General features: G+C 41.2%; 1 protein-coding gene and 1 pseudogene across 1 annotated transcript; one reads left to right on the top strand and one right to left on the bottom strand.

The window, feature by feature from the left end:
• Nucleotides 1-25703: 25703 nt before the first annotated feature.
• Nucleotides 25704-131830, top strand: LOC126236008 (farnesol dehydrogenase-like). Its single transcript, XM_049945016.1, has 6 exons — nucleotides 25704-25858; nucleotides 39683-39845; nucleotides 47272-47401; nucleotides 55966-56095; nucleotides 79009-79155; nucleotides 131576-131830. The coding sequence occupies exons 1-6, from the start codon at nucleotides 25727-25729 to the stop codon at nucleotides 131633-131635; spliced, it is 762 nt and encodes a 253-aa protein (XP_049800973.1). The 5' UTR covers nucleotides 25704-25726; the 3' UTR covers nucleotides 131636-131830.
• LOC126238391 (5S ribosomal RNA) lies at nucleotides 29356-29473 on the bottom strand (annotated as a pseudogene).
• Nucleotides 131831-144179: the final 12349 nt, after the last annotated feature.

Genomic DNA, 144179 nt, shown 5'->3' with positions numbered 1-144179 from the left:
GCAGGGTCGCGTGCCGTCCAGACAAAAGGCGAACGCCACCGGAATTCCTTCTTAAATTTTTTATTGGCCTTGGAGAAGACCCTACATATCAACCTACGTAAACAACACAGGTATACGTACAGTTTGTACGTATGGCGAACAAAACAAATTGAATATAAATAAGAAAATGTCTAAGTTGCACTTTTTTTATTAATGCGTTCCCGTTTCTGATCCACTAACCTTCATTAAAACTCTCCTTGAACAGTCTACGAGCATAATGCAACACCTGAGTTGGATATTAGTACCAAAAAGGTACATTTCATGTAATTCTGGTGTTATCCTCCCGTCGGCCGGGGTGGCCGAGCGGTTATAGGCGCTACAGTGTGGAACCGCGCGACCGCTACGGTTGCAGGTTCGAATCCTGCCTCGGGCTTGGATGTGTGTGATGTCCTTAGGTTATTTAGGTTTACGTAGTTCTAAGTTCTAGGGGATGATGACCTCAGAAGTTAAGTCCCATAGCGCTCAGAGCCATTTGAACCATTTTTTTGTTATCCTCCGTTAGGTCAAGTGCCTTTTTTTGATTCCATCAGGAAGCAGTAAAGATATTCGACACGAGATCGCTGGCGGATACAACAAAGCCTCGCTGATGCCGTGTCCCCACCGGCGGTCACGACCTCTGCTCGTACAGCGCCAGAAAACCCCCAATTCTTTCAAAAGGCGAACTCCCCTTTGTAAAACTGCTTCAGACGTCTGATTACTTTACAAATGATTTAATATGTTAAATATATGACGTTAAACAAGTGAGCGAGAAAAAGTTTAAACATGTAGTACACTTATCTGGTATCAAAAAATGAAATTTTGAAAATTTGCCCCAAAAGATTCTTCGTCTCTTCAGCTTTGCGTACGTGAAGATTTCAACACAAAATCTTTATTGGCTGCTGAGTTGGACAGGAATAAACATCGTGAAATGCATTCACAAATTACGAATGGGGTACCACCACAACTATACAAGTTACTGAAGACGAATGAAAATTTTTGCCGGGCCAGGATTCGAATCCAGGGTTCCCATTTTCGAGAGCGGTCGTCTTAACCGCTTTTTTTTTTTAAAAAAAAAAGTTGTGATCATTGTTATTCTCCGTATATAGTCTGGGCGGACGTCACATGACACCTGTTCAAGTTGATCGTTGAATACTTTACTCATTTTTTTATTACAAAGGGCAGACAGCCCTCTAACCGAACACACTGTTCGCTTCCGCTATCCGACCCCCTTTACAGACAGACCCAAACATCCATATGTCCCAACGGTTGCTACCCATAGTGCTCGTACAATTATGTGATTCCCGCACAGGGAGAGAATTATTTAATTTTATCGTCAGATTAGCTTGGCTTCGGCATGAAATACGTTAGTGCCAAGACAGTCTGACGAGAAAAACAAATGAGTCTCTACAGTTGAGCAGTTTTGGCACACTACATCAAAGACGTAATAAATGGTAGGGTTACCAGTAGTATTGATAGAACTGGATCGCAAGATAGTGCAAGCACAGTGGGTAGCAGATGTTGGCACATGTGGATGTTTGGGTGTGACCGTGAAGCGTGTTCGGATAGCCAAAGCAATTAAGGCTACCGCTCGCGTAAAGTGGGAAATCTGGCTTCGAGTCCCGGCACAGCAAAAATTTTCATTTGTTTCTTGTAACTTACACAGCTGTGGTGATTTGCGAATACATTTCACGAATTGATATGGCTATAAATCGTCAGCAATGCATCGAACTTTGGTTCAGATGGCTCTAAGCACTATGGGACTTAACATCTGACGTCATCAGGCCCCTAGACTTAGAACTATTAAACCTAACTAACCTAAGGACATCACACACATCCATGCCCGAAGCAGGATTCGAACCTGCGACCGTACCAGTCGCGCGGTTCCGGACTACAGCGCCTAGAACCGCATGGCCACCGCGGCCGGCGCATCGAACTTTACAGGCAGTATCAAATGTGGGCACTGCAATAATGCATAGGAATTACAGTTGCGCTCTACCGAAACTACAGTTCAGTAGTTTTGGCACACTACATAAACGGACTGGGAATGCGGATAGGCGGCGCTCGGTGGGGGCGTGGATCGGCCTTGAGACGTACCGAGATAGTACGAGCAATTGCGATAATGCTGTGTCGCACATGGCGCAGTAGTTACCACACCTGCCTAGTAAACAGGGGATCCCGGGTTCGAATTACGGTCCAGTACACATTTTCGCTCGTCGTCGCTGATTCCGCTCAATACCCTGCTGCAGCTGATAACAGTGATCCCCCCTTCAAATTACAAATAGTGTTTCGCAACTACGGGATCTGCATGCTGTCTGTTCTTTCGAAGGAACAGACACCATGCATTCAAATAACAAAACGGTTGTGTTGGTATTGGTGATAATAATGGAGTGCAAGAAATCTACAGCAAACAGGAATGTAAGAAGCCACAACTGTGAACAAGTCTTCACCAACCCAAGATTACATCAACAGGCCATCTTCATCCACTGTATATTTTTCATCAACAAGCTGCATGTGACTGTGCCTATATTACATCCAAAAATATGTTCTACTAAATATAGTGGATCTTGTGCTCATCGGCGGGGACTGAGACTTTACTTGTCCATTGGCGATCTCGTGACAGCCAACTAATGCTAAAGGGAAAGATGGATAATATCCGTTATGTAGAACAGCCAAGAGCAAACTCTGACAACGGGGGACCAAGAGAAAAGTTCTTCGTTTAAAGGATCTAATGCAGGGATGCTGTGTTTCTCGTCTTGTTCGTCGAAGAAGGGATGACGGAGATGGAAGCTGCAGAAGTGTGATTAGAATTCAGAGTAACACGATATCAGCGATAAAACTCGCTGATGACTTTGCTGTACTCAGTAAACCTGGGGTGGAACTACACGACGCGTTGAACGGAGTGCACAGTGTACTGAGGACTAAATAGGGATTTAAAATAAACCAAAGAAAGACGACAGTAATGAGGAGCAGCAGAAATGACATGAGCGGCAAAACTTAATGTCATAGTTGGAAACCATGTGGTTGACGAAGCGGAAGAATTCTGTTGCCTTGGAAGGAAGATAAGGCGCAAGGAGGATATAAGAAGCAGACTAGCACAAAATAGAGAGCATTTCTCTTCAAAATTAGTCTGTTAGTATCAAATGTTATCATTAATTTGAGAAAAAATCGAAGAATATTCTTGTGAAGCTAAGAGTTATTTGCAAGTGAATTAGGAACTGTGGGAAAACCAAAGCAGAAGAGAATCCAAGCATATGAGATGTGGTCAAAATGATATTGAAAATTAATGGACTGATAATGTAAAAAATGAGGGATGTCTCTTCCACAGAAACGGCGCTGACTCGAATATGCTCCACCGGGTTTAGACCAGGCGAATTTGGTGACCAAGACATCAACGTGAGTCCACTGCCATGCTACTCAAACAACTGTAGCGCGATTCTGGCCTCGCACCACAGACATTTATCCTGCTGGAATGTGCCATAGCCGCTGGGAAACACAGGCATCAAGGGATGCAGGTGCTCCACAATAACGTTTACGTAGTCCACAGATGTGATGGTGTCTTCGATTACTAGTGCAAGTCCTATGGAAGCCCAGATGAACATCCCGTGCAGCACAATACCCGTCTGCTCAGACAGCGTGCGATGAACGTTGTGCTCCGACACACTTGTGCCTGCACAAGCTTTGTGCTCTACCGCCAGACGTGTCACGCATCACTTCCTGTCGTGCTTTACGCTGCGATGAAGAATGGTTCAAATGGCTCTGAGCACTATGGGACTTAACATCTATGGTCATCAGTCCCCTAGAACTTAGAACTACTTAAACCTAACACAGGACAGCACACAACACCCAGTCATCACGAGGCAGAGAAAATGATGAAGAATGGACAGCCAACATTTTATCACCAGCTTGTGCTTTCACCGTCCTCCAACCACCTCCTGTTAGGTTAGATTAGATTAGATTAGATTCAGTTTTCGTTCCATAGATTCAAAAAATGAGATGATTCTTGTGAGTGTGGAACTTGCCAGAAAATGTAACAAAAAAACATAAAACATTTGAATATAATACTTGCTACCCTGATAATTTGTCAGTAGATTGTAAAAATAGGTGAATACAACACAGTAAACTGGAACAGCTAATATTTACAGAATTAATACGCTGTCAGAATGAAACATTATTATGCACTATTGATAAAGTTATCACATACAAAATACGTAATCTTGACTCTGCTGCCAAAACTGAAAACTAACAGACATTTTTACTTAAGCTGGCCTAATAGTCTCTGTTAAGATATTCATCTATAGAGAAGAAGAAGGTGCCTATCAGAAATTTTTCAAACTCTATGTAGCCCTTGCTTTATGTGAAAGCACGTTTGTAATGGTTGCTAGCAATGTATTGTAAATGTGTGTTCCTGAATATTGAACCTCTTTTTGGACCAGGGTAAGTGATTTTATGTCTTTATGTAGATTGTTCTTCTTCCTACTACTGGTACTATATATTGAGCTACTGGTTGGAAACAGAGATATATTACTTACAACAAACTTCATTGAGGAATAAATATACTGAGAAGCATTGACCGGAATACAAAGTTCCTTGAACAGGTTTCTACATGATGTTCTTGAATTTACACCACAAACGATTCTTATTAAACGCTTTTGCATGCTAAAAACTTTTGCTCAGTTTCATGAGTTCCCCCAGAATATGATTCTGTATGACACAATAGAATGAAAGTAAACAAAGTACGCCATTTTTTATATTTATATCTCCTACATCTGACATTATTCTCACTGCAAATACAGACTTTTTTAGGCGTTTCAGTAATTCTGTGGTATGCCCTTCCCAACTAAATTTATTATCCAGTTGTAATCTTATAAATTTAACACCGTCAACCTCTTCGATCTGCATGTCTTCATATGTTATACACATGCCATAAGGAAATCTCTTACAGGTTCTGAACTGTATATAGCAGGTCTTTTCAAAGTTTAAAGACAGTGAATTAGCTTTAAATCATTTGTTAATGTCAGTGAAAATTTGATTAGCAGCTATTTCTAAAACTGTACTTGACTTGCTGGTTATTGCAGTATTTGTATCACTTGCAAACAAAACAAACTTACCATCTGGAAATGTAACTCACGAAAGGTCATTAATGTACACAAGAAAAAGCAATGGACCCAAAATGGAACCTTGAGGAATACCCAATCAGATGAAAACTGCTTACTTCTGAGGTATTTCGCAACGACACCCTTTGTTTCCTGTTAGATAAGACTTAAACCATTTCGCAGCATTGCCGGTGACACCATAATATTCTAATTTATTTAAGAGAATGCTGTGGTTCACACAGCCAAATACCTTTGAGAGGTCACAGAAAATGCCAGTAGCCTCTAATTTATTATCTAATGAATCAAGTACATTCTCAGAATCAAGTACATTCTCACTGTAAGTGTAAGTAACTTTCTCTTTATCAGAAGCCTTATGAAATCCGATCTGTGACTTGGACAATATATTATTTGCAGTCAGGAAACACTTGAACACAACCTTTTCAAATATTTTTGAGAAAGCTGGCAAAAGTGGAATTGGTCGATAGTTTGATAGTGTCTCTTTATCCCCCTTCCTGTAAAGAGGCTTTGCTGCAGCAGTCTGGAAATGTTCCGCTGATAAGAGATTGATTACACAAATAATTTAAGATAGAACTCAACTCGCATGAGCACTCTTTGATTAATTTTGTTGATATGTTATCGTACCCTCTAGAATACTTAGATTTTAAGGATTTTATGATGGACAGTATTTCTTTGGAAGATGTGAGTGTCATTTTCATTTTACTGAAGTTATTTTTAAAGACTGTTTTCAGATACTTCATTGCACTGTTCACTGAACCTGATAACCCGAAGCCATCAGTACCAGAAATGAAGTACTTGTTTAAGAGGTTAGCAACATTGCATGCACTTGTTACTAAATTCACATTTATTTTTAAAGCTATATGTTCCTCTTCCTTTTTGGCCAAACTTGCCTCTGTCTTCATTAAATCACATACAGTTTTTATTCTATTGCCCAATGTAATTATCTTTTTCTCACAATAAAGCTGCTTCGATTAATGGATAACTTGCTTCAATATTTTGCAGTATTTTTTGTAACGCATTACAAGGCTAACATTAGAGCTGTTCCTCGATAGTAGATATAGTCTCCTTTTTGTCCCACATGATATCTTTATTCCTTATGTAATGCAAATATGGACGTGCTGGGCTGGGGTTCGTCAACAACCTCAACAATCCTAACGCTAACGGACTTTCGTCTTTCAGTCCATGGCGTAGGCAGTACATTCCTGAAAGTCTTAATAAATATCACGGGATGCACAGTTTTCTTCTCTTCCGAGTAGGTTTGGAACTAGAAGTGTTTTATTAAAGATTCCTCATATGCGGCGGCATCTCGTTTTGTGGTGGTACCCACTGTTGTTGCTGGTTAGGAGGTACCATTGTTATTACATAGACATTATTTACAGGATGGTTTCTATTCCGAGGTGGATTCCACTGCCAGTTTACTGGACCTGTTTTATGTCCAGACTCATTCATCCCACGCGTGTTTTTGGCTTGTAATTGGGCATTGTAACCATCTTCATTCCGCTTTTTTCTGTTAATATTACCGTTCCATTGCCAAAATGATTACTGTTTGAATGGTTGTTACTATTGTTGTTATAGTTAGGCTGACTTACATGTTAATGAATATACAGTAATTACTACCTCTTTTTTGACCGTTCTTATGTGAACTGTTGCCATCCTGTTCTTTGTTTTTACTGTCGTTGTTTTGACTACCGTTCACTGCTTCGCATACTCTTGGATAAGGTCGAGCGCGTCAACTGTGGGCATAAACAATTCCAGGTCCGTGTCACGGACGTCGAATAGTTTTTCGCGTATAGCGATCGGTAATATACCTGTTAAAGTTCTTACCAAGTCGCACGTAGACATGGATTCATTCCACTACCGCGTTTTGCTCAAAGTACTTGCGCAGGTTTCCCTGCTTTGGGTTGTATGATTCAGAATTGGTTTCTTAAGCGTTCTTGTACACACTTCGACCAGAAGCAACCCAAGACTGACTTCTCAAATCCGAAAATTTTTTGGCAGGTACCAGCTATCTCCATCGCACAATTGGATCTTTCGTCTTTCAGTCCATGGCGTAGGCAGTACATTCCTGAAAGTCTTAATAAATATCACGGGATGCACAGTTTTCTTCTCTTCCGAGTAGGTTTGGAACTAGAAGTGTTTTATTAAAGATTCCTCATGTTTTATGTGTGCCAATGGTGGCACTGCGGCTCCAGCGCTCGCCGCGTCAACAAAGCGTTCTTCGCTACACCGGCTGTACCTAACAGCAGCATTGCGATTCAAATTCTCGCAACGCCTATCATTGGTTGGACTATTTCTATACTGATAACTCGTATGTTGAGTCTCAGTAATTTGTCGATACCTATTGTCATTGTTCTCAGCACTGCCCTGGCATAAGCTGCAGAACTTCATGCCCATCCTGCGGCAGCCGTGTACTATGTTCGGTTTCCTCGCAACTCGCCGCAGTATTCATACGGTGCAGAGTCGCGACTACTTCGGTTTCAACTTTTCTATCTAATCTGATAGACAAATCGTCTACAGACGTCGTAATCTTTTTCACCTGTTCTTCAAGCGCTTGATGCGCTTCCCCTAAGGCATTGACTCTTGAGTCTAGTTTGTTTTGCGTAACAACTTCGATCTGGGTGCGCATTTTATCCGATCCGCTTATCTCGCGCACCTAGGAATTTAATAAGCCGTTCTGCTAACCTCTTGTTTCTTTCGGTTTTTTCTTCGTATTCCTTGTCCTTGGCTTGTTCTTTCTCCACACGTTCTGTCTCCCTAATCCTTTCCCTCTCTTCTCTTTCCCTTTCTTTCACCTTGTCTTCCTCCTCGCTTTCTAGCTCCTTATCAGCTAGCATTTCCTTTACACAATGGAGTCATTCCCTATGACCTTAGGCGGTATCACATTTCCTGCCGCTACTGCATGTTTGGTTTGACCTTGGCGTCAGCTGATCTGGCGCCCGTCTGTGGTTCTAAATTGTCCACATTAGAACCAGAAATTAGTTCCGTAATTCAGACTTTTCGGTTTCTGAAGCTTGGAATTCCGGGCTAATGTCATCTGAATCAGTAGACGGTAACTCCATGGTATTCCGTCTCCTCTAAATCTTAATATTGTCACCTTCCGCTCTATCCTTTCTCTTTGGCCTATCCATCTTTGATGACTTAAGTACAGAGTACACACTAGATATGTAGACAAATATAATATATAAAACACAAAAAGTAATATGACCTTAAAATGTTGCAATAAACTGAAAAAAAATCTTTTCCACCTTACTAAAGCTACTCTCTAATAACATATTGAAACAAATCTGTGAATGAAACTACCTCCCACAGTGCTGCAGTATGTGCAGCAACAAGGAATACTTTTAGAAAACATGTACATGCACCACTTATTGCATGTCCTCAAGGCACTAGTTCCATGTATCCTTGAAGCTGGGTGGGCACACAACCGTCCCCTTACCTTGAATGTTCTGTCGTATTGTAAATTTTCCCATAATCTGAATTAGCAATGCCTCCTCTCTCTTGTAGAGTCCTTATCAATCACTATTTATCTCGTTGTTGTAGTCGACGTGGCACATGAAAAAAAAAATACAACGCGTATTACATACAACAAAGTACAAATATTGTATAACCTAAGCACATAAATATTTCTAGCCACGCGGCAGGGCGCCAGTGCGTGGTTTTTAAAATGTAGTGCATGTTGTGTTCTGTTCTGTACGTCAAGTGGTGTACTTTAATTGTTTGTACATGTGCAGTTCATTAAACTGTATGATCTGTAGGCACATATACGTATAGTTACACACCAAATGACGCCACACACAAAGTAACAACACAACTTATCCCGGGCAAACTACACAGTCTTTTTCTTATATGGAAATGTTATTTGAAGGTTTAATGCCCGCAATATGGAACTCGTAAAGAGCAGTGTGAAGCGCCGTCTAGCTCATATGTTAACAAAATATCTCAGGTTCTTTTTGCATTTCAGTTTCATTGAAATATGCTGCTTTAATGCCATGGGCTCTCGTAGAAAAACATTATTGTGTGGCAAATTTATCACTGATCATTTCGGAGCAAGTTAATTTCAGTGAATTTACGTAGCTGAGACAAAAGATAACCGCTATGTGACAACAACAAGAATATAATGAAAACCGCTATTAATCTTTGCAAATAAAATGACACTGAAGTTAAATAATATAACAAAAATGCAAACTGTGTAAGTTATTTCCGCGACTCTGTGCCGTTTAATATTGACAATATTCAAATAAGACGTTGCTGCCGTGCAAATGGCCGACGGCAATCAGTCATAGGCTCGCGCTATGTTGCTTGTTCTGATACTCTGAAATACCAAGTAACTAGTTTCCTAACATGTAACGATGTTAAAGATACATAAATAAAGGTTTTAAGAGCAAATAAACGCATATATTTACAAAAAATGCAACATTAGTACACTTGCAATGTCTCTCACGTCTATCCTCATCCAGGATAACCACCAGAGTAAGGTTACATAAAATCATTCGACTGTGTCACAGTTATTAATGTTTTTAACATAGAACCAAGAATAACAGACATAATAAATCGATATTGTTGTTAAATACAATTACGTTGAATGATATATATTTTTCCGTACGTCTTTCAAGAATCATAAAAGTCCTAATTTATTGCACTGTTCGTAATTCCATATTAATAAATATTGTTCTCCCCAGGGCAAGCAGAACAGTGTTCACGGACAGTAGCATGCGAACAGACGATCATCTTCGCTGTTTCTGAGAATCTTTTTCCCACGCACTGGGCCACAGGGATGGCGGTTATCGCTGAAACAATTGGTTTTCGGTTTTATTGCTTTTTTTTAATGCCAGTTGAACTGCTCGAAATAACCAGTTTGTGGGAAAGCTGTTTTCGGTTTTTTATTCCTGTTATTTTCTGAAATAAACGTAGAAATCGAACACAGACTGATAAAATGTGGACTCTCTCAGTTTCAAGATACATAAAATCAAAACACTAAATTAAATACGCAAATAAAGGAAAACTTAATCCGTTCACCGTTCGCTGCTTTTCTCGAAAAGTGATAAGTGGCTGAATATTACCAAAAATCACCAGTATTCTTCTACTGATTCTAATCTTTTGAAACTCTGCTCAAAAATCATGTTGTAATCGAGGATCATACCGCAATTTGGGCATTAGGAATATTGAGCGCTGTAGGGTGAAACTGAGGTAGAGGAACTTTCGTGTTAATTTGTCCGTTTTCAAGGGCTACAAGCAGATAAAGGAAGATTACGAAGATACAGGCAACAGATGAGTTACTTTCAATTTTTATTGTGAACTATGAATGAATTGTTAAGTTATATGACGTCATAAGTTTGTTGTAGCTCCATTTTAAAGGAAATGAAGCATGGCACTTAAATGGCACGCCACTTCGTAAAATACTTCCAGACTAGGGTTCAAATGGTTCAAATGGCTCTAAGCACTATGGGACTTAACATCTGAGGTCATCAGTCCCCTAGACTTAGAACTACTTAAACCTTACTAACCTAAGGACATCACACACATCAGTGCCTGAATCAGGATTGGAACCTGTGACCGTAGCAGTCGCGCGGTTCCGTACTGAAGGGCCTAGAACCGTTCGGTCACAGCGGCCGGCCCAGACTAGGGATGGTACCTTTCTAACTAATGTCCGACGACAGCAACGTGAAACTACCGTACAGGGTATAGCAAAAATGTGCAGCACAAGTTGCAGGGCACATTCCTCACACGTAGACGAAGAAATTATGTGGTGTGAACATGGGTCTGGCAACATTTTGTTTCCACGTTACAGCTCATTTTTCCATTCCATTAACCATGAGAAACACACACGAACAGTACGCACTACCATACCATACGCAACTCTTTCTCGCAGTAGATGTTCACTATGCCCTCCGTGGGCATGGTACATACATCAACCCGCCGTCGTAGTATCTCGGATGCGCTGTTGTATCCCTGGAGTATTGCTTATGGTTTCGCAGCCTTCCATAATACGAGCTCGGAGATTCTGAACATTTTTTAATGGGGTCCCTCACACAAAAGCTTCCAAATGCCCCCACAAATAAAAGTCCAGTGGGTTTAGAACTAGAGAGCGTGGAGGCCAGGCAATTGGTCCATTTCTACCTACAAGTATCCATCTGTCACCGAATCTGTTATTTATAAGCCGACGCACATTAACTATAAAACGAGGAAGTGCTCTATCGTGCATGAAGTACAGCTGAGCTAAAGGCACATCTGCTAACACATCAGGTAGGACATTCCCTACGAAATTATAGTAATTTTGGCCCTTGAGCCTAGGTGGAAGAAAGTGAGGCCCTACCAAACTGTCACGAACAACGTTGACAGAAAACTTCTGTTGATGACTTGCTTCAACAGTTGCGTGAGGGGGTTTGGGTTGTTTGGGGGAAGAGAGCAAACACGAGGTCATCGATCTCATCGGATTAGGGAAGTACGGGGAAGGAAGTCGGCCGTGCCCTTTCAAAGGAACCATCCCAGCATTTGTCTGGAGCGATTTAGGGAGATCACGGAAAACCTAAATCAGGATCGCCGGACGCGGGATTGAACCGTCGTCCTCCCGAATGCGAGTCCAGTGTGCTAACCACTGCGCCACCTCGCTCGGTCTGGTTGCTTGAGGATTGACGTCTACCGATATATGCAGATTGTGAAAATTTACAATACGTTGTCGCTGAAACGACACCCCATCTGTGTACAGCACCGTTGTACTAAAATCGGGGTTGAGACTTTGCTGAATAAACCATTCGCAGAATAATAAAAATGGTTCAAATGGCTCTGAGCACTATGCGACTTAGCTTCTGAGGTCATCAGTCGCCTAGAACTTAGAACTAATTAAACCTAGCTAACCTAAGGACATCACACACATCCATGCCCGAGGCAGGATTCGAACTTGCGACCGTAGCGGTCGCTCGCTTCCAGACTGTAGCGCCTAGAATCGCACGGCCACTCCGGCCGGCGCAGAATAATACCCGGAAAGGAAAATGAGCTTCTGATAGTGCCTGTACATGCTGTAAATGTTATGGATACAGCTGGTCCTCGTGTAACATACGCCAGTCATGTGGTCACCGTTTAGTGTTGCAACTGCATGTCTTGTACTGACACTAGGGTCGTCGTCAACTGCATGAAGAATTGCCGCCTCCCGCTGCGGTGTCCTCATCCTTCTAGGCCTACCCCGGTCGCGAGTATCAGGCTTAAATCCCCCATGTTCCCTGAGACGACGATCGATGGCTTCAAACTTTTTCCTGTCGGGGCGCCTTCGCCCTGGAAATCTCTCCCGGTACACACGTCCAACGCGAGCGCCATGCCGTCAGTCAATCCATACATCAAATGAGCATGTGGTATCTCTGCATTTGTGTTCACTGCCACTGCACAAGCCAAGTCTCTGATTAACTCTACGTAGTAACCCGTGTGATTGCAACCGCCGTAGTGATCGCTGGAACAGTTGATGTTACCTGTAAACAAGCAGTGACGTACGTACGTCGAATGACGACCGAGGCCTACGAGAAAGACAGGCCGCGGCGTAAGTCACGAAGGTAGTCCTGCGCTCGCTCGCTTGCTCAAATCAGCAGACAAACTACGTTTCTACACCTGTTAACTCGTAACTAGGCGAGTCCGTACAAACGAAAACTGAATCTTCTTCTGGAATCGGCTATTATGGAATCTTACTGTTATTAGTCCTATAATGATGGGAAGTCCATTGGCCTACTTATAATTTGTTACGGCAGTACTGGCGTACAATAAAATAACATCATGAAACGTTGTTGTGATGCCTCGTGTAAGGAGGAGAAATGCGTACCATCACGTTTCCGACTTTGATAAAGGTCGGATTGTAGCCTATCGCGATTGCGGTTTATCGTATCGCGACATCGCTGCTCGCGTTGCTCGAGATCCAATGACTGTTAGCAGAATGTGAAATCGGTGGGTTCAGGAGGGTAATACGGAACGCCGTGCTGGATCCCAACGGCCTCGTATTACTAGCAGTCGAGATGACAGGCATCTTATCCTCGTGGATAAGCCACGTCTCGATCCCTGAGTCAACAGATGGGGACGTTTGCAAGACGACAACCATCTGCACGAACAGTTCGACGACGTTTGCAGCAGCGTCGACTATCAGCTCGGAGACCGTGGCTGCCGTTACCCTTGACGCTGCATCACAGACAGGAGCGCCTGCGATGGTGTACTCAACGACGAACCTGGGTGCACGAATGTCAAAATGTCATTTTTTCGGATGAATCTAGGTTCTGTTTACAGCATCATGATGGTCGCATCCGTGTTTGGCGACGTCGCACATTGGAAGCGTGTATTCGTCATCGCCATACTGGCGTATCACCCGGCGTGATGGTATGGGGTGCCATTGGTTACACGTCTGGCCACCTCTTGTTCGGACTGACGGCACTTTGAACAGTGGACGTTACATTTCAGATGTGTTACGACCCGTGGCTCTACCCTTCATTCGATCCCTGCGAAAACCTACATTTCAGCAGGATAATGCACGACCTTATGTTGCAGTTCCTGTACGGGCACGTCTGGATACAGAAAATGTTCGACTGCTGCCCTGGCCAGCACATTCTCCAGATCTCTCACCAATTGAAAACGTCTGGTCAATGGTGGCCTAGCAACTGGTTCGTCACAATACCCCAGTCACTACTCTTGATGAACTGTGGTATCGTGTTGAAGCTGCATGGGCAGCTGTACCTGTACACGCCATCCAAGCTCTGTTTGACTCAATGCCTAGGCGTATCAAGCCCGTTATTACGGCCAGAGGTGGTTGTTCTGGGTACTGATTTCTCAGGATCTATGCACCCAAATTGCGTGAAAATGTAATCACATGTCAGTTCTAGTATAATATATTTGTCCAATGAATACTCGCTTATCATCTGCATTTCTTCTTGGTATAGCAATTTTAATGGCCAGTAGTGTACCATTTAAATCGAGTATTGATCTAAAATTAAATTTTGCTGTGGTACTGTTAATAGCAGATTCCAATGGAAGATGCAATTCTCGTTGGTACTTACACGCCCAGCTGCGAGTTAACAGGTTTAGAAACGCATTTTGTCTGCTGAGCTGAGTGAGCGAGTGAGTTCAGGTCTACCTTCGTGACGTACGCGCTGCGGCCTGTCTTTCTCGTGGACCTCTAATGACGACAGAGACATGTAAAACAAAACACTGGTGGTGTTCAAAGTAACCACACGTCACCAAGAGTGTGTGTTTCCCATGATTCTAATTATGTTTTTGTGTGTTTCTCATTATTAATGAGTTAGAGAAAATGAGTTGTAACATGGAAGCAAAGTGTTTCCAGACTCATGTTCATATAACACAATTTCTTCGTCTACGTGTGAGGTACGTTTCCTGGAGTTTGTGCCGTACGTTTTTGTTACGCCCTGTAGAGACCGGACGCGGCAACTCTCGCATACTGCGTGTGCACACACACCATCCAGTACACCACACGAGACGGTAACGGGGGCCAAGCGGTTCTAGGCGCTACAGTCTGGAACCGCGCGACCGCTACCGTCGCAGGTTCGAATCCTGCCTCGGGCAGGGATGCGTGTGATGTCCTTAGGTTAGTTAGGTTTAATTAGTTGTAAGTTCTAGGGGACTGATGACCTCAGTAGTTAAGTCCCATAGTGCTCAGAGCCATTTGAACCATTTGGACGGTAACGGGTTCATTATGGTCTCAGCAATGCTGTACCGGTTCTTGTGGTTAGCTGTCTGTTGCTCGTTTCTGTCACCATTGTTATTAAAATAGCACTGATCTCTTTTCTCATTTTCTGTAATAACGCAATATATCAAAGCAATCGAAATTTGACGAATAGAAGTTCCTGTTTTTTTATGTATGTTTGAAAACCAAATTTTTTAGCACTGCTGCTGTGGCTAATTGATATTTCGCCTTTTTTACCAGTTTATTAATAAAACGTAAAAAACATCGGTTATAACCGAGGCCAAACAGATTCCGATAATACCTCTTATTCGTAACTAAGATGCCGGTATCGGTTTTAACCGGTTGGTTTTTCCCGCCCCTACTGGACCACAACAATCCGCCCTTTGTCACAGTGGCTCACGTCAGTGGATCTCGCTATTTTCGATCTCTACCGTCGCTAGATTGTTTCCCTATTGCCAGACTGATCCCCAATTCGTCTGTGCTCCGCTTATACGTTTATCTTACGGCGTCACGTGCCCGCCACGCCTCAGAGCGGCATTCGATTTCGCGATGGGCAATGGTGTTTCAATCCGGCGGCGTAAGATGTAACATTCTAAGTGAGGAGTTACGTTGCTCATCACTTGACTGTTTCTTACTTTACAGTACCTATATTAGCTACAATTTCAGCGAGCCCCTTTCTTCCATTGTTCCAAAACCCATTCTCTGCGAACATCACTGCCAGTGCTTTCTTAATCGAGAGGACGGTTTCGTCTGGGCCGTCTGGTGTTATCGCTGGACGTCATACGCACTGGGTGAAGGGCTGAGGAGTGACTAACGGTAGTCTGTCCCTGACAGTGGCGGAGATAAGAAATCCCTGCGCTCTTGACTTTATCACCTTTCTCAAAGACCTGAAAGTAAATAAAGTGTTTACTGCCGGAGTTACCGACATGTCGCACAGATTCCCCAAAACAGTCAGTTTTGTAGAGCAACTACTTCGATGAATTAATACGCGTATGTTGAAGTAAATCGGTAATACATTATGCTGCAATTTATGTAACAGCGGAGACTTTACTCCGGAACTATAAAATACCATCCCTCCGTTTTTCTGTACAGCAATTAGCCCGGTTTGCCATAGCCACTAGGCAGCAAACAGAAAATGAGATGGCAAATAAATACGTAAATAAATAAAGTCCTCGCCACGAGGAGTCGCCACCGCCAGAGTAGCTGTGCACTGGGTCGAGATTGCGTGGACCGCAAATTTTCGGTGGTTTGACGCTTATCATGAATCGTAAGGGTGAAACCAAGAAGAGAGTTGGAAATCGATGATGTGGACACCGGCTGTAGGCTCCTACATGCCCTACTGCTCTCATCCATTTATACTTAGTGTATGTTTGGGATTCAATATTATCTACACCTACATACACATAATCTGAAAGAGACTTTACGGTGCGTGGCAGAGGGTATTTCACATCAATATTATAGATTTCCCTTCTGTTCCAATCGCGTAGTGAGCGACGGAAGAAGATTGCTTATCTATGTACCTGTGCACGCGCCCTAATCTTTATTATCCTTTTCTTATCATACGTACGCGAGATATAGACTGTCTGATCAAAAGTATCCGAATACCCCCTACATAATGCTGGATTGCCCACTAGATCTTACGATACGAACACTCGACAGTATAAAAGAAGATGGGGAGTACTGCGTTGTCAGCAGAGAAGCAGGAACAGTAGAATGGATCCGTCAGGAAAGCTCAGTGTCATCGATTTCACCTGAGTAACATATCCATCAGGGTCGTTTCAACCCTTCTAAAGCTACCCAGTCGACAGTTGGTGATGTATTCTATGAGGTTTCGGGATTGCAGCCGGATCATGTTGATTTTTTCCCCTTACTGATTTCAATTCCCCTCCAGAGGGGGGCGGGCTGGCAGCAGCTTGGTACGCCGCTCTTCAGCCTACAGAGCTTTAAAACCACAGTAAAAAGATAATAATAATAAAAGCAGGCGATAAAAACGGTGACTTTAAATTTTAGAAATGGTGGAAATTTGTAGAAGTTAAAATACAAAACAAGAGTTGGAGATGATAATTTAAAAAAAGCATTGTTAGCAGACAGGTACAATAGTAGACAGGCAATTAAAGAATATGGCGACAGTCTGGTTTCTGTTCACTACACTATGGAAAAGACGCACAACACTTAACATTCACTTAAAATACTGCACTAAAAAGTTGGCAAAGAGATGACACACCACAGCCTAGGGCAGAGGGGGAGGGGGCAGACAGATGAGGGGAAAAAGGGGGAGGAGAGGAAAAAGCAAGGGAGGAGGAGGAGCCGATGGAGGGAGAGGACTCATGTGGGGGGGGGGGGGGGGCAAGGCGGACACGAGAGGCAGGGAGGAAATGCAGAGGAGGGGAATGCAAAAGGACTTCGAAGTCAAAGAGAGGGTAGGCAGGGAAGAGGGTAAAAAAGAAGGTTAGGAAGGGGGAGAGGGAGCACGGGAAAAGGATAGGGGTGGACAGGGGAAGGTGAGGATCAGAGTCGATAGGAGGGATAAATGGAGGGATAGAGGGCATTATCTGAGAGGGGGAGTTGACGGAAGCCACCTTCGGAAAGGAGATGAAGGGTGTAGAGGTGAAGGGTAGGTAGGACACAAGGCATGGTAGGGGGTGGGGTTGGAGAGGAGAGGAGCAACCAGAGGATGGGGGGGGGGCGATCAAGTGTGTGGGAGGTGTAGAGGACTCGGATATGTTTGAGGAAAAGGAGCAGATGAGGGAAAGGAATGAGGTCATAGAGGATCAGCTTGGGGGACGGGAAGCATATACAGAAGGCGAGGCAGACTGCATGGCGCTCAAGGATCTGGAGGGACTTACAGAATTTGGGAGGCATGGAGATCCAGGTGATACTGGCACAGCAGAGGAAGGGATGGATCAAGGATTTGTAGGTGTGGAGAATGGTAGAGAGGTTCAGCTCTCATGTCTGGCCAGAGAGGAGTTTAAGGAGATGGAGGCGGTTGTGGGCTTTGGATTGGATAGAGCAGAGATGGGGGATCCACCTAAAGTGACAGTCAATGGTGAGTCCAAGGTAGGTGAGGGTGGGGGAGCGCTGGACAGGACAGGCATAGATGGTAAGGGAAAAATCAAGGGCCAGAAGGAGGGAATGGTATGACCTATGATGATTGCCTGGGTCTTGGAAGGATTGAGTTTTAGGAGCCACTGGTTATACCACATGGTAAAAAGGTCAAGGTGATTCTTGAGAAGGCATTGGGATTGTTGAAGGGTAGGAGCGAGGGCAAGGAAGCTGGTGTTGTTGGATGCTACAGGAGGTGGAATGCAGGGGTGTTGGGGTATATCTGCTGTGTACAGGAGGTAGTGGAGAGAGGAGGAGAGAACTATGCCCTGGTGCACACCTGCAGAGGGGTAGAAGGTGCAGAAATTGGTATTATGGATAGGGGTTACAGCATATCTACTGTATACATGAGGTAGAGGAGAGAGGAGAGAACTGAGCCCCAGTGCACACCCATGTAGGGGTAGAAGATGCAGGAATTGGTGTTATGGACAGTGACATAGGAGGGGTAGCAGAAGAGGAAGAAGGCAATCAGATCGACATAGTTGATAGGATTGGAGTTTAAACAGGAGACCAGGATGGAGGGAGAGGAGGTGGGTGAGGCCTAGGAGTTGGTTGTTGGCAGAGAAGGAAGGTCGAAAGCCAAATTGGGTGTTGGCGAGAAGGTGGTGGTGGTGGAGGTGGTGATGGATCGCCGTGTGAGGATGGATGCATTGTAAGAGCTTGCTGAACACAGAGGTAAGACATATAGGGCGATAGGAAGAGGCATCAGACAGAGGCTTGTTAGGTTTGGGGAACATCAGGATACAGGAGGTTTTGCACAGAGTAGAAGCTGGTGGCAAGGATTACATTGTAAAGGGCGGCAAGGACTGCAAGGAAGGAGGGAGAGCAGTGTTTGAGGTGGCGGTAAGTAATGCAGTCATGGCCAGGGGCAGTGTTTCTTTTAGTGCAGAGTGTGAGGGTGATGTCCTGTGTAGTGATGGGAGTGTTAAGTTCCGATGGTGGTGTGTGGCCCCAGTACTGGAAGCTAGGAGCAAAGGGAGGAGCGGAAGTGTCCATATGTTCGATCACATCAGGGAAGAGGGAATAATCAAATTGGGGATCATTTGGAAAGGACAAGACTTCAGATAGGTGGGAGGTAAAGTGGTTGGCCTTACTGAGGTTGTCAGGAAAGGGATGGTCAACATGGAGGAGAGGGTATTGCAGGGTAGGACGATTCCCAGTAAGGTGGTGGAAAGCATACCAATACTTGGAAGAGTTTATTGAGAGCATGGCATTGAGTTGTGTGCATGTCTGCTGCGAGGTACGGTGTTTCTTTGCAGTAAGCATGCTGCAGATGTGTTGTAATTGCCAGTGGCGAGTCAGTGTGTCCTGGTCATAAGTGCAGAGGAAGGATCGGTAGTCAACAGGATTCACATAGAAGGACGGCTTGTGGGGGCAGGGCTGGGCAGTGAGGGTGGGTTGCTTTGGTAGGGATATGGGTGGCTACAGCGTCAGTCAAGGTCTGGTGGAGGAAGGTAGTGGTATGGTAGATGTCATTGGGAGAATGGAGGGTAAGATTGAGGCATTCAACCTGCGTGTTTATGGAGTCCCGGTAGGCATCCAAGTTGGCGCTGGAGTAATCATGGACAAGTTTAGGGGGGATGTCAGGTCGAGGAATGTGGCGGGGATGGCGACCGTCAGAGATAGTGAGAAGGATGGGGGCATGGTCGCTGCCAATGAGGTCAAGAACTTCTGCGGTGATGCGCCCAAGGAGGTTGGGAAAGGCTAGCATCACGTCAGGAGTGATGTTGGATTAGGGTTGGGTGTGTTGTGGGTGGGGAACCAGGTCTCCCTGGAGTGTGGTGATAAACTGATGTCACCACTGCTAGTTGGAAGGATCATGGCAGTGGATATTGAGGTCTGTGGCAGTCACAAAGGTGGAGAAGGTGCGGTCAATGTGGCCCAGGAAATCATATGGGATGGAGGTGTGAGGGTGTATGTAGATGGTGGCACATGATACAGTAAGGGTAGGGAAGAAGAGGCTGAGGGTGAGATGTTTAGTGGGATTGTAGAGAAGAGGTTGGAGCCAAATGGGGAGATGTTTAATGTGGCCGATAGCAACCCTACCACAATCTAGGGAGTACGGGTTACTGGTGTGGTGGAGGGTGTAAGGAGCTGTGGAGATGGAGAGATGGGGTTGGGGGAAGGTTTCATTTAGTATGAAGGCACCCGGCAGTGTTGATTGAGGGTGTGCGGGAAGAGGTATTTGTGGGTGGGCAGGAAATGGATACTATTGTGACGGATACTGTAATGTTGTCACAGCATGGTCGGGGAGATTTAGACAAAGGTGGTGAGGGGGTTGAAGGTCAAGTGGGCCTGGTTGTGGGTGTAGGTGGTGTAGGTTGTGAGGTGAAAGATGGAATGGGCAGCGAGGGTGATTTGGGAATCGGTGTGGGGTGTTGGAAATCGTGGATGTTTCCTAGGTCAATGGTGACGAAGCAGATGATGTCCTATGCAGTAAGAGGAGGATGGAGGGAGTTGTTGGGGTGGATGGGGATGGTGAGCTGTGGGGTGATGGGATGAGGCTTTGCTTTGCATTTATATGAGTAGGTAGGATGAGATTCATTGCAGGTATTACAGGAGGTGGGAGATGCGAGATTGGGGCAGTTATTGAGGAAATGTAAGTCTTTGCAGTGGGGACACGTAGGGGGACTCTTACAATCGGCAGTGGCATGCATGTTATATTTAAGACATTGTTGGCAGCAGTAGGATTAGAGGGGGGAACGGGAGGGGTCAACTTTGTGACGTCTGTTAAAGATGAGGGCTCCCTCTGTAAGAAGGCGGTCAATGGTGGAGGAGGATTCAGCGAACATTCTCATAAGGTAAGTCTGCCTGGCGTCATTAAAGATGCAATGAGCCGAGCGGATTTCAAGGTTGGGGTGGAATTGAGTTCTGCCAACACCTCAGCGTCTGTGACCATAGGGCTAAGCTCCGTGATCATGGTTTTGAAGATTGGTAGACGTTGGGGAGATTGAGGCTGTCAAGGAGAGGAGGGTGTAGAAGGGATAAGGGTGGCTTGTGGGCCAAAGTGGACACATGGGATTTTTGAAAGGAGATCGGTGTGGAAAGATGTTTTGGGGGATTTGATGAGGACCAAGTCCTTGCGAGGAATGATAAGGGTCAGCATTGGGGAAGTATTTACAGATGGCCAGGTTGAGAGTGTGGGTGTTGAGGAATTGCGGGTCAGGATTTGAGAGGATGAAGGTGTGGGTCAAAGGAGATGTATGGGTGGGAGATGAAGTAGTGTCCATGGGAGAGGGTTTGTCATGGGGATCAGGAGTTTTCTTTGTGGATGGGCAAGGGGAGGGTCAACATTGGGGTGTTTGTTAGGCTTATGGGATAGGGCAGGTTGGGAAAGGGGCTGGGGGATGGGTCAGAGGGGTAGGTGTCAGGGGCAGGGCTTCCCTGAGGGGCAGGTGATTCAGGGGGTGGGGGCTTGGGTGTGGCAGAGACTGTGGAACGGCGCACTGAAATTCGTGCCAGCTGGGAGCCTGTCGTAGGTGGTGCAGAGAGTGGTGGGAATTCCGAGGATGACGATGGGATGGCAGCTAAGGGTGGGGGAGAATCGGGGGAAGTGACAGCTGAAAACAACGCAGGAGTGTGGCAGACAGGGAGGGAAAGGATAACAGGTTAACGGGTCTGCTGATGAACTCCATGTGATGGTGGTTGGAGCAGTGTAAGGGGAGTTGAAAATGATGAAGTTGGTAGGGTGGGCCATGTTGGTGGTGAGCAAGTGGGGGTTGAAGATGGTGACAGTGGTAACGGCGACCGTGGCAGTGGTGGTGCCAGGGACGAGAAACGGCGGCGGCGGCGATGACAGCGGCGTCGGCGAAGGACAGCGGCGATGGCGGCAGCAGGAACGGTGGCGAGGTAGCCCTCAGAGAGGGGGGTGGGGGGGAGGGCGCGGCGGCTCGACCAGGGCGGGGCGGCAGCCCCTCCAGCAAGCGACGAAGGCGGTCGGGCGAATCTCTCTGGACAGCAGCTGGACGGTGACGGCAGCAGGGGCGGCTCGGTATCGCCGGCTGCGGACGACGGCGAAGGCAGCAACGAGGGCAGGGCAGAGCCCCATCGGGACGGCGGCGACGACGACGAGGCGGCTCCTCCGGGTGGCGGATGGCGCGGCAACGAACGGCAGCAGCGGTCCTCCTGGAGCGAGAAAGCGGAAACTGCGACTCCTCGGAGTGGGCAGGCGGTAGGCAGCAGCACCAGTAGGCGACGTTGGTAGCGACGACAATCTGTAAGATCACACAGGTGCAATTATTGTCTGTAAACAAATGGATCCATATTGATGATTGGATCATGTTGACTTTTTGCCACACTCTACGTATTATTCTGCCACAAAAATGTTGGGCCCAGTGAGATCCTTTTGAGATTCTGTGGAAATACCCCTAGCACAAAATCTTATAAATCGTGATGGAAGCTTTAAACTGGACGAGGCTTAGGACCCGGTGATCTCTTTAATTATTCTGAGAGAAAACATTTTATTCACAACGACACGTCTGGCGACATTTGATGTTTGTTTTTAGCGACACAAGCGCGCATTCCGAGAGAGGGTGGACATGTAGTTTCACCTTTAAGCATGCTCTTGCACGCCACAGATGGCACAATATTCGCAGAGGGCGTTCGATAGAGGATGCTCCTGTGACAGTCGCCAATGTGCATGCGTTTCTGCGCCAATTTTTGCTATAAAGCCGACACTGTGAACCAGCAGTCTCCAATGGCAGACACTCATCTGAAGATGGCTGTACGGTTGCCAGCCGAAATATTGTGGCAAGAAGTCAACATGATCCGGCTACAATCCCGAAACCTCATAGAATATTGACTACGCCGGGAAAACTTAAGGAATCACAAATAGTGAGGTGATTGTGAAGTGGAAATGTGAAGGAACAATCACAGCTAAATCAATACCAAGCAGACCTCGTGTAGTGACAGATTGGGACTGTCGGGAATTGTGGAGGTGGTTGAAAAAATCACAAGCAATCAGTGAACGGAAGTACTCGTTAGATACAAAGTATTATGAACAGTACAGCTACTGCAATGACCGTGCGTATGGAGTTAAAAAGAATGGGGTACAATGGTCGAGCAACTCATAAAACACATTTTTCTGAAGTGAATGCTAAGCGACATTTAAGTTGGTATATAATGATGATAATGAAGATGTTTGGTTTGTGAGGCGCTCAACTGCGCGGTTATCATCGCCCGTACAAATTCCCAACCTTTCCTCAGTCCAAACTCGCCACTTTCAGGAATGATGATGAAATGCTGAGGACAACACAAACACCCAGTCATCTCGAGGCAGATGAAAATCCCTGGCCACGCCGGGAATCGAACCCGGGACCCCGTGCTCGGGAAGCGAGAACACGACCGCGAGACCACGAGCTGCGGACTAAGTTGGTATTAAGACAGCGTCACTGGACAGTGACACACATTTTCAACTGTCCCCGTTGACTACGGGTCTTCATATCAGTGTAATTTCATTCTAACGAGCTGCATGGTCACCGAGGGTATCTGTTCTTTCGGACATGTCCGAAAGAACGATACCATCTTCATATATATAGAATAATAAACAACTGCTAAACGTAAAGGTAGACGAATCACTTCGGAGATCTTCGGATCGCGCCTAACTGGGATGGCGGGCGAAGTAGTTCGGCTGTGAGATCAGAGGTGGTTCTGCTCTCTCGGAGGACAGACATGTCTGCCGCGGTCGGTATCAGTTAAGGACTTAAGTAACAATCTCTAGTCATTCGAACATGTAGTTGAGAACAATGTGATAATAATCACGGAGTTACGCAGTTCATTATTTTGTTGAAAAATGGAAAATATTTTTGACTCTAAAGTGAAATGTAATTGTGCAGTTTCTCGTATTCTGTTAATAAAAAGCGAGTGGCATCCTGTATAAACAAAGTGATTGGAAATTTATTTCTAAAATATCAGTTCCTCGCTAAGAGTTTATCACAGCCTCAAGATAACGTATTCACAACCTAAGTGCTCTTTTCTGCGCAGAGGACAACAACTGTAGAAGACTGGAGGTTAGTGAACATTAGTTCGAACTTACGCATTCCACTCAGGGCGGTGGAACGAAATAGGCACCTCACGTGTACTGCAATCTTAGTACAAATAAGATCAGTGACACGTCATCTGTGGTAACACAGAAGAGGTATGAGGGAGAGAAGTTTTCGATGGAAAGGGTTTATGTCACAAACACGTACACTACTGGCCATTAAAATTGCTATACCAAGAAGAAATGCAGATGATAAACGGGTATTCGTCGGACAAATATATTATATTAGAACTGACATGTGACTACATTTTCACGCAATTTGGGTGCATAGGTCCTGAGAAATCAGTACCCAGAACAACCACCTCTGGGCGTAATAACGACCTTGATACGCCTGGCCATTGAGTCAAACAGAGCTTGGATGGCGTGTACAGGAACAGCTGCCCATGCAGCTTCAACCCGATACCACAGTTCATCAAGAGTAGTGACTGGGGTATTGAGACGAGCCAGTTGCTCGGCCACCATTGACCAGACGTTTTCAATTGGTGAGAGATCTGGAGAATGTGCTGGCCAGGGAAGCAGTCGTACATTTTCTGTATCCAGAAAGGCCCTTACAGGACCTGCAACATGCGGTCGTGCATTATCCTGCGGAAATGTAGGATTTCGTACGGATAGAATAAAGGGTAGAGCCATGGGTCGTAACACATCTGAAATGTAACGTCCACTGTTCAAAGTGCCGTCAGTGCGAACAAGAGGTGACCGAGACGTGTAACCAATGGCACCCCATACCATCACGCCGTTTATACGCCAGTATGGCGATGACGAATACACGTTTCCAATGTGCGTTCACCGCGATGTCGCCAAACACGGATGCGACCATCATGGTGCTGTAAACGGAACCTGGATTCATCCGAAAAAATGACGTTTTGCCATTGGTGCAGCCAGATTCGTCGTTGAGTACACCATCGCTGGCGCTCCTGTCTGTGATACAGCGTCAAGGGTAACGGCAGCCATGGTCTCCGAGCTGATAGCCCATGCTGCTGCAAACGTCGTCGAACTGTTCGTACAGATGGTTGTTGTCTTGCAAACGTCCCCATCTGTTGACTCAGGGATCGAGACGTGGCTGCACGATCCGTTACAGCCATGCGGATAAGATGCCTGTCATCTCGACTGCTAGTGATACGAGGCCGTTGGGATCCAGCACGGCATTCCGTATTACCCTCCTGAACCCACCGATTCCATATTCTGCTAACAGTCATTGCGATACGATAAACCGCAATCGCGATAGGCTACAATCCGACATTTATCAAAGTCGGAAACGTGATGGTACGCATTTCTCCTCCTTACACGAGGCATCACAACAACGTTGTAGGTGTCGCCACCGGCGCCAACCCTGTGTGAATGCTCTGAAAAGCTAATCATTTGTATATCACAGCATCTTCTTCCTGTCGGTTAAATTTCGCGTCTGTAGCACGTCATCTTCGTGGTGTAGCAATTTTAATGGCCAGTAGTGTATGAGTATATATCTCTCTCTCCTTCTCTCTGTAATTCAACTTGCCGTTCAGGCACGGACCGCAGGCCGGCGGGGCGGTGGCACGGACTCCCCTGAAGGATCCAGTGCGGCGGCAGACTGAGTTCCAACAATTACTGTCAAGCTATCCCGTTACACAATTGCCCTCTAGCATCGCTATGTTTACACATTGGCTCCGCCGCTGTTCTCACTGCGATAACGGCCCCGAATGCAGCCGCTAGAGGGCTTCAGCTGTGGCGGGCGGCGCGTTATCTGCTGCCGTGACGTCAGCAGAGGAGGGCAGGCGGGCAGGGCCAGCTCAGAAGAGCACAGCAGTCGCCATGGATCGCTGGCGGGGCCGGGTGGCGGTGGTGACTGGCGCCAGCGCGGGCATCGGCGCCGCCGTGGTGCGCGCCCTGCTGCGACACGGCGTCACCGTCGTGGGAATGGCCCGCAGGCCCGACAGGGTGCAGGTCAGTCGCGGGAGCAGCCGCCGCAGCTACAGCTTCAGCTGCCGACACTGCCCCACTAACCACGCTAACAGTGATAGGCCCGATACTTAACGCTAGGACTCGGCTGTACGTGTTGCGCATGCGCACAGGGCACTTCGCTCTTCGGTGCATGTAGCGGGCCGCAGCCACCGGAGAGAGCTGTTTATGTACCCGGCAGGGTTTAAAGACTGTTCCGTGGGAGTGACTTTCTGGTCAAAGCCGACTGCACGTGGTGAACGCGCGTCACGTGTCTGTGCGTAGTTCAGCCGCCAGTTACATCGCAAGTGGGTTAGGCACGTCAGCCACCAGTGACCAGTTCAAAAATCTTGAGAATGCTGCACACTATGCATGCGCAGAAACAGTGGTCTGTGGCGTCGACTGCTAATATTAGAAGAGTGACCAGTTACTTGGTATATGGAAAGTATACATCGGCCATGCAAAATGTTCCGATACTGACAAGCGACGTCAGTGCAGTAATGACAGTGGCAGATTGAACTAACTACTGCAAACAACTGATGTGTATTCGTACAGTCAATTGTGAGCACCACTCCGTCTTCAGGCCACGAGTGGCCTACCGGGACCATCCGACCGCCGTGTCATCCTCCGAGGAGGATTCGGATAGGAGAGGCGTGGGGTCAGCACACCGCTCTCCCGGTCGCTATGATGGTATTCTTGACCGAAGCCGCTACTGTTCGGTCGAGTAGCTCCTCAATTGGCATCACGAGGTTGAGTGCACCCCGTAAAATGGCAACAGCGCATGGCGGCTGGATGGTCACCCATCCAAGTGCCGGCCACGCCCACAGCGCTTAACTTCTGTGATCTCACGGGAACCGGTGTAGCCACTGCGGCAAGGCCGTTCCCTCAGTTGTGAGCAGGCAGTGTTATTTGTTTTATTTCATTTATTTAACTTAACCTGATCGTGGCCATGAGGCCCTCTCTTACATCGGTCTGTTTTTTACATCACAGCTACCTTGAAATAACAGTTTTAATACGAAAAATAGTATTAGCATGATTTTAGTGTATGAAGTGGCAGTGTGAGTAAATTTTACTATCTATGAATTGATTAAGTTAATAGTGGCAGTACTTGTATGAATACTACATCCAGCTGCTGCCACTAATGTTCGTAATAGTAATAATAATAATAATAGCGATAGATATAAAAATTATTATAAGTGTACAAAATTGATATTTTCTGATACAGCGGCCGGCCGCGGTAGTCTCGTGGTTCTAGGCGCTCAGTCCGGAACCGCGGGACTGCTACGGTCGCAGGTTCGAATCCTGCTTCGGGCATGGATGTGTGTGATGTCCTTAGGTTAGTTAGGTTTAAGTAGTTCTAAGTTCTAGGGGACTGATGACCACAGATGTTAAGTCCCATAGTGCTCAGAGCCATTTGAACCAATCTGATACAGCGAGTTGGGGAAACCAAATTTAAGGAGACACCATCAAGTAAGGATATTGGGAAATGACGAAGATCTGGTTGGAAAGAAGGATGAACAAAAGTAACCAGTGCTTACAGGGAGAATGCTACTCATTATGGTTCCTTCATTAGACACCTCATTAAGTGTCTTCTGAAGCTGGAGATCTTATTCAGTTCTCTAATATAATGTGGGAGGTTAGTCCACATTCTGGTTCCTGCTATTGAGAAGTTCTTCGAGAAACTGGCTGAACGACGGAGTGGAATTTGCTCTAATGGGAATGAGTGTTTCTCTCATGTTGTTCAGATAAAAGCGTTAAGGTCGAGGAAAGATATCAAGCCACACTGTTCTCTGATAAGACAACAGAGATGACAAGGGGGAATGGAAGCCCCTGCGCTTGTCTGCACGCAGCCAGGGTAGCTGTACACATGATGGGGAAATTGATCATCACAGTTGTAGCAAACACAGACATTCATAACCAGTTCCATATGCCGTGAGCTTTCCTCATAAAGACCTTGCAGGATAACGTCTCTCTAATAAATAATTGGAAGTGTATGAGTTTGTTCAAATTTCTTTTTTGGGTCAAGAGGGGTGAGCTATTTAGATTTTTGTAGGGCATGAAGAGATGGTGATGCCTTCTTGCACATTATAGTTACGTGCCCAGTCCAATTTAGATTTACATCTGTTGTTATTCCTAGACTGTTCACTAAAGGAAGTCAGTAGATATTTGTCCCATTTAGGATTAAAGATTCCCGATATTTCGGGCTCATGTGCCTAGAATGACCAACCAGTACCGCTTGCGTTTTGGATGGGTTCAGCTTTCGCCTGCGCCTATTTTGATACTGCAGTCAGGTCGGCATTGAGACTCTCGACAACCGTCCTCAGGTTCGTTGGTTTTGCGATAGAGTGTTTAGTAGAGGCCATGCAGCCGTAGTGTGGCAACGCTGTTGCGTAACAAATCCCAGCGGAACAACAGACTGCACATCTCTGAATCAACTGTTCAAAACATTCTACAGAAAATTTTGAAGAAGAGAATAGTGTAAGCAAAGTTTGTCCCAGACACCTCCCAAAGGAAAACGATGAAGTGTGGTCGCCTGCCACGACTTGACTGAAATGAAAATCATGTTTCTGAAAAAATCACCATGGGCGGCGAGATTTGGTATTATCAATACGAATCTAGCAGAAAACGACAATGTGCAGAAATTCGCATGAAGAATCAATGCTCTGGCGACGTACCTGACATTCACGCCAATGTGACGGACGAATTGAACAACAGCCCAAAGAGGTACTTATCTGACAGTTTCTCAAGGATGTATGAACGTTTTGTGTGTTGTACTCAAATGAGGAGAGACTCTATAGAACACTTGAAGCATGGAAATCATCATCTTAGATTTTCTCTATCTTTTTTATTAACCTTGTCTCGAAACTTTTTGGCTGATTAGGTATAGGACACAAAGGACGAGCTTTAAAAGGGACTTTTCTTTTCAGATCATCAGTCTGGTCATTAGGTTGCTGCGGCCCGCCAAGGCATCCTTTCCTGTGAAGTCCTCTTCATCTCAGAGCACCACTTACACGAAATGTCTTTGACTATTTGTTCGCTGCATTCCTATCTCCATCTTCCTCTACAATCTTCACCCACCTATAGCCTCTTGCAGTACCATGGAAGTTATTGTCTGTCGTCTTAACGCATGTTCTATTATCGTGTCCCTTCATCTTGTCATGGTTGTGATGGCAGAGAATGCAAGAGGGAGGGAACAAATGTTAGATGATATAAACACAAAATTAGAAGATTGTGGAATGAAGGCTAACAAGAAGAGAACGAAGAGCATGGTAACTGCAGAAAGGGGGAGAAAATGCCATATGAAAATAAAAGCACTCCGTCTTCAGGCCACAAGTGGCCCATCGGGTCCATCCGAGGGCCGTGTCATCCTCAGATGAGGATGCAGATAGGAGGGGCCACACCGCTCTCCCAGTCGTTACGATGGTTTTCTTTGACCGGAGCTGCTACTATTCGGTCGAGTAGCTCCTCAATTGGCATCACGAGGCTGAGTGCACCCCGAAAACTGGCAACAGGGCATGGCAGCCCAGATGGTCACCCATCCAAGTGCCGACCACGCCCGACAGCGCTTAACTTCGGTGATCTGACGGGAACCGGTGTATCCACTGCGGCAAGGCCGTTGCCCGTACTAAAATAGGGGGAGAGGAAATAGAGCAAGTGAATAACTTCAATTACTTGCGAAGTGTAATAATGGATGATATGTATTGATCAACAGAAATTAGGAAAAGAATTGGAATGGCAAAAGAAGGATTCAAGAGGAAACAGAAATTACTTTGCGGACCTCTAAACAAAGATCTGAGGGAAAGACTTGCCAAATGTTACATCTGGAGTGTTGCACTGTATGGTGTGGAAACCTGGACATTGAGGAAGGAAGATGAAAGAAGATTGGAGGCACTAGAGATGTGGATATGGAGAAGAATGGAAAAAGTGAAATGGAAAGACCGAGTAAGGAATGAAGAAGTAGTAAGAATAGTTGGAGAAGAAAGAAACATGCTGAAAGTCATCAGAAAGAGAAAACGGAACTGGGTTGGACATTGTTTGAGGAGGGAATGTTTATTGAAGGAAGGAATAGAAGGAATGGTGGAGGGAAAAAGGGGAAGAGGAAAAAGAAGATATCAGATGCTGGACAATATTAAAGGAGACAAATATTCAGAAATGGCTAAGGACAGACAAAAGTGGAAGAGACTTAACCCATGATGAGACCTGCCGGAAGGCAGAATATCATACTACTTATCTTGTCAATATTTTGCACGTGTTTTTCTCCTCGCTGATTCTACGAAGAACCTCCTCACTGCTTATCTAATCAATCCACCTAATTTTGGTCACCCTGCTAATAGTGACACACCTCAGTGCTTCGATTCTCTTCTTCTTTTGCAATTTTCTCCCAGTCCATGATTCACTGCTATACAAAGCTCTGCTCCAAACATACATTCTCAGTAATTTCTTCCTCAAATCAAGGCTGATGTTTGATATTAGGAGACTTCCTTCGGCCAGGAATGTTCTCTTTGCCTGTACTAAACTGTTTCCTACATCCTCCTTGTTTCGCCGGTTATTTTAATTGCATGGATCCAGAATTCCTTCAGTGCTTCTATTTCGCGATTCCCACTTTTTATTTCACGTGTGCCCATGAAATAATTTCTGCCACTCCTCATTACTTTCGTATTCCTTCTATTTACTCGCGATCCATATTCTGTCCTAATTAGACTGTTCATTCCACTTAACAGCTCATGCAGTTCTTCCTCAAGTTCCCTGAGGACAGCAAAGTCTTCACCTAATCTTATCATTGCTCTCATTTCACCCGGAATTTAAATCTCATTCTTATACCTTTTTTTCTCTTCATTACTTCAGCATATTGAGCCTGAAACCCTTTTTAATCCGAGCACTTCTTTTTTGATCTTCCCTTTTTATTGTCCCTTCCTGCTTCTTCTACACATCATGTATTACTTTTCCTATAGCGTATATCTATTTTTTTGAGAATTTTAAACATTTTTCACCAGTTTACATTGCTGAACGTTTGTTTTGGATCGACAAATACTATCAAAGTGCCTTCATTTTTCGTAAGTCCTGCTTCCACTACGAGGTGGAACGTCAGAACTGCCTCTCTGGTGTGTTTGCCTTTCCGAAAGCCGATCTGATCGTTATCTAACACCCCTTCAATTTTCTTTTCTGTGTATTATTACTGTGTATTATTTTTGTTAGCAAGTTTTGATGCATGAACTTTTAAGCTGTGAGTGCTATAGCTCTCGCACTTGCTTAGACTTACTACGCTGGGGACTACGTCGATGATATTTTTCCGACAATGTGATGGTATGTCGTTAGTCTACACACGAATCTGAATAGCGACTTGGCTGCCACTTCTCTCAATGATTTCAGAAATTCAAATGTGATGTTATCTATCGCTTATGCCTTATTCGATTGCAAGTATTCCAAGGCTCTGTTAAATTCTGAATCTAATACTGGACCCCCTCTGTCTTCCATATCGATCCCCATTTCTTCTTCTTTTACATCTTCCGTCTCCCTCTTAGACGGCTTCACTATGCGTTTTCAATCTATCCACTCTCTCCTCTGTGTTTAGCAATGGGATTCCTCTTCCGCCCTTTACGCTAAATCCTTTGCTTTTAATTTCAGCGAAAGGTGTTTTGACTTTTCTGTATGCTGAATGGTTCAAATGGCTCTGAGCACTATGGGACTCAACTGCTGAGGTCATTAGTCCCCTAGAACTTAGAACTAGTTAAACCTAACTAACCTAAGGACATCACAAACATCCATGCCCGAGGCAGGATTCGAACCTGCGACCGTAGCGGTCTTGCGGTTCCAGACTGCAGCGCCTTTAACCGCACGGCCACTTCGGCCGGCTCTGTATGCTGAATCTGGCTCTCCTATGACCATTTTCTTTTGGATTTCTTCTTATTTTTCGTGCAGCCATTTTCCTTTAGCTTTCCTACACTTCCCATTTATTTCAGTATTGAGAGACTTACATCGCTGCGTTCCTGTCTTTCCCTGAACACTTTTGTAATTCCTTCCATCATCGGTCAGTTGAAGTATTTCTACCGTTACCCAAGGTTTATTCGCGATTATCTTCCTAGTACCAATGTTTCTCAGTCCAATTTCTTTTATTCTCGCCGGCCGAAGTGGCCGTGCGGTTAAAGGCGCTGCAGTCTGGAACCGCAAGACCGCTACGGTCGCAGGTTCGAATCCTGCCTCGGGCATGGATGTTTGTGATGTCCTTAGGTTAGTTAGGTTTAACTAGTTCTAAGTCCTAGGGGACTAATGACCTCAGAAGTTGAGTCCCATAGTGCTCAGAGCCGCCGGCCGAAGTGGCCGTGCGGTTAAAGGCGCTGCAGTCTGGAACCGCAAGACCGCTACGGTCGCAGGTTCGAATCCTGCCTCGGGCATGGATGTTTGTGATGTCCTTAGGTTAGTTAGGTTTAACTAGTTCTAAGTTCTAGGGGACTAATGACCTCAGCAGTTGAGTCCCATAGTGCTCAGAGCCATTTGAACCATTTTTTTGCTCAGAGCCATTTGAACCATTTGAGCCATTTTCTTTTATTCTCCTTTTTAGAGATGCACATTCGTCTTTAGCTTATATGACTAGCGTGGTATTCATTATAGATATCAGAGAACTTCTAACGCGCATCATCATGACCAGTACTTATGAAGACTGGTTTTGTATGACATTAAACAGAATTTAAAATGAAAATGTGGGTTTTTGTTGGAGTCAGAGTGATCTTATATGGCCCACACACGTTGATTACAGATGCAAGTCCGAACACGGAATTGCTTTGGAGACAGCAAGCTATTACACTGGAAAGCCAAAGAAACTGGTACACCTGCCTAATCTCGTGTAGGGCCCCACCAAGCACGCGTAAGTGCCGCGACACGACGTGGCATGGACTCAACTAATGTCTGAAGTAATGTTGGGGGAAACTGACACCATGAATCCTGCAGGGCTCTTCATATTTCCGTAAGAAACGACGGGGTGGATACTCTTCTGAACAGCACGTTGCAAGGCATCCGAGTACGCTCAATAATGTTAATGTCTGGTGAGTTTGGTGGCCAGCGGAAGTGTTGAAACTGAGAAGAGTATTCCTGGGGCCACACTGTAGCAATTCTGGACGTGTGGGGTGTCGCATTGTCCGTCGGAATGCACTATGGACATGAATGGATGCAGGTGATCAGACAGGATGCTTACGTATGTGTCACCTGTCAGAGTCGTATCCAGACGTATCAGGGGTCCCATATCGCTCCAACTGTACAAGCGTCACACCATTACAGTGCCTTCGCCAGGTTGAACAGTTCCCTGCTGACATGCAGGGTCCATGGATTCACGAGGCTCTCACCACACCCGTACACGTACATGCGCTAGATACAATTTAAAAAGAGACTCGTCGGACCAGACAACATGTTAGCGGTCATCAACAGTCCAATGTCGGCGTTGACGATCCCAGGCGAGGAGTAAAGCTTTGTGTCGTGCACTCATCAAGGGTACACGAGTGGGCCTTCGGCTCGGAAAGCCTATCGATGATGTTTCATTGAGTGGTTCGCACGCTGACACTTGTTGATGGCCCAGAATTGAAATCTTTAGCAATTTGCGGAAGGGTTGCACATCTGTCGCGTTGAACTATTGTATTCAGTCGTCGTTGGTCTCGTTCTTCCAAGATCTTTTTCCGGGCGGAGCGATGTCGGAGACATGATGTTTTACCGGATTCCAGATATTCACGGTACACTCGTGAAATGGCCGCCGCTAACTCGGAGACGCTATGTCTAGTCGCTCGTGTGCCGACTATAACACCACGTTCGGACTCACTTAAATCTTAATAAACTGCCGTTGTAGCAACACTAAACGATGTAACAACTGCACCAGACACTTGTTGTCTTATATAAGCGATGCCGACCGCAGCGCCGTATTCTACCTGTTTACGTATCTCTGTATTTGAGTACGCATGCCTATACCAGTTTCTTTGGCACTTAGGTGTACTAATATCCTGGAACAGAATCTCGGTTTTCTGGATGCTGTAGCATATGTAGGTGATCGACAGTACACAACAGAATCAAAGGACAGGTTTTCTGAAATCTGTAATTACCCCCACTGCGACGCAGACATTAGAAATTTGGCTCAGAGGTGCCTACATCCTTCCTCTCTAATGGTGCAACAGCGTGCCGCCGTGCGACGTCACCCTTGGGCTCGACGACGCTTCCAACAGAAATGTGTCCACACGTGCAGAAATAACGCCAGAGCTCAGAACTTCATGTAACAAGTAAAGTCCCGTTGGCACCAAATTTCACCACAATTCTATCCAAAACCATCGTAGGGGTGTCATATGATAGCAAGATAGTCATAGCCCCCATTAACCTACGTTTCATCCTTTCGTTTTACAGCTCTGCAATGGCGGTCGGAACCGCGACTCCCAGCGCTGAAATCACGAGGTTTTCTTGTGAACGGCCGAAGAAAACACTTCAGACACACCGCCGCTCAGAGGCCTCTGGGAGTGCGAAATGAGCGTCAATGAAACCCCCTTCCCTTTCCTTGCGACGTTGATTCCAACATATTCGAAAAGGACAGTTTGCAGTGTGATGAGCAACAGGAAGATGTTCTTAACAATATTTGATATTGCTGATATCTTCCTCACACTTCAGCTGTACTCTGAGGACATCGTGGGCTAGCAAACGCATTGAGCACGATCTCACCCCTTTGGAGTGCAGTGCGACCGCAATTTGTGCTCTAGTGTACAGGTTGGAACCACTAGGGACCGTTGAAACCGATTCGACGACATTTGAAAATGATCCGAAGCAGCAAAGGTATCTTATGTTTCTGCAGTGCTCCTGTTTCATGCCCTCCTGTGGCGTGATAATGGAGAGTTGTCACATGAGGGCAAGCCTTTTCGGCAATAACCTCGGTGCCATCTCTCGACCCGCCCCCCACATTTACTGAGAATTTTAAAAGTGTGCTTTTACTGAGAAAAACTCCAAAGTACAGCTACGCACCTGCAGGTAGGCAACCACTTGATACAGCTCTCTGCCAGTTGCCAATCTATAGGCCTCTGCATGATGGGGCAAATAAAGGTGGCTTGGGCGAGTGGCAACATTGACGAGGGTGGAAAAGACCTGCAGTTACTTCCAACAGGATGGAGCAGCTGCCCATACAGACGGCCAAACGTTCTAGCACTTTTACACATTTACACAATCTTCACACCTGACAGAGTTGTTAGCAGTGGTCAGTCTGGTCATGGCCCGTAGTTGGTCACTCAGATCACCTGATCTGTCAGTGTGCCATTACTTTGTGTGGGAAGCGCTCAAGTCTATGGTGTATTGCAACAACCCTCATAGTCTCCAAGGACTGCAGCAGAGCATTTTGGACTAGACTGCAGCAATTCCAGGCGTAAAAAAAAGACAAAAAAATAAAAAAAAACCAGACTACCATCCGTCTTCAATAACCTGTTGACCAGGGCCCAAAAGTGCCAAGTGGTCACTAATTCAGTTCTCTGGGCCACTTTTATTTGCCCCAACCCATAGAAGTACTTCGCAGGTTTCAAAAAGGTTCTTTAAAAAAAAATGTTTCAAATGGCTCTGAGCACTATGAGATCATCAGTCGCCTAGAATTTAGAACTAATTAAACCTAACTAACCTAAGGACATCACACACATCCATGCCCGAGGCAGGATTCTAACCTGCGACCGTAGCGGTCGCTCGGTTCCAGACTGTAGCGCCTAGAACCGCACGGCCACTCCGGCCGGATCTTTTAAAAACTTTATACAGATGACACAGGTATGAAACTGGTCTAAATTCCTTGGGTCTTTAGGCTGCTTACCAGGTTTCAGTATTGCAACCACTTTAGTCTTCGATAATGTTATAAGCTCAAGAAATAAATTAAAATTTGTGCCTCAGCCTGGACTCGAAACGGGTCTTCTTGGTTACTAGGCCGGGTTTGAGTCCCTGTCGCAGCACAAATTTTAGTTCATTTCCTCAGCTTCCAACGTTATCGTAGATAAAGACGAGACTTACATGCCTCAGGGAAAATTTAATTATAAGGTTTATAATACTTTAGTCTTATTCCTGTTTTTTAGCGCTACGGTATTGTTCCAGACAATTATTGAACAGCGGTAGGATCCATTATTTGGTAATATTCCTAAAGTAGTGAATCTGCTCCATACAGATTGTGAAGATAATGTTAAAGGCAGACATACATTTTTTTTACTTTTTACTATATTTTCTTTTACTTTTTTCCTGCTTTATTTTCATCATACATTGAAAAAATATTTCAGAAGGAGTTTTGTAAATTTAATTCTTGGAATATTTATGTTTCTGTTTACCTAATATAGTCGTTATGAATGTGGCTGCCACCTTCAGTTACTCTGATGTTGTATACTTTCTTATTTGTTAACGTGTTATTGGAATTCATTTTCTGTGGACAGAGTAACAAGAGACTGTGATTTTGTATAAAGCCGTAAATCGAGGTAATCAGAGGTAATCAGAATTTTTGAAAGTGTTATGTGAAGCGAAGTGTATGAGCGACGTAGAGTCATACTGACAGATCGAAAGAGAAGGCATCACCAAAAGTCGGGAGTGAGCAGAAGAGAGTGGAGGTGATTGTCGTGCAACGTGTATGTACTGTCACACACTGTTTTCGAGGCCACTGAAAAATATCAGTGTTTGGACAGTGCTACATCTATGATCTCGCTGTCTACCGCGATCAAAGAACTAGTGGTTTTACGTGTCGCGTTGTTCGTTTGCCGTAACTGTGTTTTGCCTCAATAAGCATAAAGCTTTGATATGGAGACCGGTAGGCTGTGTACATGCAGTAAAGATACTGTTCTCGATTGTAGACAACACAAACTGTTTAGTGCATACCACGGACTGTAGAATAAAACAGAAAATATGGTAACAAATTTTCGTGTCGTATACTGATAAAAATTACTTGCAGTGTGAATGTATGGTGCGCTGGTTGCCGCGTAATTGAAGTGATTGCATAGGCGACTGCGCACGGTACCTATTTTTCTGTTTAAGCAACGGACTGGTCATCCACAGTAGAGTTGACTTGATTTATTTCCGTAGTGCGCTCGGATATACTGTCAAAAGGGCTGCGGCGTGATCGTAAACCATAAAAAGGAAAACTGTGATTAATGTGTGTAGCAAACATTATGACGTCTGAATACCTCAAGCGTTAATGGAAAGAAGCGTGTTTTATTGTCATCATTATATGCAGATAAGCAGATTGGAATTAATTCTGCAAACACGTAGCGTACGTATTACATTCACAACTGGCGCTCACCAATAAGGAGATGAGCAAGACAACAGCAGTTATTGGCTTGCACGCCCAACGATCATGGAGTAACGACGCGGATGACGACGGGTCGCCCACCGGTAGCATCAGCTAAGTGAAAATTGTTTTGAAGGAACATTGAATAAGAGATACCACGAACTACATCGCTCTAATCAGTGATATAAAAACGGCAATAACTTTGTCATTCATTTTACATAATTGTCAATTGCCATATTGTAAAACTGTTGAGCTTTATGTCAGAAATATTGAGAGCAGCAGTCACAACTTGGTTTCATTCATTTAATTATTTCTTTCCATAACCACAATGACTTTGTAAACCTATTAAGTTCCGACACAGCCAGTTTTGCAAACAATAGTTACTAATGTAAATGAGATAAAACAGTTTCGGCTACTTTTTAATTTTTTTTTAATTGCCAATGTTTATTTATTTATGTAGTCTCTAAGTGTTTACCTTCACCTGCATCTTTTATTGTTTCGCATTTGGTCTCATGTAAATTACTGTGCTCTGCCGATGGATTTTGCGCGCTATGCATTATCTGTCATTGTATTATTAGGTAGAAATATGTCGTCAGTTGTTAAGTTTGTTTAGAAGAGTATTTTATCAGTGGTAATCTGTTTGATTTGCTGTGTTGTTATAGTTTTTGGGTACTTACTTTAATGTTTGAATGTAGTGTTCAGCCAAACTGAAGAAAAGTAGAGTATTTCTGGCTCCAGTAACTTAAAATTTCCGGACGCAGTGAATTTCGGGGTGATGGATCAGAGTTTTGTCAGTCCGAGTAATTGAACACGGTCGGTTTTGTCTCAGTCGGTGTTCGAGAGGGGCTCTTTCGGATGATACAGATACAGCTTGTGTTCATCTCTGATCCGTTATCGCCACAAGATACCGCCGACTCCAGCCGCTTTGCCAGCCTAACTAATTTTGAAGGTATCTTCCAGCTCATCTAAACTGAAAGTATAGGAGAGACTTTACGTTTCTTGTTCAGTACTTCTTTGAAACTTCGGTGGTCTTTTTTCGACTATTTGTTTTGTCATTTATTAGCAGCTGATGAACAACCGGATTGGCAGTAATTCTCCTTCCCGATGGCTTTTATTGGTTCATTGTTCAGAGGTCTCTGTAGCTCTCAAACTTCTGTGCTGTTTTTTTCCATGTCTAGCTATTCCATCAATTTAACCCAAGGTTTTCTCTTTACTTTAACCATAGACTGGATTATCTGTTGGTCATCTATCGAGTAGCTGGAAATGAATAACATAGGTATGTAACATTATTACATTCTATTACAGAAGTCTGGATTTCGGCACGCGAGGCAATAGTGACCCTAAGACTTCTCATAAAAGATAGGTTAAGGAAAGTCAAACCTACATTTATGGCATTTGTAGATTTAGAGAAAGCTTTTGCCAATGTTGACTGGAATACTCTCTTTCAAATGCTAAGGGTTACAGGGGTAAAATACAGAGAGCAAAAGGCTATTTATAGTTTGTACAGAAACGAGGTAGCAGCGATAAGAGTCAAGGGGCATGAAAGGGAAGCGGTGGCGTGAGACAGGGTTGTAGCCTGTCACTGATATTATTCAATCTGTGTATTGAGTAAGCAGTAAAGGAAACAAAAGAAAAAAATTGGAGTAGGAATTGAAATCCATGGAGAACAAATAAAAACTTTTAGGTTTGCCGATGACATTGTAATTCGGTCAGAGACAGAAAAGGAGTTATAAGAACAGTTGAACGGAATTGACAGTATCTTGAAAGGTGGATATCAGATGAACATCAAGAAAGCAAAACGATGATAATGGAATGCAGTCGAATTAAGTCGGGTGATACAGAGGGAATTAGATTAGGAAATGAGATACTTAAAGTAGTAAATGAGTTTTGCTACTTGGGAAGCAAAATATCTGATGATGGTCGACGTAGGGAGGATATAAAATGTAGACTGGCATTGGTAAGAAAAGTGTTACTGAAGAAGAGAAATTTGTTAACATCGAGTATAGTTTTAAGTGTCAGGAAGTCGTTTCTGAAAGTACTTGTATGTAGTGTAGCCATGTATGGAAGTGAAACATGGACGATAAGCAGTTTTGACAAGAAGAGAATAGAAACTTTCGAATTGTGATGCTACAAAAGAATGCCGAAGAATAGACGGGTAGATCACGTAACTAATGAGGAGGTCTGAGTATAACTTGGGAGAATAGAAATTTGTGGTACAACCTGACTAAAAGAAGGGATCGGTTGTTAGGACACATTGTGAGGCATCAAGGGATCACTAGTTTAGTACTGGAGGGAAGCGTGTGGGGTAAAAATAGTAGAGGGAGATCGAGAGATGAATACAGTTAGCAGATTCAGAGGGATATAGGTTGCAGATGAAGAGGCTTGCACAGGATAGAGTAGCCCCAGAGAGCTGCATCAAACCAGTCTTTTGACTGAAGACCACGACATAATAGACACTAAATGACAGGCTTTAAGTATTAACACAAATAAATGTCAGGGTACGGTAAGAATGTTGTTAATGCCCACCTAAGTGTAACAGGCAGCTGAGGACAGCCGTGCGTGTGTTTCTGCGGCAGGAACTCGCCAAGGACGCCGGCGGTGGTCGGCTGCACGCACTCAAGGGCGATGTGAGTCAAGAGGGCGACGTGGTGGCCGCCTTCCAGTGGGTGCGCCAACACCTCGGCGCCGTCCACATCCTCGTCAACAACGCCGGTATCTACAGCGAGGCCTCCCTCACCGGTGAGCCGATCAGCGGTCTGCATTAACCAGGGACTCGCTTGCTCTGATGATAAAAAAAAAAACGCTATGCACAGCCATGTACTTGAGTTTATACTGCAGTACATATAGTATCCAGTAAAATAAAAAAAACGGTATCACAACTAGCAGCATGTTTTAATGTTAACGTAAACTAAATAAAATGTAAATGTCGTGTGACTAGGGGTAGACAGTTCGCCGGGTGCAAGTCTTTCGATTTGATGCCACTTTGGCGACTTGCGCGTCGGTGGGGGATGAAATGATGATGATTAGGACAACACAGCACCCACTCCCTGAGCGGAGATAATCTCCGACCCAGCCGGGAATCGAATCCAGGCCTTTAGGACTGACATTCTGTCGCGCTGACCACTCAGCTACCGGGGGCGCACAACGTAAACTAATGTTGTCGAATGCAAATTTTTAAAGCCAATTCCACTAATGAATTCTGCCCGTGTTGTCAGACCAGTAACAGCATAGTCGCGAAGTAACATATCGACAAAGTTTTTACTCTATCTTTTCAGCCGAAGTGAGCCCACTGTAACAGGACCGCTATCGAAACCTTTGGCTGCGATAAGCACAATACCTCATTTTGGAGCGACAACATCATCGCTGACCTCCTGGAACGTTCTGGGCGTTAGTATCAATGCCGTGATTGTCGATTATCGCCGACAATGGGGGTTCGTGGTACTTCTTTCCGGCTCTGTTGCAGAACAAAATGGTTCAAATGGCTCTGAGCACTATGGGACTTAACATCTGAGGTCATCAGTCCCCTAAACTTAGAACTACTTAAACCTAACCAACCTAAGGGCATAACAAACATCCATGCCCGAGGCAGGATTAGAACCTGCGACCGTAGCGGTCGTGCGGTTCCAGACTGAAGAACCGCCCGCCCACCGGTCGGCCTGTAGGAGAACAGTGGGGAGTTGTGTTGGCGAGCTTGGACCGGTCAGACTTCTAGAGCCGTGGTGCGAAACGTAATAGAGCAAATACAGTGAGAAGCGGTATTCGTTAAATTTATGAAATAGAATGTGGAAGAGGTGCTGGGACGAATATTCAAGAAATTAATTTCAGATCATTAATCGCTGCGAGCATTCAATGTTTTGGGCACAGAAGTGCTAAGTGCTACAATCGCGTAAACATGGAAGCCATTGTGTGCTAATGACAAAAAAATTTTTTAATTAATGATGTGTGAAGATAATTTCACAAGCCAAGATCGCTAAAAAAGCATTTTATTGGATGACCGCTTTCGACAGAGTTACGCTGTCACCCAATAAAACGCTTTTTTTTTTTTTTAGCGAGCTTAGGTGAAGTTTTCTTCAGTTATCACACATTTCAAATAGCCCCCCAGACTGAACGAGTCAGGAATATTTATTTATTAACCTACCTTATATTTGATCTGAACAGGAGGAGCAAAAAACGAAACCGCGATACACGAAAATATGCGAAAGTACCAGACAAAGTATCAGATAAACTAATCTGTGTTGCAAATTCAGGCATGACTAATTGTTAGAATGTATTTGAGCGACTAGAGTCAATAAACTAACTCTTTTAAAATCGGCAATAAACGTGCTTAAAATGGGGGTGAGGGGGGGGTGTAATTTCTTCTCACTTTCTGTTGAGATAACATTTCTTTTTATACTTTCTCTCTTAGTTATTTTCGGGAGTATCATCTTTTACTTCTACACTGATGCCCTTTAAACATTCTTTGTTTAAATTATCTTACCAATTTTAATTAAAATATTATTTTGTGAGGTCAATGATATGAGTTTTTTCATGTTAGGTCGTGTGTTTGTTTCCAATTTGTTCATTAAGTTTCTTTCTTTGTTTTTTATAGAACTATGATTTTTATTTTGCGTATTTACTACTTAATAATTGATTAAAGAGTTTATGTTTTCTTACTGCAGGCATTGTAGACTGGTAGTCTACAATGTGGCTCCTAGCACAGCCTTGGTGAAACAGAAAAAAGTATTTAGTGCAAAGTCGTGTTTCTAAAATTCTGTTCAAGAAATAGTGCAAAATGATGGCTCTAGCAATGCATTTTAGCCCTCTATGTATTGCTCCCGTACGGATCGACAAGAGAAGATTAGATTAATTAGAGTACCCACAGAGGCACTTAAGTCATTATTTCCGCGTCCCACACCTAAGTGGAACGTGAAGTAATCTCTAACAACTGGGACAATGGAAAATGCCATACGCCGTGCACTTCACAGCGGTTTTCAGGGTGTAGATGTAGATATCGAAATAGAAAAACCAGAAATTTATTTGAAGCATTTATTGTAGTACGATGCACTGCTTTATTTAGTTTTGTACTGCGGAGCTTGCGAGCGAAATACGTTATTTTCTATAGTATCACTACCGACAAGAGAAGTACCGCAGCTCAGGTGGCTAAAACCGAATAAAAATGATTTTAAAATACCGGGATGTGTTTGTCTTACCACCCGTCTAAGAACTACAGAATCACAAGTCACTTAAGAAACAATACCGCGTAACACACAGTTCTGACTAGCAGATGCACAAGTGCCACAAACGAGGCATTATTTGGGAAAAACCTGAACATTTACTTGAAACAATGTAAGCCAACACATGCAGTAATTACAGAGTCATGTTTCTCAAAATATAAATTGTTGTGCTGTTTCACGCTCTTCTCTTATTCGTCATCGAAGTGCAAATGTGGGCCGGCCGCGGTGATCTAGCGGTTCTAGGCGCTCAGTCCGGAACCGCGCGACTGCTACGGTCGCAGGTTCGAATCCTGCCTCGGGCATGGATGTGTGTGATGTCCTTAGGTTAGTTAGGTTTAAGTAGTTCTCAGTTCTAGGGGACTGATGACCACAGATGTTAAGTCCCATAGTGCTCAGAGCCATTTGACCATTTTTTTTTTTTTTTTTTTTTTTTTTTTGCTAATGTGGCGTTTCAATGAAATGATCAAAACATGATGGAATAGAACTTTCTGTGGCAGAGATCTGGTATGCGTGATCCCCGTGGCATTCCTCATGTTCTTGGCATTGATTTTGCTCTGGTCAGATACCCTGGACACGAGAAAGTGTGGGCCGCAACGCCTGGTCCTGGCGCAGTCCATGTTTACTCTAGGAAAGGACAGCTGGGGCCTTTCCACGCGCTATTCGCGAGTGGAACAGGGTTGGAGGAATCAGATAGTGGTCCCGAAAGTATCCTCCGCCACACACCATTAGGTGGCTTGCGGAGTATGATTTAGATGTAGATGGGACCCTCAAGAAACCAGGTGAAATATAACAAATTCTGGGATGGAAGAAAATCGCTGAGGAATTTGGACGAAATAAGAAGCTTGGTCAGTAGCAGTTTACATCAGTTGCGGATTATCGTATTACCTATGACCTGTGGCACGAAACAGACGAAAACTGATGTGTCAGTAGGTTTAGCACAAGAGACGCTGAACAATTAAGAAGACATGCATACACAAGAAATGAATATTATCTATCTCATGTTTTTTTGTTGATGATGGTCATCACCCACAAGGCACGAAACTCACTGAGCGGCTGGCAGGTGTTTTTGTTTTGTCAGATATCGAGCTTTTCATTTCATGTCCTGGTAACGTATCAGTCAGTTAATTTTTGTCATTTTCGTACTTAGAATTCCGTTAAATCATTGTTGTTTCCTTCTGAAGTAATGTTGTGTAAGTTACACTTGTGGATATTTTTCTGTGACATCCGAACCAACTATTAATAATTTATTTTTATCATGTTCTAACAAGATTCGAAATAATTATTTCCTTTTCATTTATGTACTTTTAAATACATAATAAAATACACTTAATCAGATACACAAACACATATTGAAATTAAATTATTCAGAAATTAGTATTTATAGCTCTCGATATACAACATTTGAGATTTATGAACATCTGTTAACATCTGTGACCAATTTTGTTGAGATTCTGTATAATAAAGGCCACACAGTTGTTGTATGGAGTTGTATGGGGACAGTAATAAAATAATCATGAGCTGAAGTCAGATGTAATATTACGAAAGTTATAAAATTCTATCTAGATGTGGTTAACTTAATGAGTTCGATGTAAAAATAAAATAATCACAATTACCAATTCCACTAGCAGCATACGAAAACTATAATGAATCTGAGACTGTAATGGAATGACTATAACAGACTTCCATCAAATCAACGATCCAAAAGATAGAAAACCTGCTGTGCTTCCTGTTCTCAAACATCTTTTAGAAATTGAAACATACTCGTTATTTTGGTTTGAGGTGCAATTAGCGGTTGCACTATGAATATGTTTATTATGCGAGAACATTAGAGAAAGCGTTATACAGACCACTGCCTAGCAACACATGTGCAGACCCAACCAAATCCAGTGAGGTGGGGTGACAATGAAGGCAGCCACAAAGGTGAGATTCTCACTTTTAACCAGGTGGCAGCTCGCTCAGCTGCTCAATGAACATTTGTAATGTATCGACCAAACGCATTCAGAGGGCGACATGAGATCGTTAATGTATATTTTATCTCCCACCCACCCCAAGCGACACTGAGACTATCAACCAATCATTTAAGTTCCTTGTTTGATGGAAAATACAAGTTACTAATGCTTTTGTTTGATTTAGTGTAGGGGATTCCATATTACTCAATTTTCGTTCTTATGAACTGCCCCTGAATCCAGAAATTTGATTTTTCTTGATTTACCCTCAGTGACCACTGGCCGTCACGGCAAGAGGGTCAAAATGGTTCAAATGGCTCTGAGCACTATGGGACTCAACTGCTGAGGTCTTTAGTCCCCTAGAACTTAGAACTAGTTAAACCTAACTAACCTAAGGACATCACACACATCCATGCCCGAGGCAGGATTCGAACCTGCGACGTAGCGGTCTCGCGGTTCCAGACTGCAGCGCCAGAACCGCGCGGCCACTTCGGCCGGCTAAGAGGGTCAGTACATAATTTATTTGCCAGCTTGGCGCTCAAGAGTAACACACTGTCTAACTTGGCACTCAGCGTGAGGACAGAAAATTGTAAGCACTACAATTTGTATTTTGTTCTATTTATTTATTTAACCTGATCAAATTAAGGCCATCAGGTCCTCTCTTACATCTGACCAGGCTTTCACTTATAGAGTATCTTTTTTACATCTTAGTTACTAAACAAATAACAATCATTTTAATGTAACAAATGGTAATAAAATGATGTGAGTGTCAATGAGAGTAAAGAATACTAACTATGAACTAAGAAAGTTAATACTGGCAATAATTCTCCTGCTCCTGCTCCCAATTACTATAGCAATAATAATAATAATAGCAAGAACAATAAGAGGTAATAAAGTTAATACCGACAATACTTCCAGTACTGCTCCTTCCACTAGCAACACCAACAATAATAACAATAATAATAATAATGACAATAATAGTAACAATAATAATAATGACAGTGACAGATATGAAAGACTTTATAAGCGTAAAAATACATATTTTCTGATGTAGTGAGTTCAGGGGAAGGAAAATTTAAGGACACTACACCAACAAAGAACATTGGCAAATGAGGAAAATGTGTTTGGAAAAAAGGATGTAAAGGAATAACTCGTGCATACAGGAACAATAGTAGTCATTATTGTTGCATTGTTAGTTATATCATTAGCTATCTTTTAAAGCTGAAGACGTTATTCAGTTCTCTAATATAGTGCGACAGCCCCTACTGGTGCTGTACCCTGCATGCATTTGCAGCCTCAGGACTGGTCGAAGACACCAAAGAAGCGAAACAGCTGTCCACTGCAGTGGACCATGTGCACCACAGGGTTATGGTCGAGAAGAGGGTCGGTGTACGTAGATAAGACAACAGAAGTGGCAGAGTGTGTGGGAATCTCTGCGCTTGTCTTCACGCGAGACAGGATAGTTGTGCATATCATAGTGAGATATGATCAAAGAGTCGAACATCACAGATATGGCAAACACAACATTTACGAGGTGCGACAATAAAGTAATGAGACTGATGTGGAAAAAAAATGTTGCTTACCGTTTTAGTCAAGTTTAGTGTTGTCTCCTTCAAAGTAGTTCCCTTCTGATTGCACACACTTTTTCCAGCGCTTCTGCCATTGATGGTAACATTTCTGGAACTCATCTTCTGTAATATCTTCCAAGACCCTCGGCACAGCTTTTTGGTCATCTTGTGTTGCTTGAAAATGGTGTCCCTTGACCACCATTTTGACTCTTGGAGCGATATCTAGTGAATAATGTGGCTGTGGTAGCGATGAAATTCGTTTTGGGGTTAAAAATTGCTGTACTGACAGAGCAGTATGGGATGACACGTTATCGTGATGCAGAATCCAATCATCAGCAATAATGGCATGGACACGAAGAACTCGTTTACGAAGTCTTTCTAAAATTTCTTTGTAACAATATTGGTTAACTGTTTGTCCAGGAGGCACCCACTCTTTATGAAGAATTCCCTTGGAATCAAAGAAGCACACAAGCATGCCTTTCACTTTTGACTTTGACATGCGAGCTCTTTTTGGTCTGGGTGATCCCTCAGAGCACCATTGCGAACTCTGGCGTTTTATCTCTGGATCGTACTGAAAAAAACAACTTTCATCACCAGTGATAACACGGCTCAACAATTCTGGATTGTTTTCCGTTTGCTCTAACAGATCAGCTGCCACATTTTTCCGTGTTTCTCGCTGTTGTGGTGTGAGATTTTTGGGGACTATTTATGCACAAATTTTTCTCATACCAAGATCTTCAGTTATTATTAAACGAACCGTTTCTCGATTGATGTTCAGTTCTTCTGCAATCATTTTCACGGATAATCTTCGATCAGATCGTACGAGTTCACTCACCCTGGCCAAGTCGACTTCTGTACGTGAGGTTGATGGTCGTCCACTGCGGCCTTCGTCTTCAACAGTCGTTCTGCCTTCACTAAACATTTTATGCCAACGAAAAACTTGAGCTCTTGACATAACCTCCTCTCCAAAAGCCTTCTGAAGCTTACCGTAAGTTGTCGTCGCGTTTTCACCCAATTTAGCGCAAAAAGAAATGGCATACCGTTGCGCAATATTATGCGGTTCCATTTCCGTGACGAGACACAAACAAGTGTTAACTTATTACAGCACAACTCACGCCTGAGCAGTTGCATTGATGTGCCGCTTGGACTAGAAGCAGCTTACAGACCAAGGTCAAAGATATTGTGCCTACACAAGCCTGCAGGGTTGCCACATGTTGCAAAGAAAATCAGTCTCATTACTTTTTTGTCGCACCTCGTGTAACCAGTTCCGGGCCCAGAGAGTCCCTGAGAAATTCCTTGTAGGATAACATCGCTGTAATCAGTAACTGAAACTGTCGAGGACCTTTCCCATTACTCTCAAAGCACCTTGTAGTATCCACTGTAGCGTACCTTTATACACCGGTGCACTGCGGCCTACGTTTGGTTTCTATGTTTCCAGAGGCCACAGAGGAGGACATGCGGCGCGTGGTGGAGGTGAACCTGCTGGGTCTGTCGCTGTGCACGCGTGAGGCGGTCAGGCTGATGCTCGACCATGGCGTACACGACGGCCACATCGTCCACATCGGCAGGTTGGCCATCCTCACACAGATGGAAGCGGAAAATACGTCACCCTCACAGTGAAAAACTAGTTTTATATGAAGATGGTATCTGTTCTTTCGGAAAGAACAGATACCATCTGCACATAGTTAAGGCCAACTGGCCATTGACCTTCTTCTTCTGTCCGGATGCACTCGTATTGCCCGAACTCTTACAGGACTCGGTAGATAGTCTGCTGCGAGTAATGAGTGTAATGGGCAGGGGCACTACAAATGTAGTGTGTGGACGTTAAGTTGGGAATATGGGTCTCACGGGGAGCGTGCAAGGGATAAATCCCTGCAGTCGCACTATCCTCTGTGCCCTCGGTGGCTCAGATGGATAGAGCGGCTGCCATGTAAGCAGGAGATCCCGGGTTTGAGTCCCGGTTGGGGCACACATTTTCAACTGTCCCCGTTGCTATATATCAACGCCTGTCGACAGTCTAGGCTCTTGATTTAATTATAATTTCAAACTAGTTTTAAGTCAAAGAGTTTACCTGCATTCCGCCGTAGTACCCTAACAAGCTGGTCCAGTTCCTACGTTGTTCTTCCAGTGCCACAGAAATACTATATACTTTGGGTGGTGTGTGAAATCAATAGCTGACATCACACGACTGGCTGTCTATTCGCACCCGGTAATAAGTGTAATCAACAGGGGACCTTAAGTGCATTCGAGATTTCCTGAAGACTTCTTACACTGTTCCTCTAGGGAAAGAGTGTGAGTGCGGAACATCGTCTCAACTGGATTCGTGACTTGCTGTCAGAAAGGTCACAATTCGTAGTAACTGACGGGACCTAACTGGTGAACTTATCTCTGGCATCCCTCTTGGAACTATAAACCCTTTCCCATTCCTGGTGTATATAAATTGTTTGGGAGGCAATCTGCACATCCCTCCCACATTGTTAGCAGACGATGCCACTGCTAACCGTCTAGTGACATCAACAGAGAATCAGAACGAATTACAATACAGTCCAGACCAAATATATGACTTGTGAGAAAAAGTGGCAACTGAACCTAAAAAATAAGAAGTGCGAGGTTCTGTACATGAGTACTACGAAAATGCCCTTGAATTTCTGTTACATGATAAATGAAAGACGTCGGCCTCGGTGACCGAGCGGTTCTAGGCGCTTCAGTCTGGAACCTCTCTGCTGCTACAGTCGCAGATTCGAATCCTGCCTCGGGCATGGATGTGTGTGATGTCCTTAGGTTAGTTAGGCTTAAGTAGTTCTAAGTTCTAAGGCATTGATGACCTCAGGTGTTAAGTCCCATATTGCTCAGAGCCATTTGAACTATTTTTTTGAAATGAAAGACAGTAAAAAGTAGTCGATTCAACTAAATATCTATCGATTGCAATCAGAAGCACCTTAAACTGAAAACTGACAACTTTGTAGGAAAGATGAATCAAAGGCCGCTTGTTATCGACAGGACACTTGGTTGGTTGGTTGGTTCATTTGGGGGCAGGGGCCAAACAGGGGGGCCATCGGTCCCATCGGATTAGGGAAGGATGGGAAAGGAAGTCGGCCGTGCCCTTTCAAAGGAACCATCCTGGCATTTGCCTTAAACGATTTAGGGAATTTAACCGTCGTCCCCCCGAATGCGGTTTATGTGCTAACCATCGCGCCCCCTCGTTCGGTAGCAGAACACTTGAAAGGAGCAATAAGCCCACTAAACAAACTGCTATCACTATGCACTGGTATGCTCCTGCCTTGTATTCTATCTTTACCATACAGGACTGACAGAAGACATAAAAAAGTGCTGGTAAGAACGGCTTATTCTATGATAAAATCTTCTCGGGCTGACAGCCGAGTCAATGCGTTGGTCTCCAGCAACGTTTCAGCAAGTTTCTTACATGCAGTCTTCAGGCGCCTGAAGATGGCAAGTAAGAAACTTGCTGAAACGTTGCTGGCGAACAACGCATTGACTCGGCTGTCAACCCGAGAAGATTTTACTATCTAGATTCGCCGAGAAAGCCTGCATTCTCATATAACGGCTTATTCTGTGTTTACAAGAAGCAAGAAGTTGTGGACAGCGTTGCAATGGTATTAATTAAAAGAAAGACTTTTCCGTTATGACGAAATATCCACCCCCCTCCGCCACTTACATAAGGAGCATCGCAATAAAGTAAGAGAAGTTGGAGCCGGCACCGAAAGATTTACGTTTTATTTTTAGCTAGCAGTATTCTAGTGTGGAACAGCAGAACTGTACTCGTCGTTTGAAAGTGACGTCTTGCATCCTCTGTAAAATGAGCAGCTGTGGATTTCAGAGTACTAACTGGACTCACAGGATTTTTCACATAGAAGTTTCTTCGCAAGCGGCTGTGTGTGAAAGTCAGAGGGTGCAAAAGCTGGCGAATAGGACGTAGAATTTAACAGCTGGTAACTCAAACCCCTCAGATTTCCTACTGCCAAATCAGATTTACGGGCAGATGCTGAGTCCCATACAAGGATTAAAACAAATTTATGGCTGGTGTTACAGCGAGCCAGGTGGTAGTGGGTAGTCAGCTGCCAGCCGTTCCTAGTGTCCCCTCGTGCGCCATGTCCTCCTTCTGCGGTGGCGCTTCTTCTGTTCTGCTCAGGCCGAGTTTCAAAACTGTTTGTCCATAAGACATACGTAATATTTGTCACTTATTGCTTCACCCTTAAAAGGTAATTACTACGAGTAACCCTTTTGCGTCACAGAAATCAATCGTTACAACCTCGCTAACAGGTCAAGCGTAATTTCGTACAGCGCCACCGTCTTACACCTTCAGTTTTCATACCTCTTCCGTTTGTGGCACGTCTCAACTATAGTAACGAACAGGCTCGTAATATCACTTGGGTTCCTGTTGACACATTTCAAACATTAAGAGTCGTTCTAGGACAGCACACACTGCGCTGCAGACTGACAGAATGAACGATTCATTATGGGCGCACACACCTGGGCTGTGACGACGCCACTTCCACGCGATCCCCTTTCTTCCAGCAGTGCGAGTCCAGCGGCCGCTGCGGATAACCGAGCGCGTTACCGCGCTACCTCTGAGATGCGACGAAGCGAGCCTGACGCCGATTAACGACGAGGGCTGGTGAGCCGTCAAGCCTGGACGTTGTTTCCAGGCGGTTTCCCACATCCCACGCGCTGAACACCGCCCCGCCTCCGATACCCGCTACGCAGACATTTAGAAAACATTATCACACTTTGAAATGATATTTACTTTAGACGCAGACACATGGCGTGCACGAACTCCAACCCGAGGGGATGCAGTGGCGTCAAGAAAGCAATCGGCCACCAACTACCAACAACATTATTTTGCAAAACTCCAGGTGTCTGAGAATGTGAGATCTGAATGTATCTGAAATTAATCGTGAATCAGGGACACCCTAGAGTTCAGTACTGAATTTAGTGTACGCAACGGAATTACCAACTCTTGAATTTATTGGCCCGAACACTGAATCTAAAGGTGGGGAATTGAAAAATACTTATCATTTAAAGGACATCGTTGTGATAGTACGATTATGTAGACAACAACTCTGGAAAGGTATACCTTACTGTGAGTACTGCAAACGATAGCTCTGAGTTGGTAAAGTTACTGAAAGAGATGGAGTTGCGTAAAATCTCGGATCTAATTCTGTGGTGGTGATTTCAAAAAAATGGTTCAAATGGCTCTGAGCACTATGGGACTTAACATCTGAGGTCATCAGTCCCCTAGAACTTAGAACTACTTAAACCTAACTAACATAATGACATCACACACATCCGTGCCCGAGGCAGGATTCGAACCTGCGACCGTAGCGGTCGCGCGGTTCCAGACTGAAGCGCCTAGAACCGCTAGGGGTGGTGAGTTCCTATGGGACGAAACTGCTGAGGTCATCGGTCCCTAGGCTTACACACTACTTAATCTAACTTACGCTAAGGACAACACACACACTCCCACGCCCGAGGGAGGACTCGGGGGGAAACGCATGAACCCTAGCAAGGCGCGTCAGATCGCGCGGAAACCAGCGCGTCATCTATTTCTGTGAAATAGGTGCAGTAGCTGTTCGTCACGATCACAATGTTCTTATGAAACTAACGCCCAAGAATGCTAAAGATCCGAGGAAACACTGAGCCAGTGATGGTAATCTTGCAGTTGTACTACAATACTCTAACCTGCCCTAATATGCCGGAGCTGTAAGCGACGCTTACCATAATCTTCAATGTACTGTGAGCAGGGCGAAGATAGAGCAACTCCGCGAATTGAGGCTGTAGCCGCAATGTACCTTCCGTCACCTGCCCGTGACTTGTGCCCCGGAACTGCTCCGCCGGCCGGTGTGGCCGAGCGGTTCTAGGCGCTTCAATCTGGAACCGCGCGACCACTACGGTCGCAGGTTCGAATCTGCCTCGGACATGGATGTGTGTGATGTCATTAGGTTATTTAGGTTTAAGTAGTTCTAAGTTCTAGGGGACTGATGACCTCAGATGTTAAGTCCCATAGTGCTCAAAGCCATTTGAACTATTTTTGAAAAACCGTCAGAATGTTGCGTGAAATGTTGAGCTCAAGAGAATGAGAAGACATTACTATCACGTACTATAGATCTTGGGACACGGTTACTTTCTAAAATCGTTACAATGTGATCATGTACTGTAATGTGACAGGGTGTTGTTGTTCCCTTTCATTGTTAACCAATACTCTGATGTCTCTAAGTAGTCTTTAATTTTGTAGTACGCATTAGTCATGAAGAATGTTTTTCCTGACTTTGTAACAGATGTATCTTGTTAATCTTTTCCATATCCTTCGTAAATTTATAGTATACTTTTATTCCCCGATAGAAAATGCCGTTTTGAGTTTTTTGGTTGTTTTTCCTTAGTAAAAGTAAGTCCAAACTATATTTTGCTCCATAAAATCATCATTAATGTTTTCTACATCTGCATGGTTACTCTGCAATTCGCACCTAAGAGCCTGGCAGAGGGTTCATCGAACCATTTTCATACTACTTTTCTACCATCTACATCTACATCGACATGGTTACTCTGCAATTCACGCTTAAGTGCCTGGCAGAGGGTTCATAGAACCATTTTCATACTACTTCCATTCCACTCTCGAATGGCTTGTGGGGAAAAAGGTAGCCACCTAAATCTTTCTGTTCGAGCTCTGATTTCTCTTATTTTATGAACAATGTACTTGCTAGAAGTGTGTCTTACGAATTGTTGTCAGTCTCAGGGTGTTCAAACGCTCATATTATTCAATTTCTTTCGCTTCCTCTTTATCAATGCATGAACACTGTCAGCTTTCATGTGGATACAGCCTTTTAGTAGAAACTTCTGAGTTACGGTGTTAATTTGTGGATACTTATGCAGTAACCAGAAAAAAAACACATTATAATATTTACATTCCTATTTTGTCGAGAATACGGAAGCGTCCGATCCCGCCCTTCTGCTTTGACCCATGAAGTCACAAATATGACGGAAACGACCACAAACCACGATTCCAACATGCGCATATAAAGTCGGTACGTACATATTATGAGGACGAAAATACATCGAAAGACAAACACACATACTTTCCACAAAAAGCCTAATGACACTAACGAGACAAGCGCGGGAAATGGGGTGTTTTTGGGTGGGGGGCAAACTAAATATAAACAAATTTAGACACACACCACCAAACAAAACCACACAAAACGACGAAAAAAACCGGCATCACAAAACTCCCCAAATACCACTAAACATAATATCATCTGGAATCGGACACTTCCCTCCACTTCCTTTCATTCCACTCTCGAATGGCGCGTGGGAGAAAGGAACACCTAAATCTTTCCGTTCGCGCTCTGATTTCTCTTATTTTATTATGACGATCATTTCTTCCTACGTAGGTGGGTGTCAACAAAATAGTTTCGCATTCGTAAGAGAAAATTGGTGATTGAAATTTCGTAAATAGATCTCGCCGCAAAGAAAACCGCCTTTGTTTGGTTCAAATGGTTCAAATGGCTCTGAGCACTATGGGACTCAACTGCTGAGGTCATTAGTCCCCTAGAACTTAGAACTAGTTAAACCTAACTAACCTAAGGACATCACAAACATCCATGCCCGAGGCAGGATTCGAACCTGCGACCGTAGCGGTCGTGCGGTTCCAGACTGCAGCGCCTTTAACCGCACGGCCACTTCGGCCGGCTTCCGCCTTTGTTTCAGTGACTGTCACCCCAACTCGCGTATCATATCAGTGACACTCTCACCCCTATTGCGCGATAACACGGAACGAGCTACCCTTCTTTGCACTTTCTCGATGTCCTCCGTCAATCCTACTGGTAAGGATCCCATACCGCGCAGCAATATTCCAGCAGAGGACGGACAAGTGTAATGTAGGCTGTCTCTTTAGTGGGTTTGTCGCATCTTCTAAGTGTTCTGCCAACAAAGCGCAGTCTTTGTTTCGCCTTCCCCACAATATTATCTACATGGTCTTTCCAATTCAAGTTGCTCGTAATTGTAATTCCTAAGTATTTAGTCGTATTGACTGCCCTTAGATTTGTGCGATTTATCGTATACCCGTAATTTATCGGATTTCTTTCAATACCCATGTGGATGACCTCACACTTTTCTTTGTTTAGTGCCAATTGCCACTTTTCGTACCATACAGAAATTCTCTCTAGATCATTTTGTATTTGGAATTGATCGTCTGCTATGCACCACAAAATAGTACATGTACTCACTTAAACCATCACAAAGTTTTTTAAAATATTTCTTCGCAGTTGGCAAACCACTACTTATTATTCTTATGGCCCTTTTCTGCAGTTTAAAAGCTGTGTCTTTGATTTCTATCTTTGATGCACAGAAAAGACTCCCATAGCCATTCCATATTAACTGGTAATCAGTATTCGCCCTTTGCTTAATGCTGCAGAGCTGTTTTACCTCTTTATGCTAAGTTCCATATTCTTTGAAACTGCCTGGCAGATTAAAACTGTATGCCAGACTGAGATTCCAACTCTGGACCTTTGCCTTTCGCGGGAAAGTGCTCTACCTGCGAGCTACCCAAGCACGACTCAGAACGCGTCCTCACAGCTTTATGTCCAAGGTAGGAGACGAGATGCTGGTGGAAGTAAAGCTGCGAGAACGGGTTTTGAGTCGTGCTTGACCAGCTTAGTCGATAGGGCGCTTGCCTGCCGAAGGCAAATGTGCCGAGTTCGAGTCTCGGTCCGGCACACAGTTTTAAACTGTCAGGATGTTTCATATCAGCGCACACTCTGCTGCAAAGTGAAAATTTCATTCTGCATATTTTTTGTTTTCATTATGTGAGTATAAGGTTGTTGTCGTCGTCAACAAAGTGAACACACGTACCCCAGCTCTCGATGTATGGGGTCATTCCGTGATGACGCTACAAACTTCCAAGGGTGATGGAAAAGGATAAATGTATCAATTTAAGGTAAGAGACCCTCGTCCGGAAACGATGAAGACGAAAGCTAAAAACGAAAATGGTTTTGATACCTGCGACAGTGGAAGACATGTACCGGTACTGTTGCTGATAAGATTATGGGGCAGGCAACTTTCAGGAAGGTAGTACGGACCAAAACAAGGAAAAATGTTCGGTAAACATAGGCTCTCGGAATGACTATCTTCCGAGATATGAGCACTTGTTCATCTTCAAAAATGGTTCAAATGGCTCTGAGCACTATGGGACTTAACATCTATGGTCATCAGTCCCATAGAACTTAGAACTACTAAAACCTAACTAACCTAAGAACATCACACAACACCCAGTCATCACGAGGCAGAGAAAATTCCTGACCCCGCCGGGAATCGAACCCGGGAACCCGGGCGTGGGAAGCGAGAACGCCACCGCACGACCACGAGCTGCGGACTATTCATCTCCGATTCTCTGAAAAACATTTCTTCTACAGCAAGCTATTTGGTTTTCACGTTTTTCTACGACGTAGCACGGACGAAAACAAGAAAAGAAGTCTGCTTAAAATTGGCTCAACAACACATGCCTTAAGAGCTAAAGGCATTTGTTCAGTAGAAGAGGAATTTCCATAGGGACGAAGATGAACAACTGCTCATATGCCTCAAGGTATGCGTTTCAGAGCTCGTGTTTACTAGACTTTTTTCCGGTTTTGGTCCACACTACCTCCGCCCAAACTACGGAAAGCAAAGAGCTTGCAATAGAAGAGTCACAGTGTCAGAAGTATCAGAACGATTTTCACTTTTAACTTTCGATTCAGTCGTTTTTGGACCTGGGTCCGTTACCTGAAATTGATAGAATTCCGCCTCCTCTACACCCCTAGTAGTTTGTGACATCATCACGGACTCACCCTTTGTTGTTCTTCAGCATGACTGCGACCCTTTGGAAACGACTTTGATGTTCACGTCCCAACAAACACTGTTCTTTAAACTGTAACTCCTAAGGCGCTTCCAGAGAGTCCACTGCACCGATATGAGCAGTAGATATTGATATGGCTGTGCGTTTACATACTGTGGACGCTGCTGTAGGCCGAATGTTTTGTTATTACTTAGTACAGTAATTCTTCTGTAAATCTGTTCAGGAAATAACTCTAATTTCGGACACTAATGTAATTCCGTCAGTGACTCTGTGCGTATTTACGGTCCGCAGCGCGCTGGCCCAGAGGCTACCCGAGACGTCTGAGGGGGCGCTGTCAGTGGCCACCAAGCACGGCGTCCGCTGCCTGGCCGAGGGGCTGCGGAGGGACCTGGCAGGGCGCGGCGCGCGCACCAGGGTCACAGTGAGTAAAATGCCGTCCGTTAGTCGGCTACTTGTGCGCTATAAGCGTTATGATGTGGAACGAGTCAACGAAACAAACACGGAAAGCTAATACAGAACTAAAATAGAGATTAATTTTTTTACCTGGTGTTAGGGGTATAGGTGGAGATCTATTCTTGAATGAGGACAGTGTACTGAACGATCTTATGTGAGTATTTATTTCATTTGCAGACTAATAAATATACACTACTGGCCATCAAAATTGCTACACCACGAAGATGACGTGCTACAGACGCGAAATTTAACCGACAGAAAGAAGATGCTGTGATATGCAAATGATTAGCTTTTCAGAGCATTCACACAAGGTTGGAGCCGGTGGCGACACCTACATTGTGCTGACATGAGGAACGTTTCCAACCGATTTCTCATACACAAACAGCAGTTGACGAACGTCCTGGTGAAACGTTGTTGTGATGCCTCGTGTAAGGAGGAGAAATGCGTACCATCACGTTTCCGACTTTGATAAAGGTCGGATTGTAGCCTATCCCGATTGCGGTTTATCGTATCGCGACATTGCTGCTCGCGTTGGTCGAGATCCAATGACTGTTAGCAGAATATGGAATCGGTGGTTTCAGGAGGGTAATACGGAACGCCGTGCTGGATCCCAACGGCCTCGTATCACTAGCAGTCGAGATGACCAGGCATCTTATCCGTATGGCTGTAAAGGATCGTGCAGCCACGTCACGATCCCTGAGTCAACAGATGGGGACGTTTGCAAGACAACAACCATCTGCACGAACAGTTCGACGACGTTTGCAGCAGCATGGACTATCAGCTCTGAGACCATGGCTGCGGTTTACCCTTGACGCTGCATCACAGACAGGAGCGCCTGCGATGGTGTACTCAACGACGAACCTGGGTGCACGAATGGCAAAATGTCATTTTTTCGGATGAATCCAGGTTCTGTTTACAGCATCGTAATGGTCGCATCCGTGTTTGGCGACATCGCGGTGAACACACATTGGGCGCGTGTATTCGTCATCGCCATACTGGCGTATCACCCGGCGTGATGGTATGGGGTGCCATTGGTTACACGTCTCGGTCATCTCTTGTTCGCATTGACGGCAGTTTGAACAGTGGACGTTACATTTCAGATGTATTACGACCCGTGTCTCTACCCTTCATTCGATTCCTGCGGAACCCTACATTTCAGCAGGATAATGCACGACCGCATGTTGCAAGTCCTGTACGGGCCTTTCTGGATACAGAAAATGATTGACTGCTGCCCTGACCAGCACATTCTCCAGATCTTTCACCAATTGAAAACGTCTGGTCAATGGTGGCCGAGCAACTGGCTCGTCACAATACGCCAGTCACTACTCTTGATGAACTGTGGTATCGTGTTGAAGCTGCATGGGCAGCTGTACCTGTACACGCCATCCAAGCTCTGTTGGACCCAATGCCCAGGCGTATCAAGGCCGTTATTACGGCCAGAGGTGGTTGTTTTGGGTACTGATTTCTCAGGATGTATACACCCAAACTGCGTGCAAATGTAATCTCATGTCAATTATAGTATAATATATTTGTCCAATGAATACCCGTTTATCATCTGTATTATTTCTTGGTGTAGCAATTTTAATGGCCAGTAGTGTAGCTATTAAGAGCAGTATGTTTTTAGATTACTTAGTAACTCCATGTACGTGTGGCACTGTCGAGCCATTAATGTGTATTTTGCCCTTGGGAGTTGGCCAGGTTTTGAAGTGTGGATACGTGGACGCATAACGGACAGTCTGTACTGACAGGCGTAGTACACTTTGCGGTGCAGTTGTGATAGTGAAGAAAGCATCAGGTAGTAAATTATGTGACGTGTTTGTGGGAAGACTGTTAGATGCAGAGGGAGAACAACTGACACACAAGTGGATACATATTCTACATCACACTCCGCAAACCACGTAATACTGTGTCGCGGAGGGTACTTTTCGTACCACTAACTGAGCCCTCCAACCTTGCAAGAATGATTGTCGTTAAGCCTCTGTATTGTCTCTAATTTCTCGAATCCTCTCCTCGTAGTCAATACGCGAGACGTATGTAAGGTGAAGTAATATGTTGTCCGACTCTTCCTGGAAAGTGCTCTCTCGAAATTTTAATAGTAAATCTCTCCGTGATACGCAACGCCTCTTTTGTAACACCTGCCACTGGAGTTTGTTGAGCATCTCCGCAACGCTCTCGCACCGACTGAACGATCCCGTGGCGAAACGCACCGCTCTTCATTGGATCTTCCCTATGTCTTCTGCCAGTCCTACCTGACAGGGATCCCAGATAGATGAACAAGAATCCGTCAAACAAGCGCCTTATAAGACACTCCCTTCGTGGATGAGTCACATTTTCTTAAGATTCTTCCTATGAATCTCAGTCTGACACCTGCTTTTCCAAATACTTGTTTTCTGCGGTCATTCCACTTAAAGGTCGCTCTGGATTGTTACTCCTAGATGTTTTAAGGCAGATACTGTACTGTACTGCAGTGGATTTTTTTTTCCTATGAGCGCGCAGTATATTACTGTTATTTACGTTCCGGGCCAACTCCCAGAGGTTGCACCATTCATCAATTCTCTCGAGGTCATTTTACAAATCCTTACCATCTTCTGGCGTTGCTACTAGTGTTTTGTTGTAGATAACCGCATCATCTGCGGCCAGTTTTAAAGAAGATCCGACGCTTTATACTATATCATTTATATGTAGGCTACTGTACACAGTAACGGTCCTATGAAACTTCCTTGGGATACTCCCGAAATTACTTTTACATCTGTGGATTTTGTTCTGTTAACAGCGACGTGTTGAATTGTATCTCCTCTGATACTCGGTAAGGTCCTTTTTCTTTTGCACTAAACGGGACGGTGTCAAATGCCTTCCTGAAGTCAAGGAACATGGTATCAATCTGAGCCTCATTGTCTACGGCGCTGTAGATCTCGCCGGCCGGAGTGACCAAGCGGTTCTAGGCGCTACAGTCTGGAACCGCACGACCGCTACGGTCGCAGGTTCGAATCCTGTCTCGGGCATGGATGTGTGTGATGTCCTTAGGTTAGTTAGGTTTAAGTAGTTCTAAGTTCTAGGGGACTGATGACCTCAGAAGTTAAGTCCCATAGTACTCAGAGCCATTTTGAGCCTGTAGATCTCATGGAGTAACAGAGCGAGCTGAGTTTTCCAAGATCTCTGTTTGCAGAATCCATGCTGATTTTTATAGAGGAGATTTTCATTCTCCAAAAACGTCGTAATTCTTGGGCATAAAGATGTTCCATATAAGATACCAATGATCGCTATATTCTGTATTAAGGTACCAACGATCACTACATCTGTGTCTATACCCATTACACCTCCTGTGCCAATTTCCAGGTCTTTTTCTTTTAAAAATGACTAATTAGTTCTACTCAGTAATTCCTCTATGCGACAGAAGGATTTTTTTCGGCGAAACAGTTTCAGTTCACGTTTGAAAACACTTCAGCTATCTCTCAGCCATTTTATTTACATCGGTTTTCTGTCATAGCGTTTTGTAATTGAATATTTCCATGTCAAAGTTAGTTTCATTAAAGGGTAATGCAGATGATTTTCCCTCCCAGTGCGTGAAGAACTCTGTTTATCTGAGAGTCAGGTAGACTGTTGATAACGAAGTTCACAAGTGAATAAATGTACAGCGAGGCTATGATTAATGTTCCCAGCTGCTTAAAGAGATACCTACATGATATACGTTTGGGAAATTCACACATAATTCTTTTGTGCAATGAATACTTTTTGCCTAAGCAGTTAGTGAATAGTATCCCATAAGACGTCAATGAAAATACAGGTGGGCAAAATATGTTAACTTACTGACTCCCATATCCCCAAAGCTCGCAGCTATTCTTGTGGCGAAAGTAGCCAAACCTATACGTTTTAGCAGATTACTTCATGGTTTTTCAGATTTCATAAATTTGCAAGCCTAAGAGCTTACAATTTTCTACCCTTTTTGTTATTTCTTGTTGGTATACTAAGTTAATAGGAAGTGGAATGATTTTGACAGTGTAGAAATGGGTGAACTGTGCTTTCCAAGGTTTAAGGATAGCTCATCTGCCTAAACTCGTTCAGTAAGCTCAACAAAATTATCATTAATTGTTGTTAATAATTAATTAATTATGATTTCCTTGTTGATGCTTCTTTGCTTGGCTTCACAATATTGCTTGAATCATCTGCAGACATGACTGATTCTGCTTTCTGTTTAAATAGAATGGCAGATCATCAGAAACAGAAGTGGGCCAATGATCGGACCCTGTGGGACTCCCGTTGTAATTTCTCGCTACACATACAATGTGCCATCCTTCTTTGTATTATTCCAACAACCTACAATTACTTTCTGCATTCTGTTTCTGACTGATGTATCCGAGCAAGTCGGCGGTCGCTGAACATTGTTTGTCGGAAAATCACGCCATGGAGTATGACCGCACGAGGATTCTGGTACAGACGTCGAGATACTGGGACAGCGTTGTTAGAGAGGCCATCGAAATTCGCACCAAAATAACGACCTCATAAACCGTGACTGCGGCTATAATCTTAGCAAGGCTTGGGAACCAGCGATTGGGTTAATCAAGAGTAAATCGAACAAACGTATAGTTGTGACGACCACGGCGGACAGAGCCCTCACACCGACGTCATCTCAGACGCCGTCGCAACCTGTTCCACCGCGCGACCGTGGCGCGGGGCGCGGACGGCGGAGGGAGCGCGCCGCGGACGGAGGGTATTTAAATCGGCCGCCGCCGCGACCGAACCCAGTTCCCTCTGAGCAGCCATAGCGTACGGATCTCCGTGCCGGCACGTTCACAGGAGCTCAGTCCGTCAGTTCACCTGATGATGGCGACATGTATGATCGCCGAAATATTGTGCCCGTTGGGCACTATAGACCGGCAGCACACCCGTGGATATTTTGATGACCTTAGTAATGTTTTTATAGCTGTGGTTGTGTATTGCAGTATACAGTACTTTTTCAGGCATTATTTGTTCCTCCATTTATGCATGAAAAAAGACTATTCGTGTGATGGGATACTAATTGTTCAGTTTTCTCATGTTTGATAAAATTGTGCTACAAATCACTTTGGAAGCATAGGTTTATACTCAGTATAATAAAGGTGTTAATTTAATACATATATCTGCCTTAACCTTTCGCTGGTTGTTATCATTTCTTCCAACCTACAGAAGTGATTTGAGTATTTCAGAAGTTATTAGTATGTAAACAAGCTGTGAAAAAGTATGGGTCAAGTTTATACATACTTTGATGTGTATTGCTAATCATTACATCGTATTGTGTTGATAATTTTCACGGTATACAGCTGAATAAAACGAATTTCATCATGTCAAAGGTGTTTCATCTTTATCTTTCGAAAGGCCTCATCAGTGGCCTGAAATATGTACATAGTTACGTGTATACAATTTGGTTTTACACATTAGACAATGTACTCTGTTTTAATTTACACATTAGACACTATACGTGGAGGCTGTAAACACTTCTGTGACTTTTTGATGTGCTATAACGTAATAATAGTTCAAATTTCTACTTATGAGACTTGTAGATGCATCTCTGCAAGTGCTCTTGTTCTAAATTTAGAGCTATGCCTCAGAACAAGAGCACATGTAGAGCAGCATCTACAAATATCGAAAGTGGAAATTTGGACTATTATCACATTATAGAAAACTGACAATGACAGAGCAACGAAAGTTAAAGATCACCTCCTGTTTTCTTTATTTTCCTTCATGAGAAAGAGCAAGTGATTTTGTACTAGGTATGGTTTTGTTTGTATGGGAGACTCTCTATATAGGGTTTTAAAATAAGGAACTTGAGAATACTAATGTCAAACACTCGCAGACTTTTATTATATTTAGTATTTGATGGTTTTTGGTTATCCTTGGCAATGTAAATTTGTGTATTTGCTTCTCTTTTTATTTTTTGTCAATAATTATAAATAAGAAGTTTTTACCGTATTAGAAATCCAGAATGTAAGTTATTCAAAAAGGAGAACAGGCTGTAACTCCCACATAGTTGATTATACACATGTACTACTTCAAGTACTAGAAACATCCATATGCATTTGTTTCCAGACGTTAACTCAGTCTTCAAGTGTGAGATAAAATAATCTAGAATTGTTTTCTTTTCTAGGCAGCTTCACAGTGTTGTAACAAAATGGTGTCGCAAATACTTCCTGTAAGACAGATGGATTCAGATATTGCAAATGACTTAGCGCCATGCAGAGATCTGGGCAATTGTGAAAAAGGATTCGATTCAGTGAGAGAATTCCAACGTGATCAACAAAGACTGCTGAAAATACACGTTGATTACGACCTTGGCTTCTACTATGAAATTTGGTTTCCTGCAAAAACACTCCTGTGATCTTTTTGCAAAAAGGAAATGGCTTATGTGTTTTTGTTAAAGCAACAGAATCTCAGTTAAGAAAGTTAACGTAATGTGTATTTTTACCGGGACATAAATTGTATTCAGTATTTCAGAATGAGGTTCTCAAGGGACTTGCTGCTGTGTTATCTAAGTCTGCATCTATATCATCCATACTCTGCAAACCACAGTTAAGTTGATGGCAGTGTGTAGTTCCCATTATTAATTTCTCCATGTGCTCCACAACTGTTTCTTTAATTAATGAAAATTCCACTCCAGTGACTCTGTAGAACTCTATTAGTCCACAACCAGTTTAGGTTTTTCTGTTAAGCCATTCTGAAATGGATGTGAAAGTACCATACATACGATGGATCTACACGTGTATATGATTGAAGATGAAAAAAAACAAGGTTTACATATGTTTATGCACAGGTAGTCTATAAAACTGACATAGGAGAAGTAATATCCAGAAGAATGGCTTAACAAAAAAGTCGAATCCGGTAGTGATCTAAATAAAGTTCTGGAGAGCGACTGGAGCCACGTTTTCACTGATTATTGCCTTTGGTTCAGTTCTTACTCCTGTTCCCATTCCACTCACGTGTCAAACGCTTGATAAATGACTGCATAAATGCCTCTATGTGCGCTGCAATCAATCTGTCTTCGTGATCCCTACAGGATCGACACTTAGAAGATAGTGATATATTCTTAGATTCCAACTTAAAGCCCGTTCCTGAAACTTTGTACTTAGGATTTCTGGGGACAGTTATCGCCTATCTTCAAGCGTCTGCCAGTTCAGTTTCTTCAGCGTCTCTGTGACACTCTCCTATGGCTCAAACAACCGCGAGACCATTTGCGTTTCTCTGTGTGCGTTGAATATACCCTGTTGGTGGTATTCCGTGTTGGTCCCACACCTTAGACAGGATTCTATTACGGATCCACGAGCGTATTGTAAGCAAATCCTTCGGAGACTGATCTTACATTCTTAGTACGCTACAAATATACCGAAGTCTGCCACCTGCTTCACCTACAAGTGAGTCTATGTGACTGTTCCATTTCATTTCCCTATAGACTGTTACTCTCTGGAACGTGTTTGAGTTGAGCGATTCCAGTTGTAACTCACTTATATTGTTTTCGTAGGATACTACATTTTATTCGTTTCGTGTAGTGCTCAATTTTACAATTCTAAACAGCTGTAGCAAGATGACAATCTTTGCGTCACTTCGAAGTCTTATCAAGATCTGACTGAATATCTGACTAGCTTTTTTTTTATGTCGTACTACATCACGGACGACCATATCATTTGTGAAATGTCTAAGTTACCGTCCAGGAGAACGTTTGGAGAAAGAGTCAACTCAGGTTTGCCAGGCATTAGTCATTCTTCTCTAAACCCTTAGAAAGTTTTTATGTATATAGCCTGAAGGGGCGAGTGAACATTTTTACCGAGGCTGGGAATGGAAGCGGGTCTTCTGTTTACGAGGCAGGTGCGTTAGCCACGAAGCCAGCTTGGCACACCGGTTCACACAACTTAACGGATCCCTCCGTGATCCAGATTCTCAGTACCACCCCAGTTTTCTTTCAGTTCACCCTTACACATGAACAGAATAGCCGGGGCTCAGTCAATATACATAAAAGCATATCTGTATTGGACCATTAAACTCTATCATATAGTCTCATTTCATTTGTACAAGTACCTGCTCCTGGGTTTCAGGCTGGGTCCCCCATTTACGTTCGATGCTGAGGTGCCATTCCAGAACGTAGAGGGCCTCGGCAATTATGTTCGTATGTAAGAGGAAATTTACTGTATACTGTGCCGGTAGTGAGAATTTGGATCGAGGATGGATGCGTGACGGGGTAATCTGTACAACTGTGTGAACTGCTGTGCCAAGCTGGCTTAACGGCTGACGGCCCTGCCTAGTAAGCAGGACACTCGGGTTCGATTCCCGGTCTTGATGCAGTTTTCACTCGCCGCCTCAGTCTATACACATAAAATCATACCTCTGTGGGATTAGTAAAGTGTCTGAAATTGTGTCACTTCATTCTTATCAAAAAAGCTTGTGAAGTATTGTTCTCGTCTAAAATGTCAGAAAGGTTCGAAATAAGATTCAGAAGACTGCATACAACGACAGATTTATCAAATAAAAATAAAAATTTCTGACCAGACTCCTGTTTCTAGTGAGTTTAACCAGACGCGTTTGTACAGCAACATTGTAATGCTCGCAAGCCCTAATAGTGTTCTGGGCCTACTGAGCGCACTGAAGTAAAAAAATGGGAGCTTCGACAAATACTGACATTTGCTCAAAAAATTTGGTAGATGCCAAGAGTGGCTTCTGCATTTACAATTTCAATCAGAATTTTAACAAAAGCTAAAATGCTTAAACGGTGCTTTTTTGTATTACCAATACCTAGAGAGATGAAAGGAAAAGCCGATTTTGAAGACATAAAAAACGGAGCTGTGACTTTCTTTGAGGACTATGAATTTGGTCGAAATTAAAGTACCTTAAGCGGACTGTTACGTGAAACAAAATAAATTTTTCTGAAGATATACTTCATACTCAGACTAACCCATATACACCCAGAAGCTTTTGCCCACGGAGTTGTATGATGTCATTTATTAGTGACCACAAATAACAACTGTAACAGTAATTCGTAGTTGTCAGGTCTGGAAAGAGGTTTTTACAGTAGACCAACAGTGACTCAGTGGGTAAATAATGTAGTACACTACTATGGGACAGGGATAATCAATATAAAACTTATTTTACGGTAATCAGTGTTTATTAATAGAAATTAGATATTAGATTATATTATCACTAAGTATGAACTAATAGGTAGTCATATCGAGTAAGTAAGAAACATAAAACATGATATCATTGTGCATGAAACTGTGCAAAGTATTTGTCATGCAAATGCACGTTACATCTGGGACACGATTTGACAGTTTTATTTCCTCTTTTGTTTGACCTTGTGAGAATTGTATGTTTAGCTAAATGGGCTCTTACAGAAACAAGTACAGGAGTCCTCATTTGCTGCTGTGGCTCACTCTGCGTTTTAGAATTGCCATAAAGACCTTGTAACATATCGGCGTAATTTCAGAGTGTCTTCATTCGCTCCCAGTGACCTACCAAACAATGAAGAATAGTTGACTGCGACGTCTACTAGCCTCATCATAATTGGGATGTAACAGTTTTGGCCTCTTATTGACTCTTGTAAGCTCCGATATCACCATCTAGTCTGTCTACTCAGCCTATAAATCGGTTGTACTGATGCACAACGTTTGTATGACCAATATCAATTTTCTGTTTAGTAGCGACTGAATATCGGTGTGCTTCTAACATGCGATGTACTCCTCAATTCATTAGTTAGCAGTGTAACCCCGCAGTTGTTCCATGGTACGCCGTAAGCCTGCCGTTGTGGCCGAGCGGTTCTAGCCGCTTCAGTCTGGAACCGCGCTGCTGCTACAGTCGCAGGCTCGAATCCTACCTCGGGCATGGATGTATGTGAAGTCCTTAGGTTCGTTAGGTTTAAGTAGTTCTAAGTTTAGGGGACTGATGACCTCAGACGTTAACTCCCATAGTGCTCAGAGCCATTTGAACCATTTTTTTCGTACGGCGTATATACTCGTATCATCGTTTGTGTCCAGCCCGTAGTCATAAAATCCTCTGGTTTGTTTTCTACAAAACGTGACATTTGTCTACTCCATTCCGACAAACAGCTCCAGTAGTTGTCATAATCTTTCGCTGCGAGGCAGTTAGTAATCCTTGGGACGTAAAGAGATTGTCGCAATACAGAGAATATTGTGAGTCTGGATATTCATTCTTTATTTGTCAGTCTGGTAACAACACGTTCTCCAAGGCCTGTAAATCGTGGTTGAGATCGTCCCTCACGCAATTCAACTTGCAAACAGTACCCTACACGAGTTGCTGCAACCTGTGGTTTGAATCCAAAACGGATTTCCGTAAACATGCCGTTTACAGCTATGACGTCCATAACAGGGTGTCACTGATTCGTCAGTACTAAAGGCTTTCTCAATGGGAGCATACACGAGAAATTTTTCGTTCATGATGTCGAACAATGACCAAATTTTAGCCATTTTGTCACTTACGATTAAACTGTTATCTGCGATATGAAAATACCCGTGTATCTCTTTGAACCGGTTACGTCTCATGATTTGGCCACTAAATCATTGTGGGTATCTTCGTTGGTCTCCCAATAATGCGACGTCTAGGTAAAGGCGCGTAACCTCTGAGAATCAATATACCTAAAAAGCAGTTCATTTCATCTCCTGACAGACAGAAAGTAGTGTTATGGTTTCCAACGGCGTACATTACCGTGTGCCTTACAATGTGTTGTATGACGTCTTCGTTGAAAAATATATCAGTGAACTCGATTGGTTCATTATCTGTATTGAATGCAAGCACTACTCGTGGAGGTGGCGGTGACCTTTCATCCTGCTGGGGAAGCAAATCGCTCTTTGTTGATAATTCTTCCGGGTTATATTGCCGTGGTCCATGGCATTCTTTGTCAATTTGCGTGGCCTGGAGTTACGCCATCTTTTATGTCGTAAAGAAAGGCCTGCAGAATTATTGTCAGACGTGTCGGATTACCCAGACTGTTCATCAGTACGATGATGTCGCCACCGTGACCTGTGTCAACTGGTCACAGATGTCGTTGGGATAGGTTTACAGATCTGAGAAATAGTGGTAGGACTGACCTCAGTGATGGTAGTAGGGGGACTAAGTATGTTTCAGTACATTTTGTTAGTTCAGGGTGCCTGCATCAGGGGCAGGTATGCACTCAGGGGCAAACCTACTGTTCTTCTTTGATTGACAGGTACTTAACCTACTGTTCTCCTCTCATTGACAGGAACTTAACCTATTGTCCTGCTAAAAGGATCCTTCCTTTTGACTGACAGGCACTTAACCTATTGTTCCCCCTCCCCCCTCCCATCCCCCTCCCTCCTCAGGAAAACTCCAACCCACCCCTCCCCCTTGCTGCTACAGGTACACTTTAAGGCCGGGCTTCACAACATACATGGTCGCCGAGCAAGCTGTGAGCAGCAAGGTGTGAGCACAGAGCAGCGCCCCCCACTACCGGACCAGAGCCGAGAGTGGGGAAATCACGTGGGGCACACAACAGCTGCCGCCAGGCAATGTAAATCCGTGGCCACCTGCAGGGATATCACTCACGAATTATTACTGCGACAAATGAAACAAATAAAGGAGAATGTACACGTGCCACATAATTTTATTAGCTTAGTGTATGCGTCTACATTCGTAATAATTTGTGAACTGTTACACAGTAAAAGGTGTCACTGAAGTGTGGGATTCTCGGTTATCTTGTACTTTTTGCCCTTTACAACTGCGTCTATGTTCGGAGTAATTGTTCTTGTGCATTGTAGGCCCAGCGTGCAGTTTAAATTTCAATCAGACAATGCGTATCTCAGGCACGTCTTGTTACATTTCATTGCAGAGAACAGTTGTTCACAAACATACGTGGAACCGAACATTGATATTATTGTAGCCGCCAGTTTGTGCAAACGAGGAAATCTATCCTGAGGGAAGTGTCTGTAGAATTCCAAAATATTTTTCTTGTTCTCTCTCTGTATTCTCTGTCACACTGCAGCTCAGGACCAATCTCTTCAATATTCGCTGAATATGGAGAGGAGAACACATCAAAATCACTGTCTAGTGCTGTCAGATCTTGAAAGCGTTGATCAAATTCTTCCTTAAGGGCAACTAAACTATGTGAATAACGTTCACAGTCTTAGTGAAAATCTTGCATGGATGATAATTTAGGAAAATGAGCTATATTTCCTGTTTCCAGCTGACTCACCCAAAGTGTCAATTTCATTTTAAAAGCTCGTATTCGATCTATGAAATGAGTAATTAGCAGATTTTTACCTTGTAGTGAAATGTTCAAAGCATTCAGATGTCTAGTTAAATCTGCTAAGAACGCGAGATCACATTTTCATAACGGCTCTTTCAATTCAGGAACACACATGTTATTTATTTCCATGAACATATTTATCTCATTTAATAGGCAAAAAAATTGATTTAATAATTCGCCATGACTAAGCCAGCGGACCTCGCTGTAATAAGGCAGGCTACCATACTGGCTTTCCACTTCCTCAAGAAAGCTTTTAAATTGCCTGTGTTGTAGCCCATGCTTCCTTATATAATTGGTTGTACGAACAACAACACTCATCACATTTTTTAGAGTGATACTCTCTGCACATAAGTTTTCCTGGTGGCTCACACAGTGAACGCCCCTTATTTCATTCAGCACAGTCGGCTTTTGCATTTTCTCCTTCAACAGCGCAACGAAACCTGATTTTTTTCCCTGTCATCGCTGGTTCACCGTCTGTAGACACTGAAACTAAAGAATTCCACGACAATCCTATATTTTCAACACTTTCTTCAACACTACTTAAAATATCACCTCCGGTTGTAGTGTTCTTCATGGCTACTACATCGAAGAGATCCTCCTTCACCTGAAGATCTCTATTAACACCTCTAATAAATATGGCAAGCTGCGGTGTTCCAGTGATATCAACACTTTCATCCAGAGCTAGAGAATACGCCATAAAATCTTTACAGATATTTGCAAGCTGGCTCTGGATGTCGTCTGCCATGTCCTGTATGCGACACATAATGGTCATGTTAGATAATGGCACAATCCGAAACTGTTCAACTTGAGATGGACACAAATGTTCCGCTGCAACTACCAAACATTCTTTTATTAAATCGCCATCAGTGAAGGGGCGCTGGGATTTTGCTAAAAGCAAAGCAATTTTGTAACTCGCTCTGAGAGCTGCCTCAGTTGATTTTTCTTCGTCGTCCAGATCATCTTCGGATAGCTTCCTTTTAAGTTTAATAACGTCCTGTGCACGATCTGGTCCATCACATTTTCCACTTCCGTAGTCTTTCGCGTGGTACAACATATAATGTCGCTGCGAATCAAATTTCCTAAAAGAATTCAGCGTTTTGTGACATGCTAAACATTTTGCAACACCATCTTTTTCTGTAAACAGATACAATTCCTCCCAATGGGGGTTGAACTGCGAAAGCATGGTTGGGGTTACACAACGGAGACTTGACATGATTCGTAACCAGCGAAGTGACTGTTAAGAGCTGATCGTAGTACTTTAAACGTTACACAGTCGGCGCGAATTCAATAGGCACGCTGCGGCCCTATTCAAACGTGCGCGCGCATTTCCCCTCCCTCCCTACTCAGCGACCTTGCACCTGCTCGCGAGCACGTGCTTGAGCAGACGCGAGTACTCGCGCTCAAAACCGGCCAGTTGTTAAGCCCTGCTTTAAGGTCTGAGTTATTGGAATAGCCCCTCTCACTCTTATCAGTTTGGCTGACTAACGTCAATCAATGGAGAACAATAGGTTTTCCCCTGAGTGCATATCTGCCCTTGATATAAGCAACCTGTACTAACAAAATGCACTGAAACACACTTAGTCCCCCTACTGATGGTTGCGTCATGATAATACTTTTTGTGTTGTAGTACTGCCATCTTGGCTGGGACGAGTAACTGATTTCCTTTCAACCTATTTATGCCGTCACAAACCTCCGGTGTTTCTGTCTGATGTTGTACCTCTGCGAGGTGGAGCCATGTAAACATCTATGCCTTGGACATCTTTATCTCACCTACACCCTCCAGTAATTCGGCTATTTCATTAGTAGTAAGCACGTTACTGGACATAAGAAATAAAATAATAAGAATGTCAAGCATAATATATTCTCATGGGGTAGTTACAGATCCACAAATATATTTCAACTGATTTCAATTAGAAAAATAAATTATCTAAGAATAATTCGTATTTAGATCTCCAAATCACATATATAATTAACTACAGCAGAATTTGACCAAGAAATAACTTAATACATATGAAATGCCTACAACTGTATGCACTCGGTCACAAACTTTTTCCAAAAATCGACTTGTACCAACGTGCACTAATAACTATTATCTGAAATTATTCATCTACATCTACATCTACATGATTACTCTGCAATTCACACTTAAGTGCCTGGCAGAGGGTTCATCGAACCATTTTCATACTACTTCTCTACCATTCCACTCTCGAATGGCTCGTGGGAGAAAGGAACACCTAAATCTTTCCGTTCGAGTTCTGATTTCTCTTATTTTATTATGATGATCATTTTTCTCTACGTAGGTGGGTGTCAACAAAATATATGTACATTCGGAAGAGAAAGTTGGTGATTGAAATTTCGTAAATAGATCTCGCCGCAAAGTAAACCGCCTTTGTTTCAGTGACTGCCATCCCAACTCGCGTACCATATCAGTGACACTCTCACCTCTACTGCGCGACAACACGAAACGAACTGCCCTTCTTTGCTCTTTCTCGATGTCCTCCGTCAATCCTACCTGGTAAGGATCCCATACTGCGAAGCAGTATTCCAGCAGAGGAAGGACAAGTGTAATGTAGGCTGTCTCTTTAGTGGGTTTGTCGCATCTTCTAAGTGTTCCGCCAACAAAGCGCATTCTTTGTTTCGCCTTCCCCACAATATTATCTATGTGGTATTTCCAATTTAAGTTGCTCGTAACTGTAATTCCTAGGTATTTAGTCGAATTGACAGCCTTTAGATTTGTGCGATTTATCGTGTACCAAAAATTTATCGGATTTCTCTTAGTACCCATATGGATGACCTCGCCCTTTTCTTTGTTTAGTGCTAATTGCCACTTTTCGCACCATACAGAAATTCTCTCTAAATCTGTGACCTCTCTGAGAGGAAATCACGAATCCAGTCACACAACCGAGACGATATTCCATATGCACGCAATTTGATTAACAGTCGCTTGTGAGGAACGGTATCAAAAGCCTTCTGGAAATCTAGGAACATGTAATCGATCTGAGATCCCTTGTCGACAGCACTCGTTACTTCATGGGAATAAAGAGCTAGCTGTGTTGCACAAGAACGATATTTTCTGATTCCGTGTGGGTTATGTATCAATAAGTCGTTTTCTTCAAAGTGATTCATAATGTTCGCGTGCAGTATATGCTCCAAAATCCTACTGCAAATCAAGGTCAGTGATATGGGTCTGTAATTCAATGGGTTACTCCTATTTCCTTTCTTGAATATTCGTGTGGCCTGTGCTACTTTCCAGTCTTTAGGATCAGACCTTTCGTCAAGTGAGTGGTTGCATATGATTGCTAAGAAAGGCGCTATTGTGTCTGCATACTCTGAAACAAACGTGATTGGTATACCATCTGGACCGGAAGACTTGCCTTTCTTAAGTAATTTGAGTTGTTCAAATGTCTCTGAGCACTATGGGACTTAACTGCTGTGGTCATCAGTCCCCTAGAACTCAGAACTACTTAAACTTAACTAACCTAATGACATCACACACATCCATGCCCGAGGCAGGATTCGAACCTGCGACTGTAGCGGTCGCGCGGTTCCAGACTGTAGCGCCTAGAACCGCTCGGCCACTCTGGCCGGCCTAATTTGTTTCGCAACACCTAAGATATCTAATTTTATGTCACTCGTGCTAACAACTGTTCTGGTTTCGAATTCTGGAATATTTGCTTCGTCTTCTTTCGTGAAGGAATTACGGAAAACTGTATTTAGTAACTCCGCTTCAGTGGCACCATCTTCGGTAACATTTCCATCGCTATCGCGCAGTGACGGTATTGACTGTTTTTTGCCACTGGTGTACTTCATCTACCCAGTCGGCGCATGGACTGTAGCTTGTGCCTATTTCCGTCGTATCCTTGACGCAGGAAATTAGGCTGCAAACAGCTGCGGCCCCTCCTTCATTTCTACTTCTGTTGCTATAGGAGCCAGAAAGCTCGGCGCTAATGGACTGGCACATGTGTTGTGCGGGTCAGCCTATGTGCAGGCGTCCTTGCCAGGTTTCAGCAGGGTCGTTTTTGAGCCGGTGGGAATACATAGGTTAATGGATATTAATATTACACAAATAGTTTTATGTTTCTTATATAAAATGTACTTGTTGAAATGATGGTTTACATATTTTTGACAGCTGTATTTTCGTCACTTGTTTAAACCTTATCTAGAAGGTCTGCCAAACGAACAAATCTTTCGTAGTACTAAAACACCTGCTTTTAGCATTACGACAGCACTTATTCATAAATGTCATGCATACATTTTTGATAGCTTGTTTACGTACTAGTTACTTCCAGAACACATACAGATAACTGCTGCAGCTCGGTAGAATTGATAACAGGTAGCTCCTCTGTGGCGCTACTAAAGGGCACTAAAAATACGAGTAATTCGTTTGCACAAAAAATTTTACCCTCAAAAAATGGTTGTAAAACTGCCACAATTGATTTTCCCTCAACTATGACCTCATCCAGCGTGAAAATCGTGAATTTTACCACTACATGAAGCACAAAACGTTGTGAGTCTGATTCAGATTCCTTCTGTGGATAACTAAGAATACATGAATTATACCCAGCGACACTATGGAAGCTCCAAGGTAGGGATGGCGGTTGTGGCTGATACAACAGGTTTTCGGTTACACCTGTTTTTTTTTTTCGTCCAGTTTAACATGACTGTTGAAACCGCTCAGAATAACCGGTTTCTGAAATGGCCGAATTTCTGTTTTTTATTTTCGCAGACATTGAACGAAGATCGAAAAATACTAAGACTCACTCAGATTTTTGCGTTATACGTTTCCGTATACGTAGAATCAAAATATCAGACGAAGTAGGCAAGTAAAAGGAAACATAATACGTCTACTGTTCACTGCTTTCATCGAAAAATAACGAGGGGCTGAATACTGTAAAAAATTCACCAGTATTCTCCTACTGATTACAATTTTTTAAATGTCTGTAAAGAAACTACGTTCGTTATAATCGAGGATCATACGACCATTTGGGCATTACGAATAGTCAGTGCTACAGGGTGCAAACTGAGGTCGAAGAACTCTATTTCTCGTGTTATGTTATCCTTTTCTTAGGGCTGAAAGCAGATAAACCCATGTTATGTAGACAGAGGCTTCAGATTAACTGCTTTGTATTTTTATTATAAACTGTGGATGAATTGTTAAATTTTTAATTTGTTGCTCTTGCCAAACTTTCCTTTCCTTTCTCTTTCGTGTATATATATATATATATATATATATATATATATATATATATATATATATATATATATATATATAATTTTTAGCAGGAATTTAAATAGAACTGAGTTTTTGCTGAAAAAAGCAAACATGCTCCATCAAAAGACTCAAATGAACAATTGAGATAGTAGGCAAAATATAACATTTGCCAGTAACAATTACATGACAATAGTTAAAATTTTGATAATGAATTAACGCAATGTCGAATTTTATCGTCCACTGTGTTCATAAATACTCGCTCTATAATGTTTTGATCTGCACTCTGACTCCTTTCATTAGAAACGGTCATCATTCAGAGACGATACCAGTATTTCAGAAGCCACAATACCTCCTGCCAAACTTCTTTCTAAAAGTTGTGAGAAAATGAAACGCCTACAGCCATCCTTATGTTCTTGTTTATTGTGTAGCTACCGGTTTCGGCACTGCAGTGCGCCATCTTCAGGTTGTAGTTGATGCTGAAGGGGTTATTACGATCCACATATATACTGCATCAGTGGCCAACATAACTGGATTACGCAGGCTATCTGTAACTGTGATGGCCGAGTGGTTCTAGGCGCTTCAGTCCGGAACCGCGCTGCTGCTACGGTCGCAGGTTCGAATCCTGCTTCGGGCATGGGTGTGTGTGATGTCCTTAAGTTAGTTAGGTTTAAGCAGTTCTAAGTCTAGGGGACTGATGACCCCAGATGTTGAGTCCCATAGTGCTTGGAGCCATTTGATTTGTAACTGTGATGTCAGCATACCAACTCAGCTGGCAGTTGATGGTTGGAGTGCTGACATCACAGTTACATATAGCCTACGTAATCCAGTATTGTTGGCAACTGATGCAGTATATGCGTGGATCGTGATAGCCCCTTCAGCACGAGCAACGTCCTAAACTGGTAGCTACACAATAAATAAGATCATAAGGACGGCTGTAGGCGATTCATTTCCTTACAATGGTGAACGGCCGTAGCCCCCAAGACCTCCAGTCAAAAGGATGGACATACAAAAACTTCTTTTTAAAAAGGTTTTATATTAAACCAAACATTTTAGGACATTGCTGTGGTAACCTGATATATCGGTTTTATACCAGGTCATCAGTAAAAAAGGAAAAATATCTGTTATAACTGAGATGAAATGTTGTTCGAATGGAATGTTGTCTACTCCCGGGGCCTTGTTTCGACTCAGGTCTTTCAGTGCTCTGTCAAACTCTTCACGCAGTTACCGTATCTCCCATTTCATCTTCATCTACATCCTCTTCTATTTCCATAATATTGTCCTCAAGTACATCGCCCTTGTATAGACCCTCTATATACTCCTTCCACCTTTCTGCTTTCTCTTCTTTGCTTAGAACTGGGTTTCCATCTGAGCTCTTGATATTCATACAAGTGGTTCTCTTTTCTCCAAAGGTCTCTTTAATTTTCCTGTAGGCAGTATCTATCTTACCCCTAGTGAGATAAGCCTCTACACCCTTACATTTGTCCTCTAGCCATCCCTGCTTAGCCATTTTGCACTTCCTGTCGATATCATTTTTGAGACGTTTGTATTCCTTTTTGCCTGCTTCATTTACTGCATTTTTATATTTTCTCCTTTCATCAATTAAATTCAATATTTCTTCTGTTACCCAAGGATTTCTACTAGGTCGCGTCTTTTCACCTAGTTGATCCTCTTCTGCCTTCACTACTTCATCCCTCAAAGCTACCCATTCTTCTTCTACTGTGTTTCTTTCCCCCATTCTTCTCAATTGTTACCTTATGCTCTCCCTGAAACTCTGCACAACCTTTGGTTTAGTCAGTTTAACCAGGTCCCATCTCCTTAAATTCCCACCTTTTTGCAATTTCTTCAGTTTTAACCTACAGTTCATAACCAATAGATTGTGGTCAGAGTCCACATCTGCCCCTGGAAGTGTCTTACAATTTAAAACCTGGTTCCTAAATCTCTGTCTTACCATTATATAATCTATCTGAAACTTGTCAGTATCTCCAGACTTCTTCCATGTATACAACCTTCTTTTATGATTCTTGAACCAAGCGTTAGCTATGATTAAGTTATGCTCTGTGGAAAATCCTACCAGGCGGCTTCCTCTTTCATTTCTTGCCCCCAATCCATAGTCACCTACTAAGTTTCCTTCTCTTCCTTTTACTACTATCGAATTCCAGTCACCCATGAGTATTAAATTTTCGTCTCCCTCACTATCTGAAGATGAAATAAAGACCGAAAAATACCGGTTATTCAGAACTATAACACTGGTATCGGTTTGAATCAGTCTGTTTTTTCCCATCCCTACTCCAAGGAGTATACGGAGGAACGTCCCAGATTTCGAAACAAGCGAACGCCCTTGCTTCCGTAGTCCTGTTGACGTGTTCTAACATTTGAGTAGTTGGCTACGCCTTACTTAACGCAACCTGCTTGTGAGCACGCCGGCTTGGAAAGAAAGACTTGTCTGACGCTGCTGGTACGAGGTGACTTCAGAGGGTAAGCTGCACATGTCGTCCCCACCCTAGGAACCATGTGTACCAAGACACATTGTTAGAAAGGAGTACGCACTCCAGGTTTCCTGCAGACACGGTTCTGCTGCCGTGCGGCCAACAGGTGTATCACAGTGTTTAAATGTGATGGAGGGACAACTGGACGCGTACTACAAATTTGAAGTACGAGGGGCACTAAGATTCTTGTCGGTAAAATGTGTGAGTTGGACATAGATTCGCAGTGTAATTCTGGCGGTATACGGACCAAGCGCAGTGTCGTAGTGAAATGGTGCCAACAACTTGGCTAAGTCGCGCACGTGTGTGCGATGCTGGTCGGGAAGGAAGGCCATCGACGTCGTCGTCAGGCGACAATGTTCGGGCAATGGCAGCAGTCGCAGGTTTGCCGATGATGAGAACGCAAAGGTGCGGATTTCTATCGCCGAGGAACTGGAAGAGTGTTAGTACGTTGCGACCGTCGGTTACAGAGACTTGGTGACTACGTTGAAAAATACCACAGGGACATGTACGAGAGGCGTTCAAGGAGTAATGCAAGACGTTTTTTTCTGAAAGCAGGTTGGTTTTTGTTCAGGATTCCAATACACCATATTATTTCCCCCACACATTTGGCTACAAAATCCTATTTTTCAACATAATCTCCGTTCAACGCGACAGCCTTACGCCACCTTACTGGAAGGGCCTGTATTGCCGAGTGGTACCATTCTGTAACCTCCCAACAGATAAATAAATTCCGTAACCTACCAATAACAAGGGACTAACCTCCCAATAAAAATGTGACTCATATAAAACTTTTCAAAAGAAATCTCGTAATGTAACCTTTCAATAATTAACTGACTGTGACTCTAAACTGGTAAATCTGGACGTCAGCAATGCTGCGTCATGGCCCTGAAAAATTATTCTGAATAAACTGAAAATTCTTTCCTCAGTGATGTCGCCGAATAACGCATATATATCTGCTCCTGTAAGAAATTTTTCTGGCACAGCCCAGTACAGTGCTGGCCACTATATTCTGCCTTATGTATGAAAAACAGTTGATTTTCTTGACGATAAATGGGATGACTATGGATAGGAGAAATTAGTAAAAACTTTAAATTGAGATGAATGACTGTCAAAAGTTATCTTTATAAGAAAGATTATTATTGCAAGATTTTTGAAAAGCATTTACATGGGACTTTGATATAACAATAGTACAAAAATCAGTTGTAGCAATTAACAAACTTCCGCGGCAATAAGAACAACAATATTTTGCTTTTACCTTATACTACATCGCTCAAGCACCGCCATCGTTCTCCAAAACCGGCCTTGGTAATTCCATAACTCCACTGCTCTTCTCGAGCTACAAAACACGACTACTGGACTCCATTGTCCGAACTCCAGGACACAAGTGATCTCTGTGAGCTATACAACTCGACAACTGCTCTCTACGAGCGACCAGACCCAACCGCCCGACTGCGAGCTATTACTACTATAGCTGCCGACACTGATCTCTCTTCTGCGATTCTATTGTAGCTAACATATCGCAGGCAGCGCGTGAGCAATCCATCGAATCTGCTCAAGTGCGCTAACAATAAATTCCTTAGTCATGGACCTCTTACAACTCTACTGGTCAACGTTACAGGCAATGTCTTGCTGCATCATAGCCTGTCCCTCATTCAGGCACGCTTCCCGCGGAGTGCATCCTTCCCTGGGCCAAACAGGTGTGAGATCTGGACAATAGGGCGGATGAGTAAGAACAGTCCAATGCAGTTTTGTCAGCTGCTCTCGGTTACGCAAAGTTGTATGAAGCCTTGTGCTGTCATGGAGAAGGGGAAGTTCTTTTGCATTTTTCTGGCTAAGAACACGCTGGAGTAGTTTCTTCAATTTCTTGAGGGTAGCACAGTCACTTCAGAGTTGATCGTTGCACCATGAAGTGGGACATCATACAGAATAATTCCTTCAGAGTCCCAGGAGACCGTCGCCACGACTTTACCGGCTAAAGGTGAGGCTTTGAACTATTTTTCCCAGAGGAAAGGTGATGTGGCGCAGTTCCTCGGATTGCCGTTTTGTTTCCGGTTCGATGTGATGAACCCATGTTTGATCAAATGTGACGAAAAATTCTCACAATCAGCCGTGTAAAGCGCGAGCAGTTTCGTACAGAGAGTTCTTCGTTGCTCTTTATGGTCTTCTGTTAGGCGGTGAGGAACCCAGCGGGCGCACAGTTCTGAGTACCCCAACTGGCGGACGAATCTGTCGCCAATACCAGCAGAGACGTTCAGTTGAGCAGCAGGGTGTTTCATGGTGATTCGACGATCCCATCCAATGAGAGTGTCCGCACGTTCCAACACCGCAAGAGTCACACTTGTGCTACCTTGTCGCGATAATGACTGACGCCTCGCCCAACGACTCACTGTGCTTTTGTTCATTTCCAGGTCTCCTTTGACATTCTGAAAGCGCCTATGAATATATCTGCGATGCTTTTGTTTTCCGCCAGAAGTAGCTCAGTGACAGCTCTCTGCTTGGAACGCACCCCGTTACAGACGTCATTTTGTAGGCTGCGTATAGGGCCGCCACTTTCGCAACTTCATGAAATTATAGGGACTGGAGCGGGAATATTCCATGATGTCCCACAACAAATTCAGCATTTTTGAACCGAAATTGGCCGAGAAAAATATGTGTCGCATTACTTATTTAACGTCCCTTTATAGGGACTGAAGCGGGAATATTCCATGATGTCCGACAACAAATTCAGCCTTTTTTGAACCGAAATTGGCTGAGAGAAATATGTGTCGCATTATTTATTGAACGCTCCTTGTATCTGTTTCACTCGGCGTTGAATAGATGTTGCTTGCCCCGTCGTAATAACGTGGAACTTACTTTTTGACGTCGCATCGCAGTCTAGTACATCTTGAAATGTTTACCCTGCTGCTGCTGTGTCCTCCCCGCTGACTCCACCCCCTGTGGTGCCGCAGGTGATCAGCCCCGGCCTGGTGCTGACCGACGTCTTCCACGACTTCAAAGTGCTGACCCGCGAGGCCGTGCTGTCGCGGCCGCACCTGCGTCCTGAGGACGTGGCTGACGCGCTGCTCTACGCCCTCAGCACGCCCCCGCACGTGCAGGTAAGCGCAGCTGCGCCGGGTACCGCCTTTACTTCTCTCTGACCACAATACACAGCACGTCCTTGGAGCGAAGGACTGATTTAGAACGGCACAGGCCGCAACTCATGTACAGTATGGCATCACAAAGTTCCCGAAATATACGCGTTAACTTCATATCCCAGGAATCATTTAGCACAATAAATCGTAATGACGTGGAACGACTCATTTTACATTCACATGACTAACTAACTTGTAAGTATGGCTACGTGCTGAACATTTATAACCTTTTTTCTTTTATTTAATTTACTGATTTATTTAAATATACAGATCTAAGTAATTCCTACCCACCACCTTTTACATATTACAATGACACAAATTCTCTTACGTAATAGGAGGCGTAGTCAAGGAGAAACATTTTTCAGTTTGTTTTCAAATTATACTTTACTGTCTTTCAGACATTTTATATCACCTGGTAACTGATCAAAAAATTTTGTTCCAGCATTGTTCACTCCTTTTCGTGCTAAAGATAGTCTTAACGTGGAGTAATGAATGTCTTGTAATTATGTGCATCATTGTTCCTTTTGAACTGTAGTCAACTATTTACAACGAAATCAATGAGGGAATAAATATACTGTGAAGCAGTAGTCAGAATGCCCAACTGCTTAAACAGACTTCTACAAGATGATCGTGGATGAACACCAAGTATTGTTCTTACAGCAGATTTTTGAGCCATGAAGACTTTCTTTCTTAAAGATGAGTTAACTCATTATTCCATACGACACTATTGAATCAAAATACGCAAAATATGTCAGCTTACCGATTTGTCTCTCCCCAAGATTTGCAATGAATCTAAGTGCAAATCTGGCTGAACTAAATTGCTTTAGGGGTTCCAAAATGTGCTTTTTCCAGTTTAAATCATCGTCAGTATAGACACATAACGATTTTGAAGTTTCCACCGTATTTATTATTTCCTCACCATGTGCTACATTTATCACTGGCAGGGGTAAAATATAAGGAGCGAAAGGGTATTTACAATTTGTACAGAAACCAGATGGCAGTTATAAGAGTCGAGGGGCATGAAAGGGAAGCAGTGGTTGGGAAAGGAGTGAGACAGGGTTGTAGCCTCTCCCCGATGTTATTCAATCTGTATATTGAGCAAGCAGTAAAGGAAACAAAAGAAAAATTCGGAGTAGGTATTAAAATTCATGGAGAAGAAGTAAAAACTTTGAGGTTCGCCGATGACATTGTAATTCTGTCAGAGATAGCAAAGGACTTGGAAGAGCAGTTGAACGGAATGGACAGTGTCTTGAAAGGAGGGTCTAAGATGAACATCAACAAAAGCAAAACGAGGATAATGGAATGTAGTCAAATTAAATCGGGTGATGCTGAGGGGATTAGATTAGGAAATGAGACACTTAAAGTAGTAAAGGAGTTTTGCTATTTAGGGAGTAAAATAACTGATGATGGTCGAAGTAGAGAGGATATAAAATGTAGACTGGCAATGGCAAGGAAATCTTTTCTGAAGAAGAGAAATTTGTTAACATCGAGTATAGATTTAAGTGTCAGGAAGTCGTTTCTGAAAGTATTTGAATGGAGTGTAGCCATGTATGGAAGTGAAACATGGACGATAACCAGTTTGGACAAGAAGAGAATAGAAGCTTTCGAAATGTGGTGCTACAGAAGAATGCTGAAGATAAGGTGGGTAGATCACGTAACTAATGAGGAGGTATTGAATAGGATTGGGGAGAAGAGAAGTTCGTGGCACAACTTGACTAGAAGAAGGGATCGGTTGGTAGGACATGTTTTGAGGCATCAAGGGATCACAAATTTAGCATTGGAGGGCAGCGTGGAGGGTAAAAATCGTAGAGGGAGACCAAGAGATCAATACACTAAGCAGATTCAGAAGGATGTAAGTTGCAGTAGGTACTGGGAGATGAAGAAGCTTGCACAGGATAGAGTAGCATGGAGAGCTGCATCAAACCAGTCTCAGGACTGAGGACCACAACAACAACAACAACAACATAGTGCCGCTAGATATGCAGAACTGTATTATTTCAAACACTAGAAGACGAATGGGTAGCTTCGAGAGATGAAATAGTGAAGATAGCAGAGGGTCAAATAGATAAAAAAATAAGGCCTAGCACAAATCCACAGATGTCACAGGAGATATAGAATTTAATTCATGAAAGGAGAATATATGAAAATGTAGCGAAAAATGAGATTAACAGGGACTGAAAAATAGCTAACTAGGAATGGCTAGAGGACAAATGTCTATAGGACAAATGTAAGGATATGGAAGCATGTATCACTAGGGGAAAGACAGATACTGCCTGTGTGAAAATTAAAAAGGCCCATGGAGAAAAGAGAAGCTGCTGTAGCAACATCAAGAGCTCAGATGGGAAACCAATCCTAAAGCCGTCGGCACACGGACCGTGCTGTCGAACGTTAACGTCGAGCGTGCCAAGTCCAACGTGCTGCTGAACGCCTAGGAACGATGCGACTCGTGCATACGATACGTGGGCCCCAACGTGGTAAACGCGATAGCAATGCACTCCAGCGGCAGTTGAGAGATGTTTCTAGTTCGTAAATCACACTGTTTACTCAACGGGCGAGCGTAAAATTCCCACATTATCTCTATTAAAACGCACATTTCCTCCATCGTCCACGAAAAGGAAAGTACCGTGTCCAATCAGTAAGGACACAGGCTTATAAAAGTTCCATTACAAACAGTGCGGTACAAATGTGGAATACTTCTCCGCATAAGATATACATTATTTCGTCACTCCCACATTTTAGTAAAACCCCAAGGTCAGTCTTACTTGATCACTCACTGTTCCTGCCCAGTAGCAGAATCTTTGCAACACGCGAATTACGAAGCGTAAAAGAAAAAGGAGCAAAATATCTTTACACAAATAGCGCAAGCTGTCCTTTAAATTAAGCTAATCCAACAAAGTCACCCCTCAAAAAGAGGTGAACTTATAATTATATAACGTCAAATATTATAGTATATACTTATATTAAACTAATAATAAAGTATCACAACCTAATAAAAACGCCAATGTTACGAAAAAAAAGTGGTATTGTCAAGACATGAACCACCGCCCATTCAAACATTTATTAAGGGACATTGACGCTGCTCACTACGCTAAACCAACATCCAACTGTTAGCAACTAATCATATTATCTTACCCTTGCTGGAAACCTTAATCGTGGCTATGTTACTAACTGAAATTTAATTATAACAAACTGTACCAAGAACAATGCGTTTTGGGTGGATCTTCAGTGTGTGGCTGCCTTAAAATAGACTACTCTCAAAATACCCAAGTTATTGTTAATTCTTTTGCTACGAATATGATATTTCTCATTATTTTATTGGAACAAATCACACAGTTAACAACAGATTTTCCAGTGATTCTCAATTTGCTGGTTCTCAGAAACGGCATATATACGTATAAGCCTGAAATGAATGCCAATATGGCGCCCCACAACTCTGAACTGAAGGGAGACGGCGTGTGTGTGACGTAGGTGGCGTTGTGCCATCTCATTGGTCAACGCTCAGACGCACGCTCAGAATATCTGACATGCCAGATATTGCTCTGCACGTTCGGAAAGACTCCCGAACGTGCTCCTCCACGCTGTGACGTCATAAACTTGGCACGCTCAACGCTCAACGTTCGGATGCACGGTCCGTGTGCCGACGGCTTAAGGGAAGAACGGAAAGCTGAAAGGTGGAATGAGTATACAGAGGGGCTCTACAAGAGAAATGAACTTGAAGGCAATATTATAGAAAGACAACTGGGTGTACAGGAAGATGAGATGAGAGATAAGCTACTGCGAGAAGAATTTGAAAAAGCACTGAAGTCGAAACAAGGTCCCTGGAATTGACGACATTCCGTCAGAACTACTGATAGCCCTCGGAGAGTTGATAGGCACGAAAGGGAAACTGTGGCTGAGAGAAGAGAGTGACACAGGCTTGTAGCCTGTTTCCAGTTTTGTTCAGTCTGTGCATTGGGGAAGGAGTAAAGCAAACCGAAGGAAAAAAAAAACTGAGGAAGGAATTAAGTTCAGGTAGAAGCAATAAAAACTGCTGATACAGTAAACGATAAATATAATGCTTTTTCTCAAGAATTTTCTCGTGCTCTTTGAAAGCTGCTTTCTGTTAGAACGTTCAAAACAGGGTACTAGCACAAACAGGCAGCCTGGGTGGCTGACTAGAGGTATAAGAATATCTTGTAGAAGAAAGTGGCAATTATATCAATATGTTAGAAACAGTCAAAATCTAAATGCAGCAGCCCATTACAAACAGTATTATATGGTGCTTAAAAATGATATTAGGAAGGCAAAAAGTATGTGGTATGCAGATAGAATAGCTAAGTCTCAGGATAAAATTAAAACCATATGGTCAGTCGTAAAGGAAGTGGCTGATCTGCAGAGACAGGTCGAGGATATAGAATCAGTGCATAGTGTGAATGTCCCTGTTACTGATAAGTCGCATATATGTACAGTATTTAATAATCACTTTCTGAATATAGCAGGTGAACTAAATAGAAACCTAGTCCCAACAGGGAATCATATAGCGCTCTTAGAAAAAAGTGTTCCAAGACTATTACCTGAAATGCTCCTCCATGATACTGACAAGAGGGAGATTGAGTTAATAATTAAATCACTAAAGACCAAGAGCTCTCATGGATATGATGGGGTATCTAGCAGAATACTGAAGTACATATTGTTCTATGTATGTTAGCCCAGTACTTAGCCATATCTGTAACTTTTCCTTTAGGGGTGGTCAGTTTCCTGACCAATTAAAGTACTCGGTAGTGAAGCCACATTCTCAAAAGGGAGACAGAGATAATGTTGACAATTTGCTAAAGTTATCGAGAAGGTTGTATATACAAGGTTACTGGAACATTTAAATTCACATAATTTGCTATCGAATGTACAGTTTCGTTTTAGAAATGGTTTAACAACTGAAAATGCTATATTCTCTTTTCTCTGTGAGGTTTTGGACGGATTAAATAAAAGGTTGCGAACGTTAGGTGTTTTCTTTGATTTAACGAAGGCTTTTGACTATGTTAACCACAAAATATTACTGCAGAAGTTGGACCATTATGGAGTAAGGGAAGTAGCTTACAATTGGTTCGCCTCTTACTTTAAGAACAGAAAGCAGAAGGTAATTCTCTGCAATATTGAGAGTGGTAGTGATGTTCAGTTCCAATGGGGCACTGTTAAGTGGGACGTTCCCCAAGGGTCAGTGCTGGGGCCACTGCTGTTTCTTATTTATATAAATGATATGCCTTCTAGTATTACAGGTGATTCAAAAATATTTCTGTTTGGTGATGACACCAGCTTGGTAGTGAGGGATCTTGTGTGTAATATTGAAACAGTATCAAGTAATGTAGTTCATGAAATAAGTACATGGCTTGTGGAAAATAACTTGATGCTAAATCACAGTAAGACTCAGTTTTGAACTCACAATTCAACAAGAACCGGTATTTTGATCAGACAGAATGGGCATATTATAAGCGAGACGGAACAGTTAAAGTTCCTAGGCGTTCGGATAGATAGTAAGCTGTCGTGGAAAGCCCATGTTCAGGATCATGTTCAGGATCTTGTTCAGGAACTAAATGCTGCTTTATTTACCATTAGAACAGTATCTGAAATAAGTGACAGTTCAATATGAAAAGTAGTCTACTTCGCATATTTTCATACGCTTATGTCATATGGTATTATCTTTTGGGGTAATTCTTCTGATTCAAAAAGGGTATTTTTGGCTCAAAAACGGGCTGTTCGAGCTATATGTGGTGCAAGTTCGAGAACCTCTTGTCGACCCCTATTCAATAATCTGGGAATTCTGACATTGCCCTTACAGTATATATTTTCTTTAATGTCGTTTGTTGTTAGCAATATTAGCTTATTCCCAAGAGTTAGCAGCTTTCACTCAGTTAATACTAGGCAGAAATCAAATCTGCATGTGGAATGCACTTCCTTGACTCTTGTGCAGAAAGGAGTGCAGTATTCTGCTGCATCCATTTTCAATAAGCTACCACAAGAACTCAAAAATCTTAGCAGTAGCCCAAACTCTTTTAAGTCTAAACTGGAGTTTCCTCATGGCTCACTCCTTCTATTCTGTCGAGGAGCTCCTGGAAGAGCTAAAAAAATTAAGCAAATTCCAGTGTTACATTGCTGATTTTCTTTATTTAAACTTACGACTTGTCGCCTAAATATGTTTCTTATATTTCATTTTATCTATTTCTACTATCGTGTTATAATTTCATGTATTGACTCCTTAATTTGGTCCCACAGAACAATAAATAAATAAATAAATAAACTTTGTGGTTTGCCAATCGTAATCCGAGAAATTAGAGCAAATACGGAGACTTACAAGCAGTCGTTCTTCCCACGCACAATTCGTGAATGGAACAGGGAAGGGGGGATCAGATAGTGGTACAATAAGTACCCTCCGCCACACACCGTAAGGTGGCTCGCGGAGTATAGATGTAGATGTAGATGTAATTCTGTCAGAGACTGCAAAAGACTTGGAAGAGCAGTTGAATGGAATAGACATTGTCCTGAAAGTAGCATATAAGATGAACATTAAAAAAAAGCAAAACAGGCGTAATATAATGTAGTGTAATTAAATCAGGCGATGTTGAAGGAATTAGATTAGGAAGCGAGACACTAAAAGTAGTAGATGAGTTTTGCTGTTTGGGCATCAATATTAGTGATGCTGGACGAAGTACGGAAGATATAAAATGTGACTGACAATGGCAAGAGATCTCTTAAAAGCGATTACATATTTAAGTATTCGAAAGTCTTTTCTGAAGGTATTTGTCTGGAGAGTGCCCTTGTATGGAAGTGAAACACTAACAATAAACAGTTCAGATAAGACGAGAACAGAAGCAGTTGATATATGGTGTTACAGTGGAATGGTGAAGATTAGATGGCCAGATCACGTAACTGATAAGGAGGTACGGACACAGTTGGAGAGATAAGAAATTTGTGGTACCACTTTACCAAATGAAGAGATCAGTTGATAGGAGACGTTCTGAGAAACCAAGGAATCACCAGTTTAGTATTGGAGGGAAGTGTTGTGGTTAAAAATCGTAGAGGGAGACTCTGAGATGGATGCAGTAAACAGGTTCAAAGGGATCTAGGCTGCGCGGTGGCGGTGCGGTTCTAGGCGCTCCAGTCCGGAGCCGCGCGTCTGCTACGGTCGCAGGTTCGAATCCTGCCTCGGGCATGGGTGTGTGTGATGTCCTTAGGTTAGTTAGGTTTAAGTAGTTCTAAGTTCTAGGGGACTGATGACCACAGCAGTTGAGTCCCATAGTGCTCAGAGCCATTTGAACCATTTTTGGATCTAGGCTGCAGTGGTAATCTGGAGGTGAAGAGGCTTGCACTGGATGGAGTAGCTTGGAGGCACGAACGAGCCTTCGGACTGAAGACTATAACATCGACATTTAAAATTATTTATTATGTGCATCTTGGTATAATGCACCACCACCTTCGAACGAATAAACAGGTCCCAACGACACTGCCACTTTTGAAATGCATTCCGGAAATGTTTCTTTGTAAATATGTTTAGTACCCTCTTTGATTCCGTTTAAATCATCTTCCCTCTAACAAATAGTTGCCGCTTCAGCTTGATTTTTCGGCTTGAGGAAGAGGAGGAAATCACACGAAGATATGTGTTGTGAGTATGGCGGGTAGGGAAATGTAGTGTCATCCTGTCTTTAGTAAAATATTTCTGAACAATGCAGGCCTTAGGCGGTCGTTGATTGTCTCGGAAGAGCATCCAGTCGTTCGTAAGCCATCTTATTGGCGTTTTCTCCTCATGTCCTCTCTGAAACCTCTTAGAGTAAAGCGACAAAACTATTTATTGACGTTGTGAGTAGGTGAGACGATCTCTTTTATCAACAGTCACGTCAATATACGAAACAGATCAACAAGCACTTAATATTGCTCTTGACTTGTCGAGCTTTTTTTTTCGCCTATGGGAAGGACTCTTCATTACGACAATCACGGCTTAATTTCAGGGTCATAGCTAAAACCCAGCTTTCTTCGCCACTGACAATCTTTGACTAAAAGTCTGGATCGTCCTAAGCGATTGTTGAAGTTCCCTGCAGACTTTCACACGATATTGTTGTTGATCGTCCAGAAGTAGTTATGGCACACACACACAGTGGCAAACGTTTCATGTAAATCCTTCTGACAGAAGTAGTTCGCATGTACCATAACTTATCTCCATGATGTTGTAGACTTCTTGAATGGTGTGTCTACGATCTTGCAGAATCAGATCCCTCGCCTTCAGAACGTTTTCTGGTGTGATCAGTCGATGTTCGCCCATTTTTGAAACGTGTGTACATCCACATCTTCATGATTACTCGGCAATTCATACTTAAGTTCATAAATTTTGACAACATAGTCCACGGAGAGCAGCGACTGATTCTGTATTTAAAAATGGACAGTCGAAATCGCAATAATATTTCTTTATTAACCAGTTTCGGCTTATCTACAAGCCATCTTCAGAACTTTTTGGTCCTGCAAAGGTAGGAACAGTAAGGTTACAAACTGTACTATTACATATTACATGTGGCCTTAAAATAAGATACGGAAAAGTTGTATTAAAATTACAGACAGTACTATTGTATATGGTGTTTAAAAATAGAGAAAGTTTATAGCGTTTACCCCCGTGACTGGTACTGGCGGCTCCTCTGCTACATTAAAACTTACTGGCGCAATCTGTCTGTTTAATGTTTTGTATTTCCATTCCTGTAAATTAACAGAATAACATTAATGTATGCTAATGATATTAAGATCTGTATAGCCTTTTATCATCGTATTACTAACGACACGTCATATATGTATTCAAATTTTTAGAAGCCCATGCCATGAAAACGTCAACACCGATCTGCCACTCTGTCACTACGGCACCTTGACAACAACAGATGCTTTCACAGTAGAAGTGTCGCCATATTTGGTCTCAATAATGACCCTGGAAAGTACCAAGTAACTTGTCTACAGCGTTTATTTATGAGTCGTCGGTACAAACGTCTTTGATGATATAGACCTGAATCGATACCTTGATCATAGTCGGCGTCCCCATGCGTTCGTCTTTGGTTGTTCGACTGCCACTTCGGCCGTTATGTTACTATGACAAGGGCGTCCTTTTTCAGTACACACTTCTATGATACCATGGCGGCCATCTCAACCTTCACATTGTCTAGGCAACGGTGTCGTTTTAAATTCCAACCAGAGGGCTCTGCCTATTAAATACACACGGCTTGTACATATTTTAATAGTTGTATCTTTTAATACATTTTTACCTCTCATTATTTCTGTAATATCTATGTGTATATAATCATCACTCCCTTGTTTATTCCCTTTAATCGACAAAACATTGTAAGAACGAAGTATTTGTCTTTCACGCCAGTGTCAATAGATTACACTGCTCCTTCTGTTTGTTTTGTAAGTTTGTTTATTTTATTTTAACATAAAAGACTACTTTCCTTATGCTTGATAATGTTTTAACATCTTACGTAGTCGTACGTGGGCTACGCGAACTTACTGTGCAAACTGCACACAGCTCTTGCGAAGTACCGAGCGAGGTGGCGCAGTGGCTAGCACATTGGACTCGCATTCGGGAGGACGACGGTTCAATCCCGCGTCCGGCCATCCTGATTTAGGTTTTCTGTGATTTCCCTAAATCGCTCCATGCAAATGCCGGGATGCTTCCTTTGAAAGGGCACGGCCGACTTCCTTCCCCGTCCTTCCCTAATCTAATGAGACCGATGACCTCGCTGTCTGGTCTCCTCCCCCAAACAACCCGACCCAATCCTCTTTCGAAGCGTTTGCAATTGGCTGGTGATGACGTAAGCCATAGTCGGCGCGCGAAATGCACACTATTTAACCCGTGGCTCCACAGTCATCAGTCACTGTACAATCGTCATATCACGGCAAATCCTAGGAGCCGCCAGCACCAACCACAAGGTTAAACACTATAACCTTTCTCTATTCTTTAACGCCATATACAATAGCACTGTCTATAATATTATTACAGCTTTTCTGTATTTTATTTTAAGGCCATATGTAATTGTACAGTTTGTAACCTCACTGTTCCTACCCTTACAGTACCAAAAAGTTCGGAAGATGGCTTGTAGATATGCCGAAACCGGTTAACAAAGAAATATTATTGCGATCTCGACTGTTCATTTTTAAAAATCACGCTTAAGTGCCTGACAGAGGCTTCATCGAACTACCTTCAGACTCTTTCTCTACTGCTCCACTCTCAAACGACGCGTGAAAAAAACGAACACTTAAACCTTTTCGTGCAAGGTCCGATTTCTGTTAACTTTATTACGATGATCATTTATGCCTGTTTACATGGGCGTCAGCAAACACTTTCGTAGTGGGAAGAGAAAGTTGATGGTTGAAATTTCGTAAAAAGTTTTCGTTGAAACGTCCCCTTAGAAAAATTATACATAACTGTGCTTAAACTGACACACAATATTTTTTAGCGCAACGCAATCTGACTTTCAATAATCCCTACAAGGGAATGGCCCTGACTAAATTAACCTATACGTATCACAAATAACTTACCTCACAAAAATCTTCGTTACTCGAGCTACTGCAATACAGTGAGCGCCACTACTGCCACCTAAATAAAAGATCCAAACTACTGAAGGCACTAACTGCTGATAGGCATAGTTAGCAAAAGAAAGATTTTGATAGAGAACAAACAATGTATTTACCTTCATAGTGTACAAAAGTCATAATATATATATATATATATATATATATATATATATATATATATATATATCAGTCCATGATATCCAATATTACAAATTTACTCTTTCTGATGGACACACTTCCAGATCATCTGCTCTCAAAATTCCGCCGTCTCTCTCCCCACATCCACCACTGCTGGCGGCTCACCTCCAACTGCGCAACGCTACACGCTGTTAACAGCCAACTGCCCAACACTACAATAGCAAATTCCAACAATGCCACCCAGCCACAGCCTGCACACAGCATAGCCAGTGATTTTCATACAGAGCGCTACGTGGCGGTGGCGTTACCAATATAAGAACCTAAACAGCCTACTTACATAGCCCCCATGCTCCCCACAAAAAATTTTACAAATTGTTTTGGACAGTGGCGAATACAGATTTGAAAATTTTTTTCATAATTACAATAACAAAGATATCAAATGCACACACTTATTGATACAATGTTGTTCAAAAGCTAAAATTTTCTCACAGTCCATAAAGACAGTCCTGATCATTCATCACAGCAAAATTGCAGTGTTTTTCTCAAAGTCTGAGCAGTAAAAGAAAATGCACATGGAAGTAGTGGATTTCCATGCAGTCTTGAAGAAGTAGTGTTGTCCTTCCAACGGGAAGACAGTGCTGACTCTTGACATGCAGCTAGGTAATGGGCCACAAGAGAGCAAACCCACTGCAGAGTGTCGAAGTTTTGAAGAATATTGGTAGGTAGGTCTTCACAGAGCAGACCCACTGTAGTCCTGGTAGTGATTACGGTATTGGTGGGCCACCAGAGATGCAGACCCACTGCAGTCCTTGTAGAGATGGCCAGCAGCCATCTGTTGCGACTGTGCAGGTGCACAATCACCATCGACGAGTCTTGCGGACAATATAGCAAGTCCATAAACCACCACTTGTGTACTCACAAAGTTTTTGGAATTGTCCTTAGAACCAGCAATGCTGTTAACCAGTCCCTTGCTGAATTATCAACACATGTGCAAACACTAACGGTCCCAACTTCTCACATATTGTGCATATACTATGACCAACAGAAACGTGAGCACTGAAATGAATGCTTACAAGTTACTTAATTTGCTGAACTGGTGTCCGTTACAATTTTATAACATGAGAATACAATTACAAATATACAGAAAACATCATTAAAAACATAATAATACAGATAACATTTGTAGTAATACAGGCTTTACAAAACAATAGAAATAAACATATACATCAGTGTTACAGGAATTATGACATAAGTAAATATATAAAATAATGAGAATAGTTTTCGAAACATTAATTTCACACATGAGCATTGAAACAGAACAGAATTAATAATGTCTATAAGCATATTAACAAAGAAAATAACATATTATTAATGAAATTATATTTGAGGATAACAGTATTCCTCATCATAGTGAATGTAGCTTAGTACTAGAAAAATTCTACAAAATAAATCTTATTAGCTAAACACATACAGACAGGAAAAACACAAATACACAAGGGTACACAAACACATAGCAGAATAACACAGGAGGAAAGGACAGGGTTTGTTTTAAGTGTAACATTTGGTACTGCAGTCCAACCCAAAACTTCATTCCATAGATCTTTCGTCTTATTTCAACATTTGTTTCCACCAAAAAAATCCTATCCAAGCATGCTTTCTGCATTTATATGTTCACATATTTCTTACCTCATTATTTATTTTCCATTATCTTACCTCATCATTTATTTCCAAGAAAATCCTACCTAAACCTGTTGTCTGTAAACCCTACTTTTTTGTTCATATCCTTTTTCAAAATACTTTTTTGGCCAAACCATTTTCTTATAGCTTATCAATGCATTTCTTCCAATTCATCACAACTCGTTCTCTTATATAGCCTACCCCATCTTAAGCTAACTAAAATCTACTGAGCTCAGATGTTAAACTAAGGGACGAGGCAATGCAGCAGCACAAAACAATTAACACAAACAGCAATGACAAAAAAATGCAAATTGGCAAAGCAAGCAGCAATATATATATATATATATATATATATATATATATCTAAATTAGGAAAGCAAATGCAACATTACAACTAATATAAGGCAATGTGCAGCAAATAAGAAAAATAAATCAGTAGTAAAACTGGCTTAACAGAGTAATACAAAGTGAAATTCAGAAGCACTATGCCTGGCAAATAGCAGCAGCAAATGTAATAACTTATATCTAAACATGACAAACCCACAAGCAGAAAAAATAGTACACTAAAGACAACAATGCAGATAAGGGAAATGTATATTCACATCTTAATGTCTACGTAATTAAAGTGGTGCACCACAAAAACTTAGTCTACAAAAATTACCAAGTACTTGAAAAGAAAATTATATATGCAGTTACTGTTATTAGTCCCTTCTTGTTGTTCTTTCCTTTCCAAGTGCTCCTTTTTCAAAGAATGTGGATCATAAAATTATTATTTAATAGATCTGTTGACAGAAAGTGTTCACAGTAGCAAATGCATTTAATTTTATTTTATATAACCAATGCTACAACACAGCTGGAAACCAGATAGCAAATGAAATAAGCAACTACTTAAAGCAAAGCTTAAAAACATCATTAATAGCCATGTGGCATTCCATAAGTCAGTAGAAATTCTCTCAAGTCTCGTAGAAAGACACTTGTCATAATCAGGTGTGCAGATGTAAGAATATTTCCCATCAACTGATAAGCATATCAGCAAGTAGTACAAAGTACGTGCTCCACAGTATAATCATATGTTTCCAAGTAATAGCGTGTCATATCTGCGATGCTTCCTACAAAGGAATGTCAATAGCAAGGTTAATGGCCTCTTTTTTCTCCACCTAATGGCGTTTTCTCCAGGTGGCTGGCACAGCTGGCCGCTCACAACACATTACATCAAGGTCACTTGGCTTTCTTACCGAAATATTTACGACAGCAGTTTGCACTACAGTGACAGTCTCATATAAAAAATTTCACAGGTCGAGAATTTGAATTACAAATGTATAGAAACAAAATCCTATAAATATAACAGTGTCCAAAAAATTTTCATCGGCATTGTAATACATTCACGCATTTACACACATTTCATAACTCTTAAAGTACGATTCTTGGTTTCCAACATCCTTTTTCACAAATCAGCGTCCCTAACCACTACTCATTATTCCTTACCTTATTACACATATACATATTCGTCGACATTCTTCAATATTTCAACATTATAAATATGTAGCATAATCAAATTCCTCATATAGCCTCAGCTTATTGATCATAAACATACCTCAACAGCATAATACACATCGTCGTCGTAAAAATAACGTCATAACACCTCAGTCAAATCTCAAAAACGTCGTAGCTTTCTGCAATAACGTCAAAACCTAAAAAAAAATTCTCTGCTCATTTCAATAGTGTCATCTACCTCAAATGTACTTTAAAAATCATGATCCCATACCAAATACATCATTCAAAGCTCTCATAGTATCATAATGGTTCTGAAAAAATATGAACAGTTTACAAAGTACAGACGAAATACAATTTCATAAGTATGAAGTTATCCAACTGTGTAATTACGTAAACATCTGTCACTGATGCAGTAAAAAAAGTTTGTTTCTCTGTTAAATAATCAAATAGCTGTGTAATTCTGTGTTAGAGAAATATGGTACCGATATGTGAAGTTGTATAAGCAAATACCATATTCGCTAGGGCTCCTTGTGCTTGCCAAACACATGGTACACAAAGTAATCGTGTACCCTCCTGAGGATTAATGTAATTATAACCTCAGGTGTTGCAGATTACAGCAATGGAATGAAATGTATCACGGAAAACCTTTGTATCATTGTAATTCAAAAATCTTTAAAAATAAATGTTTTAAGTACAAAATTAATCACTCAAATGCGTGTCCTGTAGCGCTAAATGTGCCTCTTCTGAAGATAATTCTGTGAAACTGTCGTAGTTATCGTCCTCTGTAAGCAAAGTTCTGCTGAAGTTAATGTACTCACCTCCTCATAAACAAAAGTGAAATGCTTTGCGTATAGATATCATAGTTATTACGCTTATTGCCGTGATGAAGAAAGCACTGTGCTGTAACGTATTGTTGTGCTACGGAAAAGGCTGTCTCATTGTAGCTATACCACAAAAGTTACTACTAAAACATGTTTTACTTTCCAGAAGAATTCAGAAAAACTGTGCAGATATAAAACAGATACAGCGCAAAAGCAATAATATAAATTGTGTCACTCATTAGTAGCGTCATGATATAATCGTGTAGCTGTCAAATAAACTAACCACTGTGTCACATGGTATCTCTCATAAAGTACTTTAAATCCAGAATGTATTTTCAAGTAAACCAAAACGTTGCATTGAAATCTCATTAGCAGTACCGGTACATGTTCTAAGTATGTGAGCCTTATAGTCGTTACGTAATCGTACAACTAACAAGCAAGAATGTAGACACACAATAACACTGTGTCGTCTGTTCACTATAACAATGCACTCGTAAATACTGTCTACATATGTTCCCTAGGTTCTAGACTGGATAGTTAACTTCAAAACATTGTTGCATGTTAACAGTTTCTCAGTGTGACAAATTGTGCTAGTAGTGTGAAGTGAAAATTTTATGGTAAAGACGAAGTTAAAAAGCAGATTATCTCTCAATAAACTGTTTTACGTGTGAAATGTGGTGCAATCCTTTACTCTTCCCAGTACGCAGAGTTTCCACTTCAACGCAATTATCGTGTGGTATACGTCGGATTCTGTAAGGTCCATTGTAAATGAGAAAGAATTTGTGACTCAAGTGTTTCTTCTTATGTGACAATGAATGAGCTTTAATGAGAACTTTCGGACCAATATATAATTTCTTTGCATTTGCTTTACAGTGTAGTTTTCTCCTTTTGTCTGCTGCAGATTTTATGTTTTTAATAGCCAAATCAATTATGTCTTTGTGTCGAAGTTTACGTGTATTCGGGAAAGATACAAGCTCTCTGATTTTGTTCGGTGGTTCTTCATTCTTCAGTACAAGAATAGGTGGTAAAGCAGTGGAGTCATGAGGCATTTCATTCAGCACGTTTTGAGATAAGTGTAAATATCTGTCCCAATGCTGATGCTTTCTGTGACAATGAAGTCTGCAAAGCTTGTTGATTTCTTTCATAATCCGTTCAGACGGGTTACAATGTGGTGAGTAAAATGAAATAAAAACAGGTTTGACTTTATGATTCCGAAGCATGCGTGACCAAACGGCAGACCTGAATTGCGGTCCGTTATCTGAAATGACTTTATTGACGTGTCCAACTTCACATATGAAATTTTTAACAAAGGCGTTGGATACAGACCGCCCAATGGCTTTACGTAACGGTGTGAAAGAAACAAATTTTGAAGTAAGTTCAACAGCGACTAGAACGTACTAAAATCCATTAGATGTTCTGACAAGGGGTCCCAAGAGATCCACAGTAGCAAATTCTTTTAATTTAGAAGGAATGATAGGAAACAATGGAGCACGATGTGAGACAGTAGATGGTTTAGCCTTTTGACAAAGTTTACAAATAGACAAGACTCTTCAAATTCTCTTTTCCATTTTGTTAAAATAACAAGTCGTCCGAAGAATATGATAACATTTTCGTGGACCAAAATGTGCGTAGCTGAAATGAATGTACCAAATGAGCTTATTAACAAAATCGTCTGGAAAGCAGAGTACCCATAACTTGTCATCAACAGCGCAGCGTTTGAAGAGTATGATGTTTCTAACCAGATAATAATGCCGAATCTGAGTGTGTGTCTTTTCATGCCATTTACTTTTGATGTCTTTCCAAATCGGATCTTTATCTTGTTCATGAGCAATGTCCTTTAAAGATGTGGTGAAGTTTTCAAAGGCGACTTTCTGAATGTAAAGAATACTGAAATTTTTCTCGAGGTTGCCTTCTGTGTTACTTTTCTCAAGCCCAGCCGGTGCGCGTGACAGTGCGTCCGCAACAATGTTCTCCTTGCCGGGAATGTAGACTATTGTGAAGTGGAATTCTTGCAAAAACAATGCCCAACGTTTTAACCTGTCATGATTTAATTTTGAAGACATAAGAAATTGTAATGCACGATGATCATTGTATACTTTTACGTGCTTACCAGAAAGAAAGAAACGGAATTTGTTAAATGCCCAAACGATAGCTAAAGCTTCTTACTCAGTAACGGAATAATTTTTTTCAGATTTTGTTAGCACTCGGCTAGCAAAATCAATGATTTTCTGAATAGTAAATGGGCACCAAGACCGACTTTAGAAAAATCCGTGCTAAGGCAGAAATCTTGTGACAGATCTGGATGAGCTAGTATTGGCGCGTTAAGTAGCGATTCTCTCAAAGAATTAAATTCCAACTGTGCTTGTTCGTCCCAGTTCCAAATAGTATTTTTTCCAGTGAGAGAACAAAGTTTTGGTGTAACTAGAATTTGCATATTCAGAAAACGACGGTAAAAATTTACGAGACCTAGAAAACTGCGGACTTGTCTTTTTGTGGATGGAACTGGAATGACTCTGATTGCTTCTAACTTTTCAGGATCCGGCTGAATGCCTTCAGAAGAAATAATATATCCCAAAAACCTCACCTTTGACCTACCGAATTCAGACTTTTCCAAGTTAACTGTAATTCCAGATTCTTCAAAAATACGTAACAAACTGTTGAGGATGCGATTATGTTGTTCCCATGAGGCTTCTGCTATTAGAATATCATCCACATATAAGGTGATGTGACGTGTTAAGAAATCAAGTAATATGTTCAAACCAAAAGGAAGTTTCTGAAACTGATAACAAACGCCGAAACAAAGAAAAGCTGTGTATTTTCTACATTCTGGATGAAGTTCGATCTGAGAAAAGCTGGATCTGATATCAATAGAAGACAACACTTTTACACCATTAAAATTTTGAAGAAGTTCTTCCAACGTTTGCGGCCTGTCTGTTTCAAGAATGATGATAGTATTGATTTGTCTCGAATCTAAGACAAGCCTGATCGATCCATTTTTATTCTCAACAACATGTAATGGATTGTTGTATGAGCTGACTGCAGGCTCAATAATGCCCTCGTCAACCATAGATTGTATTCTGTTCTAACACGGTCCCTATAATGTGCCGGAATTACGTATGGTCTAACACAAAATTTAGTATGCTCACGAACACGAAATTGGTATTGAAATCCCTTGATTGATCCTGTTTTGTGAGTAAAAACTGTGGAATGTGCTTGTAAAATCTGTAAAAGGTCCTGCCTATCAGTGTCATTACAGTTCTCAATTGTTTGAATTTTATTCTGAATTAACTCATCAGTATCAAATATGCCGTCGATATCATCCCTGTCAATACTTGCAGAGTGATTGTTAGTGTCTAGTTCCGTCGAAAATTCCGAACTGTTGTCTAACAGAAGGTAAAGCCGATTAATTTCCTCGTCATGGTTTGAGAGCCAATCTTCAAATTTCAAAGCTATTGACTTACCTTCTTTCTCTTAACTTATTTCAGCATCGTGAAAGTTTCAGATTGCTTTGTATTCATTCAAAAAGTCTACTCCCAATATAATTTCCGTCGACAATAATGGAACAATAAGAAAGTTCATAGAGAAGCTGTGGCTTTGACAAAAGAAATCTAAGTTGGTTTGTTGGCGTACATCTACACTTTTTCCAACGATTGCACCTTGTAATTTAATCTTACACAACGGAAGTGTGGGGCAATCGTTCGATTTGTTGCATTTGCTAAAGGCTGTTTCACTAATTACTGAAATGGAACTGCCAGAGTCATGTACTGCCGTAAATTTTACGTCATTTACTGTAATGTGAATCACAGGATATGCAATGTTGTTAAGTCTTACGTCGTGTTCCTGGAGTAAGATGTCCCTATTGTCTTCCATTTTTACGTAATTACTAGCCACGGCAGCTATGTCGCCAGCTTCATAAGTATGTTTTGTGGCTGCCTGCAGTGTGAGTCATTGCCTGTTGTCTCTTTGTTGGCGCACGTCGTTATTGGGATTTGGAGATCTAACTTCTACAAATTCAGCTTGTCGAGAGGGCCCTGCCCTGTTTGAATCCCGCCAGTTCTGATGAAATTCAGGTCTGTCGTTTTGTCGGTAGTTTACATAGTTTCTTTCTTGTCGGTCATGTGGTGGTGAATTTCTCCCGGAATCGTAACTGCGTGGTGGACCATTGCGTCTGACGTTATTCTGTCTCCCTTGATAATAATTATTTTGGTTTCCATATTGTCTGTTTCTCTGATTGTCTCTGTGATAGTCATTACCATGGAGAGGCGATCTTTCCCTGTAATTCTTACTACTGTGCCAACGGTTGTCATACGGGTGGTGTCTGTTTTGGTCACGATTTGCGTTGTAAGAATAGCCTTGTTCTGTCCAGTTATTATTTCTGTCATCGCGGAACTGTGACGGATGTGATCTGTAATTGTTGTGCTCCTGTTTTCGCGTTCCGCGATTGTTAGTGTCAATTTCCAATTCTTGTAACAGTCCCTGAAAAGCTTCAATGTCGTCTTTGCAACGTCCTGCCAAAATAATATGTCGTAAATGTTCAGGCAATTTGATTAAGCAAATGCGGATGAGTTCTGAGGGGCTGTATGGGATTGACAGATACTGATTCTTGTGCAACATGTCTTCCAAATATTTCACAAGCCTGGAAAATTCAGATTGTTCGAAACGTTTCATCATTATGATGCTATGTTTTACTCGGTCTTGTGTAGCTTGAGACCAATATGCTGAGAGGAAGGCATAATAAAATTCTCCTTCACTGTTTCAATCGTGAATGACCGATCGCATTCTTACAGCTGGTTCATTCTCTAAATAGCCACACATAAATTCTGATCTGTGCTCTAACGACAAGTTGGGAGGAAAACAATGAGAGAATTGATGAAGCCACGCTTGTGGATGAATGTCGTTGCCGGAATTCTTAAATGTTTTGAATTTACGTGTAGTAATAAACAGCTTATAGTTAAAATCATCATGTCTGCAAGTCGTATATCGGTCATTGTTACTTCGTTTCGGCGGTTCCGTCTCAAAAATCGGTGTACCTTGCCAATTTCTTTCATAATTTCCGAAGTGCCCCGTGTTATTATTTTGTGGCTGTTCCGTATTTCTATGTCCCTCGTCCCGTATTGGAGCACGAGTGTCCTCTGAAATATGTAATTCTTGTATTACCTGCGTCAACTGTACTTGTACTTCCCGGATTTCTCTTTTGTACTGTGTATTGATTTGATTTTGATTTTGTTTGAATTTTCTAATTTGTTCATACTCTTCTGTGTCAGTGAAGGCTATGGGTCTTGTGTTATTCAGATCATCTTGTACCTTTGTAGATAAGTTAGTGAACTGATCCGAAAGTTCGGCTACTTTCTCCGATAGTGAACAGATTTCCTCAGTGTGTTTTTCTGAACCAAGTTTCAGAGTGTCTATTTGTGTTGAAATCGTATCTACTGTGTCCTTTAAGTTTTCCTGAGTTTTTGCAAGTTGCGTAACCGAATCGGGAGATGCAACTGAGTCAATTTTAGCTTACAATGTCTCATGATTTTCATGAACAATAGTTTGCAGTTCTTTTATGGCTGCTTGGTGATTCTGTAATGTATTTTCATACCGCGAAAAAATAGGTCGAAAATGCTCACAAATTTGTGTTTTTACGCCATTACAGACTTTTTGACATTTCGATTCGATTTTAAGTAACTCAGCAGTTAAACCTTCACGTGTTTGTTCAAGCGTTTGTTCCAATGAGTCTAACTTTTGAAGATGTTGCTGTATTTGTCTCTGATTTTGTTCCATCATGTCTAACTTTTGAAGATTTTGTCCCATTTGTTTCTGATTTTGTTCAAGCGTTGTGTCTAACTTTTGTAGCCTTTGTCCCATTTGTTGCATTAACTGTAATAACAATGCACTGGTGTCTGAAACATGTTCCTCAGTGCCATTCGGAAGTGCATTTGAACCGGCAATATTCGCATTTTGAAAAGCAGAAAATGTGTCTTGACTTATTTGAGAAAACGGTGAGGCCCCAAAACCTGAATCTACAGTATTTGCAAGATCGTGTCCTGTCGTTTCGGATTCATGAGGCGAGCTGTTGCCAACCGATCGATCGATAATGCTTCCCTGTTCACTAATTGTTTCACTGTCTACACCATTATTTGCAGCCCACTCCATTTCCCTATGCACAATTACCAAATTACTACTTTGAACATTAGTTAATTCATTACATGGTGGGGCTAACACACTGCTTTCGTCTTCACTGTCATTTCTTAGTTTACTTTGGAGCCTAGTATAACGTTTTTTACACGCCATTATTGTCACAATATTTCACACGATAACACAGAAAAGCACAATTTGAAGAGCAAAATAAGAAAAAACATTAGCATAACACTGAAAATAATATCTAGTTAATTGCAAGCGCAGCTGCGAAATACTTGGTGCAAATCTGCATGCATGCCACAACTGTTTTACTGTACAACAATGAAAAACTACAACTACAAAGAAGATTCTCTCTACAATTACGCGCTAGCAATAATCAATAGCAACACTAATTACACAAACTACAAGAAAAAGTCAGAAGATTCCAGTGAGGTATCCTCGGCTAAGGGTCGACATATGAAATGTCCCCTCAGAAAAATTATACATGACTGTGCTTAAACTGACACACAATATTTTTTAGCGCAACGCAATCTGACTTTCAATAATCCCTACAAGAGAATGGCCCTGACTAAATTAACCTATACGTTTCACAAATCACTTACCTCACAAAAATCTTTGTTACTCGAACTACTGCAATACAGCGAGCGCCACTACTGCCAGCTAAATAAAAGATCCAAACTACTGAAGGCACTAACTACTGATAGGCATAGTTAGCAAAAGAAAGATTTTGATAGAGAACAAACAATGTATTTACCTTAATAGTGTACAAAAGTCGTAATATATATATATCAGTCCATGATATCCAATATTACAAATTTACTCTTTCTGATGGACACACGTCCAGATCGTCCGCTCTCGAAACTCGCCATCTCTCTCCCGACATCCACCACTGCTGGCGGCTCACCTCCAACTGCGCAACGCTACGCGCTGTTAACAGCCAACTGCCCAACAGTACAATAGCAAATTCCAACAATGCCAACCAGCCACAGCCTGTACACAGCACAGCCAGTGATTTTCATACAGAGCGCTACGTGGCGGTGGCGTTACCAATATAAGAACCTAAACAGCTTACTTACATCGTCTTTGTATGACTGCCGCCCAAACTCGCGTGTCTTATCCGTGGTACTATACCCTATTTCGTGGCAATACAAAACGAGCTGCCAATCTTTGGACGCCTTCGATGTCCTTGTTCTGTCCTATCTGCCAAGGATCCCACACCGCGAGACATTAAGTCAGAGGAAGACGGATAAGTATAGTGTAGGCAGTCTGTTTAGTAGATATTGTGAATCTTGCAAGTGTTCTGCCAATAAAACACAGTCTTTGGTGTGCCTTCCAGACAACATTTTCTATTTGATCGTTCCAATTTAAGTTGATCGTAATTGTAATTGAACTGGCAACATTTGGATTTGTGTGCCTTGTCGTTAAACCGAAATTTAGCGGATGCTTTTTAGTGCTCTTAAGGATGACCCCATACTTGTCTTTGTTTAGTGTCAATTGACATTTTCCGCACGGTACAGATATCTTGTCTAAATCATGTTGCAATAGGTTTTAACCTTCTGATGACTTTACTTGATGTAAATGACAGCATCATCTGTCAATAATGTAAGAAAGCGCCTCAGATTGTCTTCTAAATCGTGTATATAGATTACATACAGCACAGGAAGTGTTAACTCTTCCTTTGAGAGTGTCAGATATCACATTTGTTTTACTCAACAACTTTCCTTCAGTTACTACGAACTGAGATTTTTCTGAGAGGAAATCACGAATGTATGGTGATAATGATGTTCGATTTGTGGGACGCTCAACTGCGCGGTCATCAGCGCTCGAACAAAGTCCCAATTGTTACACTGTCCAATCTAGCCACTGTCACGAATCATGATGATGATGATGATGATGAAATGAATGGGGTCGACACAAACACCCAGTCCCCGGGCAGAGAAAATCCTCAACCCGACCGGGAATCGAACCCGGGATCCTGTGATGCAGAGGCAGCAACGCTAGCCACTAGACCACGAGCTGCGGACGTGGGGTAAGGTGCAAAAAGCTTCATGAAATCTACAAATATGGAAGTCATTTGAGGTTTTGTTTCAGAGGAATGTTGTTTTCTGAATCCGTGCTGGCTATTCGACAATAAATCTTTTTCTTCGAGATAATTCATAATGTTCGAACATAGTATAAGTTCCAGAATCATGATGCAAATCGACGTCATTGATACGGGTCCGTAATTGAGAGGATTGCCCTATTCCTTTCTTGAGTATAGGCGTGACCTGTGCAACTTTCCAATCTTTAGGTACGGATCTTACGTCCAGCGAGCGGTCGAACGTGATTGCTAAGTATGAAGCTATTATATCAGGATACTCTGAAAGAAAACTAACTGAAATACAATCTGGATCGAAGGCATTGCCTTCTTTAAGTGATTTAAGTTATTCGATATGCCCATGACATCGACTGCTAAGTTACTCAAGTTGGCAGTTGTTCTCGATTCGAATTCTGTCTTCGTCTTCTTTGGCGAACGAATTTCCTAAAACCCTGTTCAGTAAATTCGCTTTAGTGGCACTGTCATCTGTCTCCACATGTACACGATTTCTTCACATTTGCCCAGTTCTTTGAAACAGCTTTAGACTGTTTCTGTATCATTTCACTCTCTAAATGAACACTCTCTAAATGAACACTTAAATCTTTCTGTACGAGCTCTGTTTTCCCTTATTTCATTACAATGATCACTTCTTCCTTTGTAAGTGCGCAGTAACAAAATATTTTCACATTTAGAGGAGAGAGTTGGTGATCGAAATTTCATGAAAACATCTCGCCGTAACGAGAAACTCCTTTGTTTTGATGAGCGCCACCCCATTTCACTTATCATATCCGTGACACTCTCCCCTATATCGCGATAGTAAAAAACGAGCGGCCTTTCTTTCGACTCTTTCGAAGTCTTCCGTCAACCCTATCTGGTAAAGATCCCATAACACACAGCAGTACTCTACCAGAGGACGGAAAAGTGTAGTGTAGGCAGTCTCTGTAATGGACCTGTCACATTTTCTAAGTGTTCTGCCATGAAAGGCAGTCTTTGTTTTGTCTTTCCCACAACGTGATCCATATGATTCTTTTCCAATTTAAGATGTTTGTGATTGTTACCCCTTGGTATTTAGTTGAATTGAAAGACTTTAAATTTGTGTGTTTTTTTGTGTAACCGAAGTTTAACGGATTTATTTTCGTACCCATGTGGATGACTTCACAGTTTTCCTTATTCAGAGACAGCTTCAACTTTTCGCACTACACAAATATCGTGTATAACTGATTTTGCGATTTGTTTTGATCTTCTGATTACTTTTCTAGACTCTAAGTGACAGTATCATATGCAAACAGTCTAAAGTGCTCCAAGTCTCGATTGAATTTTCTGATTTTTAGAGTACTGAAGGAGCGATCTGTTTACTTGTTAAAAACATTCAACAACCTATATAGCAACCAGCCTATGTGGCCGAACGGTTCTAGGCGCTTCAGTCCGGAACCGCGCTGCTGCTACGGTCGCAGGTTCGAATCCTGCCTCCGGCATGGATGTGTGTGATGTCCTTGGGTTAGTTAGGTTTAAGTAGTTCTAAGTCTAAGGGACTGCAGCAGGTCTGTTTACATGTGCTGGACATATTCTAAACGGCGAAAATCCACTTTAAACAGCATGGAGGTGCAACTGACCATCGTCTATTAACTACTACACCATTCTTCATATAGAAATCTCTAACAATTGAACTGGCGTAGCGAATATCTAATTCCCCTCCTACCAGATGAAACTTACGTTACACTCTTGATTCCTGGTCTATTCCAAGATCTAAAACTGCCATCCGATATGTATGTATGACCGGACTTGTGATACCTTTAATCTTCATACTTTCTTCAGTTTTATACACGTCCTGGCTTCTCTCGACACGCTTGAGCTGATTCTACATTGTGTATTCTTTCTCAAGTCGTCAGTCTCACGTTAAATGCCCTGATATGCCACAGATTTTACTCTTAACATTACTTCTACAGTCGTATACTCTACATGTCCATATGAAAAATACTTAAGGGTGCCCTTCCCCATCTTGCCCTGATGACTTTTCCCTTGATGGACATAATAGTCGACTCTTTTGTCAAAGATACCTCAACAGCCTTAGTGAGGGTGATGTTTTCGCCTGTTACACCCACAATGTTGTCTGTATGCGCTCATCATAGATGACCTGAATTAATTTTCCTACTAATGACAAGTATTCCGCTAGTTCTGATACTAGCATTGCACTATGGAGAACTTCACGAAACAGCTGATGAAGTGTATCTATTTTACTGGCCCAATCTGCAATCGATTCTCCCTTTGTCTGCCTACTAGAAAACATATTACAAACATAGTAATACAAACTATGTTTATATGCATAATTTTCCAACAAATTAGTTTTTGCCTCTTCCTATGTGGAACATAATCCATGTACGAGCAGTTTACTTTGTGCAGGACCCTGAATACGGGTTTTTGACGAATTGTAACAATATTGGATGGTCTGCATTACATACTAATTCAAAAAGTATGTTCACATTATTGACAAATTCATTTAACGCATAAATTGTATCAACAAAAGCATGGGAATTGAGTTTAAAGCAATCACTGTTACTAATGTTACATACTACTGTTCCACCGTCGGCAGCTGCATTGTTCGACGAGGCCAAGACCTACTTTTGTCAGCTGACGTGTTGTGCAGAGGAGAGATGACTTGCTGCTGAAAGTGGAGTCTTGTGCTAAGGTGAGGTGAGCAGAGCTGAGCTGAGGTAAGATGAGTCGAGCAGAATGTGACTGTGTGAGGTCCACAGCATTATGTTGCCCTCAACTGTACTGTGCCACGCCGTTGCCCACTGCCACCTGCTGTCTACTGGTTGGCCACTGCTACTACTGAAACCTGCGAAGGTGCCACATGCCCTCCATTGCTGAGTCGCATTGTTGACACATGTCGTTGTCTTGGTGGACCTTCCTGGACCACACCTTGAGCTCCATCTTGTTGTCACTCAGGCTTTGCCGTGGCCCTGCACTGTTGTGAAGTCCTGTAGAAAGTGCTGCCCTGTTCATATCTTCCCTTGTCAGGTGTCAATTTCCGGACCTCTGCATCTTTCTTCTGCTCTTCGCACTCCATCTGTTCTTATTGGATACCAAGTGCTCCTTCTCATTTGACTCTCATAGACGTCAGTACAGTCACGACATTGGGCTGAGTATGTGCGAAGCTCCTGTCTGTCTCAAAAATCTTTAACGAAATATCCGACATCTGACACAAGAAAATGTTTACATTTGTCATGTCCTGACACAGTGTAGAGGAAAGACGGGTTTGAGTCAGTGTGCAATTTCCGAGCGGTGAGGAGCATATGCAGAAAGACAAATTCTGAGTGAAAAAAGTTATGTTTTGGAAAAACGCCGAACAATGTCACATGGCACCTGCGAGAGGGGCGGATTCTGGAACCCAACAGGATGCTTGCAGTAGCAGACTTATGGAGTGCATAGGTCTGATTAACACGTTTTATTAGAAATCAGACTAATTGCCACATTGAAGGCTAAGGTTGCACAACAGCAATCACTGTCTGAATCCATGGGGGTGGGCGCTAACGGCGTGTTAAGTACAAACTCGAGAGCAGCACTCCAAGTGAGAAAACAGACATGTTGGAGCTTACTGAGGCTGGTCAAGAGGGTCACGGAGTCGGCGCAGCAACGACCTGACTGAGAACTCACTCTGAAGACAAAAACATGGGTTACTAAAGAATCGTGGTGGAAAATTATTTCTGTCTTCCTATAGTCGACCCACAAATCCACCAGCACTTAATAAGCTTTGCTCGATTTGACGATCCACCCTGCACCTCCAGGGCGCCTCTGGCCAACCACTTTTAGATTCCTCCCCTTCTCCTACTCAATAGGTACAGATACATCTGAACTTTACATCAAGAAACTCCAAAGTTTGGTAGCAACAGCATTCAGCTGAAAGCTAAACGCCACTGCCACTCCTATTATGGCCAGCAACAACAGTGTTTTATGTCACTTGACCCCACCCTCAGTCCTTTTGTGAGTGGAGACTGTTGTAGTAGCACTCTAACCTCTGTAACTATACTGGTGTTTCAGTTATCACGAGCAAGTATCAAGCTTGCTGCCTCTGCTAAGATTTGCCTTTTCGTGGCCATCTTCTACTGCAACGCCTTAAACATAATCTAATCGGTGGCTGGAGTTATCAGTTAATTCGCTGAAGTGAAACTTCTCCCCTGGACATCTGCCCAGAGCGTCCACAATTTGCGAGACTCTAGTGTTACTATATAGCTCCAGCAACCTAAACGCTACCACTTTTGCCTGCTCTCTGAGTTGTGTCTCTGATTTCCTATCTTGGAGTGCACTTGATGGCTTCTAACCACCCTAAGCTTAACAACATACATGACATTACCTCATGAATATACAACAGACTGACCTCTTGTGCTAACCCAAAACACACTTCTTAATAAATATGGCTATATCAAATTATCTACCAAATATGAGATTCCCAACAATTAACACAAAAGAATTGCCATTGACACAATATTCTAGGTATGTAAATGTAAAGAAAAAATTTAACAATAAGCTTGATGACAAGTTATCACTAAAGATAGAGTGGGGTGCTAGCTTAGAGTCATGTAATTCAAAGTTGGTGTGGAAACTGGACCCTACATATGAAATTGTTGATTAAACCCCTACAAAGTAATGAAGTAGGACCATTACATGAAATAAGAATTACAATTAATTCGGTTTATCGTGTTAAAGAAAACATTTGACAAGCAATGACATTATTATCATAGTAAAAACGCAATGTCTGATAAAATAGTCTGAAGTAAAATTCAAATAACCATGTAAATCAGACAAATGCAATCGCCAAGATTTACTGTGACTGTAGTGCCATTATCAGAAAAGGCAAGCAGTACTACAGAAGGTAATTTATTGAAACTGTGGTCAAAGCTGAAAGCAAGCTCGTCATTGAATCTGAATGCAACGCCTCAAACTGAAGCTTGGCCTGAAGTTAAGGAAAGTTGATATATATTGGACTTTGTAGTGCACTTTTCACAAGTTTTGATAAATCGTATAATTTGACTTAATGCCACAAAAATAGGTCAAAACGCAGCAAAATAGCACCAGAGAATGAGACATTATAAAAACTTCAGAAAGTAATAACATAAATTGGACATTACATGTGCATAATTAAAACTACTCACTTTTTGTTAATTTTCATAATATTTCATCATTTCTCGAATTTGTTCATAATTTTTTCGAATATTTCCACTATTTTTCAAGTTGTTCATCACTTTATTGAAAACTTTTTCTAAGATCTGATCATTCCCCTTTCATTTTCCAAAAATGTCTATAAAAGTGGTAAAATTTGAAGCAAAAATGTCCAAAAATGTTTCAAGAACAATATTTTCAAACTAAAAACCCAGTATAATGAAATTCATTATAATCACCTTCTTTTAACTTTGTGTGTCTATTTAATATTTCCATTTTTCAAAAAACTGAAAATCCCATCCACTTATTAATTGCAAATATTTCTCTGGCAAATAATTTTAGATCCGTTATTAAGACCTCTACCAACTTTTTCTCAATATTTCGTATTGACCACCCTTTGTACCTAAGTGGTCAGCGTGACAGAATATCATACCTAATGGCCCGGGTTCGATTCCCAGCTGGGTGAGAGATTTTCACCACTCAGGGACTGGGTGTTGTGTTTTCCTTATCATCGTCATTTTATCCCCATCGACATGCAAGTCACCAAAGTGGCGTCAACTCGAAAGACTTGCACCGGACGAATGGTCTACCCGACAGGAGGCCCTAGCCACAAGGTAAAAAAAAATCGTATTTAGGTATTCACATCCAGTAACAGTATGTAAAACATCTGCTTCTAGCTCATCAATTTTCTTAAACAATTGACAAAAATACTGGAAAACAAATGGATGATAAATTTTTTAGCTCACTTTTCAGCTGAAATGGACATTAAAGTTTCTACCTCACTTTTCAACTCAAATGGACAACAAAAGTAAATGAATGTAAATACAAAAACCTACAACCAGTCACTTTTTTTAATAGTTATTTATTATTCTATGAACCGGTTTTTTCGAACCTTTTCAGGTACATCTTCAGATGGCTTTCTGAACGTTACATTACTATTTCTAGTATAATGGATAAACGAACCAAATTAAACGTTATCCATGCATTTTTCAAGAATATTCACCATTTTTCCAAACTTTTTTAAGCATTGTCATATTTTTTCAAACATTTACCAACTGCTGAACAACAAAAGCGAAGGCGAATAATAAAAAAAATCGTCAACAGATGTAAATGAAGGTAAATGAAGTAACCGACAGTAAATGGATTAAAAATGAAGGTATATGAAAGAAAAATGAAGGACAATGAATAAAAAATGAAGGTGTCTGAATGTAAGTGGCTTTTTCTCTCAATAACAAAAAATGGACAGCAAAGTGAGTTAGTAAACAAACAAAAAATAAACACCAAAAATCATGGATCATGGATCATCAAATAAACAATAAATTCTGGACAACCATAAATAATGACAATGAAACTCTGGACAACCATAAATAATGACAATGAAACAACCAATAAAAATGGGCAACAAATATCATGGATCATCAAAAGCATAGCAAAAAATGGATAACAAATGTGAACAAACGTAAATAAAGGCAAAGGATAAAAATTTAGTTTTATCCATGTTTTGCAGCTTGAAATGTGACTGTACTCAATACACTGGAAGTATGAATTAACAAACGCCTACAGTCATCATACACAGACAGGTATTGTCAACATTTCTGCAGTAATATATTATTTTCCCTTTGAATATATTGTTTTCATTAAAGAGCCAATGGAAAGAGGGTCTTGCCATGGGCAGTAGCATATCAAGTTCTTTGGCAGACATATTTCTCAATCATCTGGCAAGTAAGTTCTTTAATCGAACAAAAGACGAGATTGAAGAACTACTAGCAGCATCCAGTTCTTTCCATAAAAACATAAAATTCGCAATAGATCATGAGGACAACAAAAGCATAAATTTCCTGGATCTTGAAATCACCAACCACCAATAAAAACGTAAGTCCAGTTTACACAGAAAATGCACATATGCAGACATAACACTGGACAACTCGTCATGCCATCCCACCACACAGAAACGTGCTGCATTTAGGTTCATTCTGTGAAGAGTACACTCTCTTGATTTGGAAGAAAACAGACTGAAGAATGAAATAGATACAAGAAAGCGGATTGTCATACACAGTGGCTATACAGCCAAAACAATTGACACTTTAGACAGACAAATACACAAAAGTAAGACAACGAATGGCCACACTGTGTAAGAAGTGAAAATATTTGCTGCTAACCATAAGTGGGTCCCACATCACAAAAATCGCTAACATCTTCAAATGAACAAATGTAACAGTCGTATTCTCAACTAATAATAAGTTAGCAAACTTACTCGGCCATAACATAAAATCAAATATGGAAACATACACCAACAGCAGAGTGTACAAAGTATTGTGCCCCAGTCGATCTGCTTACTATGTAGGGAAAAGAGGCAGAAACTTCAAAACCCGTTTTCAAGAACACGTTAATGCTTTCAGGCTCAACCACTGCGAAAAATCAGTCGTTGCACAATATATGTCGAAAACGAAACATCTCATCAACATTCCAGAAAACCATTTGGTAGTACTACCTAATTAAGCCAATGGTAAGACACTAAAATTTTTAGAACAACTGGAGATATACCTCCACAAAATAAAAAATACAGAACCTTTATTAAATGAACAAACAGATTTCGCAAACCACAGTTATTTCACTAATTTTAAAGACCTATTCTAAAGTTGTTTCCTGCATATGTAAATTGTTTAATAATCATGACTTAAGCACAACAAATAAATTCATCTTTGATTACACCATGAAGAAAAACATTTGTGAAGTGTTTACAAACATGTGCATGCAAATCTGCCTCTTGAATGAAGTGATGTGTACGAAAACGATGGAGAAAAGAATCTACGCTGGGGCTAAAACGTTAAAAAGGCTTTTCTTGAATTATGTAGTAAGTTTACACTGTTCATCTTTTCCACTATTTCATACATATTTTCCCTGTTTGACTTACGAAATTCATAACCTAACACCAAACCGTTTAATTACAGGGTTATGCATTTCACCTCGTTCAAGAGAAAAAAGTATGTATTAAAACAAATTACACCTGATGACAGACCCACAGGGTCCTAAACGCATCATGTAGTTAATATAACACGAAAAGTTGTGACTGAAGGCGTTTGTAAATTCATACTTCCATGATAAAAGTTGATGTGAATGAAGGAAAATAAAATAAGAATAAACAATTGTTGTAAATAGTTGAAAACTGAAGTAAATGAAAGAAAAACAAAGGGGGATAAATGAAAAATTGAAGTAAATAAACGAAAAATAGAAGTACATGAACATAAATGAATAAAGATTTCGTGTATCAGAATAGAAAATGGAGAATGGGAAATTAAGGTAAACGATAGCAAATGAATGAAATGTTAAGGTAAATGAAGGTAAATTAATGTACATTAATGAAAAATTAAGGTAATTGAAGGTGACTGAATGAAAAAGGTGAATGATGGTTTATAAATGTAAATGGATGAAAAATAAAGGTAAATCATATTTATTAAATTGAGGTGAAGTCATTAGCCATTGAGGTAAATAAATAAAAAATTGTTGTTAATAAATGTAAAATTGAGGATGAAATATTGAGGTAAATGATGGCAAATGAATGAAAAATTATGGTAAATGATAGTAAATAAACGAAAAATCAAGATAAATGATGATAAATAAACATAAATGAATGCCAATTTAAGACAACTGATGATAAATTGATGCAAATGAATAAGATTGAAAGGTAAATGATCACAAATTTGAAGTTAGTGAATAAAAAATCGAGATAAAGGAATACAATTTTGAAGTAAATGAAAAAAAATTGGGTAAATTAATAAAAAATTGAGGTAAATAAATAACTAATTGAGAGTAATGAGTAAAAATTGTGAGTTAAGGTAAATGAATGAAAAACTGATGTAGATGAATTAAATATACAGGAAAAAAGGAAAATAAATTATAATTGAGTTAATGAATAATAAATTTAGCTAAATGAATAAATAATTGATGTAAATAAAATTAAACAATTAAAACAATTTGGTAGGTGAACGAAACACGAAGGTAATGACTGTTTCCTCCAGATAATAATAATAATGCTTTTTATATTATATACATATTAAATGGACAACTATTTGGACAACACACAGTAGACAAAAATGTACTAAATGCAATTTGTTGAACAAAATGAATGAATATGAGGAAAAGTCAGACAAAATAAGATCAGCCTGTGAAACATGTATAAATAAGGGTCACGTTAATAGATATTATTCGAACAAAAGTGGTAATGAAAGGTGACATACAGAGTTCTTTGGATGACATTGGTCAGGTATTAAAAAAGTATAACAGAACATGAGAAAAAGTTTGGAAAACTCTAGTCAGTTTGTAAGACATTTTTAAACAATGGTTTTTCGTAGATATTATTTTTAAAGTGTTAGTAACACAATAATTTGAACAACACGGCCACTGATTACAATAGTGACAATAGACTGAAAAAGACATACTAAATGTTATAAGCAATGAACTAATTGATAAGAAATTAACAACACTAATGAAAGTTATAAAATACATTCATTGGGTAATTTTAAAAGATTTAAGAACCTTTTGGAAAAAATCATGGAAAGCTACCCAATTTGTGGAGAATGTAGAAAGTTAAGATAAAATATTTTATGAAATTTATATGTCTCTAGACTGGAGAGATTAAAAGGAAATGAAAACTGATGTATTTTGTTAGTGTATCTGGATTAATTTCCCTATTTTTATCATCTAAGAAAGTTTGTACATTAATGATGGTAAATGAAGATTAATAAATGTAAATTAAAGAAAATTAAATATAAAATAATAATGATGTTAAATGAAGGAAACTGAATATAAATTAATGGAAAACCAAAGATATACTTAAGTTTATGAATATAAATGATTATCAAAAACATTTAGTTACGTGGTTCAAAGATATTTGGTTCCCTTTTTGAACAGAAAAATGTCTTAAATAGTTCATATTTTGGCTTCTGTGTATCTTATTTCAGTCGTTAAATATTTCCCCCAGAAATTGGATCAAGAAGTAAACGAATTTATATTACAATTACCAAAATACATTCCAAAAACAAATAAGTAAAAAATGTAGGTAAGCCATGGTAATGAACCTAAATCAATGAAAATTGTATGTAAAACAATGGAAACTGAAGATAAATGAATATAAATCAATGACAATGAATGTAAGACATGGCATCCATTTTGTATAGTTCAATTTTCTCATCAAAAACTAGAAAAATTTAAACTTTTTCACTTTGGAGGCATTAAAAAGAAATGACAACTCATCTACATTTGTTAATGAATTATACTTATTTTCTCTTATGATAAATAAGCTTAGAAATTTCACAATGTTTTTAACTAGTACTGTTTAATAACGAATAGAAAATATTTTGAATATAAATTACAAGAAGGAAACAGCCATAGGATATGAAAACATGAAAATTAGATACAATTTAAAAAATTATAATCTTGAACCAAAAGTATTAACAATAAGTTTTTTTTATTAAATTTACTGTGTCAAAGCTGCACCAACAAATATGCTAAATGCATTTGAATTCATTAAGAATAATTGTACCATGTATTTTATGAATATTTGTTTTCCATTGTTTGAAGGTTTATGGTTCATTTTTAGAACAAAATTACACTATAAAATGAATTCATTTATTTTTATTCATTTTTCCCTCATTTATATTCACTTATCGTTACTTAACTGGTTTTTTAATGATTCACTTTCATTTACCTTAAAAATTACAGATTTACATTATTTTCGTTTATTTAATTACTTTACCTTGATTTTTTATTGATTTATGGTTATTCTCTATTGACTTATGTTCATTTACTACCATTTAACTTCATTCACACACACACACACACACACACACACACACATTTATTCACCTTCATTTCCCATCCTTGTTCTTTCATTAACATTTATTCATCTTCATTTGCCATCATTTCTCATTTATTTATGTTCAATTACCTTCACTTATCATCATTTTTCATTAATTTTTTCTATGATTTACTTCTATTTCCAGTTAATTTGTGTTCAGTTTCCTTTGTTTAACATAATTTTTCATTAATTTATGTTCATTCATTATTCATCTTCATTTACCATAATTAATTTGCAACTTTTCTTAGATGATAAAATTATGAGAATGTGAACTTGCTGCATCAGTAAATATAGATAATTTTCGTTTCCTTTAAAACTCTCCAGTCTGGAGAGGTGTAAATTTTATAATATACTTTTATTTAGTTATATTTGATGATCTTCTTAACTTTCTACATTCTCCACAAACTGATACATCATTCCATGATTTTTTCCAAAAGGTTCTAAATTTTTTATACACTTACACAATGAACAACTTTTCGAACTTTCATACTTGTTGTTGTTAATTTCTTGTTGTTTAGCTCATTGTCTATAACGTTTGGTATGTCTTTTTAAGTCTGTTCTCATCATTATTGTGAGTGTCAATATTGTTCAAATTATTCTGTGTGTTAATTTTTAAAAATAATATCTACAAACGCAATCGTAGCTTAAGCATTCCCTACAAACTGATCTGATTTTACCAAAATTTTTCTCAAATTCTGTTATAGCTATTTTAGCTCTCATTTACCTGTCCAATACCATCCAAAGAACTGTGTATGTCACCCTCATTATAGCTTTTGCTTGAATAATATGTGTAAAGTTGACCCTTTCCACACATATTTTACAGACTAATCATATTTTGTCTAACTTTTTCCTATATTCATTCATTTGACTAACCACATAATAATTAGTATATTTTCATCGTCTGCTGTGTGTTGTCCAAATAGTTGTCCTTTTAATATACATAAAAAACTATTATTATTAGTATCTATTTTTGTTGTCTGAAGGAGACAATCATTTACAGTACCTTACCTTCATTTTTCATTCATCTATCTTAATTTTTATTTATTAACCTGTTATACATGTAGTTTTTCTTTTTTTACTCATCTGCCTTAGTTTTTAATTCCTCTATGTACATCAACTTATTATTTATTTACCTCAATTTCTTATTCATTTCTCTCAAATTTGTATTCATTTACCTTCCTTTTTTATTCACTTACATTACTTTAGCATCATTTATCTTAATTTTTCATTTATTTACATTCATTTAGTATCATTTACATTGATTTTACATTAATTTACAACCATTTACTCTAATTTATCTTTTTTACCATAATTTACCTCTGCTTTTCATCCTGAATTACCCATGTATTAACCTCAATTTTTTATTCATTTACCTCAACTTTTCATTAATTACCCTGAGTTTTGTACTATCTTCCTTCCTTGGCGTAATTTTTTATTCATTTACATTTATTTACAATCGTTTGCTTGAATTTCTTGTTCATTTACCAAAATTTACCTTAATTTTTCATTCATTTAACCACATTTAACTTGAATGTTAATTCATTTATATTATTTATCCTTATTTTGCATTTATTTACTATCATTTTCCTTTCTTGTATATGGATGTTATTAAATTACTGTCATTTACCTTCATTTTCATTAATTTACCTTCATTTACCAATGTTTTTCTTAAGTTTTCGTTTATTTATGTCATTTACCTTACGTTCTCATGCTAAATTTTCTGTTCTTATGCACGAATATTGTATTTAATTAAGTTCATTTAGAGTATATTTCATTTATTTACGTCAATATTTCGTTTATTTACCTCAACTTTCATTTTTCCCCTTCTGTTTTGATTCATTTGCTTAATTTTTCGTTCAGTTACCAAAATTCTTTCTCACTCACCTCAGTTTTCTATTCATTTACCTCAATTTTGTATTTATTTTCCTTGATTTACATAAGCTTTTATTCTTTTACCTTTATTTATCTTCAGTTTTAATTTTTGTTGTCCTTTTGATGGTTATTATTTTTGTTACCCTTCCTTGCTGTTCGTTTTATGGTGCATAACTTTTTGATCTCCATTTGTTAATCATTTTTTGTCCATTTTTGCTGTCCATTTGATGTTACATGATGTTTTGATGTGCATTTGATGTCATACGATTTTTTGTTGTCCATTTTTTGTTTTCCATATGTTGTTATACATTTTTTGTATTGTGTGTATAGGTCATTTCGTTGTCAATTTTTGTTATCTGAGTGGAGCAGCCATTTACGTCCATTTACCGTCATTTTTATTCATTTGCCTTCATTTTTCATTCATTTAACTTTTTTTAGTTCATTTAGAGTTATTTACTTCATTTACCCTAATTTACACCTCTTGCCACATTTTTTGTCACTCCTGTCCATTTGTGTTGTCCAGCATTTGGTTAATCAGTTGTAAATGTTCGAAAAAATACGACAATGCTTGATAAAGTGGTGAAAAAGTTTGAAAAAAGAGCGAATATTTTGAAAACTGTTTTAAAAAGGGTTAATTTAGTTCATTTAATTTCACTGTCCATTTGAGTTGAAAAGTGTGCTAAAAACATTAATGTCCATTTCAGCTGAAAAGCGAGATACAAAATTTGTTGAATGAATGTGTTCCAGTATTATGAAACTGTTTAAGAAAATCAGTTATGTTTTATGTAACATTAATGGATGAGATTACATAAGTACAAAACATGGAGGAAAAATTTATATGGATCTCAATAATGTATTTTAAATTATTTTGTCAAAGAAATTTTGAAATTAAAAGTTAATGATGTTTTTAGTTTTTTGAAAATGAAAATATTAATCTTAGATACGAGGGAAGAAAGAAACAAGGTAATTACAATGAATTTCTTGACATAGAATTTTCAGTTTGGAAGTTATTTTCTTGAAATATATTTTTTTTCTTGTTTTTGCTTGAATTTTCATGACTATTCCTGGAAATTTTTGAAAAGCTATAAGGGACAATTGGCAATTAGAAGACATTTTCGAAGGAAGTAGTGAAAAAACTTTAAAATAAGAAAATATTCGAAAAATTCATGAAAATATAGGACAAAATTATGAAGTATGATAATTATCAATAAAACTGGTAATTTTATACATGTACATGTCATGGCTATTTTTTGTTATTGTTTACTGATCTTTTGATAAAATCTTGTTTTTAGTGCGATTTTGCTGTTTTTTAATACTTTTGTTTAACTTTATGATTTTTCAAAATTTTGCGCTAAGTACACTAGAAACCCGAATATAAATCTACTTAAGAATTTCCATATAGTGGCAGTATTATCCCTCATATCAAGTTGAGGTCGCAGCTCTTATCTCACTGTCATAAAATTTTAGATGGAGGCTGAAGTGGCTGTAGAATCAGTCATTGATGGCACACGATTGTCCCTCACAAATAGCAAAGTGTTGATAAGCCCAAAATCTCTCTACGTCCCTCGATAAATCGGCTCTGGTGGCATTGCAGCCCAACTCTAAGGGAACATGATGATGGGGTGAATGCTCTCTATGAAGTAATTTTGTACCAGCTGTTCGATAAAAGGAAAACTTGTATTTTCGTGTTTTCGTATTTTACAGTCAACATTGTCAAAAGCTTTCTGTAAGTCTGTAAGTGCTAAAATCGTAGATTTCCCTTTCCTCAACCCATCTTATAAGGTAAGTCGTAGGGTAAGTATTGCCATACGTGTTTCTGCATTTCTCCAGAACACAAACTGATCATGGAGGTCAGCTTCTATGTGTTTTTCTATTCCTCTATAAACAGCTCATCTTAATATTTTGCAATCATAGGTTATTAAACTGATCGTTCTGTATTATTCAGAACTGTCAGCAATTGATTTTCTTTGGGATTGAAATTATTTCATTCTTCTTGAGACTGTGGGCATATCACGTTGCTCATACATCTTGCACATTATGTGGAATACTTCTGTTATGGCTTGTTATTCTAAGAATGTCAATATTTCTGATGAAATGTGGTCTATTTCAGGGACCTTTCGGAGTACCGTTAAATTCTTTTTGCAGTATCATATCTCAGTGTGTTGTCTTCATCAGTTTGCTCTTTCCTTTGCCTTTAAGTTCATTTCCCTTGTGTAGTCCCCTCTATACACTCGTCTCATCTTTCAGCTATCCCTTCGTTGGTTAGCACTTCCTTGCCTTTCGAGCTCTGATATTCGTACAGGTTCTTGTCATTTCTACAAAAGTCTCTCTAATTTTTCTGTAGGTAGCATATGTGTTTTGCCCAATCCTGTATGCTTCTACAGCCTTGCATTTATTATCTAGCCATTCCTGCTTACCCAGTTTGCATTTGCGGTTAATTTGATTTCTTAGGTGTCTATGTTCCTTTCTGCTTGCTTCATTTATTGTATTTTTATGTTTTCTCCTTTCAGAAATTAAATTCAGCACCTCTTGTGATTCCAGTATGTTCATCTAGGAATTGCCTCTTTTTCCTACCTATTTGATCCTATGCTGCTTCACTATTTCAGCTTTCAGTGCTAATACTTCGTCATCTACTGTATTTCTTTCTTTTGTTTCAATCAGTTGTTGTCTAATGCTTCCTTTGAAAGCCTCAGCAACCTCTGGTTCGTTCTGTTTATTCAGCTCTCATGTTCTTGACTTCCTACTTTTTGGTAATTTCCTAAGTTTTAATCTGGAGTTCATAACCAATGAATTATGGGCAGTTTCCACATCTGCCCATAGAAACGTCTTATAGTTTAAAATACGATTTTGACATCTATGCCTTACTATTATGGAATGAATATAAAATCTTTCAGTGTGTTCAGATGTCTTCTGCAACTACAATTCGATTAAAGTAATGTAAAGGCAAAACAAAAATAGCGCAAATTGACAATGAAAACATATAGTCTGCTATTCAGTTTTTATATTTAGGTGATTTGAAGACAACCACTGTATGGAATTGAAACAAATGAATAGATTAAAAAATTGTCTGGAGTACATTTTGAAAACTAAATACGGTTTTCAAAGCAAAGTTTTCTATATATCTGAGATATGTGGTGAAACATGGATGTTTAATAAGAACACCTTTCTAAGAAGTGTCGATTTCTCAGCGAGTTACTGCCAGAGACAGCAAAACAAAAAAAAATGGTTCAGAGAACAGAAATTATGACAGTAATGAAAATTAAATAGAAACGAACGGAAAACGTAGCCAGGTGAATGTGTGGTAGATCTGCTGGATTCCAGGAAAGAAGTAAAGACTGAGATGATGGCTTAAAAAAAGGTGGGCAAGGGCGTTAGGAATTAAACAGGAGCTGCATGGATACATACAGCTGGTGCTTGATATGCACAGAAGATTCTAGAGGAGGCTCTTACTGAGCCATGTAAGTCAAATCGCTGACTATTAATTACAGTGTTGATGATGATATGAATGACTTAATAGATACTTTCATTTGCATCTAAGGTGGCCTGTTCATCTGCCGTAAAGGTTAACAACAGAAAATGTAGTAATATATACACCCGCTCACAAAAACACTGAAGCACTCAGGAGGGGAGCAGGAAATGAAAAGAAATTTCACAGATTGAGAGAATATGTGATGCTGTTTGTAATATTAGTAATTTTCGCCTCACAAACATTAATATATGCTCAATAGTAAATGCCTGATGGCCTAAAGTTATCGAACAATTGTAAAGTAAAAGAAATGAACCATCGCATAGCAGTGACAGAGTCTATTATTCTTTATCTTTGCCGTTCTTGCATGATGCCTGTAAATCACTATGTACAAGTATCGATTAATGGTATAAAAAAGAACTCTGTTGTTTCAAGACAAATGAGGCTTTTGGCGCCCCACCTTTTACTGTTTATATTCTATGAAAGGCGGACGCAGACTTGCTGCGTTCCGCATCTGTATTTTATATTCTATGTGAAAATATTGAGTGAATATGCTAAATGTTATTTTTTTTCAGTCAGAAAACATGTAGTTTCTTGTAACTGATTACGAACAGACAGCATCAAGAGGACATTTTGACTGTTATGTATACAGTATTTAACCACAATGGTCATCTATTGTAATTTAATATGAAAAGGTATGTAGCATTAAAAAAAGGTGTGTTACAGATAAGTGTGCTTATTTTAGTAAATTAACCTGGATGATTTCCATCTCCTCATTTACTTGAATTATAATTATTTTGTGTTACTTCATCACCAGAAATTACGATCACGCTGATGGGCCAAACACAGCATGAGGCAGAAGGAACATTATCGTTTTCCTATTATTTCTGAACAAACTTTTTTGTGTAGTGTTGCATTTCTTTTAAAGTCTATAAATCTTCTGGTCCCTTAGTGTTGACCCGGGTATGACTACATTGCGACTATAAAAATGCACAGAAATGATAATGTTTCTTCCAAACGATCTCAAATATATATATCAATATGCTATTCTTATTCAGGTATTTAATGCTCAACGTATGTTATTATAATAGTGTAATCAATCCCTGATTCTGTTGCCAGGTGGCCCACCAAAATATTCACTTTTTCGACATTAAAAAAAAGTAACAATTCTTTTTATTTTCGGCCCCCAAGAGCAACGCTACATTTGGCGCCCGAACAGGGACTTGATCAAAAATCATTTCATGCATGTGTTTCAAAAGTTTCTGTGCTTGTTCTAATAATTGTTTCATTTTTTCATGTCGATGCAATTCAACCGAGAAAGAGAAGTGGGAAAACCTTTTAATTAATTCAGAAGAACGATTGATGAAATTACCAAAAAACGCGAGTATCCAGCCGTATCACCATCAAAAGAGCCATAGTAAATCAAATTTTTATACGCAGTAGCCAAGCTTTCGTAGTGACGTTGCATCTTTCGAGTTGATCAGAACGTAAACCTGTCTTTCCTTGCCTTGAAACAGCTTTATTTCAATTTGTCCATTCTTACGTAGTTAAATTCAGTGAAAGTGTACCATTGTTGTCAGTGCATAAAAAAATTACGATATGACGGATAACTACGCTCAAAACTTGTAAAACGTGTGATACTTCATTTGTTTGTAATTAGTAGGAACCATCTTGTCTTCTTGGCGTATATGAACGTCAGTTGTTACCCAGAGTTAAAATTTCATCTTAGGTCCCAGTAAGCCATAGCACTACGTCACAGACAAACGACTGACGGCAGTGACAAACAATATCTGTAGCATTTTGACGTTTGACAAAAAATTCATGAACATGGCTGACGGTAAACAGCAGACACAAACAAAAGCAGACGACAGCGGTGATGCGAATGGACCTCACTATCCATTACGATCACGCGCGATAGGTACACGAGCGGAGGCAGAAGCAGCCTCGACCGAAGTTTTATAAGCCGGTCCTAGTGTGCAAACTATTCCCGCTTTTGAAAAAAATGACTTGAGCGCAATGATCGAAGCAATAATGGAACGCAAGTTCGAAAGTCAAAGACAGAGAGAAGCGCAAAGACAGGAACGTGAAAAGCAGTAAAAATTAGATGAAAAGGCCAGCGAAGAAAAAGAGAAGGCCGAAAGACGGCATAATAAAAATCAGGTCCTTACAAATTTGTGCAATTCAGTAAAAGCAGATATAAATTCTGTAAAAACAGATCTGCAAACGGAGATAAATGACCTAAATACATGGTTAAATTCGGTAAAGGCCGAACTAAAGGCAGACATAACAGCTGATTTAAATACCCTGTTGGGTAATGTCCAAAGCCAAATCAGTAGTCAGATCACGACCATGAGGCTAGAAATTGACACACAAGTAGAGTAAAAAATAGAGGATATTTCAAAACGGTTAGATGAAAAAATCGAAGCAGTCAAGGGAGAGATAAATTCAAAAGTGATGGAATATCAAAAACAATATGCGACTTTAAAAGAAGATTATACTGCAATCTCTGATGAGGTCAAAGGAGTTATTAAACTGTCCATCCAAATCAATATCAATAGCATTCAAACTGCGATACACAGGAACGCTGCGCCGCCAGCGACGACGCCATGCACGTCGCCGAGGCATTGCTGCGGCACGTTAACACAAGTGAACGTAGCAAGCCAACGCCCAGCGAGACACCCATAGCTATGCGTCCGCACTCCTCGACGTTCGCAGAGCGAATGACGCTGCGTGCTGCGGCGCAGCTGGACCCCAGTAGCGCTTATCGCAACCACAACTTCCGGTCGCGAGCGCCAAGTCGGCGCCAGCGCGCCTTATCTGCGCCATTGCGCAACCGGACGTGAATTTTTCTCCGTAGACAGGATCGAGAATGTTGTTGATGATCTTTCCAAACAGCTTGAGATTCTTAACGTAGAGGATCAAATAAAGAATACTGTTAAGGCACATGCTGAAGCATTGTCCGACCACTACCAAGAGTGGATTAAAAACAAAGACGGATTCATAGAAAACAAGGTCAAGAACGAACGCAGGGAAACTGTGAAAAACGTGACCTTTGAAATATTGGCAGACCCTGGAAAAACAGGAGACACGGTGATGTCAGAATTAGGCCAGATAAGACGAACGTTAGCTCAAGATTTACCTGAATGGCGTCAACAGATAGTTGATGAAGTTCGTACACTAAAATCTCAAGTTGAAAATTCCCCACCTCCCGTGTCAGGAGAGTGGAATAATTCACCACGATGTAATGAACAACAGCAGGTACATTACCGTTCACCATTTGATAACGCTCAAACTCATAGTTCTATAGAAGCACAATTTAAACAGAGTACCAGCCCACCCACTTTTGTCAGTTTGATGCAGGAGGCAAGCGTGACCAAACAACGTGTTTTTCCGACCTTTCACCCACAGAAAAGAGAAATTCATCCTATAGTGTTCCTCCGAAATTTTTCAGGAATTTTCCCGAATAGCTGGAGTGACCGCCAGCGAATTCAGTTCGTTACTGGATTTATCGTAGGCGATGCTGCCTTATGGGGAACCGAAATTGTCGACTCTTGTAAAAGTTACAAAAAGTTTGAACAGATGTTTGTAGCTAAATTCTGGAGTTCTGGTGTGTAGCAGCGCCTGAGAAAAGAGGTTTACAACGCCAAAGTGTTTAACAGTAAGCGCGGTAGTTTGAGAAGATATTTTGAAAAGTATTTAGCGAAAATCAAGTTCTGGGATTCGCCGATCACCGCCAAAGACGTTATGATTCTAAAAACTAAGCTACCGATTGCGATCAGAGAAAAGTTAGTAAACGTGTCTGAGGACGATACGGACACTTTCCTATCTGTGTTAGACTCGTTAGATGTACGAGGACGCTAGAGTTGATGTTGGCAACGCCCACTTCAGTGCAGGCGGCCAGCACAATACAGAACATGCAGGCAACAATGGTGGCCGAGCAAAAGCGCGTCACAGCGACGGCCAGTACCAACCCCACAACGGTTTCAAAAATAAACACACTACGTACTCCAACAGTAAATACAAAAATAAGTACAATAACGGCCAGAGATACAAGCCAATATATAATTCGTCACCACCTCAGTACGGGAATGCACTTTATAATACACAGCCCCAGCAATATGGAAACACGCAACCGATCAACGGTAATTATCAAAGCGATCAGTCTTACGATTCAAATCGTCAGTGGAAAGGAAATAAATGGCATAATCAAGGTGGAGACCAACGTACACCTTTCAGTAACGGTTACAATCAACACAAGCCACAGCAAAATACCTTTCAGCCACAAAATATACACTTCACGCAACAAGCGAACGGACCTTCGGGAAGTCTGAAGCCTAAACGCCCGCATAATTTATTATGCGCAAGCGAATACACCAGAACAACAAGATCCATTTCCAACCGAGTTCGTACCACAAAACCAACACTAGTTCCAGACGGAAGAAACTTTAAGAAATATAAATCAGCAGGAAAGTAAGCGTCGATCGGAAAATTCAAAGCAGCACCTTTGAGCCTCCTAGAGGATGCTGCAGGTTTGAATGGGGGCACCCTGTCCCTTAGTCCACACGAAATTAAAGCAATTAGGTATGACAAAGAGACAAACTTATGGGATGATGTAGTTGCAGACACTGAGACGGAAGACAATGACGACGTATGGGACGAACAAGTTCAGGCTTCCATAAGAGTATCAATTGCCAACATACCAGTAACAGCCATTGTAGATACAGAAGCTAATATAAATGTCTTATCTTTATGTTTATTTTAGCAAATATCCTCTGTATGCAAAGTTTTTATCACTTCCAATTCAAGGTTGCACCGTTTCGGGAGCAATTGGTCCACTAACACAACGTGTAAATCTTCAGACTCAGCTTCAAATCCAGATAGAGTCTATTTCAGTAACGTGCATTTTTATTATTGTTAAAAACCTATCAGTGCCATGTATCTTGAGTATGGAATTCTTGAGGCAGACTAAAGCTAAAATTGACATCGAGTGTGGAATCTGTACTCTAGTAGCGAGCCAGCAACAAGTAACTGTAAATTTGTTAAGAAGTAAGGTGAAGACAAACTTTGGGGTGCTTCAAATAGCAGTACGGCCATGGACTAAAAGACAACAGTACAGTCAGACAGAAGACATGACAGATCTTGAAAGTGTTAATGACGATGAGTATAAAGACTTAATTCCCGGTCAGAATGAATAATATGGTAAAGTTAGTGAGTCCACTGAATTATCCAAACAACAGAAGAACGAGCTTTACAATTTGTTAACAGATTACGTTCAAGTATTTTCTAAGAAACCTGGACTAATAAGAGGCTTTGAATATCGAATGGATGTCCTGCCTCATTCAACCTAATGTGGAACAAGCTATTCCATTCCATATGCGAGACGCGAAGCTGTCAAGTGCGAGATCAGGAAAATGTTACGCTGCAATGTGATAGAAGTATCTCATTCACCTTATTCGAGTCCTTTATTGTCTGTACTAAAATTGATGGTAGCGTAAGGCTAGTCTTAGATGCAAGATTATCTCATATCATAGACAACGTATGTTAACCTCCGAAAAAAGGCATTTGATAAGAAGGTAAACAGAGTTATAGATTTCAAAGAAGGAGAAAAGGTGTAAGTCAGGACTCACTTTAAACCATCCCTGTTTTTAAAGAAGAATCGTAAGTGGCAACACATTTATGAAGGTCCCTTTGTGATAATGAGGAAACCACACATTGGTAGCTATTTGTTATCTGACCCTGCCACGAATAAAATCAAAGGAGTGTTCCACCATCATGATTTAAGAAAATTTTATAACGCCAGGAATTAAGTTAATTTAAGCTGTAAGAAAATTCTAAGGTATTGGAGATCAGGATTAACCAATGAGTGACAAGAACTGAACTGAACTGACTACGGACGTTAACCGGTGCTAAAAGGAAACCTTATGTATTAAAACAACGCATCTGGAAAATAAAATACAGAATAAGTTGTAGACAAGTATTTACATGAATAATCTTTATGTAAACAGGACGACATGTCCTAGAGGCGATTTTCAATTTTAGTTATAAGTTAGTATGTAAGAAAAATGATGTACTCGAGAGGTATTAATTAGCCCCGAGGTACTAAAATGAGGAAAGAGGAAGGAGCGAATAATGCACTTCTCTCGCTAAATAGTAATTTGAGAACGAGCAGGAAGGAGCGAATAATGCACTTCTCTCGCTAAATAGTAATATGAAAATGATGATTATATGTGCTTAGTATTAGTAAGTGAAATTTAATCGAGGACAAATTAATGACCTGTTTTAAAAGGAAATACTTAGTCCAGACAAAAGAGGAAAGTTGTGTGAAAAGATTCGATTCCATGAGGTTATTCCCTATTTTCAAATGTGACGTAAATAAGGCACCACCTGTTGGCGCAAAACAGTCAGTAGATTTAACTTGTAAGTTCCAGCACAATGCTGTGCCAGAGATAAAATACATCTCTTTGAAGTAAATAGATACCTAGGATTAAGCATGAACAGATTGATAACGCAGTGCAATTGTTCTAAAAAGGCCTGACGTTAACCTTAAGTAAAAGCGTGATGGAATAAAAAGGAAGTTTATTATACAACGCAAAGTAAGATGAGTCCAGACTATAAACAAGCTGAGTAAAAGAACATATGAGTTACATGGTTTATTATGGCAACTTGACGGTGCTATTGAGCATTAGCGATACTGCAAATTCACAAGCTAGCAGCAAATAGAATAAGAATCCCGCCCAAGCTTCACAGGTCGCGACAGCAGCAAACAACAACAATCTAGTGAGAGGCTTATATATACAAATGATAATTAATACCCAAATGCGTAATGCATAAATTTGACTTAGTCTAAGAAATGAACAAAGAGTAGTAAGCAAGCTGCAGCAAGATACATATTAGATATAAATGCTTGAAGTGATAGATTTTATTTTAAGTGCGCACTGCAATATTTATTGTTTTCTCTGTGATAATTGAATCCCTTTGCTAAGTGCAAATCCTTAAGATCCTTGATCCTATCCACTCCGCAGGATCAACTTGTAAAGATGCACGTGTGCTTGGGAAGTGAGGCAGTACGTATAAAAATGAGTAGGTTCGCGACGCTCATATTGCTTTTGTAATGCGCTATGTAAATTAAATTTTCGACCTGGTTGAGGAGTAATTTAAATTCTGTCGACGATCCGCGAGTAGGCCCGCTTTTCCCACTTTTCTTTTTCGACTGTTTGTATTTCTACACGAAATCCAGAGGCGTATTTGCTATTTTCAAATCTGTCCTCGAACTTTCTTTAAAGACAAACACATACGAGAGAAACTTTGACATAAATGAAGCTCCCCTCACAAGTCACTAAATAAGATGAGCATTAAAGAAAATGTATTGAGCCTACAAAATGAATAAGCAAGCGTGATAAAGATTACTATGAATGAAATTAATTTGTAAAGGAGATTGGAATGAATCTGGTCAAAGAAAAAGGACTTATAATAGCTTACCTGTGACTGTAGGCATAAATTAAAAAAAAAGACTAATTAAGAAACAATTGTTCTGATTCAAAGTGGTCAATTAGATTATTTCTCGATTTAAATGAACTCTTTTAAATATTAGTACGTAAATCAACTTGTAAACACCGTGTGATGTTATGAAGCGAGAATTTCTTTTAATACACCGCTCACGCAGTGCAAGTGAAGTTTTAAAGTTCGCCGATTTTCAGTGGCAGTATTCTACTGCACCATATGTGTGAAAAATTCATTTATGTGTGCAGTGTGTAATAATCAGTGTCATTCCACACATGCAGTTGCAGCGGTGGCTACCACTTACCTGTGAATCCGTAATTGGATAGTGGACAGGAAGTGATGTGAGGCAGTTTCGGTGGCAGAAGCTCCCTCCAGCAATCTAAAAAGCACAAAGCCACGATCCGCCGAACAAAAGCGACGCACAGCATCTCAAACGCGAAATCAACGCTCTGCAAGAAAGCTCCGGTCACGTGCGCGCGCACAGACTGAATTTCAAGATTGCTCGCAACAGTGGAGTCGGACCGCCACCATGTGACGAAATAATGTAAACGTTCAACCGCCAACAGCAGTTGCTGTGCGCTATACTCTGTAGCAAAAACATTCACATCCAGTACTGAAAACATTTTTTTATGTATCATAAACCTTCTGAGAGATAGAGAAGTTAGCGTAATTAGTATAATGACTGATTGTACATAGAGATAAGTCACAAGTTCACCTCTGAACACTGTTGAAATGTAAACTTTAACGAGAGGTCACGATGCGAATGAGAATAAGCACACGAAAATTCGTCAAAGGATCCGATCCTTCCTATATCCCATCCCAAATGTATATAAAATTAGTTTTGTAAGCTATTCTAATATAAGATATTTTATCTGTTTCATATGTAAAATAATTCGGAGAGCCACAATCGAGCCCTGAAAGTGAAAGATATGGACTTCCTTCTCGAAGCCATTACCAGCTGCCGCTCTAAAACCCAAGTCTATCATAAATAGTGTATGTGCGACGAAAATAAATGTATAATTAAGTGCGACAATGGACAAGGCAATCAATCGACAAGACGATGACAATATAATGAATACAGTCAAAACAGAAAGTTGTGTACCAGTTGTGATAGTCAGATTACTTTTGCAACAATGAAAATTGAAGTGTGACTATTTCCTTATAAATTTTGTAAATATGTGTACTTATAGCATTAATTTTAAGAATCATCAAGAAAGACTGAATCCATGCAAACACTGATAGAAACACAGAACAAATTCACAATGATCCACCGTCGGTAATTACAAATTGAAACGTTAATTCTCTATTATGGAATGAATGTGAAATGAAACTTTTAATGACCTGTATGTTACACCCGAAAATTACAAATATTCCAATTGGCATGAGGATGAAAGTAATACCTTCGGTATTCCTTCCCTCCTCATGGGAGGCAGTGTAATATTAGTAATTTTCGCCTCAATAGTAAATGCCTGATGGCCTAAAGTTATCGAACAATTGTAAAGTAAAAGAAATGAACCATCGCATAGCAGCGACAGAGTCTATTATTCTTTATCTTTGCCATTCTTGCGCGGTGCCTGTAAATCTCTATGTACATGTATCGATTAATGGTATAAAAAAGAATTCTGTTGTTTCAAGACAAATGAGGCTTTTGGCGCCTCACCTTTTACGGTTTGTATTCTATGAAAGGCGGACGCGGACTTGCTGCGTTCTGCAACTGTATTTTATATTCTATGTGAAAATATTGAGTGAATATGCTAAATGTTATTTTTTTTTAATCAAAAAACATGTAGTTTCTTGTAACTGATTATGAACAGACAGCATCAAGAGGACATTTTGACTGTTATGTATAAAGTATTTAACCACAATGGTCATCTATTGTAATTTAATATGAAAAGGTACGTAGCATTAAAAAAAAGGTGTGTTAAAGATAAGTGTGCTTATTTTAGTAAATTAACCTGGATGATTTCCATCTCCTCATTTACTTGAATTATAATTATTTTGTGTTACTTCATCACCAGAAATTACGATCACGCTGATGGGCCAAACGCAGCATGAGGCAGAAGGAACATTATCGTTTTCCTATTATTTCTGAACAAACTTTTTTGTGTAGTGTTGCATTTCTTTTAAAGTCTATAAATCTTCTGGTCCCTTAGTGTTGACCCGGGTATGACTACATTGCGACTATAAAAATGCACAGAAATGATAATGTTTCTTCCAAACGATCTCAAATATATATATCAATATGCTATTCTTATTCAGGTATTTAATGCTCAACGTATGTTATTATAATAGTGTAATCAATCCCTGATTCTGTTGCCAGATGGCCCACCAAAATATTCACTTTTTCGACATTAAAAAAAGTAACAATTCTTTTTGTTTTCGGCCCCCAAGAGCAACGCTACACTTGGCGCCCGAACAGGGACTTGATCAAAAATCATTTCATGTATGTGTTTCAAAAGTTTCTGTGCTTGTTCTAATAATTGTTTCATTTTTTCATGTCGATGCAATTCAACCGAGAAAGAGAAGTGGGAAAACCTTATAATTAATTCAGAAGAACGATTGATGAAATTACCAAAAAACGCGAGTATCCAGCCGTATCATCATCAAGACAGCCATAGTAAATCAAATTTTTATACGCAGTAGCCAAGCCAGGATCTGGGCATCCTGCTAGCGATGGGAGTACCTCAACAGCAAACAGACAGTCATAGAGACATGTGGCATGTGTGGATGAGCACTGTCTTTTTGAAAAATGATACCGTGTTACTGTCCCACGAGGGACAACATGTAAGGATGGAGGATGTATGTGGCATACCATTATGCCAGCCAGTTCCCTCATTCACTACCAGTTGTCGCCAGGCTCCCTACAACATGGTGCTAGGAATAACACCACTGTCTCGAAAACATTGGAAGCATGGGAACTCTCCCTAGGTCGCCGCAATGCTCACCAACGATAGTCATCCTGGGTAGCACAGAGCGATGATTTATCACTATACACAATGCGACGGTGCTTCCTGGTCATGGCACCACCCCAGATGCAGCCATTTGTGATGTGATGATAACAGCAGCCTATGCATGGAATGCTGGTTCCCTAGTCTGGCTTTTGCTAGTCACTGGCCAGCGGTGCATGTTTACACAGAAAGTTGTATGTATGGCAGGGGTAGACATGAAGGGGCATTGATGTGTTTGGTGCACAATATGGTCCTGCCCTCTTGTGGTTGTCAGAAGCGGCTGACTGGAAGCTTGACAAGGAGCATGTGTGTCCTCGCGTTCTCATACAGTCCTACATCAGGCCACTGTCTCATCTGAATGACGTACAAATCTCTATATTGCATGATTTAAACAGCGGTCCAAATGGAGACCCACAGCGAGGCCTCTTTCAAACTCTGTCAGATGCCGATAATGGTATCTCACAGGTGTATATGTCATCTCCGTGTCCTCCACAGTGAACAACATTCAAAATGTGACACTGTTCACTCCCCTTATATATTCTATAGATCTGATAACAGTGTTAAACACTTACAGCACTAATGCTCCCTGGCGGCCTTTCCACCAGCCACAGAGAAATGCAACTCCAATCTTTACATAGCCATCAAACGTGTGCACATGTATGAAGTTACACTGACATTCGACCATGTCTTTGGGTGCTTCACATTATTTGCAATGTAGTGTAGCTTGATAATGAAAACTTAGCAGCATTGCATAAAACTGACAGGTAACCCTTAATGTACAGAAGGGTACAATTGTACAGTACATAACATATATAAATGTAATAATCTCTGTTCTACAACTGACAGTGCTAGTATAGCCAGTCAAATATCTATGAGAACCAGTGTTTATATAATTGAAATGGAACTACTGGATAAACTTTAGGTTGGATGTGTAGGATGCTGAAACAAAACTCTATGTCAACAACACAAGTATCAGCATCCTACACATCCAACCTAAAGCCAAAAACTAGATATCCATGAAACACTCCAAATATGTAAACACCAAAGAAAAGAACCTGATTCCATCTTAAATGACAAAAATGACAATATTTACATTAGTACCATTTGTGTTTTCAGCAACTGCCTATGTAATTAAATTTGCAATGCACATACACACAAACAAACACATGCACACAAAACCACACACACACACACACACACACACACACTCACACCTTAATATTTACCATAAATACTTAGTTATGTTACGATGACATCCCCCAAACGTACAAGGGATTCACATCATTTACAAATATATCATCACACCAACAGCTTGTAACCCCTGACAGCTTGAAACTATATGTACATCAACTAATGGCACGAACTGTACATTCACATGCATATTTTAAAGCATTAACCAATGTAGTACCCCAACCTTTAGGTAGTTATTACATGTAACAGACATAATCCTAAGACCTCTGCTTTGGAAAGTTTGCTCTCATCCAATCACTCCCTCCATACTCTCTCTCTCTCTCTCTCTCTCTCTCTCTCTCACACACACACACACACACACACACACTTTCTCTTTGTCTTCCTCTTGCTCTACATCCAGCCTTTAATTTCTATCTGTGATTCCTGATCAGAATTATTATTTGTGTATAATTTTACCACTGTAGATAACGTAATTGTTGTACTTAAAGTTTGTAACATGTCACCTGATTATATAAATGGATATGAAGTTTAAGCTATGTTAACTTGCAAAATCGGATTTATATACCACATCAAATATTTATTCCAACACATTTATTCAACATCTGAAAACTAAGATCTCCAAAATCCTTTAAAATTTATTCTGTAATAATGTTGTTATGATGTATATTCTTTGTGCTTTGTGATAATGTTTCTCTTCTGCTATATGAGGTTTGCATGTGATAGCTTTCCTGCGACCACTGGAGGTACTCTATTTTACTTATTTTATCTTTACTGTTAGATGTACACTTAGTTCTTTGTCAAAAGAAACCTAAAATCATGTTCTGAAATAGTGTTTTGTTTCTCCCACTAGACTGTGTCACAAGTTCCTCCAAAAAATGGTAACACAACACACTCATACTGTCATACCAACAAATGTAAATCCACCTGATGATGCAGGTTTTAACCTTTGAAATGCGCCATGGAGATAAATAAACAGTGACTGGTAACAGTAAACTTGTTGTTCCATTTAATGTCAATAACAGTCACGGTAAAACCTAACCTAAAATGTTCGTATTTTTTCATCGTCTGTTTCAACTCTCGCCATTGTACAGACACAATGGCCTGTGTGGCTGGAAGATTTATTTCCTTCCTATCTATTTCCCACCCCTCTTCCTCTCCATTCCATTCATCCCAGTTGTTTATGAAAGCTATATTCTATTCTAAAGCTCCTTCACTATTTGTAAATTATTCATTGCACTATATTGACATCTAGAGCCAGCTAATTCCATTGCTTGATTAAAATTCAGTAAGATTATTCTATGTGGCTGGTAATTATTTTAATGATTATGTTGTCTAACAACATACTCATGAGATTTACAACACACTTCTTTCCATGTCACATTTGAAACTTGTACGAAACCGGTCACATAAACAATTACTTTCATCAACAGTGTTTGTGAAAAGATTTTTTCTATCAGCTGATGTCTGTAATTGTTTTTACAGGTCAATGAATTGGTGGTGGAGGCAGTTGCACAAGGGTCCCAGCCCCAAACACAACTGTAGCAGTTTCTTGTGGACAGGTGAACGAGAAATGGCTCATCATCTTGACCATCTTCTTATATTCTTGTCGACAGTACTTTGCTAAGAGGGATACAAAGTCCTTCATTTGCTTTTACTGGTCACAAAAAAAGCACAAATAGAAATAGATTGTCTGTGGGAATAAAGATTATCTCCATTTCTGGAGTTTTGTAAACCACAGGTGTGAACGATTTTGGTGTATCATTAATTTGATCCTAAGGAGAAATACTTTTTTTAACAAAATCTGTCTAATCAGTACATGGTTTCCTTCTGCTTACTTTTGCATTAAGAACAATTTAAAAAGCAAATACCAAACCCGAAATAGAATATTGTGGAAGCAGCTTTGGAAAATTGCGAGAGTGTACTTGTTTCTTGTTACTACAGGTCTGCACAGGTTCACAGATCACATATGCATGGTCAAGAGCTAAAGGACTGTGTCGGTATTATGATTTTCGTCTATTTATATTTCAAACCATAGATAATAATTATTACTAGTTAAGTCATTATTATCAACCATTCCTTCCAAAAGTTGTAACTTAAGCAATGTGTCAAGAGTATGACAGACTATGTAGTACTAAAGTATGATCATGACTGATCTCTATGTTCTTAGTTCAGTGATTTCCAATCTGGTAATTACCCTATGAGGAGAAAACGAAATTTTCTGAGGGTTAAAAACATAAGGTTTCGATTGTGTCTTGGTCCCAAAACTAAATTATTTTGTAAAGATCGTTACTATTATCACAGTTTCGTAAAACTGTAAAACAGATAACATAAGTTATCAATAATTACTTTCTATTTCAATTACTAGCATCAGGGCACAACACAACGTGGTGGAGGTTATGTCTTGTAAAAGGAACAGAAGATCACCATCTCCCTAACATGGTCCACCCAATACAAACATACACCATAGACATACACATGCATAATGTATCTATGACAGCAAAACTGAGACATTTACGTCAGATTTGTTTAAATGTCTCCTGAAAATGCCTTCTTCGCACTGTTGGTAGTTCCCACAGCGCATCAGGAAGAACTACATTATTCTCTTCACAATAAATAAACTAACTAATTGAAAGCACAAACAAAACGGTAACTATGTAATGACTACTACACCACTGCAAAGCCCACACAGTATCATTATCTTATTGTTATTATTATTAGTAGTAATAGTAGTAGTAGTAGCAGCAGCAGCAGCAGTGGCAGCAGTTATATACAAAGCACTGGCAGCTTGAAATATTCGAATTTCTACTGGTTCAGAAATAAGGAGCCCCTACATCAAATTATTTATGAATGGTAAGTATTGTGCATAAATTTTAATTTGGTTGACTGTAAATGGAGGTGTAGGATGGGGGTGAGTACAATGTCACTAGGAAGAGGAGAGATGCAAGGGAAGTATGTTTTGTAACAAGTGTTTACCCTCAATGTAGAGAGTCAGCTTTCTTTTCTGAGAAAGCATTATAGATGAACTGCTTCACCACTATGTAAAAAAAAGTTTTTAGAAAAAGCAATAACATCAACTCATTAGTTTCTACTTCAATTAAAAACCCTACAGAAACTAAATATCATTCACCTTTTATCCTCTTAAAAATAATAGTGTTCTAGGAAAATTATTTTTCATTCTGCAGTTAGCTATATACTAATGTTGATGATCTTGGGGAAGGTTGACTAGCTAATATCTGATTGCACTCAGAGGTAACGATCTCAGAAACGTTGTGAACCGCTGTCTGAGTCACAGGTATGCAAATTACGAAGTCCGACTTCAGTATATGAAAATTCAAGCCAAGGGCAAGCCCACAATCAGAATTCCGCCTTACGAAGTGTGTTTAAGTGCCTTATGAAATATTTATACTCGTGGCTCTGGATACAACACCCGCAGATGCAAAAGTGGATAAGGGACTTGTGTATGTAGATAGAATTTCGTTTATCTGTGCAGGCCTTTACTTATGACGAATCCAATCACTGGTAAAATATTTTTACTTTCACATTTTATTTCACTTTCATACAAAGATACAATACCGTGTTTTACTCTTACTGGGGGCCTTTCCTCTGTTGGACAATTGATAATTTGTGTTTGTGTTAGTTGACAACATCGGTAGCTCCGTGAGGCTATTTGCAGATGACACGGTTGTCTACAAGAAAGTAGCAACATCAGAAGACTCGTACGTACTCCAGGAAGACCTGCAGAGGATTAATGAATGGTGCGACAGCTGGCAGCTTTCCCTAAACGTAGATAAATGTAATATAATGCGCATACATTGGGGCAGAAATCCATTCCAGTACGATTATGCCATAGGTGGTAAATCATTGGAAGCGGTAACGACCGTAAAATACTTAGGAGTTACTATCCGGAGCGATCTGAAGTGGAATGATCACATAAAACAAATAGTGGGAAAAGCAGGCGCCAGGTTGAGATTCATAGGAAGAATTCTAAGAAAATGTGACTCATCGACGAAAGAAGTAGCTTACAAAACGCTTGTTCGTCCGATTCTTGAGTATTGCTCATCAGTATGGGACCCTTACCAGGTTGGATTAATAGAAGAGATAGACATGATCCAGCGAAAAGCAGCGCGATTCGTCATGGGGACATTTAGTCAGCGCGAGAGCGTTACGGAGATGCTGAACAAGCTCCAGTGGCGGACACTTCAAGAAAGGCGTTACGCAATACGGAGAGGTTTATTATCGAAATTACGAGAGAGCACATTCCGGGAAGAGATGGGCAACATATTACTACCGCCCACATATATCTCGCGTAATGATCACAACGAAAAGATCCGAGAAATTAGAGCAAATACGGAGACTTACAAGCAGTCGTTCTTCCCACGCACAATTCGTGAATGGAACAGGGAAGGGGGGATCAGATAGTGGTACAATAAGTACCCTCCGCCACACACCGTAAGGTGGCTCGCGGAGTATAGATGTAGATGTAGATGTAGATGTAAAAGAGCAAGATATTTCATTCAGATGCAACACTTCCATTTGACCAAATCAGCTCTGGGCTGTCCCTTTTTTCAGGGGGCAGTATTGCATGAGAGTGACTGGGATTTGGTGGGAGTTGAGAGGAACCAGTGGCAAGTTAATGATTTGAATTGATCGGTGCACAGTACTTGATTTCCTCTAAATTGGAAGAGCACTATGCATGTGGGCTCAAGCCCGATAAAAATACATAGTTTTATCTCGTCACAATGATTAGTGTTTGGTTCAGAGCTACTAAGTTTACTGTCTGACACATCATCAGTCATTGACCATGAATCCATGATAGATAAAAGTCCACTCACTATCTCGCTAAGAGGCTCATATCTGGCTGGACTAGCCAGTTTAAGAAATGCTGTCCAGTGGATTCAATAATGTGAACTAAAGTGTGTCAAATTCTGCCAGCCATTGTTGATCATAGTGCTAGCATTGGTCTTCTTTGTACTTGCTCTGTCCCTGACTGCCATGTAAGAACTGTAACAAATTTTATGATCAATATTTAACATTATTGATCAACTCAGTTGTCAATAGGTGTACCTTTCATTTATTCAAACAACTATGGTATATGAAAAGTAGTGGTTACTAAACTCATGTAACAGTGTATGCAGAAGTGTTAATTACATGTAAACCAATTTATGGTCAGAATTAAAAATGTAACATTATGCACCTGAAAGTGTGTCCACTCTCTTTCACTACACACTCACATATAAGGTATGACACAAAAAGTAAAAAAAAGATCACAATTTACATGTGTGTGTTACATAGATGCGAGTGCCATTTTATAAAACAGTATTATTGTATTCCACATGATGTCATTTGGGTTCATGTAAGACAGTGTTTACAAACAATACATCACATAATCAGTTGGGGACATTATAATTAGTTTCCCTCAAGCAACTTTAACATAACACTACTCAGAAATCAGTCAAAGTGTTTTCAGTAGAACATGTTCCATACAGATCGTTCACAAAACTAGTTATATTACAAAAAGATAATAACCATCAAATTTAGATTAAAAAATTATCAGCCAAAATAATACTGCTTGCTATATTGATGGCATTGAGTCTATCTCTCTCTCTACCTACTTCTCTATCTCTGTATCTCTATATTTAGGTCTCACAAAGATACATTTTACAAACTTTAAACAAATTGGACACATTATTTATGTATAATTAGAAACTGATAGATCTACATTGTATACACCAATATTTTTCATGCTACAATACAAGAAAAATGAGTATCATACTTCCCCAGATGTTATCATATAGTCATGAACAACAATAGTTTTCAAAATAATGATTACTTTTCTCACAGCACTTAAATAAAGAGTTTTATAATTTTCTCTAATTGATCCTCTTTAAGCACTTTAACAACTAGTTGTGTTAGATAATGGCTGATACAAAAGAATCACAAGTAAACTCAATGCAGAAGTGATCTGTGGAAATGTGGTACACCGAAGAAATTTTGGTGAAGATCCTTCCAGTTCACCCATTCCCTTCATATACTTCATAAGTTACATCAATAAAAAACCTAATTCCTACTGTGAGAGATTGTAAGGATATGAAAGTCTTGGTTCTTTGAAAGGAGACAATCTCACAAGAAAAACAACTTTAGAAAAATTCTTAGGTCCTATTTCTCATTATTGCATTACACCACCTCACCAGCCGTGCATGGTGATAATAAAGCAAAATTTCGTAATAATACTTACAAACTTTGGGTACTGGACTTTGTAAAGGAATGCAGGCTCTAATTTGTGCTGCGAACTTCATTAGTAATCCTGCACAGCAGATAAGAACGTGAAGCTGAGAACATAGTAAATATATGTGCAAATAGAGCTGAAGGCTCCTTAAAGGAAATTTTATTTGAATAGCCGAAGGATATTTGCTAAATTTCATATATCACAGAAGGTGATGTCAAGTTCAGTCCTTTAGATAAAAGTCGTGGTTCAACTGCATATTACTAAAGAAGAGCACACATGTAAGATAACACTTTTTACTATCATTTCTGTATATCATACCTGAGCAAATACATTCATCAGTTATGAAGAGGAAGTTGGCAAGACTAACTCAGGATGAAGAAGTGGGCAGAAGCCAAGAAGAAGAGGGCTCTCAAGCCGATTTACAATTAATTTTATAATACATAAAGAACTAGTGAGTGGATGAACAAAACCCCTACATTGAAAACTGATATAGCTTCTCTGAATGGCAGCTGCTGAAAGTAAAGATATTGCTACCAAGACACATGCACACTTGTACATATTTTAAATACATTTTAAAGCAGGCATATGATATGTTACATTTGCCCCCAATTACGAGAGGCTTGGATTATTGATGACAGCCGAGGAGCAAACCATTCTACGTCCACTTGTTACTATGATTTTTCGTTTTAGTTACGATATTTAACTGATTTCGTTCTTTTATAGTGGTTGTGGACACATTTTATCAGTCCCATTTCAATTTTATGGTTCATTTTGAAAAGAGATAAATATTACACAGTGATAGATCATTTTTCTTTCTGAAACATTCAGAGTGTAGTCTATTAGTTTCTGACACAAATTTTCATTAGCACCACAACAGTGATGATAGTTCATGAGTTATGTGACTCAGTATCTGTACTGATTATGGCTGTTCACGAGACTGGATGCTTCTGACAAAACCTGGATAGTATTTATGTATGTATTTGCCTCCCAATTCATCTGCAGTTTCTATGGAAAACCTAGCAAAATTAAGGAGGAGACCTTCAGCTTCATGAAACATTTACTTACACAGAATTTTTCTATTACAAATTGACATTTAATTAACATTTTTTACAATTTCAGCATTTTCATTGTAAAGAGTACTTTTCCTAAAAATTAGAGTGTGTTTCAGTTACAGAAACAGTTTAAATATGACATTACAGGTCTATTTCTTTTCATACATTTTGAAACATCACTTAAGAGTTTTACTAAATTTTCGAACATTGATTTGAACTTTCCTTTCGAAATGTTACAATTGGAAATTTTTGACACACAATGATTACAAAAAAGTTTGTGTTTAAAAACAATATTTCGTAGTGTTTATACATCATTAAGTGGATGTACATTGATACAGTGGGATACAATGAACTGCGGCAGGTGGATGGATTTCAGGCAAGGTTTGAAGTTCATGTGGGTAGGTTGTTCAGTGTAGAAACTTATGGTCTGCCACTTCACAGCTGGTGGCAAAGTACATGAAACATTTCAAACAACAAAATTACTAATGAAGCACATAAAAAGGAACACAACTCTATTAAACAACAAGAGGAACACAGTCACTCTGCTACTCTTCTTCTTTGAATAAACTAAATTCTGGCATCAGTTGTATCAAAGTAGATGGTTGTTAATTAATTTAAGCAAGTCACATTACTGTTATCACAACATTTCTCAGGGAGTTTATACATAGTTTTCATTTACATGTTTTATCAGTTTGTAGTCACTACACACACTTTTCAGGCATCCTTGTGGTTTTGCATTGGACCTGGTCGTTGCACGCAGCCCATTCTGGAGGCACCTGATTTACATACACAGAAAAAGAAATCCACTACTTGTAGCTACAGTACTGATGACAAACCTCTGGAAACAGTATCTGCCTTAAAATATCTAGGAGTAACCACCTGGAATGATCTTAAGTGGGAAAATCGGATGCCAGTCTTTGATTCTTAAGAAGAATTTTCAGGAAATGTAAATCATCTACGAGGTAAATGGCTTATCAGGCGCTTGTTCGACCCATTCTTGAGTATTGTTCATCTATCTGGGATCCCTGCCAGATGGGACTGACAGAAGAAGTAGAGAAGATCCAAGGAGAAGCAGACGTTTCGTCGCGGGGTCGTTTAGTCGGGACGAGAGCATTATGGAGAGCTCAACAAACGACAGACGGCAGGCGTTACATGAGAGGCGTTGTGCATCACGGAGAAATGTACTATCGAAATTTCGAGAGAGCACTTTCCGGGAAGAGTCGGACAACATATTACTTCCATCTACACATGTCTCGTCTAATGAACACGAGGAAAAAAATCGAGGAATTAGAGCCAATACAGAGGCTCACAGATAATCATCTTCCCATGCGCTATTCGCACAGTTAGTGGTGCAAAATGTAATCTACGCCACACGCCATTGGGTGGCTTGCTGAGTATGATTTAGACTGTGTTTCCATGACCACGTTGTTTATTGGCTGTCATGATCGTCCCTTCTGTTCCAGATTTTTCGGGCTACACAGCGTACAGAAGACACACAGTTTCTCGCTGATGAACACTATGAGTGGTGTTCGTATCTGGTGTTTTGCTTTCACATGTGAAGTGTTGGCAGAAGTGCCCACACCGTGTTGCTAGAGGAGGCTGAAATGCACGCGTTTAATTACACGCAGACTGGCGTGAGGTCTGGAACAGGACAATGTCTTGAGAGTTGCAAATAAAGTACGTAGATGATGTAATACTTAACTTTAATCCATAATTGGAGTACATCGCTCTTGATGATACAAAAGTATAATAAGTTCAATATAACTGGTAATGGCGCCTTGCTAGGTCGTAGCAAATGACGTAGCTGAAGGCTATGCTAACTATCGTCTCGGCAAATGAGAGCGTGATTTGTCAGTGAACCACTGCTACGAACGTCGGCTGTACAACTGGGGCGAGTGCAAGTACGTCTCTCTAGACCTGCCGTGTGGTGGCGCTCGGTCTGCAATCACTGACAGTGGCGACACGCGGGTCCGACGTATACTAGCGGACCGCGGCCGATTTAAAGGCTACCACCTAGCAAGTGTGGTGTCTGGCGGTGACACCACATTCCTCCCCCGCAAATCGGCGTACGGTTGTGTTAGAAGGCTTCCTCCCGCCGTGGGGAGGACCCCAAGTTGACGTATGCGATGAGGTGGGGAGCCGAACAACAGGCGAGGCTGTGCCACCCGCACCCGGCCATTCGGTCCGAGGGGAGCTAGGAAACGCCTGAAAACCTAGTCCAGGGTGCACGCCAACATGCGGTGTATGCGCCCGTAGATAGACAGGAGGGGCCGAAGGGTCGACCTCCATCGCGTCGGGGTACCCGACGGGCGAAGACGACATCTGGTCCGGAGCAGGCAAGAGTTCCATGTCGGAGGACAGCTGGTCACGGGAAGCGATCGGCGGCGCGTGACCCAGGGAGGCGCTGGGCGGCTGCAGCGAAGCGTCCACTGCGGGCGTCGCCGGCGGGAGAACAGGCGGCGGCGGCGGCGCGTCGCCATGGGGCAAAATGGAAGGCAGCGTCGGTAACACCTGGGGATGAGGCGAGCCAGTAGATGGGTCCCCAGGGCGCTGACCTGACGGCACCGTCGCTGAAAGCAGACGGGGAGCGGCAGAACCCGTGCGACAACAGAGGCGCAGCTGATTGAGATGCCGACGCACCTCACCAGAGGCCCCCAAAACCAGATACATAGCGCGGTCGACGCAGCGAAGAATGCGCCCTGCGAGCCAACGCCGTGAACCTCGATAGTTGCGATAGTAGACAACGTCGCCTGGGGCAAAAGCAGGTGGCTGCCGCTGCACAGGAACCTGATGCGGCGGATGCAGCAAAGACATCAAGGTTCGATGAGGACGACCGTGGAGCAACTCAGCCGGCGAGCGACCATCTCGGGGCTGAGAGCGATACGAGGACAAGAAGAGCAATAACGCGTCCTCCCGAGAATGCGACTCTTTTAACTTCAACATCTGTGACTTGAAAGTCCGGACCAATCGTTCAGCGGCACCGTTTGAGTGAGGCGAAAACGGCGCGGATGTCAGATGTTGAATACCATTGGCCTCGCAGAATGACTGAAATTCTGCGGACATGAATTGTGGGCCATTGTCGGAAACAATAGTCTGTGGAAGACCTTCAATACAAAAGATAGCAGATAACGCTTGGATGGTGGCAGATGACGTCGTGGAAGGCATCTTGACAACAAAAGGAAAATTACTGAATGAATCGACCAGAACCAACCATCTAGCATTCCAGAATGGACCAGCAAAATCAATGTGTAAGCGTTGCCAAGGGGAAGTGGCTTTCGGCCATGCAAAGAATTTCCGCGGTGGTGCGGATTGTTGTTCGGCACACGCCATGCAAGAAGAGCACATATTCGTAATCGCAGCATCGATTCCGAACCAAGTACAGTGCTGACGAGCAAGTTGTTTCGTGCGCACTATACTCCAATGTCCTTGGTGGAGAAGCCGTAATACAGAGGACTGCAACGAACGTGGAACCACGACCCTGGACTGATCATTATCAGAACGCAACAGCAAAACACCACGTCGAACAAAAAGTCTCTCCTTGTGAGCAAAAAATCGGCGAACCAATGGATCCTCGATCCGTGACTTTGACAAGGGCCATTGCGTAGCAACAAAACGCAGAACGGTAGCAAGGACAGGATCAGCAACTGTGGCTGTAGCTACACGACGAAAATCAATCGGAAACAATTCGACCACGTCATCGGTTTCCGAATCAATGAACATGCAAGCAAGTTCGGAGGAATCGAATGCTCGATCCTCACCAACAGGCAAACGGGACAACGCATCGGCGTTTCCGTGCTTAGCAGTGGACCGATACAAGATATCGTAGCGGTACTGCGAGAGGAAAATAGACCAGCGAATGAATTTCTGCGCTGTACTTGGAGGTACAGGCTTGTTCGGATGAAAAAGCGATGTCAAATGTTTGTGGTCTGTGATGATGGTAAAGTGACGACCATACAAGAAATCATGAAACTTTGTAACACCAAATACGAGAGCCAAAGCTTCTTTCTCTATCTGTGAATAATTGCTTTGCGCAGACGAGAGCAATTTGGACGCAAAGGCAATAGGCCGATCATGCGATCCATCTTTGTGCGCAAGAACAGCACCGATCCCGAAATCCGATGCATCTACTATCAACAAAAGGGGTTTCTGGGGATCGAATGGCGTAAGGCAAGTATTTGAAAGTAACGCCGATTTCAACTGGCGAAAGGCGCGTTCGCATTCCGTCGTCCAGACGAACGGAACACCTTTACGGCGTAAGCGATGAAGCGGAGCTGAAATGGAAGAGGCGTTGCGCACATAGTTCTTATAGTAATTCATTTTTTTCCAGCACACTTCAAATTCTGCGGCGAAGGCAAGTCTTGTATGGCACGGAGGTGCTCGGGACTGCGATGTATGCCTTGGGCATTGATTACATGTTCCAGATATAGGGTAAGTCACGAGCAAATAACACACATTTGTCCTTCCGCAAGCGAAGACCATTTTGTCGCAAGACCCGAAATAATGTTCTGAGATTGGCTAAATGTTCTTCTTCTGTCTTTCCGGAGATCACAATATCGTCCAGATAGTTTGCTGCAGTAGGGACCGAGGCACAAACAGTTTGCAGATACTGCTGAAACAATGCAGGGGCGGATGCACACCCGAATGGCAGTCTTTTGAATCGATACAAACCAAGATGCGTGTTAACTACCAAAACGCGCTGGGATTCTTCGTCCACCGGTATTTGCAAGTAAGCATCTGCTAGGTCCAACTTCGAAAAATATTTACCCGGGCACAGTTTGTCAAAAAGATCTTCCGGGCAGGGTAAAGGAAAAGTTGCAATCACTAGTTGTGGATTCACCGTTGCCTTGAAGTCCACACAAAGTCTCAATTTTCCGGAAGGTTTTGGCAAAATTACTAAGGGTGATGCCCAGAGAGAAGCCGGCACACGTTCAATAACACCTTGTGAGTCCAATTCGTGTAATGTTCTTGCGACCTCATCACGCAATGCGTGGGGAACATTGCGCGCTCGGAAAAATTTCGGTTGCGCGTTTACTTTCAGTTCCAAATGTGCTTCATAGTTCTTAGCGCAACCAAGGCCCGGTACAAAATGGTCAGCAAATTCTTCACATAGACGAGAAACACTGGCTGAAGGCACAGTCTGGTTCACTGATAGGACCTGATTGACTATTGACAAGTTAAACAACTGAAATAAATCTAAACCAAACAAGTTCACTGCAGATGAAGAACGAAGTACGTAAAATGAAACAAGTTTTGTTTGTCCCTTGTATGTTGCAAGAAGGCTGCACTGTCCTAACACAGGGATATTCTGACCGGAATAACTATTTAACTTAACATTTGCGGCACACAACAGAGGTGTGCCCAGTTGTTTGTACGTGTCTTTATTGATTAGAGAAACTGCAGCTCCGGTATTGAGCTGGAATGGGACCACGTTGCCATTAATGTCCAAGTCTACAAAACGTTTATTGTCCTGCTGACGACAAGAGCGGCTGTCTTGTGCAACGTGAACTGACACTGGTACAGAATCACTTGCTAATTGACGTGATTTCCGGCGACGTCGACGCACTATTTTTGTGGGACGAACACAGTCACTGTTAGAGAGAGTGGCACTGGGTGGAGTGGAATTAACTACTGGAATGTCCATGGGCGAAGGTTCACGAGCCGGAGTATTCTTGGTTCGATTCCGGCGCGAAGCAAAGGGCCTGGAATGGTTGTGAGTGTCCGTTCTGAGCTTTTTCTGGCAAACACTTTGAACATGTTCTTTGTTATTACAGAAAAAGCAAATAGCTTGGCATGACGGGCAATTCTCACGCGAATGTCTATTAGCACACCGCGGGCATGACTTCAGCACTGCATTTGCTTGCTGGCGCGGCAAACGTAGCGGAGAGCTTGGCGGCAACTGCGCGGACGAGCGCGAGGGCTGTTTACTGTTCCGTGCAGCTCGCCCGGTGGGCCGGTTAATGTGACACACAGCTGGCGAAGTTTCAAATGATTCCTGAGCAAAGTCAAGTGTGTCTTGCCTATCCAATATGTCCACCACTTGTTGAAGGGAGGGATTGACTAGTTTCAAAATCTGTTCCCTGATACGAACATCAGAAACGTTCTGTGCAATTGCATCACGCACCATAGTATCTGAATAAGGGAGTCCACATTCACACTCAAATGCACAATCCCTAGTAAGGCCTTGCAAAGTTGCAACCCACTCCCGATTAGTTTGACCGGCCGTACGTTTGGTACGAAAGAACGTATACCGTTTGGCAACTACATTGACTGATTCTTTGAAATATGCATCTAATGCAGACAAAATTTCGTCGTAGGACTGAATTGCTACATCTCGTCGGGGAAATAATTTCACTATCACTCGGTACGTGTGCACCCCGACGGATGCTAACAAAAAAGGCTGCCGCTCGTTACCTTGAATTCTGTAGGCGGCAAGATGGAATCCAAATTGGTGTGACCACTCCGTCCAGCTTTCCAGTGCCGCATCAAAAGGACGAAAAGGTGGTGCAACTGCGTGTTGTGGCTGTGGTAGTGGTGGAGCGGCGGCCGCCGCATCGTTGTGCATTGCTTGTTGACCCTGGACGAGCAGTCCAAGGGCATCCAATAAGGCCTGCGTCTGCTGATTCTGCAAGCGATAAAAATTGGCAGAAGTGCCAACACCGTGTTGCTAGAGGAGGCTGAAATGCACGCGTTTAATTACACGCAGACTGGCGTGAGGTCTGGAACAGGACAATGTCTTGAGAATTGCAAATAAAGTACATAGATGATGTAATACTTAACTTTAATCCATAATTGGAGTACATCGCTCTTG

This window comes from Schistocerca nitens, chromosome 2 (assembly GCF_023898315.1).
Source record: "Schistocerca nitens isolate TAMUIC-IGC-003100 chromosome 2, iqSchNite1.1, whole genome shotgun sequence".
NCBI lineage: Eukaryota > Metazoa > Arthropoda > Insecta > Orthoptera > Acrididae > Schistocerca > Schistocerca nitens.
The sequence above is the reverse complement of the archived record's forward strand: the minus strand, read 5'-3'. Positions and strand labels throughout refer to the sequence as shown.

Coding starts and splice junctions, on each gene's coding strand:
- LOC126236008 (XM_049945016.1), top strand. CDS start 25,727: ATGGATCGCTGGCGGGGCCGGGTGGCGGTGGTGACTGGCGCCAGCGCG. Junction 25,859..39,682: donor GCAGGCCCGACAGGGTGCAG/GTCAGTCGCGGG, acceptor TTTCTGCGGCAG/GAACTCGCCAAGGACGCCGG. Junction 56,096..79,008: donor GCGCGCGCACCAGGGTCACA/GTGAGTAAAATG, acceptor GTGGTGCCGCAG/GTGATCAGCCCCGGCCTGGT.